Source organism: Sorex fumeus, unplaced genomic scaffold (assembly GCF_029834395.1).
Source record: "Sorex fumeus unplaced genomic scaffold, SorFum_2.1 ptg000003l, whole genome shotgun sequence".
NCBI lineage: Eukaryota > Metazoa > Chordata > Mammalia > Eulipotyphla > Soricidae > Sorex > Sorex fumeus.
The window spans coordinates 7,228,514-7,372,692 of NW_026606060.1; the positions used below are offsets into that span (position 1 = coordinate 7,228,514).

Sequence of the window (144,179 nt, forward strand, 5' to 3'; positions counted from 1 at the left end):
CATGTCTAGCAGTGTTTCGGGATCACATCTGGCACTACTGGGGGATGCACACGAATTATGTACTCTAGGTATCTCTTTGGCCTCCAGGGATGAACTTATTAAATGAAGTTATAACTGTGTAATAGAATACCCTGATGTCCTAAGACTGAGGTCAAGGTCACATATATATATATATATATATATTTTTTCTTTTTGGGTCACACTTGGTGATGCACAGGGGTTACTCCTGGCTCATACACTCAGGAGTTACTCCTGGCAGGGCTCAGAGGACCCTCTGGGATGCTGGGAATCCAATCTGGGTTGACTGCATGTAAAGCAAACGCTCTACCTGCTGTGCTTTCGCTCCAGTCCCAAAGTCACATATTTTTTGATATGGAAAGCATTGTCACTGTCACTGTCCTCCCGTTGTTCATCGATTTTCTCAAGCGGGCCCAGTAACATCTCCATTGGAGACTTTGTTGTTACTGTGTTTGTCATATCGAATACGTCACGGGGAGCTTGCCAGGCTCTACCGTGCCGGCGAGATCACTTAATCACTTAATCACTTAACTTCCCGTTAGTCGTCGATTTGCTCGAGCGGGCGCCAGTAACGTCTCCATTTGTCCCTGTCGCGTGCTAGTGTAGCCCAATGGTATCTCTTCGCTCCGGGAACATGGAGGGCCTCAAACCGATCGTTCATGATCTTGACAAAGAAGTCTGACCATCTGGTAGGTGGGCGGCCACGCGGTCTCTTGACATCCCGTGGAATCCAATCAGTAACAGCTCTAGTCCAACGGTCGTCTTTAAATCTCATTACGTGACCAGCCCATCTGATTTTCGACACCTTGGCATATGAGACAGCGTCCCTGATCCTTGATCGTCGACGGATGTCAGAACTCCGGATTCGTTCTCTCATTTGAGTGAAACGTGATATTCCAAGCATAGCTCTTTCTATTCTTCTTTGGGAGACCTGAATGGCGTTCTCATCTTGTTTGCGTAGGGCCCAGGTCTCTGAGGCATATGTTAATGCAGGAAGAACAGTGGAATCAAAGAGATGTGCCCGGAGTCGGAGGTTCTTCGTCCTCTTAGCTATTTCTTCGACGTTCTTGAAGGCATTCCAAGCCGCTCTCTTCCTCCTGCTCAGCTCGGGTGCCAGGTCATTTCTCATGTTGACTTCTCGACCTAGGTACACATAGCTGTTGCATTCGGAGATGGTCGTTCCATTGAGAGCGAATGGGGCGTCAGGAACAAGGCTGTTTCTCATAAACATTGTCTTCGTAAGATTCAGCTGTAGTCCTACCTTTCCACACTCACGGTCAAAGTCGGCCAGCATTTGTGCCGCTTGGCTGATGTTTGGTGTTATTAAAACAATGTCATCAGCAAAGCGGAGGTGGTGTAGTTGCCGACCATCTATCTTCACTCCCATTCCTTCCCATTCCAGTCGTCGCATGATGTTCTCGAGGGTGGCACTGAAGAGTTTCGGTGAAATGGTATCACCCTGCCGCACCCCTCTCTTGACATCAACGATCACTTCTTTGTAGAATGGTGAGATCCTGGTAGTGAATCCGCAATAGAGCTCACGGAGGATCTTGATGTATTGGGCTTGAATGCCCTGATTGGCTAGGGCTTCAATGACCGCTTCCGTCTCAACAGAATCAAAGGCCTTCTTTAAATCAATGAACGTTAAGCAGAGCGGCATCTTGAACTCCCGAGAAACCTCAATGAGCTTGGTTACCGTGTGGATATGGTCGATGGTGCTGAATCCTTTGCGGAACCCTGCTTGCTCGCATGGTTGTCCTTCATCTAGTGTTCTGCCAATCCTATTCAGGATGACTCGAGTGAACAACTTGTAGATGACAGACAATAGGCAGATCGGGCGATAGTTGCCAATGTCATGGATGTCTCCCTTCTTGAACAGTAGTACGGTCCTGCTGGTTTTCCATTGGGACGGAACCTTGCATTCAGACAGGTAGCGAGTGAAGAGGCGAGCCAGTGTATTGATGAGTACTGATGGCAGGTTCTTCAGGTGTTCAGGTCTGACCTTGTCTGGGCCGGGTGCTGTTTGCTTCTTTACCAACGAAATGGCGTGTCGGATTTCGGAAGGGAGAACGTTAGGAACGACATACCCATCCTGTGGAATTTGGTATGTCGGCAAGTGGACATGGCTATCGAAGAGATTTGAGTAGAAGTCATGGATAATCTTCTCCATTGCCGTTCTGGAGGATGTGATGGATCCATCAGGATGTCGGAGGGCAATCATCTTGGTCTTATAGTTGGCGAAGGACAGGCGGGCGTTACGAATACTTTTCCCTGCTTCTGCCGCATCTACCAGTACTTCTGCTCTTCTCTCTTTGAGGTCTTCCTTGATCGCATCTCTGCACTGCTTTGCAAGCTCGGACGTTAGCTTGCGGTTGCCTGAGGCATGCGCCAAACCACGCTGGCGAATTAGCTCAAGAGTTTTCGAAGATAGGCGACTTTTTGTGGCTATCTCTCTCTTGGCGTTCCTCGCACATTCATGGAGGTGCTGAACCAGTCGATCGTATTCCTCGTCAATGTTGTCAACAATGGCATCTTCCCATGTTGCCGCAATAGTACCAAAGAGTTCCCAGTTGGTGGTCATTCTGGGAGTTCTCTTTTTGAACTTTGCAGCCCTTTCTCCCCGCTCTGTGAAGTAGAATTTTGCACGAAGGAGACGGTGGTCCGATCCCGTTCGAAATTTTGGGACAACAGCGACATCAGTCAGGCAAAACCGTCGATTGAATATGATGTGGTCTATTTCGTTGTGGAATCGTCCACCGGGAGACTCCCATGTCCATCGTTTAGGTTCTGCCTTCTGGAACTGTGAGTTACCATGAATGGTCTTGGTCGACATGATGAACTCAGACAGTCTCTCACCCTGTTCGTTCCATTCTAGGCCATGGGTCCCGATGAGAAGTTCTTCAGTTGATCTTCTCGGTCCTATCTTGGCATTAAAATCACCCACAATGATCTTGTAGAAGGCGAGATACTCTCGGTAACTTGCTGGGCTCTCTGAGAGGGGCGGAGAAATTGAACTCGGATCGGCCATGTTGGCTGCGTGCAAGGCAAACGCCCTACCCGCTGTGCTATCGCTCCAGCCCATGGAAAGCATTGTATATTTTAAAATTAGGATACAAAAACATAAGAGTAGTGTGTTTCCTATTTTACTAAAAAGTAACCGCATGCAAATGCATGCATTTAAAATGTCTATTTTTCAGTGAGACAAAGAGGTTCTTCCTTTCTTTCTTTTTATTAAAACTGTGGTTAGATTTTGTTAACCAAGCAGTATCTCATTAAAAAAAGAGAAATGCCTGTTTTTTAGCCAAGTAGGAAAAATATTTATAGTAATGATGTCCACACTTGCAGGTATAGCTTTCTTCTGTTTTATCTGAGTTTTCTAGCTCTTTTTTTTGCAAGAAAAGTATTACTTACATAAAGAGATTTAAAAAATTTTTTAAATTTTTTTTATTAGTGAGACACCATGAGGTACAGTTGTAGATTTACAAATTTTTGTGCTTGGGTTTCGATTATACAATGATCAAATACCCATCCCTCCACCAGTGCCCATTTTCCACCACCATGGATCCCAGTATCCCTCCCACCCCCATCCCCCCCATCCCACCCTGCCTCTGTGGCAGGGCATTTCCTTTTGTTCTCTCTCTCCTTTTGTGTGTTGTGGTCTGCAAAAGAGACATTGAGTGGCAATCATGTTCAGTCCATAGTCTACTTTCAACATGCATCTCCCCTCCTGGGAGGATCCTCCCAACACCCATAAAGAGATATTTTTAAAACCCGTTCTTAGCACTGTGGTCTGTAATGGGTAATTTAATGCTTTACCTGGGCTGGAGCTTACCTTGCATGTGGCCCACTCGGCTAACCCGAGTTCGATTCTCTGCCCCTCTCGGAGAGCCTGGCAAGCTACCGAGAGCATCTCGCTTGCACAGCAAAGCCTGGCAAGCTACCCGTGATGTATTCAATATGCCAAACACAGTAACAAGTCTCACAATGTTACTGGGTCAGCTCGAGCAAATCCATGAACAAAGAAAGGGAGGACAGTGACAGTGACAGTGACCTTGGCTAGGCTATAGTGCCCATATGTTTGGTCAAATCATGTTTCTGAAGTGATTAACGTTTAGAGCCGGAGGTTTTGTTGAGCCACACAGATTTCCCTCCACAGTGTGACCTGATTAATTGATATCTGTAAGTTACGTGGCACAGGATATCCCAGAGGAAGAAAGAATCTACCTCGACAGTGTGCTCGAACTCAGGTCCTCTCAGCGTCCAGCCTGCAGCTCACCCTGCCAAGCTCAGGCTCGCAGGCCCTCCCATCAAGGGACTTAACACACATCTCACTTTAAAAAAAAGTTTTTATTAAGTAGTTCACAATATTTTATTATATTTAATATTCGAACACCATTCCCAGCATCGTAACACCTTCCCACCACAATATTTAGGATGTTTCCATCCCGAACCCCAACCCCTGTCGCAAAGAAGAACCAAAATAGTTAATTTTGCATTGTTTGTTATGAATAAACCACTCTAATGATCCAAAAATATTTCCTTAGAGGGAAGTATATGAAGATTGTTGTATTTCACCCAGGGCCTACTAAGCCTTTCTATAAGAGATTGCTAAAATGTTGTTGAAGGTTGAGCCTGTATGCTTAAATATATTTGTAAAAATAAATTTTCCTCTAAGATTGGTTGCTTTCTACTTTAAACCCTACCAAATATGGTGTGCTAGTGGTATGAGGTATGATATATCACGCAGCTTAACACACATCTCTTAATTGGGAGATTAAGAGATAGTACAGCAGTTAAGGTGCTTGCCTTGCATGCTGCTGATCTCGGTTGAATTCCCAGAACCACACTTGGTCCCCTGAGCATCGCCATGAGTGAACCTTAAGCACAGAGCCAGATGTAAGTCCTGATCATTGCCCAGTGTGTTCCCAAACCCATAACTAAATAAAGATACTTTAAAATATTAATTTCTTTATGGATCCATGTCTCTACACACTTGTCATATTGGTGCTTTTCTCTGGAAAGCCCTGATTAATACAATGGACTTTCCCCCAGTTGTCCATTTCTATGACTACATGTGGATCATATCATAATCCACAATTGGACCCCCTTGTGAAATCAGACTTAGTGCTGTTGCCTTGTTCCTTAGTTCCTCCTTCTCTGCCCTCTGATTCTTCCACCTGCATTGACATCCATTTCCCCAGTCTCTTTGAGAGCTCTGTACCTGCTGTTTTCCATTTCTCAACATTCATCAGCTCACTCTGAAGGGCTCCCAGTTCTTGCCATCCAGCATATGCTTCCATAACCCAGTGTCTCACTCCAACACCCAACTTTCCATTCTTTTCGCTTTGTCTTTTTGCTTGAATCACCTGCTAATCTCCACTCTGCCTCAGCCCTGCCGGCTGCCTCTTCACTTCTACATCCACATGACGGATGTATTAGCCAGAGTTCGCCAGAGAGGTGAATTCCTTATTCCTCCAGAACTTCAGATTATTTTTTCTCTTAAGGTCTTTATGTAATTAGATAATCCCTGCCAATTTTTTAGAAGATAATCGGTTTTATTTGAAATCTTCTGATTTAAATATTAATCACATTCAAATATACCATTTTGGGGTTTATTTTGGGGCCATACCTAGCTGTTCTCAAGGATTATTCCTGACTCTGTGCTCAGGGGTTTGTATTTAGTGCTGGGAATTGAGCCTGGGTAAGGTGTGTGCAAGGTATGTACCTTACTATACTATCTGTCCAGCTCCTAAAAAATATTATAAAATTACCTATGAGATCAAGGAAGTTTTGTTCTTCAGTTTTGTTTTTGTTTTGTGTTAGGGCCACATCTGGCAATGTTCAGAGCTTACACCCAGGTTGGTGCTTGGGGGAATGGAAATTGCAATGCATGGGATTAAATTTAGGAGTTCTATATGCGAAGCACACACTCAAACTCCAGTCCTTTGAGCCATCTTTCCAGCCTCAGGTCAAGGAATTTTGAATGCATTGATGAAAAAGGTCAGCCACGTGGGTGAAGTTGTATAAACTTTGTCCGAGTTGGATTGGACAAAAAGGTGGCAGATAAGTTTCTTTCTATTTATTCAGTATTTATTTATTTTTTTGGTTTTTGGGTCACATGCAGCGATGCTCAGGGTTTACTCCTGGCTCTGCACTCAGGAATTACTCCTGGTGGTGGTTGGGGGACCATATGGGATGCTAGGAATCGAACCTGGGTTGGCTGCTTGCAAGGCAAACACTCTACCTGCTGTACCATTGCTCCAGCCCCTTGAATTTTTCCTTAAAGAATTAGAGGCCTTGGGGCCCTAGTGAGAGTCAGTGAGTTGGGCATTTACCCTGCACATGGCTGACCTGGGTTTGATCCCCTGTATCACATATGGCTCCCTGAGCACTGTCAAGAGCGATTCCTGCGTGCAGAGCCAGAAGTAACCCCTGAGCATACCTTGGTGTGACCTAAAAAGCCAATATAAATGAATAAATAAATTAGAGGTCCGGGAGAGAGCTTAGCAGCAGCCCATGTTTTAACTGCAGCACATCATCAAGCCTGAACATGGAACCAATCTGATCCAATCAGCTGAGTGTCACCGGGAGCAACCCTGAGTCCCCTGAGAACTTTTAGGAGTGTCCTCCACCCACCGCTCAAAGGAATAAATCAAAATTGGGCGAGCAGAAATGAGGCAGAAAAGGACAGCACATTCTTGGGTGGAGGGTGAGGTAATGGAGCAGCACGGGCTACAAGTCAGAAATCAAAGCTGGGAGATCGTGTCACTGAAGTGGGGAGAACAGAATACAAAGCTCTTGAGTTCCACAAAGCAATATTTACTTACATAGAATCTGCAAGAGATAGGTATTAACTCTGTGTGTGTGTGTGTGTGTGTGTGTGTGTGTGTGTGTGTGTGTGTGTGTGTTAGGAAAGAAAACAGAGGGGCCATTTCTGCCTTCACAGAGTTAACAGGTAACTTGGACACCCCTGAGCCTACACATTCATTCTGGGGATTCTCCAGAGGCTGGCGGGCCGGGAGGGCAGAGAGATAAGGTGCAGCCACTAGGATTACAAAAGTTCCCAAAAGTCCTAGTTCCATTCAGGAGTTAAGTGCTTGTTCTGCATGTCGCAGACCATATTTGGAACACTGCTGGGAGTGTCCCCAAAGCAGAGCTTCCTTTACCTTCTTCCTTAAATACCCAAAATAACGTTGTGAAACAGGACCCACCACACCAGGAAGAGACTAAACTTGCCAGAGAAAAGCATTTGTATTAGAAACTGAGAGGGGGCACTAGTAGTGAAAACAAACTCAAGTGCTTTGACTTTATCTTGCGGGCTGATCGCAGCTCTTATATGGTAACAATCTGTAGCTGGCTTGGCTTAGAGGGTGAAATGTAGGGCTTTTGAAAAGGGGGGCAAACATAGAGCTAGGGAACTTGGTTTGAAGTTTATCTTTCAGTTAGGTAAAGGGCTTGAAGTTTATCTTCAGGCTATTCATTTTTCAAAAAAGTTTTTGTTTGTTCGTTTTTAAATTTTTGGGCCACACCTGGTGGTGCTCAGGGTCTGTGCTCAGGGATCACTCCTGGCAATGCTGTGGTGCTGGGAATTTAAGTCAGGTCAGCTCCAAGCAAGACAAGTGCCTTAGGCCCTCTACTTTCTCTCTCTCTGGCCCTAAAAAAAGTTTTGAAGCTATGTTTTTTTTTTTTCAAGATAATCATAAGATTAGTCCAACATACCAAACAGATCTGAAGAGCCATCAGGTTTTTAAAAAAATTTTTTTTTAATTGAGATTCTGTGGTCTACAATGCTATTAGTAAGGTTTCTCGTCATATATTTTTTAAACCACACCCATCACTAGTGTGTCCACTTCTCTCTCCCAAGGATCCCCAGACCTTTCCTTCCCAAGCTTCCCCTCAACTCAGTTGTGTGGATCGGTCCGTTATGTTTCCTTTGGCCCATTGTTGCTCCCTTGCAGTGTATCTTTAAGTCCCAGAGATGAGAGAGACCATTCTACGTCTATTCCCCATCCTTCTGACTGGCTTCACTCAGCATAATATCCTCTAGTTTCATCCATGTTGCTGCAAACTGCATGATATTGTTCTTTATTAGAGTCGCATAGTATTCCAAGAAGTGATATCACTGGATTATATGGTAGTTCTGTTCCTATTTCATGGAGAAATCTCCATAATCCTTTCCCTGAGTAGCCATTGGATTTCTCTGGCATAAACCCCTCCTGAGCGTGATGGGAATGCAAGAAATTGGCCCAGATTATAATAGAGAGTGGCAAGGGGGAGCAGGGTTAGAAAAAGATGATGGGGGGCGGGGGCAGGATTTGGTTTAGCACATGTACCAGCCTGGCAAGTGTGAGGCCCTGGGTTCGATCCCCAGCACCACCAAAAGAGAAAATAAAATAGAAAAGATGAGAGTTTGGATCTCAGAGAAAGCAGCAAATATGAAGAAGGAACCTGGTGCATTTGAAAGCCTTGGGAGGAAGGAAAAGCAGGGAGAAGAGGGAAGTGCCCAGTTTCACCAGGATGGAGAGATCTTGAGGGTAGTAGATGATGTGGGGGGCTTTTTCCCCTGCCTGCCTGATTCATGAGCTTGCCTCAGGAAAGTGAACTTGAAATCATCCTGTCCCGGTATATATACAAATTTTATCCAGTGCTGTGACGACTTGGCCAGTACTATGAATGTCACTGTCACTGTTCTCCCATTGTTCATCGATTTGCTAGAGCGGGGCCAGTAACGTCTCCATCGTGAGTGAGACTTGTTGTTACTGTGTTTGGCATATCGAATACATCACGGGTAGCTTGCCAGGCTCTGCTGCGCGGGCGATCGATAGCTTGCCAGGCTCTCCGAGAGGGGCGGAGGAATCGAACTCGGGTCAGCCATGTTGGCTGCGTGCAAAGCAAACGCCCTACACGCTGTGCTATCGCTCCAGCCCACTATGAATGAAGCTTTTTTTTTAAAATTTTTTTATTTTTTATTTTTTTATTTTTATTTTTTTTACAGTTGTAGATTTACAATTTTTTGTGCTTGGGTTTCAATTATACAATGATCAGATACCCATCCCTCCACCAGTGCCCAGACCACAACACCCAAACGGAGAGAGAGAACACAGGGGATTGCCCTGCCACAGAGGCAGGGGGGGATGGGGGGATGGGGGTGGGAGGGATATTATCCATGGTGGTGAATGAAGGTTTTGAATTCATCTCATGACGGTGCAGGGCCAGAATGATAGTTCAAAGGGTTGGGTCACGTACACTGTATGTGGGAGGCCAGGGATGTGCCCTCGGTTCCACACGGTCCCCAGAGCACCTCCAGGAGTAACCCTTGAGTTATGAGCTAGGCTAGCTCTCAGCACTGGCAGTGTGTCGCCCTCCCCCGGAACTCTCCAATTTTATTTTTGCTTTTGGTCCACTCTGGCAGTGCTTAGGGCTGAGTCCTGGCTCTGTGCTCAGGGATCACTGCTGGCAAGGCTTGGGGGACTCTATGGGATGCTGGAGATCGAACCTCTGTTGCCACATGCGTGGCAAACACTCTACCTGCTGTACTAACGCTCCAGCCCTCTTTGTAAAATTTGTAAAATTATTTTAATTTTTTTTTTAGTGAAGAAAAATAGATTTTATTGAACAAAACTTGCCCAGAGTTGACACTGAGATCCGGAGGGTGTGGCCTAAACATCAAACTTATATAACTCTGTGTGTGTGTGTGTGTGTGTGTGTGTGTGTGTGTGTGTGAGCACACAGTTCCTGCAAACCTTCTCACGGTCACGGTCACGGTCCTCCCGTTGTTCATGAATTTGCTTGAGTGGGCCCAGTAACGTCTCCATTGGATATTTTGTTGTTACTGTGTTTGGCATATCAAATACGTCACGGGTAGCTTGCCAGGCTCTGCCGTGCGGGCCAGATACTCTCGGTAGCTTGCCGGGCTCTCCAAGAGGGGCAGAGGAATTGAACTCACGTTGGCCATGTTGGCCACTTGTAAGGCAAACACCCTACCGCTGTGCTATCGCTCCAGCCCGCAAACCTTCTCATTTTTAAAAATTTATTATTTTACTTTGTTATTTTATTATTTTTTGCTTTTTGGATCACACTGGAGATGCACAGGGGCTACTACTGGCTCTGCACTTAGGAATTACTCTTGGCGGTGCTCAGGGGACCATATGGGATGCTGGGAATCGATCCAGTTTCGTGCAAGGCAAACACCCTACCTGCTGTGCCATCGCTTCAGCCCCCTCATTATTTTTTTATCTTCATGTTTCTAATCCATCTTTAAAACCATAAAGCATAACATTATTATGTATTTAAAACAATTTAAAGGCCCTCTAAGCTACCTATGAATAGACCTAGCATCTGAACTGAGCACTAAATCTAGGATTCCTACATGTGAAAGGGCTGAGACCCTGGGGAATGGATTCCACAAACACCCTTGTGGTGAAGAAAGAAGTTGTCTTCAGCCTCTGTCTGACCCACTGAAGGTAAAGACAAAGCCTTCCAGCTGCTCCAGAGAGACCCCGTGGGACTCAGTGTCACAGCCCATTAGGAAAGGGGCTTGGGGCCAGAGAGATGGCCCATAAGATAGTACCTACGTGCATAGTAGAGTGCATAAGGCTTACCTTGAGCGAGGTCAGGGTTGATCCTGGCATCCCATATGGTACCGCGAGCACCCCAAGGAGTGATTCCTTGGTGCAGAGCCTGAAGTAACCCCTGAGCATCGCTGGGTGTGGCCCCAAAACTGAGGAAAGAAAAAGAGGAAGCTCTTGAGCACGCACTCCCTCACCAGGGCCTCCTTTCCCAGAGCTTAAATACAACCTTAGGTGACAACTCCCATGTTTATCTCCAGCTAGATGCCTGATAGGAACAAAACTCATAGAACCAGCCTTCTACTTGTCCTCTGCATTTAGATTATCGCAAGCATTTCAGCTGAGCATGTCCAAAATAGAAATCTGGACCTAAAGTCCCTTCTTTCTAACACTTCCTGTATCTCTAAATGGTATCAAATGTTTTTGCTGACCCCACAGACCTGGTTTTCTTCACCTCTTATATCCAGTTTACCTGTAGGTACTTGACTTCTATCTCCAAAACATGTCTGCGTTTTGTTTTTGTTTTTCTTTTGAGGTGACGCCTAGCAGTGTACAGGGGTTACTCAGAGGACACTCCTGGCCGTACATGTAAGGAGGAGGAACATGTAAGACCGAGGATCAAACCCAGGTCTTCTGCATGCAAAGCTTTTGCCCAGCCATTTGCAATATCTCTCTAGCCCCAAACATGTCTTGCTTCATCTAATCTCCAAGAGAATTTTTTAAAATTTAATTTAAAAATAATTTTCAAGTGAATTTTTCTTTCTTTCTGTGCAGCGTTATCCTTTACCAAGCCACATTTATCTTTCATTTAGTGGTCCACCCATCCAGCAGCCAGGTAACCATTTCTTCCTCTTCTGACTTCAAAGCACATATACACTGAACCACATCCCTTACCCAATGGGCACTCTTGGAGTGTTCCCACCAAGACTTAAATCCCCCTCTTTCCTCCTTATTTTAAAATTTTATTTATTTACTTATTTTTTGCTTTTTTCTGGGTCACACCCAGCGATACTCAGGGGTTACTCCTGGCTCTGCACTCAGAAATTACTCCTGGTGGTGCTTGGGGGACCATATGAGATGCTGGGAATCAAACACGGGGTGGCTGCATGCAAGGCAAATGCCCTACCCACTGTGCTATCGCTCCAGCCCCAGCCTTGCAGATTTGCTATGAATCTCAGTCTCATCTTTCATCACCCTTCCTCCATGATTCCTTTATCTCAACTTTCTTTTCTTTTAAAAGTTTTTTTGGGGGCTGGAGCAATAGCACAGCGGGTAAGGCATTTGCCTTGGACGTGGTCGACCCAGGTTCGATTCCCAGCATCCCATATGGTCCCCCAAGCACCGCCACCCAGTAGCCAGAGCCAGGAGTAACCCCTGAGCATCGGCTGGGTGTGACCCAAAAAGAAAAAAAAAGTTTTTTTTGAGGAATGCTCCCAAACAATGTTCAGGTGATCTGGGAGCCATTGTAAGAAGGGCAAACAGGTCATTGTTCTGACTCAATGGTAGTGGGGGCCACCAAAGCCACATTCAGTGGATCTCAGTAGACCACATGGAGTCAGGGATCTAACCTAGGGCATCACATGTGCAAGACGTGCTCTGTCCTTGAGTTACTTCCCTGGTCCTTCTATATCTCCTCCCTAACACATAAACTCCACGAAGGTAGGCATGATATTTGTCATGTTAATCTGTCTCTTAGGCTTGCTCCAGTGTTTGGCATCATAGACACTAAGTTCCCACCCACTGAATGAGGAAAGGAAGAAACACGAGCCTCCAGGGCAAGGGGAAGGCCTTCCATGTCTGGTTGAGGATGAATTAAATTTTTTTTTAGGGGCTTTTGATATTCTTTTTTTTTTTTTATTAGTGAAACACCATGAGGTACAGTTGTAGATTTACAAATTTTTGTGCTTGGATTTCGGTCATACCATGATCAAATACCCATCCCTCCACCAGTGCCCATTTTCCACCACCAGGATAATATCCCTCCCCCCATCCCCCCATCCCTCCATTCCCCCCTGCCACTGTGGCAGGGCATTCCCTTTTGTTCTCTCTCTCCTTTTGGGTGTTGTGATCAGCAAAAGAGGCATTGAGTGGTGAACATGTTCAGTCCAGTCTACTTTCAACCTGCATCTCCCCTCCTGGGAGGATCCTCCAAACACCCTCCATTTGGTGTTCCCTTCTCCATCTGAACTGTCCTTTCCCCTAGAATACCCGGCTGGCCTCTAAGCTATGGAGTAAGAGGGTGAATTAAATTGAGGTATGACCCCAGTATGGAAGGAACCAAAGCTTGAAGGCCAGATGTGTGCAGTGTGCATTGGAGAGGCCCATCTGGCAGGCTCTCAGCTCTGTGTACTGATGGTTCTCTAAGTGGGGACAAATATGAACATGCTTCATTATCCTGCATGTGAACTCAAAGTGCCCAGTACAAGATGGACGATTTATCTTAATATAATCACCCAATACTCAAGAATGAAGAGATGTTGGCATTCCCAGCTGTAACAGCCTCTGTTTTCCTCTCCCTCCTCATTCGCTGACATGTTTTGCCTTTTAAGCTGCCATGTTCTGGGACGATGGAGATAGCCCAATGGGCAGAGCTGGTGAAAGCCCAGGTTCAGTCCCTGTCACCATGTGGTCCTGAGTACAACCAGGATTGATCCCCCAGTACAGGGCTGGGAGTAGCCCCTAAGGATCACTGGGTGTGGCTCAAAAGCAAAATCACTGTCACTGTCATTGTCCTCCCGTTGTTCATCGATTTGCTCGAGCGGGCCCAGTAACGTTGTGAGACTTGTTACTGTGTTTGGCATATCGAATACGTCACAGGTAGTTTGCCAGGCTTTTCTGTGAGGGTGAGATACTCTCGGTAGCTTGCCGGGCTCTCTCCGAGAGGGGCGGAGGAATCAAACTCAGGTTGGCCATGTCGGCTGCGTGCAAGGCAAATGCCCTACCTGCTGTGCTATCGCTCCAGCCCTTGTCAAAAGCAAAAGAAGCAACCAATATATATATATATATATATATAGTAAGTTGCCATGTCCTGACTATCTTATTTGATTAATTATCATACTATTCTGGGGGGGGCTGGGAGGGAAACTGGGGACATTGGTGGTGAAAAATCTACACTTGTGGAGGGATAGGTGTTGGAACATTGTGTGACTGAAACCAAATCATGAGCAACTTTGTAACTGTATCTCACAGTGATTCAATAAAAAAAATTAAAAAAATTAACTCTTCACACCCACCCCCCCCAAAATTATTGTTCTTTTGGTTTGGGAGCCACACCTGTCTGTGCTCAGGGCTGACTCCTGGCTCTGTGCTCAGGAATTACTTTTGGCAGTGTTTGGGGTACTGGAGAGTAAGTTCAAGTCAGTCACATGCAAGGTATGTATCACACCTGCTCTACAATCCTTTTGGTCCCAATAAATTAACTTTTAATGCTTCTTTCTCTATGCCCAGAAGGCTGACCTACGTTTTAAGTCCCTGCATTCTGGATTTCTGGCCTTATGTTGGGAAGTAACAGCCCCTGTACTCACAGCTGTCTCTCAGCTCCTGCCGACCATCTCAGTTAAGCTCCCAAGGCTGGTCTGTTCCTATCTACTAGCCTCAGTTCTCACCAATCAATTGATCAACTTTGTGATCTGACACCTATTCTCTGGGACTGCAGGAAACTCAGAAGAAAAGAAGAGCTATGTCTTCTATTCTTGTGGTTTGAGAAATCAGACGTTTCTTCATCGCTACGTGCTTCAAAGCACCAAACCCCAGGATGAGAAAACAAATCCCCTCTCTCTACTGTCTGCTTCCTTTTTCAACTTCCTTTTTTGGGGTTCCTTTTTATGTAAAGTCAAAGCAATGAAAACCTTGACTCTGTGGACACTAACATGACTATAGGAAATACTCCTGGTACTGTTCAATATATTTGTTATAGTTATTACAGTCTCATTACATTTTATAATTATGCCCGTGATATAAAATTCAGTGGGTGTGAAACCTAAACATGAAACGTGGCATCTCCCTTCCTCATCCCCACCACTCTCACTTCCTCTTTGTAAATTTCTGTTAAACTCACATAGATCTTCTGTGTACCGACAATATTCTTTTTAATAAGACTCGCAGGTGACTAGAACACACATTAAAACAAGAGAACCTTTGCTCTGCAGGGGTTCGCAAGCAAATTTGACCTAACACCTGCTTTTCAGATAAAACATCTATCAGTGCCCCCCCCCCCCCACCAATCTGGCAGGTGACGTGGAAACTTGTTTAGGATCCAGTGCAGCCCAACCCGCTGAGTCATCTCATTGTCCCTCCAATGTGGTCCCTCCGGTATGGACTGCAGAAAGGGACACTGAGTAGGGGACGAGTTTAGGATGCAGACTCTGAGAGAGCAGTTCTGAATACAAAGGCTGGCTTCTGCAGGACTTAGAGAAAAACTAGGATCCAGGAATCCAGGAGTCCCTCCATAGGAGCCACTGCGATGTCACCTAACGAGGGAGGACCTAGGAAGAGGCCTTGAGTCTTAAAGGAGTGGAACTTTCAAACCCAGGGAATCAGTGTGGCGCCAGGCACCAATCCAACCTCCCAGTATTCGGGCAGTCGTGCATGGGGAAGGCTCTGAAGAAGAGACAGGGTTCAGGTAAGCCTCAGAGAGGAAGAGGACGTTCTACAGAGAAGCAAAGGATGCTGGGGGCAGGGGGTTTCTTTGGCACAAAATTGGGGCTCCATAAGGGATACTAGATAGGAAGATGTGAAATGAGAAGTGGAAATTAGACAGAGGAAGCAATGCAGGAAGGAGATAGAACCAAACATACACTTTTTGGCAAGTGTATCAGAGAGCATAAAAAGTGCAACAAATGACCAGGGATCTTAGTAGCTTAGAATAATAAAGGCTTCTCTTTTTCAGGGGGTAGAGGGTGTGGGGTGGGGGAGTATCCAGAATTGGGGCCATACCCAGCAATACCCAGGAGCTATCCCTGGCTCTGTGCTCAGGAGCGACCCCTAGTGGTGCTCAGGGGACCACACATAGTCAGGGGACCACACACAGTGCAGGGTATTCAAGTGAATCAAGGCAAGTGCCTTACCCTCCATTCTGTTTCTGGAAGTCCCAAAAGTTAGTTCTTGGTTATGTTGTCCACCACTGGTTAATAAAGATTCTGCTCAGTGTCATGTTATTTTAAGGATCCAGACCTAAGATACTCTGTCTCTGCTTCTGTGATAACTAAAGTTTCTCTCTCTCTCTCTCTCTCTCTCTCTCTCTCTCTCTCTCTCTCTCTCTCTTTCTCTCTCTCTCTCTCTGTATGTGCTTATAGTCTCATGAGCCATAGGGTAAATTTAGTGACTTTAAATTTCAGAACCAAACTCTGGGAGAGTTTCCTGTTGGCTTGGAAGCCAGAAGCCTTCCACTGGAGAAGTGGTGCAATCCTAGTGAAACTGGAAGTCTGTTTTTGTTCTGTTGGCATCACTTAGCTCCTAAAGTCTTTCACGAGGGGCTGGGCTGGATACATGCTTTGCACATAGGAGGCCTGGGTTCTATGGGGGCTACTACACGGTCCCCAGAGAACTGCTTAGAGCAAGCACTGAGCTGGGAGTAGCCCTTGCTGGATGTGGCCCTGACACCACCCCTCCCAAAATTCTTCCCAAAGACTGAACAGTCAAATCTACAAGCGCACAGAATATCTAGGATATTAGACCAACCCTAAAATGTTCGTCCTTGTAATTAATTGCTTTCTCAACAGGCCAAAGAGATATTGGCTAAATAATTGTCTCAGCGAAGAGCAAGAACAGAGATACATTGTTCTGGCTGCCTTAGCTGAGACTTTAATCTTATCTCCCTGAACTCCCAGGTCTCCTTGAGAGACCAACCACTGTTGCAAGAGGCAGCAGCCAGTTCCACCTTTTCCTTGATGGCTAGGCCCCTACCTGTCATGATGTTACTCTAGGATAATTTCCAGAGAAACAAATTTATAAAGTCTTCAGATTGACCAATGAGTAAGTTCCTGTGGTTATTTGGAGTCCCGGCCTTCTAGTTCTGCAGAAATATAGTCAGGCATGTTAGGAAGGCTGGAGAAAGCCCAGCAGGTTGAGCACAGGCTGTGCCTGCAGGAGGCCTGGGTTCAGTCTCCAGCTCCACATGGTGCCCCGAGCACTGCTGAGAGCGACATTGAGCAGCGTATCCTCCAAGCAACATCCGATGTGGCTCCCCCTGATGAAAACAAACAAAAGAATGCTAAGGACCTGAGGAGTGGGGAAAAAGGCAAAATAGAGTGAAAAGGTATAAACCTCTAGTAATAATAAAATAAGTCCTGGGGATAGATAGCCTGTGGATTAGAATGAATAATATTGTATATTTCGAAGCGGCATAAGACAGATATTCAAAGTTATCTCAGGGAAAAACAATTGTAACTATTTGTGGAGATAGTTCAGTGTTTATGTTTGTTTTAGGGCTGCATCCAGCAGTGCTCAGGTGGTATGATGTTTTTGGGGGAGCTGCTCCCAGTGGTGGTGGGGCTTGGAGAACCCTCCCTCCCTCCCTTCCTCCCTCCCTCCCTCCCTCCCTCCCTTCCTTCCTTCCTTCCTTCCTTCCTTCCTTCCTTCCTTCCTTCCTTCCTTCCTTCTTATCCACACCCAGCCTTACTCAGGGCTTACCCTTAGATCTATGCTTAGGGATGTAGGGATAGCTCCTGGCAGGCTCAAGAAACCATACAGGGTGCTTGTGATTAAACTGGGTCAGCCGAATGCAAGGCAAATCCCCGACCCACTAAACTATTGCTCTAGCCCCTATCCTGAGTACTTTCAATTCCTAAAACATCCATCTGTAGTATCTTCTGGAAACATAATACTGTTTAAGATCCACCAAAGGACTAAGGCATGGTCGGTAATTTTATTCTCAGCTCCAGGAATGAGTCCTGGTTTATCTTGTCACTACTGATATTTGGGGTTAGATAATTCTTTGTTGTGGGGGGCTGTTGTCGTAGGATGCTGAATATAATCTCAGTAGTTCCTCGATTTAAGTTAAAACAACTGAAAATGCCTCACATGAGACTTCCTGAAATGCACCTTCCTGAAATGTACTTGAAATGCACCTGAAATGCTTTCCTGAAATGCACCAGCAGCCCCTGTGTGTGTGTGTGTGTGTGTGTGTGTGTGAGAGAGAGAGAGAGAGAGAGAGAGAGAGAGAGAGAGAGAGAGAGAGAGAGGAAAGAGAAAGAATCTATATGTTTTGGAGTCCACACCTGGTGGCTCTCAAGGCCTACTCCTGTACTCAGGGACTCAGAATCACTTTTGGTGATGTTCAGGGGTCCATATGTGATGTCAGAAATTGAACTGGGTTCAGCCTCATGCAAGCTAAGCTCCTTACCCCTGCACTAGCACTTTAGTCACTCGTGACATTTGAAATGACCCTTGAAAGGCAAAATCCCCTGTGATTCCCACTCCAAATTAAGAACAAATGACTTGGGTGAAGCGATAGTAGAGCAAGTAGCTTACATGTGGTCAACCCAGGTACCACCAGACACACACACACACACACACACACACACACACGCACACACACACACAATCAATCAATCAATCAATCAATCCTTGACTTAAGGCTGCTATGATAATCCTATTCTCCTTTTGGAGTTGGTTTAAGAACAAGTGTGTGACAATTACGACTAAAAAGACCAAGAGAAAAAAAGACTGTTGGTACAATTCAGGAAGGTATTTTCTTGCATTAAAAAGACGAGGCTCAGGAAGAGACAGTTCCTTTTTCTTTTGCTGAGTCTTTTAGCTTGTAGAGAAAACCGAGTTATATTGCAGCTACGTTGCTACCAGTTTGAAGATGAAACTAACTTGGGCAGCCAGGCAGAGCCAAGGGACTTCCCAGAGGCAGGGCCAAATCCCAGAGTTTGGAGCAGCAATAACTAAACAGTTATTATTATTATTATTATTATTATTAATATTAATACTATTGGAAAGGACCAATATATTTGCAGTGGGAGCTGGAGACTTGCATTTCCTGGATTTGAATCCAAACTGAATCAGTAGCATGGAGCTGTACAGAGACCAGGCTTGCTCAACTGCTGCTGGGCTACGATCTCTCTGAGAAAAACTGCACTTGTCATCATCAAAGTGACAGGAGGGTAGGAAGTTTACTTGGGTTTTTGTTGAGTTCATAAGAAAAACTCTGAGCTCCCGTTGTCTAGAGGGGCGGAATGGGGCAGCTGTAAAGATAAGAACCCTGCACTGCGCAGTCAGGAGCAGATTCAAAGATAAGGGAAGTACAAAGGGATCACACTGGTGCTTAGCGTGGGGGAGTCGGCCAGATACTGACACTGGTCCAGCCCGTTTGGGGGCATGAAACTGAACACCCAGAGCCATACGAGAGCCATGGGCTCTGTGCCATTGGCTGCACGTTAGAATCACCCAGGGAGCTTTAAAATAGTCTTATTCCTGGGTGATCTCCTCCTACTTCAGCCAAAATAGAAAAAAGATGGTCAGGATACCTCAATGCAGTTACCCACGTCTGCCAAATCCACATACTGTTTCTCCAGTCCAGATGTTTGATTTACTTACTACCTCTCTCCATGTACTTAGGATTCAACTCACTTACCACCAATGTGATCTTAGATTTTAAAGGGGTTTTTTTTTTTGGTGGGATTCCGTTGTCCCATTTCAAACCCCGAGTCTTTTCCATCTCTTGTGCTGCCATCACGGCTGTCTCCTACTCTCCTCACCACATTTTGCAGAATTGAAGGAGACCATCTTTGCTTGTTTACATTTCCATATGAACATTAGGCTCAACCTGGTTATTGCTTTTTGATCCATCACATTTAGTTGAACTGCATTTGAAGTTTAGAGCGTTATTATAGATTGGCAGGGAGGTGGAGAGGGGTCAAGTTCTGGGTGTGGGGGGAGCTGTGCACACTTGGGTCACACATTTGGGTCACATCTTTAAGGTGGAGTGACCCCTTGTAGTCCTCCACCTAAAAGATGAGGAAATTGGGCTCTGAAAGGTTCAAACCCTCATATGTATTGAGTCACAGTATGTGATTCTGATTGGTCATACGGGGATTGGGCTGATGTTGGCTGTGTGCAAGGCAAGATCCTTAACTCCTATACCATCTCTCTGGCCCTGAGTAAATCACTTGTGAATGGTTTCATCTTTGTGTCTGACAATCTGACACTCCTGAAATTCCTGTAAAGCAAAGACTGAATAGTCTTTCGTTAATTCCTTTTCTGCTTAAACAAATTCGAGTAGGTATTGTTTGCAAATCTCTTTTCAGTATCCTTTCCCAGTTCCCCAAATTTGTACACATAAGAGATTATCCAGGTCATTAGGGATGGATGCTGAAGACAACAGGATGCAAGGAATCTTTGGTATTTATATTTAAATAAAATATAAATTTTATTGAAGCAGGTTTACTTAAACTTTTCTATATAATCCTATCTCTTATAACATGCTGCAAACTAAAAAGCATAAAAAAATCGATGTGTTCGAGGAAGGTCCTTTGGCAGAGTGGTCTCTTGCTAGAATTCTCACTGAAGCCTAATGTCCAGGCTTTGCTTAGTCCTAGGTGGGTCTAAGTCAACCTGGATGAAAGATGGCATTTAGTTCGTGAGCTCACCATGGGCAGACTGGCCTGTGACTCTCTTTTTTCTTTTCCAGAACTCCATCACCATCATTTATAAAGACACATGCACACTTGCCTCTTAATGGTTTTTCCATTCTGTAATAAATTATCCAATGGGTTGGTGTTGTATCTTTGATTAAACATTTAATCCTCCAGGGGTGAGAATCACAGCTTGTGTTTCTTTGTATTTTTCATCTAACCAAGCAGTACAAGGGCTTGCTTAATAAATATGTGCTGATTGATTCCTCTCTTGTGGCTGTGTTGTAAGTCTCATCAGTCTTCATTGTGTGTGTGTGTGTGTGTGTGAGAGAGAGAGAGAGAGAGAGAGAGAGAGAGAGAGAGAGAAAGAGAGAGAGAGACAGACAGACAGACAGAGACAGACATAGAGACAGAGACCTGAAAATCATTAGAGACTTTTCAAGCATAGATTTTGGAGCTAGAAAATTTAAAAAATGCAATTGCCAGTATTTTGTATGTTACCTTCTTCTAAGTGCTCATGTTTACATTGAGATTTTGATAATTTATACTTAAAACATGCACTGTGATTATTCTTTAAGAATTAATTTAAGAGAAAAGGAAAAATAAAAAATCAATAACCAGCAACAAAATAATTAAATTATTTTTTATTGCAGTATCATAGTTTGGGGCCGGAACGATAGCACAGCGGGTAGGGCATTTGACCCGAATTCGATTCCTCTGCCCCTCTCGGAGAGCCTGGCAAGCTACTGAGAGTATCTCATCCACACGTCAAAGCCTGGCAAACTACCCGTGACGTACTCAGTATGCCAAAAACAGTAACAAGAAGTCTCACAATGGGAGGACAGTGCTACAGTGCTATCATAGTTTATAATACTGTTAAAGTTATTGTTTATAGTTGCAGAATTTGATTTATTTACTTATGCTTTATTTTTTTTTGGTATTTGAGTCATACCTGGCAGTGCTCAGGGGGACTATAATAGTGCCTGGAATGGAACCTGGATGGGCCCCATGGAAGGCAAGCAAGCACCTTACTCACTACACTATCTCACCTGGTTACACTTTAATTCAATGAAATCAGATCAGAGAAGGGTGTGAAAACCAGCCTCTAAAACCAGTCCGTATTTAAAAGGCATCATGGTTGATGTGGTCCATTGGGTTTGACCCTGCCTACCTGGGGGTGGAGGGGGTCAGTGGATTTCCAAGTATTTCAAGGGAGCAGTATCTTCTTTCTCTCTGTCACTTCTTAACCAAAGCCATCAGTCAGACAGTAAGACATCTAAACACACTAGTGTGAGTCTCTTCACCCCCCCTTATGCCAAAAACAGTAACAAGAAGTTTCTTGATTAAGGCCTGAGTCCTATCTTACAGCTTCAAGTTCTTTCTACCTCTTGTTTCTAATATATACTCTCCATCCTCACCCGCCCTCCACACCCCTCACCTGCCCCAACCCCTCATAACAAGAAAAGCAGTTATTGCCCTAAAATAGCACACACCTAAGGGCTAGAGAGCTGGTACAGGAAGTAAGGCCCTTTCGGTGCTTGCAGCCGTGGCCGCTGCAATACTGTTCAAATCCCCTGAACCACAGAGGATCCCCTAGGAACCAAGCAAGGAATAGCCTCTGAGCACTGCCTGGTGTGGCCAAAAAGCAGAAAATTAAAAAGCACATGTGATAACATCATTTTTCTGAGAAACTCAATTGGTTATTTAAATCTGTGTATCTGTGGTGTTTCTATAAAGAAGCTTTTGCAATCAGGTGAGGTATTTAGGTTTGTAAACTAGGCTAGATGGAGAATAAATGAAAAATTTTGAGAAGTGATATATAGACCTATGAACTCTATATCATTGTACGTATGAAAAATGGTTATCTCTAACATTTTTCAATTCACTTATCCAAAAACTGTTTCATGCCTACCATGTGGCAGGAACCATTGGAGGTACTTCTGATGCCAGCGAACATATAGATCTTGGACTTGTGTAACTCACAGTCAAGTTAGGAGAGAGAATATACAAAAAATATGCAGGTCATAGGTGAGTCAGAGAGCCACTTGAAATCAACTGGTCAGGAACTGAGTAGGTAGTTTAGAGCAGAGCACTTGCCTTGTACATGTGAGGCCCAAGCTTAGATTCCTGATAACACACACACACACACACACACACACACACAACACACACACACACACACGACTAGTCAGAGGAAAGTAATCCTTTGAGAAGGTGATATTTGAGTTAAACACATATCTCAAATTCAGAGAATATCCCAGCAAAAGTAAAAGAATGAACAAAGTCACTCGAATAAAAAGGTTTTTTTTTTTTTTTTTTTTTTAGGAAACATACCAATGATTCCCAAGAGGAAAGCAGTCTAGAAGGGGTGGGGAGGGAAGACAGACACCTCATATAAAGAGCTGAGTACAGCATTCCACTCCTGGTACTGTACCTCAAGGGCCCTGAAGCGCAATGCAAAAAAGACATCTAGATTCATGTTCATTTTGGCACTGTTCATAAGATTCAAAATCTGGAAATAACTCAAATATCCAAGAACAGATGACTGAAAAAAGAAACTATGGTGCACAAATACAATGGAATACTTGGCCATAAAGTGAGATAAAGTCACATAATCTGCTGTTTCATGAAGGGTTTATGAATGGAGAGCAACACGTTGAGTAAAATCAGGCAGAGGGAGAGGAAATAGACTCTGAATGATCTATATCATATGTGGGGTATAATGAAACTTCACAGAGTAATATCAAATGCCCAATGGCAAAAGAAAGGAAAAGCAGGAGAACTGGTCTTCAGTAGGAAAGTTACCACTGAGACAGGAATAGGGGTAGATAAGTTAGGGACGGGAATATTTGGACAATGGGGGAGGGGCAAAGTGCCTGCCTCAGAGGCAAGCTGGGGGAGGGGAAAATGGGGAACATTCGTGTAAGGTAGTGGGTACTATTGATGGGATTTGTGTTAAAACGTTGTGTGCCTGAATCTTAACCATAAATATGTGTAACTTAGCAATTCACGATGATACAAAAAATATACTTTAAAAAAAACTCAGTGGTCCTTGTTAGGTGTTTGCAATTGACTCTAAGATTGGAAGCTGTTAAATGACTTTGAGTGAGGAAGAGACATTTAATAGTTTATACTTTAAACAGGACACTGTGACTTCTGAATGAAGCAGGCACTGTAAAAGTCAGGGTGGAGTTAGGCATAAATGTAAACAGGGGGGAAAGGTATAATGATGTGGTATTGGTTCTGAGTTCTTGGTGACTTGCCTAGTAGGTGTGCGAAGATCTGCAGAGAAATAGTTCTGTTTTATAGGTCAAATTAGGACCTATTTGTAGGTCACATTGCTTGTCAATGGGTTGACTGGATACAAGGAGGAGTGGCAGGAAGGAATCAAGGATGGGTATGCCATTTGATGAGACAACTAAGAAAGGAATAGATCTGGGACAAAATGTTCAGCCTTAGATATGTTAAGTGTGAGGGGCTGGTCAATCCCGTGTAGCTGAGACAAGGACTGAGGGAAGCCCGGAGAGGAGAGGTCCTCTCTGTAGATTTCCATCTGTGAGTCATGGTGTGTAGGTGACATAACAGTCATGGTGCTGGCAGGATCACCCAGGGAGAGAGTGGAACTTGATCAGATAAGCACGTGGAGGACAGCCATGGAACACTCTGGCATTCACCTACAGAGAGAACAAGGGCCGAGGAGCTTGGAGAGTAATGCCTGCTTGTTGTAGACAGAGACGTGTGTCCAGATGGGGCATGTGGCCAAAGGTGAGATATCCGAGCAATGGAAATGGCAATGTGAGGACCGAGAACACAGGATCTGGAAATACCACAGTGACAATGACCAAGGTGGTTTAGGGTTCAAGCCTGGCTGGAGTACAGTGAAAAAAGGGTGAGACTGCAGTTGGCAGGAATGCATTGTTTGGCTGAGATTCCCATCATGAATGTTTTTGTTTTATGCTTGTATGTTCATAAAATTCCGACAATAAATATTTATAACCCGTGTAACAACAACAGTTCTACATATGTTGCTGATTGCACTCCACATTTATTGGAGGAATAACTCCTTATTAAAACACTTTCTTTCATCAAAGAAAGACCATCTACAAAGCACTGCTTGCTGAGGACACTATTATATATGTTGCCCTTGGGGGTTTCTATTATATATATTAAATACCTATTTGGAGTCATACATATGGGTCATATATGTATATTTGGATATATATGTATTTATGGCAAATATATGTATATATACATGTATATTTAGCAAATACACACATATGTATGTGTGTATATATATATTTATATTTGGAATCTGGTGCCAGGCATTTAGCTATGGCTGATGCTATCACTATTCTCAGCCTATGTACACTACCCCCACCCCACAACTGGCATCAGCCTCAAAGTAGTTTTTTCAGGCTTCTATCTCCCCAGCCTCTTACAGACCAGGACTGGAAATTAAGGAACTGAACTCGGTCTCTAAGTCAGACAGACATGTTTCTTTCTTCATCTGCCACTAATGAGCTGTTTGACCTTGGGCAATTCTCTGTGGCTCTGTGCCTCCGACCCTTAGGTGTAAAACGAGACCAGTAAGCTTCCACGTTTTCAAAATCAGTTTCGTGGTGCCTGGCGTTAAAGTTAACAGCAGCTGCGGTGGATCAATTGGCTTCAGTGCCAGGCAGTCTGGGATGAGACAAGAAGAGGCGAGAACTCAGATGCTCCAGAGAACCGATCCTCCAGCAGGGGCCCCTCCTATGACCCCGAGATGTCCCAGACAGTGTCTCTCTCCCTGCACAGGGCGTGTGTCATTCCGGTGACCCGTCTTTCCTGTCGCCCCACGCTCCGGGTCTATGATCACGCGCCCCCCACCCAAAGCGGAGCCTGACGCCTCAGTGGCTCATGCGCCTTTCCGCCCAAGCCTCTTGCCACGGATCTCACGTCCCATCCCAGGAGACGGCTCCGCCCCCCGCCCGCGGCGCGCCCCTCCGGCCCGTCTGCTCGGCCGCGCCCGCGGGCCTTGCGCTGTGATTGGCTGCGCCGCGACGGCAGGCGGCCCGCGGGCGCACACACCCTCCCGGCACAGCCAATGGGCGCGCGCGCGTCACCGACCGGGCGGCCCACGAGCAGACAGCCCCTCAATAAGCCACATTGTTGCACCAAACTCCTGCACTGGAGTCCCGGGCCGCTGCAATCGCCGCCGTGTCACCGAGCCCAGAAGATCTGCGCGCGGGAGCATCGCGTTCGTGAGCTGGACAGGTCCGGGCGCCCCAGTGGGACCCGGGGGCTATCCTTTGCAAGTTGGGGCTTAGCGACCCCGAGAGACTGAAAGTGAGTGCTTTGAAGGGGAGGCAACCCGGCAAATCGCCCAGAGTTATTCTTTGGCGCCTTCTAGCAGTCGTGACTCCGAAAACCGGTTTGCAGAGACCCTCGAGTTGTGCGCGCCATCTCCGTTAGCCTCCGTTTTGTTCCGCCCCAAATCAGCGCTCCGGGCCGAGCCTCCCAACGCCGGCGGTCCGACTGCGCTTCCCTCTCCTCCCGAGAGCCTTCCAGCCTTGCTTTCCCCGTCCTGCCGTCGGTCCTCCCCACAGGATGATCGCCTCGCATCTGCTCGCCTACTTCTTCACGGAGCTCAACCATGACCAAGTGCAGAAGGTAAGTGAACCTGGGCGGCGGCAGCTGATTCCCAAAGCGGCGTGGACCCCGGCCTCTCCCCCGGGTCCGGCGCGCTGGACTCCGCTCGGGGTCCCGCTTCCTCCCCTTTCGGGCCGAAGACGCGGCGGGTCGGGACTGCCGGGAAGCACGGGGCGCCGGGAGCCACGTCCGCTAGGCACCGACAGGCGAGCGCGCGGGAGAGGCGCCCGCGCTCTCCCCTCGGGCCACCCAGCGCGCGCTCCTGGGTCCTTTTCCTTTTTTCTCCTCTCTTGCCCCTGGAGGGGCGGGTCGCCCGGCACGTAGTCGGAGATTGCAGCCCACGTGGGAGGAGCCCCCCTTCTGCAGCCCTGAGTTCCGGAGAAAGCACGTGGGGGAGAGTCCCGGCCGCGGGAGGAGTTGCCAGTACCGTGCGGGGCCGCCGCCGCAGCCTCTTGTGTTCGGGGCGCACGTGGTTCCCCCCCGGGGTTCGGCGGGGCCTCGCGGGGCCGGGCTGGGGGAGAGGAGCACCCGGGAAATCGCTGGGAAGGTGACAGATGCACCCCGCGCGCCGCGCGCTCTCTCCGGAACTGAGGCTCCCGGAACTGAAGCGCGGCGAGGGGGGGGATCCCCGGCCCCCCGCCCCTTCCACGGGTTTCGGATCTGCCTCCGGGCCAGTCCGTCTGGAGTGCTCCAAGTGGGGGGGGGCACCATGGTGCTCCTAAAAGTTCCTGGGCCAGGACCAGCCACCCCCCACCCTCCCAGCCCCCACCCCCGCTCCGCCGCGGCCACGACCCCCACCAGCTCCTTTCTGCTACACCTGGAGGCTTTGATCACTCGGAAGATGATCTTTTCCAGCCCGGACCTCCAACCTGCGGGTAACCACCCCTCGCTCTGAAGCCCCTCTACCCCTCTCTTTTTCTTGGGGACGAGTCATTTACATAAGAAAGAGCCGCTGGTGCTGCCCCGGGCCGAGCTCGCTGGGCCTCTGGGTTTGCTTTGGGGGTGGGGCTGGCTGGACCCGGGCGCGCGCTCTCTGGGGAGAGTTGAGTTTCCGAACAGATTTCAAATGCGTCTTCTTGTCTCGATGGCACTTGCGAACAGGGACTTGAAAAGAGGCTGGGACGCGAGTGGGAGGTGGCGTCCGGAGCTGGGAGACAATGACGAGCCTTGCCCAATTACATACTTGAAATTGTTCTGTCCTAGTGGGAACACGTTTTTAGAAAAGTGTTTTTGACATTCGCTTTTGTTGGGAACGACTCGACTGTCCTCCGCGTCCGGGGATCTTGAGGGCAAATGAGAGGATAATGGGTTACCATCTGGCTGTTTCGAGAGTCGTGGCCCCTGAACCCCTAAATAAAGCATGACCACTGGGTAGGAAGCGGAGGGTGGGGTGGTTTGGTTGGGTTACACTTGTTTAACGAAACGGCTTATACTCTAGAATCTTTTCTGAGACGTGGTTTAGCTCCTCTCTTGACTTAGGTTTTTTTTTGAAAATGTGTGTGAGCGTGCAGGATCTTGGCAACTTTTTTGAACTCCTGAGCCCCAAATCTGAATTAACTCTTAGGGAAGAGTGTCATCGCTTGGCAAGTCTTAAAATGCAAGCCAGAGGGTCATTAATTCTGGGGAGGTCTTCACAGTTGGGCAATTTCCCCCGCAGGGCATTTGACTTCTTTTACCGGTTCTCCCCTCTTCACTCCCCCCCCCCCGCCCCCCCCCCTCCGGAGGTGAACTTTGGGGCTATACCTCTGGCTTGTACTGGGAATGGGTGGGTGCGGGGGTGAGTGGTGATGGTGGTGGGGGGTGTCAATCTCTTTGGTCCCTGAGTGAGAAAAGAATTTGCCAGGGTGTCTGGAAAACGGTTCTAATCTGTTTTGTGGTTTATTAACCGCAGCATGCTGAGCAAGTTGCTTTGTCCCTTTCTGCTGTTGATGTCGTTTTTGTCATATGGTGGGCAACTGGGTCCTTATCTTGGGTGGAGCAGTTTGCTTCTGCAAGCCTGATGTTCCACTTCGTGGAGGTGTGTGGGCACCGCAAGGTGAAATATGTTATACATCCTTCCCGTGAAGCGTCTTGGGTGTATTACTCTAAATCACCAATGGGGGCAGCGTTGAGATAGCCCTTTCCTTCAACTCACCAGGTGGTGTTGGGAACTGGGACTTTAGCCTCTCAGTTTAAGTGGGCAAAACCGAGTCTCACTGCAGTTAGACAGAAAGTAAAAAGAGACTGAGAAAGGAGGATATTTTGGAAGCATCTTTTCAAGTTTCAGCTTGAAGGAAGCACAGTGAGAGGATAAAAACTTGAGTGTAATTATGGGAATCCTTCAGAGTGATATTGATTTTGAACTCTTCTTGAAAGTTTCCTGTGAATTTTTTAACAGGTTCTACGAGAGGGAAATGTAGATTCCTGGGCCCAGAACTAGTCCCACTAGAATCATTTGTTTTCCAATGGGCAAGCCCTATAATATGTGCCATTAGAATGAGATTAAGGGTCATTTTCTCACTTTGGCTTATCTTCACTTTGACACTCAAGAGCCCAGCATATAGCACAGAGTATCTTCTCTGGTAGCTTGAGCTATTTGCACGTTAGTCACTGACATTCACAACAGCCCCACGAAGTGGATGCAATTATTATCTCCCTGCCTATTTTATACTGAAGAGAAACTGAGGCACGAACCAACTTGCCCATCACTAGTTTTTCTCTAAGAGCTGGGAGTTGAAGACATGTAGTTAGGTCCAGAACTAAACGCATTAACTCACACTCATCGACCTCTGGGAATATTCATACACTCTGTTCTGGCCGAGTCTGCACTCACTCTGGATGCCTGAGTGGAATTGATGGTTTTCAAAAGGCTGTTACCAGGAGAAGGTCAGTCCTACCTGTTCACCTTGGTAGCCAGTTACTGGCTGCCATTCTTCAGTCAAAATGAAGAACACAAGTTGAAGGCTGGGACCTTATGGAGAAAAAAGCTGAACCAGTGTTACTGGATGGGAATAAGGGTTAGGGCTGTGAGTCCTTGAATGAGTGGACCTTAGAGGGAAAGGCAGTAAACTATTCCTTCACCAAAGCTTCACCTGAAGCTGATCCTAAGGGGAGACCAGAGACAGAGGGAGGGCATTTCCTGCCTCTGGGTTACTTCCTGTCTGTGGAGAGATAGAGGATTCTTCTTACTAGTTGAAGGATAGAGGATTTTGGACTCTTAGGAATAACAATCAATGAAGGGTACAGGCCTTGCATTTCTTATCGATCAATTTGATTTAACATGCATGAATTGTTGTCACTTTGATTTAAGTTCTGTAGTAGAGAAAACCTATTTGGGCATCTTGCAGTATGAATGAAGGAGGCTGTCAACTGAACAGAAGGAGGAGGGGACAATCTTGGAAGCAGAAAGATTCTTCAGAGCTCCCTAGAACTGAGGCAGACAGGAGTTCATTTATTTATTTTTCTGAGACCCTGTTGTGGACACAAGGCCTCTGGGAACCATGTGGGAAATGGAAACAAATACACCTTCCAATTGTCTGATGAAACAGAACTCCAGGAAAAGATATTTTCCAGTAGTAACTAAAGGTGGTGTTTAGTCTCTCTGGGATGGAGCAATCAAGACAGAGTACTTTACCTGGGGTGGGGAGTAAGGGACCTCAGGGGAAGCTTGGTATGCTCTGATTTGTCATTCATTAATCTCCAGATAGAAATTAAAGTACTGGGAGTTGGAGGCTGGAGCAATAGCACAGCGGGTAGGGCGTTTGCCTTGCATGCAGCCAACATGGCCAACACAGGTTCGATTCCCAGCATCCCATGTGGTCCCCCAAGCACCGCCAGGAGTGATTCCTGAGTGCATGAGCCAGGAGTAACCCCTGAGCATCGCCGGGTGTGACCCAAAAAAGCAAAAAAAAAAAAAAAGTACTGGGAGTACACTGCTGATTAGAGATTATATGCGATTCTTTTGATTTGGACTGGGTTAACTGTCATTGCCAGGTATGATTTGTCCCTCCTGTCATAAGCCTGTCTTTTTCCTACCCAGGAGACAGCTACTCTAGGAGGAATACTTCACTTCTGTTTCAGAAAGCCTTTTTTTTTTTCTTATTACCTGAATTAACTAAAATTCCCTCTGAGGCTCCTCAGCTAAAGCCAACTTTTTTTTTTTTAACACTACTTTTCAAATTTGGACTTTTCCGACATCCTGAGGAGTTACAGGCAGTGAGGGGCCCTTTTCTAGAGGGAATCAAAGCCACAAAATCACAGTAGTTTTCTCAAAATCTGGCAGCTTAGGGACATCTGATGTATTTACTAAGGGACCCAGAAAACTGGCTATCTTTGTTCAGATACTTCCAGTTTAAAAGACTACTATTGATAAGGAGTTCCTCATTATCATTGTTGAGTTTTTGAAGTCAGCAAATTTGGTTTATTTTCCAACACTGTGTTGTCTGTCTTTGTCTTCTGGCTCAGTGGGTATGGGTGTGGGTAGCACTGTAGCACTGTCCTCCTGTTGTTCATTGATTTGCTCGAGCGGGCTCAGTAACATTGTGAGACTTGTTGTTACTGTGTTTGGCATATTGAATACGTCATGGGTAGCTTGCCAGGCTTTGCCGTGAGGGTGAGATACTCTCGGTGGCTTGCTGGGCTCTCTGAGAGGAGCGGAGGAATTGAACTCGGGTCGGCCTGGTCCGCGCCCTACCCGCTGTGCTATTGCTCCAGTCCATGGGTGTGGGTGGTGAAGCAAATCTTATCTATGGCTTCCTATTAATATCATACTCCCTGAATCACAGGGCATGCAGCTTTGCCTGGAGTAGTTTCTTCTTACTTTTTTCCATACCCCTGTGGTCTGGGGATGATTGACTTAAGATGATCGACCTCACACATGCATGGCAAATACTCTACCACTGCACCACATCCCTGGCCCCACCAACTGTCTTCTGCTTGTTTTCCCACACCTTGGTTCCTGCTCACCACCTTCTTTTCCCCAAGTCACCTTAGTTCTGTTATCAATGTCTACCAGTTTATTATTTTTTTCCCCATTCCTTGTCTATTAATCAACTTAAAAATTTTATACTGGGAGAAGTAAACCAATGCTTGTTTTTTGCATTCTTACTGTTTATTTTTGCTGTACCTGGGATTGAGCCCAGAGCTTTACACAAGCAAGATAAGTGCTCTACCATTGTGCAAGTTGGGCCTTAACTTGCTTTGTTTTGCATGATTCCCTCAAACTCCTTCTATTTTGATGGGAATGGAAAATTTTAATTTTTTAAAATAGTTTTTGAGCCACCATAGTGGTGCTCAGGGCTTACTCCTGACTCTGTGCTCATGGATCACTCCTGGTGGGACTTGGGGACCATATGTGGTGCCGGGGATCAAACCCGTTGACCCCATGTAAGGCGAGTGCCTTACCCACTGCACATTGGTCCAGCCTATTACTTCATTCAAAAAAAATAGAGAATAATATTCTATATTATGAGTTAAGCACATCTAATTTATTTAATCATCTATTGAGTGCTTTGGTTGCCTCTATTTTAGCTTCTGTAAATAATACTGCAATGAACATTGCATTTTGTGTTAATTCACACAGCTATGTTGACTATTATGTTTGATAACACAATTGTGTTGGATTTGTTTTTGTGTAATTCCCCCACCCCAATTCTGTGCCATCCCTTTGTTGTCTCTGCTGTGATGCCCTGAGCTTGGTTGAGGTACACAGGGGGGTCTCTGTATCACACTTTGTTCTGGTACATTGGGAGTTGCATGTTATGCTGCTGGATGATGGCAGAGCTGGGGGTTGTACTGGGTGATGTGGGGTCTTGCCAACAGTTAATGTCTGAGCTTCATTCATTCAAGGTGGTACTCTGCTATTGAGCTAAATCCCTGGGACCTAAAGCTACTACTATTTTATACTTGGCTACATACCCAACGTGGTATTTCTGGATTATATGGTAGCTCTATCTTAAGTTTCTTGGGAAATTTTATGGTGTTTCCCAAAATGTTGGCAAGGATGCACATCCCCACCAATAATGTACGGAGGGTTCCTTTTTCTCCATTTCTTCTTAAACACTGGTTGTTATTGTTGTTTTTGATATGTCATTTTCTTTTAAAAAATTACACTTACTATTATGTAATAATTGGTGGGGTGTGTGTTTGGGCTACAACCAGCTGTTCTCAGATCTTTCTCCCAGCTCTGTGCTCGGGAATCACTTCTGGTCGGGCTTAGGAGACCAATGTGGTGTCAGGTGCTGAAGTCCAGCAAGTCACTTGCAAGGCAAGTATTATGTCTTTGGACATTGTATATGTCATTTTCACAGGTGTCAAGTGGTATGGCTTTGTGGAAATTCGCGTGTTCCTGATAATCAACTAGGACAGGTGTTTTTCCATCGGTCATTTGTTTCCCTATTTAGAAAAATGCCTATTTAAATCTTTTGCCCTTTTAATTGGATAGCCCATTGAACTATTTTCCCAGTCTTTGTTCCTGGTTTTATTTATTTTAAATTGTATTTCAAAATTTTTTTAGTTTTTGGGCCACACCCAGCAGTGCTCAGAGGTTACTTCTCACTCTGCACTCAGGAATTATTCCTAGTGATTATTTGGGACCATATGGGGTGCTGGGGATTGAACCTGGGTTGGCCACATGCAAGGCAAGCACCCTGCCTACTGTGCTAACATTCTGGCTCCCTTGTTTGAAAGAAAAAGTTTTTTTTTTTTACACCCAGCAATGCTCAGGGGTTACTCCTGGCTCTGCACTCAGGAATTACTCCCGGTGGGGCTTGGGGGGACCATATGGGATGCCGGGGATTGAACCTGGGTCGGCCGCATGCAAGGAAAATGCTCTCCTTGCTATACTATTGCTTCGGCCCCCAAGAAAAAGTTTTTATCATTGCATATATTAACCACAGTTTCATGGAGCATGGCCTTTGCTCTGCTGAGATGTCCCTTCTATTCCATCTTGTTGAGAGAGTATAAATGGGTGTCTCTGAAGAGGACTAGGTCACGGGACAGTCATGATGGGAAGTGGCCTTTTACAAAAGATGAATTTCCGGTGAGCGCAGACTACAGCAGTCAGCAGATGCCCACAAGTCCTGGCTCAGGGCCCGCTTCCCCAAGGGCAGGAGCCAGTTGCTGCTTCTCTGTCCTCTACCAGAAAAATGTAGACAATGTAAGTGCTCCCGGAGCCAGCAGACTCAAGTCTGCCCAGTTGTCCCCTGTCTCACCCTGTTGCTGGGGTTTCCATGGGGGCCAGGCATGCGCGCGGCCTCTGAATAAAGCAGACATGTGAGCTGGCGGAACATGAGCTCAGGGGCTGAGGAGAGGAGCTGGTGACACACTCAGACAGTCCAGCGGGTGCTGAGAGAGGCTTTGTGTGATGAGACTCAGCGCCAGCTTCCTGGGGCTGAATCCTGGCATGCCACTTCATCAACTCCGGGAACTCAGGGCCAGTTAACTTAACCTCTCAGTTTCTCCCTCTTGTAAAATCTGAGTGTTGAGGTCACACCTTCATAGCGTGTCATAAGGCTTCAAGGATGAACTAAGATGCTGTTGGAGTGGGGCTGGACTCTGTGGTGTATGCCAATGCTTTCCGTGGTAAATATTAGGACATAAAGCCTTAGATGCCCTCTCCTTGGGGGGTGGGGCTGCAGGGAGCAGAAGGAGTGCCATATTTTTTTTTCTCGAGGCCTTTTTAGGACCCATTTACTTTTACTCTCTGAGGTTAGATACGAAGGGCAGAACATTCCTAAATTTGAGGAACTGACCTCATCTGCCCCTCCAATTTCTAAAACTCTCTTCCCCCGAGTATTGAGAGACCCTTCTTCATATTCCTCCTGAACTTACTTTCTTTCTTTCTTTCTTTCTTTCTTTCTTTCTTTCTTTCTGCTTTTTTTGGGTCACACCTGGCTATGCACAGGGGTTATTCCTGACTCTGTACTCAGGAATTACTCCTTGCGGTGCTTGGGGAACCATATGGGATGCTGGGAATCGAACTAGGGTCGGCCACATGCAAGGCAAACACCCTATCCGCTATGCTATCGCTCCAGTCCCCCAAACTTGCTTTCTTCCAGGCCTGCTGGGGAGGGAGCATGCCCACCTTTCTCATTGGTTGACATATCCTCCTGGGGAGATCATGAGGGACACAGCTGCTCTGGATGGTCACAGCATTATTCCAGTCCCTGGTCATTGCCAACAGCCTTGTCGTCGCCCCTCAGCACCTCTTTTCCAGAGCAACTTCTGCCAGTGTTGACTGACCAGAAAGCTCTCTCGTCCTCACTCCAGCCCATACTCCAGCCCACTGGGGAAGCTGAAGATATGCCCTGTGCTTCCCAGTTAGAATCAGGTCCTGGTGGGTTTCAGACCTACCCACCCCTGGTGTTGTCCTGAATAGAACCATCAATTCCACAACCCCTTGGGTGCATTAAGAAGGGCGTCTTCTCTTTCTGGTGCTGGTGAGATAGTCCAGGAAGTAGGGTGGGTCTGCCTTGCATGTGGCTGACCCCACTTCAGTGCTCAGCACCACATATGGAGCCCCAAGCACTGCTAGGAATGATCCCTGAGCACAGAGCCAGGAGTAGCCCTGGAGCATTGCCAGGTGTGACTCCCAAACCCTACCAACCCCCCTCAAAAGGAGGAGTGTCTCCCAGCCATCTTGGTCTCAGCATCTCAGGGTCTCTTTGCTCCTCACAGACAGACTCTGATCTTTCGAGTCTGACGCAGGGGTGAATGTTCAGGGTTCTGAACAAAGCCCAAGAGATCTGTGTGAAATCTACACTCAACCCCCTATCTTCTGTGTCTTGCTTTTGTCTGAGGAAACCAAGGTAGCAGGCGTGTTCAGGTGGGAACATCAGTTTCCGGGAAGTGTGTCTGTCTTTTAGGGGGAAGCTTTTTGCACTCTGACCTCTGGGTCTCTAAGCATTCTCCTGGCATTCCTGCCCTGGAGGGATCTTGGTCCAGAGGTTTTGGAGTTAACTGAGAGTCTTCAGGACTGGGAGACCTGGAGCCCTTCCTGCCTCTCCTCTCTCTCCACCCTGCCACATCCTGGATGCCTGGAGGTGGAAAGTATTCCTAAAGATCTGGTTCTTGCAGGACTGGAGAGGTAGTACAAGGATTAAAGCACTTGCTTTGTATGTAGCCAATCCTGCTTTGACCCTGACACTGCATAGGGCCCTCTGAGTGCCACCCGCGGTGATCCCTAAGCAAAGAGCCAGGAGTGAGCCCTGAGCACTTGTTGGGTGCCTCTACCCACCAAAAATAAAGAAAGGCCTTGTTCTTGGGAAGAGCGTGAGTTCAATGGACCAGATGCATGCTCGGCATCCTGGAGGCTGTGGTTTAATCTCTGTGGCCACATGGCTGCAGGCTGGGGGTGCCCCTGAGCACTGAGCGAGAAGTAGCCCCAAGCATCATAAATGTGGTACCCAAGCAAAACAAAACAACAGGGGGCCTGATTCTTCACCTCTTCTGTCTGGCAATCACCCTATCGTTATGATAAATGAAGGAAGTACAAGTCAGATAAGTCTCCTGATGATTTGAATAAGGGTTAAATGAAAGTGTTTGAAGCAGTTACCTTTTCCCATTTGATAGTTTTCTTCTTGCTTGCTTCCTGCTTTTTCCCAAAATTTCCTGGCTCTGGACTGGAGGTATCGCTTGGCAGCAGAACACTTGCCCTCGTCTATCGGAAGCTCTGGGTTCGATTCCCGGAAAATCCAAACAACAAGTACAAACCACGTTGCTTTGTCTTGTCTCAATCCCTCCTCTGAAGACGTCCACTGTGCTTCATTGGTTCCTGTGCCCCCTCAGCCTCCAGAGGCCTTGAAATGACAAGCACATGAATATTAGGTGCCAGCTGTGTCTGCACTGTCCCTAACTCACACCCCTCTCAAACAGCCTCTGGGAGACCTTAGGTTACTGACGTTAGATTACAGATTTGTCACATGAAGAGTCTTAGCCCTGGAGACATGGGGTGCTGGGCACAGTGACCAGGTAGATGGACAGGAAGTATGGCTGCTGCCAGGACCCCATGCCAGGTCCCAGGCCTGAGGGACAATATCAGTGCCAGCATCTGTGCAGGCTGGAGTAGCTTGCTCTCCACCCAAGTTGCTCTCTGCCCTTTTCTTTGGCAGTCCCAGAACACCTTGTACTAGCCATGGCACATACTTCTTTCTGTTTGGTTGCGTATTTGTCTTTTCATTTCTTGGGCCAGATCTGGTAGTGCTTGGGGACCCCTGTGGTGCTAGGAACGGAATCTGGGGCTCCACCAGTGTGGTGCTAGGGATGGAATCTGGGGCTCCACCAGTGTGGTGCTAGGGATGGAATCTGGGGCTCCCTTTGAGCTATCTCCCCTGCCCCAAACCATGTTTTTTTGAGCACCTACTATATCTTAGCTGAGCTAGCTGCTGACATCATAACTATGAAACTGGGAAACTGTGTAGTCTGTGCTGGTGGTCTTCTGGGAGCAGTGGAATAAGAGGGTTGCCTTCACTAGCCCTGGAAGCTGAGAAAGGCATCTGAGAAGAAGCTGGCTGTGCTGATCCCTCAAAGACCAGTGGGACTGTGTTAGGCCAGAGGGGGACATTCTAGGCTGGAGGTCAACATCCAATGTTTCTAAGCTCTTTCAGATCAGTATGCCTCAGAATTGCATCAACATATGCGGTTTAAGTGATTGCAAATATGTATTTTTATTTATTTACTTTTTTATGGGGGGGGGGCTGCACCCAGCACGGGGGTGGGGCACATGCTATCCTAACCCAGTGCTTGGGCTGCTCCTGGAGATGCCCAGGGGACCACATGTCAAGCCTGCGTGCAACCCGTTGAGCTATCTCTCTGGCCTGAGTATTTTCGCTTCCGTGAAAGGGATTTCTTGCTTTGCGACCTGCACTTTTGGTTTGTAATTATTTATTAACCTATTTGCCTCCTGCCCTGGAGCCCGAGCGCTTTGCGAGCAGAGACTGGCATGGCCCCTGTCCCGGCGCCCCGATGTTTGGCCCGGGCGCACTCCATTTGGAGCCGAATTCGTATCTGTGGGTCCCTGGCCCGGGCCGGGGTCATGCTTGCCTCTGGGATTCACTATTCCCTGGATGGTCGCCCCCCACCCTCCCAGCCCATCCCCTCGACCCCCGCCAGGTGTTGCTGCCTGCCTGGGTCTCTCTGGCTGTAACTCGATGCAGAGCAGAGAAAGAACTGGAAGAACAGGAAACCCCGTGACTCAGGGCGGCGCAACAGGATCCTGGAGGAGGGGTCTGAGCGCATGTACCCTGCCCCTGGCCTGTGTGCGCCTGCGCCGCGGGTTCCTTTGCTGAAATCCCCCGACCCGACAGGTCGCCTGGCCTGGGTCCCGCTGGGGGCAACGTGGAAGCAGAGATGGTTTTTTTTGGCCGACTGTGTTTCAGTGGGCAGGGAACAAAAAGCTGCCGTCTCCACCTCCCCAACTCATTTCTCTGTCTGTCTGTCTATCTGTCTCCTCTCTCGTTTGCCGCCCCCCCCCCCCCCCCCCCCCCGCCCATCAGAAACATCTGTCCTTGGGTCCTTGGCTTGGCAACGTTTCAAGATAAACTTGCTGCTCTCTGCACATCCTTGGCCCTCCCGGGAGGAGTGTGCAAGGGCATTGTTATTAATGAGGTCACACGCAGCAGCAGCTTTCCCTGGACCGGCACACCTGGGCCCCAGGTTAGAGCACGGCCCTGGCTGGTCACCGGATGTTGTGGGTCCTGCACAGGACTTGACCTGGGGGAAGTGGGCCGCTGCTCTAAGCCTTGATTTCCTTCTCAGACGTTTTGCGGTGAAACAGGAATAATGCAAACTCCCGTGAAGTTCACTGGAAACTAAGTTGCAAGGATGTGTCAGCAGAGAGTCAGTGCAAGGCTTTGTGTGGTTGTGCTCGGATTACTGTGGGTTTGTCCTCCTTTGACCCTGGTCTCTGTGATCCCACTGACCATGTGCCATGTCATGTCATGAGTAGACTAGGGCCAAGTTAGTGTCTTGGGTTTGCTTCTTCCCATGTTTAAAACTATTGCAGTCTAATAAGCCAAGGGAATGGAATCCATCAAGTAAATCACCACCTCAATCAGAGGCTGGAGCGATGGCACAGCCAGTAGGGTGTTTGCCTTGCACTTGTCCGACCCGGGTTCGATTTCCAGCATCCCATATGGTTCCCCAAGCACCGCCAGGAGTAATTCCTGAGTGCAAAGCCAGGAATAAGCCCTGTGCATTGCCGGGTATGACCCAAAACACAAAAAGAAAAAAATCAATAACATCATTCTCAGCACCAGCGTTAACCCCAACTTAGGACAACCACTAACCTCCCTCTTAGCCGGGGAAGCTGGAAGCTGACTTTACGGTAGATCCCTTTTGTATGTTTGGCCATTTTCACTAGTGTTTAGTGAGATTCATCTGTGTGTGCTGTGGCCCGAGGCGAGAGAGGGTGTATTCTTATTGCTGCCACAGTGTCCCTGCCCTCACCCCCTCCCCCAACTCAGTTTTGACTGAATGTGGCTGAATGAAAGCAGATAAGATTAATCCAAGGCCTTTGCTTCGAGAACATGCAGTTCTTCCTTAATTTCTTTCAAGGAGGTTAGATTGGAGACTTGCCCCAATTTATAGGTGACCTGGTTGTATTTTCAGGACAAGAACACAAATGTTAGAGAACCTGATATTTAGTCTACTGGTCTAGATGCGAGGATCTAGAAGTTAGGACTCGCATTCATCCAGCCGCTCCTGGAGAGGGGCTTCAAGCTTTGACATCAGAAATCAGTGAAGGTTGGATAAAGGGAGCCCTGACTGTGCTTTAGGGATCACTGGTCTGATGCTTCTGGACCAGTGAAGTCACGCTTACTGGAAGTGGCCACTCTCTTTCATCCTGCTATGAGGAGGGTGTGTTCTTCGAAGTGACTGAGCATTTGCTCAATCACGTATTCTTTATTTCGTTTGCTCATCAGAAGGATTAGCAAAGGTGGTTCAGCTTTCAATAAAAGGATTTTTAGAATGATAGTCATAGACTAGGCATGGATGATTACCAAAAAACTTAACCTTGTTTAGTAATTCTTCCTGGGAAGCTGGAAAAATTTAGAGCCAATATGCAATATTTAATAATACAGAGAACTAGCACAGTGGGTAGGGCATTTGCCTTGCACGTGGCTGACATGGCCGACCAGGGTTCTATTCCTCCGCCCCTCTTGGAGAGCCCGGCAAGTTACCGAGAGCATCCTGCCTGCAGGTCAAAGCCTGGCAAGCTATCCGTGACGTATTCGATATGCCAAACACAGAAACAACGTCTCCAATGGAGAGTTACTGGGCCTGCTTGAGCAAAATCGATGAACAACGGGAGGACAGTGCTACAGTGCTACAGAGAACTACAAGATACAAAACATTTTCACAGTGAGAAAAGATGCAAAACAGACAAAGAAAAGAAGGAAAAGAGAATCAAAGAGGCATGGATGGAATCTGACAATTTATACAAGAAAGATAAAATGAATAATGAAAAAAATGACATAATAGAAAATAGATAAGATATTGTAAATCCTTGGGGCCGAAGAGTTAATACAGCAGGTTGCAGGTTGCCTTGTATGCAGCCATGCAAGGTCCAATCCCTGGAATTCCATATGGACCTTTCAGTACTTGTGGGAGTGAAAGTATGGATGGTTCCTTGCAGTTGAGCACAGAGGTGAGTTTCCTAAGAGTTATGGCCCAAAGGCCAGTCCCATTTGAACCTGTTTAGTAACTTGGGCATGTGGCAGGAAAGCAGAGCGAGTCTGGGTGGCCAGACCATTAAACCCTACAGAGAATTGACTGACCCATGAACAGCACAGCAATTGTACATGGGAGGATCATGGTTCTGTTCCTTCCTTCATGGGATCTCTTGATTAAAAGTGGTAGAATTAAATCACACTATATGAGAGCTTTGCAGTAGGGAGCAAATTGAATGTAGCAAGATAAGTAGCTCTCTGCTTCTAGGATTCAAAACCTCTCCCTTCCGGTCTTGGTCTTGGTCTTGTGTACTGCCACCTTTATTTATTTATTTATTTACTTATTTTCGAGGGGGGGCGTGGGGTCGAGTGGGTGGGGTCCCCCTGACTGTGCTCAGGGCTTACTCCTGGATCAATGCCCAGGACTTACTCCTGGCTATTTGCTCAGAGATCACTCCTGATGGTGTTCGGGAGAACCATACGTGGATTCAGGAATCGAGCCCAGTTTGGCCATGTACAAGCAAGCAAGCACGCACCTTACTCGCTGTACTCTCTTCAACCTAATTCCAGTTTCTGTTTGTTTTTGTTTTCTGGGTCACATGAGGGGGTATATTACTGACTCTGCGCTCGGGGTCACTCCTGGTGTTGGCTCTGGGGACTGTTGCCTGTGATTGAACTGGGGTCAATTATGTGCAAGGCAATGCTTAATCCCCCTCAGATTGTTGCCCATTCTGAACCTTTTCACAGGCTCCTCCTTTTGTCTTCAGGTCACATGTACCCACTGACATGTGTATTGAATATGAACAGTGAATCCTCTCTGAACATCCTTGATAGGGCCTTAGAAATGGTGACTAAGTAAAACATGACATGGCTTTAAGTAAAAAATAAAGTCTTAGAATAATGTCATTTTATTCAGTGCTGATTGGAAATTGTTTTTCCTTCCTTCCTTCCTTCCTTCCTCCCGTCCTTCCTCCCTCCCTCCCTTCCTCCCTCCCTCCCTCTTTCCCTCCCTCCCTTCTCTTAATAAGCACATTCACATTTTTGCACCACAATCCATTTCTAGAATTAATTTCTCTCTTTTTGGGGGGGGGATGGGGCACATCCAGCAATACACAGATATTACTGCTTGTTCTGTGGTCAGGGATCACTCACTCCTGACAGGCTTGGGGAACATATAGGATGCAGGGGATTGAAACTGGGTTGGACACATGCAAGGCAAATGTCCCACCTGCTGTACTATCTCTCTGCCTCCCCCCACCCCATATAGAATTGATTTCTTTACAACTCTAAATTCTTTTCTTTCCTTCATTTTTTTTCCCGCCCAGCAATGCTCAGGGCTTAATCCTGACTCAGTGCTTAGGTATCACCCTGGAAATGCTGGGGAACCATAGGGGATGCTTGAGTCTGCCTCATGCAAGACAAGTAGCCTACCCTCTGTACTATCTCTCCAGCTCCCTCTTTTAAAATTATTTTCCAGTGTACTGTGGTGCTTTGAATATAATTAACTTTCAGTAAAGGTGTAAAATGGGAGCGGCTGGGTTTCCCACTGTTGGTCAGAGATTCAGGGGTTGAATGATAGGAATTTATCTTTACGCATGAAGGCTATGTGCTAGAAAATGATTTGGTGAACATTTACTGGATCCTGTGTTGTTTATTTTCTGTTTATTTATTTATTTATTTTGGATATCACTAGTTTGTTATAAAAGAGACATGGAAATTATTTACATGGTGAAAGATTTCAGAACTTCAGTGGAATGAGCAGCTTCATGGGATGCCATTTCAATAGTGGTATTTCAATCTACTTTCCAAGAATATCACCGTCTCTAAACAAGAAATAATCCTTGTCATCTAGAACCATTTTGGTGCCTCTGTATTTTGGCAGAAGTATTCTATTTCCAACTTTTACACTAACTGGTTGAATCTCTCCACCCTTCCCTTTCGAGCCCGATCCAATAGCAACCACTATGGCTTGCAACACCTTTCCTTGAGATTTCTCAGGAAATATAATGCCTCCTTTGGTTACAGTTTCAGCTCCACTCCTCTCAACTAATATACGGTCAAAAAGCAGAAGAAATTTTGTAAATGCTTGTCCTGCCATGACACCGATGACTGCCGCACTCCCGAGCTCTTTTTCTGTTTATTTAGTTGCTGGATTTTAAGGTTTCTATTACGTTTTTTCTTTGAAACCTCTTTAGAATTTGAGTACTTGGGCCAGGGAGAACTCTCAGAGGCTCATGTGACTGCTTTGCCTACAGGAATCCTAAATTCCAGCCCCCATGGTTCTCCGAGCACCAAGCTGTTAGTAACCCCTGAGTACTACTGTGTGTAAACCCCATCTTTGACCTCCTCCACACCCCAGATGATTTTGTAGTGCTTTCATACAACAAACTGAGTCGAAATATTACTGTCTTGGGGCCAGAGAACTAGCTGAAAGGGCTGAGTGCATGTTCTGCATGCATGAGACCCAGGTTTGATTTCTGTAGCTCTGTGACTGCGTTGAGGGGCCTCAAAGCACAGAGCCAGAAACAGCCCCTGAGCATTGCTAGCTGTGGCCCCAAGCACCAGAAGCATCACCGTCCTCTAGATACATGTAGTTTTTTAAAAAAAATTTTTATTTTATAAAGTAGTTAACAATATTTCATTACATTTACTATTCAGACACCAACCCCACCACCATTACACCTTCCCACAACCATATTTTGGGTGTTTCCATCCCGAACCCCAATCCTTGCCCCAAAGCAGAATCGAAGGAAAATATTTCCCTCTAAGGTTGGTTGCCTACTACATAGAATCCCATCAAATGTAGTGCAGTACTCTTGGAGTATGGGTAGGGTAGATACACGTAGTTTTTATCGGGAATATTTCCCACTGGGATGAAATAGTGTGGCCTCAGGATCTAAGCAGTGACAATCGCTGGTCCAGTGGAACTGCCTGCAGCTCAGCTGGGACTTCTGGACTGGCAGCAGGAAGGTCATTTACTAGAGTTTTGGTTTGTTCAGTTTTGGGGCCACACCTGGTGATGCTCAGGGCTTTCTCCTGGCTCTGCACTCAGGAATTACTCCTGGTAGTGCTTGGGGGACCATATGGGATGCCAGGGATCGAACCCAGATGGTGGGGTGCAAGGCAAGCCCCCTACCTGCTGTCCTATTGCTCCGACACCAGGTCATATATTGTTTTATATGACCTAATCTCAACAGACCCCGGCTGGGACTGCTGCTTGGCCTCAGTTTCTCTAAGCTCCCTTTCCGCCCCAGCCTGGCCTTTCGGGTTTCCTCAGCCCTGGCTCTCTGCGCCCGTCCTGTCCCGGCACACTCTGAATGAGCCCAGGTGAAGGCGCCCTGGTACCCTCCCTGTTCCTTGCACTGATGCTCTGACAGGATTTCTCTTACTTTGAGTACTAGAGGGAGTACTTGAGTACTGGAGGGAAAAGTGGATTCTGAAGGAAATAGTCTATCCAGAGGGGGTTCATTTCTCTTGAGCTTTTCCTGTCTCTACCACACTTCTGTGCAGGAAGCAGACAGGCCAGACTGGTGTTTTATGGGAAGAGAGAAACGACCAAATTTCCCAACCAGGAAGTCCTAATCTCCAGATTGCTAAATAGGTGGCCCGAGACTGCTCTGTCTTTGTCTTTAGCATTCACCCTGCCTCCACACAGGGAGCTGACTTCCCCATCAGTCTAGGCTTTCCTCCTGCCAGGCCTCAGTTTTTCCGGTCTGGAGAGTCTCTCCCTCCCCCTCTTACTACCTGACAGACGTTTAAATTATCCCCATGTGATATAGGTCCCATGCAGCCATAGATGAGAAGGAAACAATTTGGGAAAAGCCTCTATTTTATTAACCCCAGGGTCACTAAATAGTGCTAAGAAATTTCCTTTTGACTGAGAGATAATATTCTATACTAAAGTGCATACCTTGGGGCTGGAGCGATAGCACAGCGGGTAGGGCTTGTATGCGGCTGACCTGGGTTTGAATACCAGCATCTCATATGGTCACCAAGTACCACCAGGAGTGATTCCTGAGTGCATGGGCCAGGAGAAACCCCTGTGCATTGCCGGGTGTGACCCAGAAAACAAAAAACAAACAAACAACAAAAAAAGTGCATAACTTGCATGCAACTGGCCCTGGTTTGGTTGGTCCCTGGCACCTCATGGTCTCCGAGCACTGCTTGGGCAGTAGGTATTGCCAGCATGGCAGGCTCCAAGCAAAACTGTATCCTTAGGCCCTTGCATTTTGCTACTGGCCAAGTTGGTTAAGAATCACTAAAGCATCTGCTCGGGAGGGCCTCCCAAATGTCTGTGGGCATGGGAGAGATCACTCCGTGGGCCAGGCAGTGGTACCACTTACGGCCCCAAAAACATTGTCAGGGGTGTTGTCTGGGTGAGAGGCTGGGAAGAGCTCCTGAGTGCCACTAGGTGCAATAAGAAAAATGAAAAGGAAAGGAAAAGAGAAAAGGGAAAGAAAGAAATGCCTTTGATCTTCTGAGGGTGCCAGGGTAAAAAAGAGGAGAGGGAAAATAAAGGGATAGTGATTAGAGCTTTATGTTTGTCACTGCCTTTGTGCCAGTGCCTTTGTGTAGGGGCTCTCAGCCCACTTTTTAGGGAGAAGCTGAAGTTCAGACAGGACGCTTCATGTCACACATTTGTACACAGGCTAGAGTCAGGACTTGAACCTGATTTTCCTGATGCCATAGCCTCTATTTCACGCCCACCAGCAAGGAATGCCTCTTCTTTGATAGTTTCGAAAAATCTGCATTTCTTTTCAATGAATACACAGATTGTCTTGCCAACTCCTAGAATCTGGCATCAACAGGATTGCCTACGCTTTAGCTGCTCACTGACTTCTAAGGCCCCAGGCAGGAGAGTAGTAAAAATGATCTGAAGTAGTATGTATGACAGGAACACAGCTCTCCAGGATCACATCCTTGCCTCCTTGTAGATATCAAACTATTCAAGAATGAACAGACTACTGGATAAAGAAACTATGGTATATCTACACAATGGAATATTAAACAGCTGTTAGGGAAATGACATCACGAAATTTGCTTATAAATGGATGGACATGAGAATATCATGCTGAATGAAATGAGTCAGGAGAGGGAAAGACATAGAATGATTGCACTTATTTGTGGTATATAAAATAAACATAGTATGAGACTAATAGCCAAGGGCAGCAGAAACATGGTTCAGGAGGATTGGTCCGTGGTTGGAAGCTTGCCTCAGCTACTGGGGGAGAAGGCAGTTGGAATAGAGAAAGAACCACTATGGCAGTCATAGCTGAAGATGGTAACTCTGGATAAGAACTGGGTGCTGGGGCTGGAGCAATAGCACAGCGGTTAGGCATTTACCTCGCACGCGGCCAACCTGGGTTTGATTCCAAGCATCCTGTATGGTTGGTCCTCTGAGCACCGCCAGGGGTAATTCCTGAGTGCATGAGCCAGGAGTAACCCCTGTGCATCGCTGGGTGTGACCCAGAAAGTAGGTAAAGGAAGAACAAACACAATAACCTCTCAGTATCTGTATTGTAAACTGTAATGCCCAAAAGGTGGTGGTGGGGGGGGGGACAGAAAGTGGGGGAGGGGGGAAAGGAAGGGAAAGGGAGAGAGGGAGAGGGAGAGAAAGAGAGAGTATCTGCTATAGAGGTAGCTGGGGGGAGCAAGGAGGAAACTGGGATTATGGGTGGTGGGAAATGTACACTGGTGGGAGGATGGGTGTTGGAGCATTGTCTGCCTGAAAGCTGATCATGAACAATTTTGCAAATGTGACTCAATTAAAAAAAAAAGACTCTTAAGAATTCTTCTCCCTTTCCCCCCACCCCACACCCCCTACCCCCGGCCACGTGCAAACCTCAGCTATTACTTCTGGCTCTGCACTCAGGAATTATTCCTAGTGGTACTCAGGGAGCCATATGGGATGCTGGGAACTGAACCTGGGTTGACTGTGTGCAAGTCGAACATCCCACCTGTTGTACTATTTCTCTGGCCCCAAGAATGACTCTTCTTTCATTATTTAGTTTTGGTGTTTGTTTTCTTGATACTAGGGATCAAACTCAGAGCCTCACACATGCCAGGCAAGCACTTGGCCTCTGTGCTGTGTGTCTAGTCCCTCTTAATGTTTTTAAGAAGCTACTCTTGCAATTTTGATATCAGTTAAGTTTGGAATATCAATTAAGTTTAATTCTTCCCAAAGTGGCCGAATGAAGACTCACAATCACGATCACAATCATCCTGTTGTTTGTCAGTTGCTGCGAGCAGGCCCCAGTAACATCTCCTTCATCCTAGCCCTTAGATTTATTTATTTGTTTATTTATTTATGGTTTTTGGGTCACACCTAGTAATGCACAGGGGTTACTCCTGGCTCATGCATTCAGGAATTACTCCTGGCAGTACTCAGGGGACCATATGGGATGCTGGGAATCGAACCTGGATTAGTTGTGTGCAAGGCAAACACCCTACCCACTGTACCATCGCTCCAGCCCCTAGCCCTTAGATTTTAAAAAGCCATATTCAAAGCTCTTTCAGGGTTAGGAGAATGAGACCCATCATTGTTACTGGTATTTGGCATATTGGGTACGCCACAGGGAGTTTGCCAGACTCTCTCGTGTGGGCAGGTAACATTTGGTAGTCTGCCAGGTTGTCCAAAGAAAAAATGAGATAATAAGATGTCGTGCGGCCGCAAATGCAGCCGCGCACTTCTGGGAACTGGGTTTTATAGTCTCTGGGTCTTGGCCGTTGATGGGATTACACGGTGCCAGGGGGCCAATTGGTGGGTGTGGCCCCTGCCTACTGGAAGATGGAGGATCTGGGTGGAGGATGCTCAGCCCCCGATCTGAGCAGGCTTGGAGATCTCAGCCCTGGGACCCGCATGCCTTTGTTCCTCTGCCGGTACTTTCATGCATGTGGAGAGTGGTCTCAGCATGGTGGTGGCTGGTTCTGGAGATCTTCGGCTGCCGGAGCTCTGCATGAATGAAGACTAGCAAGAAATTATCAGAAAATGGCTTTGCTTCAGATAGAGGAAAAGGTTTCCAGCAATTTAAGCTGAGCAGATGACAGATGTTAGCCAATTTAGAGAAGTAGAGAGTGTGTCATTTTTGGGTGCTTCGAAACTTTAGGTCAGATGTCCACTGGGGTGGAAGAAGACAAATTCAAATGCTGTATCTGATTGGTGGGAGTTTGAACTCATTCCCTCAAGGGTCTTTCCAAGAGTGAGTGAGTTTCAGCCAAGTGTGCATGCTATCTCCTAAATGACTTTCTCCCATGACTCTGAGCCCCTGGCTCCCTCCCTCTGGCAGCACTGTGGGTGTGAGTTGGCAGGATATTACCAAGTGTGTGCATACATGCCCTAATTCAGGGCAGCCATTTTTTGGTTGTTGCTATTATTGTTTATTTGTTTGCTTTTTATTGTTTTGGGATCATACCTGTCAGTGCTCAGGGGTTACTCCTGACTGTGCACTCAGGAATTACTCCTTGCAGTACTCAGGGGACCAGATGGGATGCCAGGAATCGAACCCGGGTCAGCTGCTTGGAAGGCAAGCACCTACCAGTTGTATTATCTCTGACCCAAGGGTAGCCATCTTTTTATGGAAGCTGCTTTTTGTTCCTACCTTTTACCATCCTTGGTCAGCCTTTACCCACCCTTAACTAAGGGGCACCAACCAAGGCTGGGTGTGTCCCATGGATGTGCTTAGAAATCTATGGCATTAAGTAATTTGTCATCCTAATAAACACATTGTGCTGTGAAGGAGGGAATTGGGCCCAGGTTACTACACTTGCATTTGTCCCAGTGGTTCCATTAGTCTTTCTCACATGATGGAGAGGAAAGACGGGCCCTGGGATCATCTAGGAAACCAGAGGGTAGAGAACAACTGCCCATAAGACAAGTAAGAAAAAGGATTCTAGAGCCAGGCATTAGCATCCAATCTCTGTTTGAATCCTAACTCTGATCTGAAAATAGGGTTGTGGAAGTTTTGCAAAGGAGCAGCAGAGGCCAAGTCAAAAAAGCCAGAAAGGTGGTGTCTGGGGTGGTTAATGTTTAGCTTCTATAACTATCAACTTCATCATTTTCACCTGCCATTGACCGCTGAAATATGATCATAAGCTAGTTCGTAAAGTAAAGGTGGAGTCTAACTTGGTGGAATCTCTGAGAATTAAGGATGAGACCTGTCACCTGGATTTTCACGAGCCTATGGCAGCTGAGACGTTGCAGTTAAATCAGGAATGGCCCCTGCAGAATGGCAGCCACCCGCCTTTGCTCCTTTGGAGAGCCTCTCACATTCCCAGTGGGGACTTAGGATCTCTCAGCAAGGCAGCCCGCCAGGCTCTCTGGCTACCTGGCCTCCATCTTGCCCCTCTGCCAGTTGTCCTTCATATAGAAAACAACTTTTTAACTGGCCACAGTCAGCTTGGATGTGCCAAGGTGCTGTTCAGCGGGTATAGACCCACTGCCATCCAACAGCAGAGAGGCATAGCCAAGCCCTGTCCTGGCTTGAACCAGGCCTTTTGTGGGTTCTCTCTTGGTCTCATGGGGGTAACAATACCCCTGCCCTCCCAGGGCTCCTACGAAGAGTGAGTTAGAGGGTGTAAAACGTTGGAAGCATGGTTGTACCTCCTTAGGACTCTTTGTTGCTGCCACCATCCAGGAGGGGATCTTGGATTATTCCCATCCATGCCTGGTATTGCCTGTGGTCAAGAGGCCCTGGTCCATTTTAGCACCCAGATGCATAAATGAGGCGATGATTTTCCTAGGCCTACGCAGGTGCCTTTGGCTCTAGAATAAGACCTGGATTTCACCTGGATCTATAGACTTTGGGTTCTGAGAGATCAGCCATGTGACTATCACTGCACCTACTGGGATGGTCTTGCCTGAGGCTGTACCCTTTTACCTTCTGGGGAGCATCATGTGTCTTGTGTGGTTGGACAGGTGTCCTCAGTAGCACTCTGGCTGCAAGTTTTATATGATTTCCAAATAAGTAGCGTGACTAGGGGAAGAGGACAGAAGTGCCAGGGGGAGATGAAGGCAGGCATTGGGCCCAGGCGTTGGGCAACTGAGATTCCAGGAGCCTGAAATGAGAAATTACAGTGGATGGTTGGCTAGATTCTTTTTCTGATTAGAACTATGAATTTAGATAACCTATGATAGATCTGTATTTTATTTTATGTATGTTTTTATGCATGCTTGCATATATTTTATTTTTGGGTCACACCCAGCAGTGCTGGGATGCTATTCCTGCCTCTATCTTCAGGGGGTTGCTCCTGTTGGTGCTTGGGTACCATGCTGTGCCAGGGACTGAACTGGGGTAAGCTACATGCAAGGCAAGTGCCTTAACCCCTGCACTATTGCTGGCCCTCATGGTAGCTCTTTAATAAATGTTGGTGATAAGTGAATGCAGGGGATTCTCCACTTCTGCAAAGTTGAATCTCAGCTTGACAACCTAATTCTCTTGAAGAAGGGGGAAGAGGAGAGCAGCCCAGGGCTCTCACCAGTTCTCTGCTCCTGCTCTGTCTCTCCTTCCTGCCCCTTGGGAAGATGTGTTGGTGAATTTTGTTCTGTGGAACCATATGGAAACTGTGAGGAAGAGCAGGGGATTCACTCCTTTACCTTGCTTATGCCTGATTTCTACAAAAGTGCTGGAAGACAAAATAGGCTGTTGCTGGGGGAGAGGGGGTGCACATTGACTGGGGCCCTGCTGGGGCAGGGTTAGGTGGGCGTTTTTTTCCTGTGCATCTCTGCAGTGACAGGACTGATGGCTTCAGTGTCCCACTGCCATTAGCAAGCGTGGAGTTTCTTGGAGGTTTGGAGCAGAAAGAGCAGGGTCCTTTGTCCCTGTTGGCTTTGGAGGCTGGGAGGACCTGATTCTGCAGCTGTCCACTGGAAACTGCTACCGAGTTCAGGGACATTGAGGAGACTGAGTGTCACCTTGGGTAGATTTCTATTAGACTTCTTTTCCTGATAGGAGCACTGTAGCACTGTCCTCCTGTTGTTCGATTTGCTCGAGTGGGCCCAGTAACGTCTCCATTGTGAGACTCATTGTTACTGTGTTTGACATATCGAATACGTCATGGGTAGCTTGCCAGGCTTTGCCATGAGGGCGAGATACTCTCGATAGCTTGCCAGGCTCTCTGATGGGGCGGAGGAATCAAACCAGGGTCAGCCATGTTGCCCGTGTAAGGCAAATGCCCTACCTGCTGTGCTATTGCTCCAGCCCTGATAGGAGAAAACAAAGAGTATTCATGACAGGACAGACAGGAGATTTCAAGAGCGAAACCGAGAGGGACTCTTGAAACTTTCTCCTCCTGGTGTCAAGCTTAGAAAGTGGTCACATAAGTGTCTGCTAGGAAGCACAGCAGGTAGGGTGTTTGTCTTGCACACAGCCGAGCCAGGTTCGATTCCTCCGTCCTCTCGGAGAGTCCGGCAAGCTACTGAGAGTATCCTGCCCACACGGCAGAGCCTGGCAAGGTCCCTGTGGTGTATTCGATATTCCAGAAACAGTAACAACAAGCCTTACAATGGAGACGTTACTGGTGCCTGCTCGAGCAAATTGATGAACAACGGGAGGACAGTGGTACAGTGCTACAGGAAGATCATCCATGAAGTAACTAGTGAGGGCTTCAGTGCCCTTTAGCCGGGTAGGCTTGCACCACTGTGATGCCAGCGCCTCTGTTCTGTGTCGGGATGCCCCAGGCTACCCGGATGCAGGATGAACGAGCAGGTTCCTTCTTGTCTGTAGGACTTAGGACTTGGACACCTAAAGTTTTCTTTCCGAATCGTGGATGGTGTTGGGTGAAGGGAAAAGTCTGACTGCTTAGATGCGCAGAGTAGCCTGACGTGTTTTCTCAGGAGGATCCGAGGAGGGAGGCCTGGAGGTTGCTAAGAGATTGTCGGATGAGGAGGAGCCTGATCAGCTCTGAGACAGGGAAGAACTGGGACCCGAACCAGGGAGAGTGTTTGTACAAGAAATGCCATGAGAAGAGAGGTTGGGCAGAGGCAGATATACTCGGCCTTGGAAGGATGTTAGGTTTGGCTCTACTGGGAAGCCAGAGGAAGGTTTTACGCAGAGGAAGATGGAAGATGGTGGGTGGACTCATGATAGATCACTTGGGAATTGTCCAAGTCCAGACAAGAGATGGTGGTGTTGAAGCTGACAGGTGCTTTTATTGTATTGAAATGGCTGGCCTTGGGGAGTGGGTGAGGAGCAAAATATGAGGTCCTAGGGATATTGTCACAGATATAGGATGTCAACTTTTCTGAGTCTTGGGAGTTTATTTTTTGGTTTGTTTTTTGAATTATACCTGTCAGTGCTGGGGGTTTCTTCTGACTTAGGGGGTTCAGATGATTCTGGGGATTTATTTAGGGGCTCCTGCAAACTAAGTATGTGCACTAGCCCTCCGACCTCTCTCCCATGCCTGAAATTCACTCTTTCTGAAGAGAACACTCCTCTTCTCAAATATGCCTTCTTGCTGGTCTTCACTATGGTCCAGAAATGAAATAAAACCTAGTTATCTATTTTTTTTTTCTTTTTGGGTCACGTCTGGCAGTGCTCAGGGGTTACTCCTGGCTCTGCACTCAGTAATTACTCCTGACGGTGCTCGGGAGACCACATGGGATGCTGGGGATTGAAGCCGGGTAGGCTGCGTAGTACAGCCCTACCCGATGTACTATAGCTACAGCCCAGTTATCTAATTTTTAAGGCAAAATTCTTTCAAAGAGATTTCTCTACTCAATGGTCTTTCAAGTAGAGACTTTAGAATTTGTATTCTTAGAAGACCTGAGTGACCTTCCATGACAGACACGTGTACATCATATCTATTTGACCTTAAGTTGCTCTTTCTCTTCCTCTCTCAGGTTGACCAGTATCTCTACCACATGCGTCTGTCAGATGAGACCCTGCAGGAGATCTCGAAGCGATTCCGCAAGGAAATGGAGAAAGGGCTTGGAGCTACCACCCACCCCACGGCTTCTGTCAAAATGCTTCCCACCTTTGTGCGGTCGACTCCAGATGGGACAGGTATCTGAGGGCCATCTCTAGGGTCTCCCCTGTGGTGCTGAGAGAAACTTGGGTAGCTTTACTCAGGGCCCCACAGAATGATGTGTCTTTGCTTCCCGAGCCTCAGAAGCCCTTTGTTTCCCATCTACTGTAGTCGAAAAGACAATTTTGCTCATTTTGGGATTTTCTGGCACCTCAGAGAGCACACAGGGATGACGACGAACAGCTTCCATTGCATAAGACAGCCATAAGCCACCGACCATAGCATTTACTGCCTGGATCGTCCGACTGGTACATTCCATGGGTTTGCTGGAGGAGCAGTGTGGTACACATTGTCCTAGATTGTCTCTTGAAATCCCGTGAAAATGAGAAGTTCAAATAAACATGGGGAGAATTTGAAGAGCCCCAGTGAACAGCGAGGCTTTAAGGGCTCAGGAATTGAACACCGAGGACCAGGCAGACTCAGTCAGACACAGAATGTGCACCTGGGAATATTGAAGCTGGAGGGAAAGGTTGTACTGACTGGGGCTGGAACAGCAAGGCCTTACAGACACGCCCAAAGCTGTTTTTTTCTTTAGGAAACATTTGGGGTGGGGATTGGGGGGATGGCTCAAGGGCTTGAGTTCCTGTGGGAGCTCTTAGAATGGCTCAGGGGGAATGAAAGCCTGAGCACTGCTGAATGTGTCCCCCACCGCCCCCCCCCCCCCCCCCCCAGAGGAAACATTGGGAGTAACTGAAAAGTTTTCAGGGGTATGAGCAAAGGTGCCCTTCTTCAGCAGTCATGGCAGCTTACAGGACAAAAGAGGGGGCCCTAGTGGGATGTGCTGGATGTAAGGGGAGAGCCTTTATATATGCCCTGGGACAGGATGTGCAGTTCCCCAGTTATGTGGGAGGTGGAATGCCACAGAGAGGGAACACAAGTGTGTCAGCCCTTTCACCGAACAGCCCTTCAGGGTGTTCCCTCAGCGCAGTCTCATGGAATCCACCCTCCTCCACCCGCGCCCCTTCCCCTCAGCCCCCCCCCCCCATTTTATTTTTTAATTTAATTTTATTTTTTTCCCCCATGGCGTATTTGATATGCCAAACACAGTAACAACAAGTCTCACAATGGAGACGTTACTGGGCCCGCTTGAGCAAATCAATGAACAACAGGAAGACAGTGCTACAGTGCTTTTTTTTTTTTTTTTTTTTTTTGCTTTTTGGGTCACACGATGCCCAGGAGTCCTGGCTCTGCACTCAGGAATTACTCCTGGCGGTGCTAGGGAGACCATATGGGATTCCGGGGATCAAACCCTGGTCAGTTGCATGCAAGGCAGTTGCATGCAAGGCAAATGTACTATCACTCCGCCCCGCTCCTCTCCTCCTCCTCAACCCCCATTTTAGACATGAGGAGCCTGTGGGGCCTAGGAAGCAGGAAGGGAGGAGAAAGGCCTGAGGGGTTGCTGCAGGCAGGGGAAGAACCAGGAGGCTGGAGCCTGAGGCCTGGAGAGAGGAGAGAGTGCGAACCTGGTCCCTGAGGACATCTTCAGAGAGGCCACGGGATGAGGGGGACAGACGTATGAGCCAGAGAGGCCGTGTGCAGGTGCCACCTGCCTGCTGTGTCTTTGAGACTTTCCTGCGGGCGAGCCTCGAGGGACCAGGGCTGTCTTGAAACTTGGCACCGTTCTGTGATGCCTAAAGTAAATCTGTGTTTGCCCAAGTCGCAGGACGCTGAGTGGACCCAATGTGTTGGGTGTGACCTTGCTTAGGATTGTTGCCCACGTGTTTGCCTCAGAGGCCTCCCGTGTAACCCTCAGATGCCCTCCGGATTGGCATGTGGCCTGCGCCTGCCGCTCCCTCTGACTGGGTACCACGCCCGCCTCTTCCTTTCGGTTTGACATTCTCACCCCTTTACTAGCTCCTCCAGGCCAGAGGTCTGCCTTTACTTCAGGCGCTAGTCCTGTCACATGCCCTGGCTCTTGACCTCAGCTCTTCTTGTGGACTAAAAGGTTTTCTGAGCACCTGCTCATTCATTGCTCACAGAACCCTTGAAGGGAGCCACAGGTTCATCTACCTTGTTTTATTTTAAAAGATGAGGAATTCGAAGACTAGATTTGCTCGAGCAGGCCCAGTAACGTCTCCATTGGAGATTTTGTTGTTACTGTGTCTGGCATATCGAATACGTCACGGGGAGCTTGCCAGGCTCTGCCATGGGGGCGAGATACTCTCGGTAGCTTACCGGGCTCTCCGAGAGGGGCGGAGGAATCGAACTCGGGTTGGCCATGTTGGCTGCGTGCAAGGCAAACCGCTGTGCTATCGCTCCAGCCCTTCGAAGACTAGAATGGTCAATTATTTGCCCAGGGCCAGGAAAGTAATGAGAGGCTGAATCAGGATTCAAGCTCCTCTTAGATGCCAAAGGTTAGCATTGAGACTGAAAATACCATCCATTGTGTATTTTCCGTGTGTGTATGTCTTCGTGCCCAGGAACACACAGCACAGGCTCAAATTAAAGTGCTTTGAAATGGTCTAGGGGCTGTATTATGGCCAGTATTCTAGGCAGGTGAATTGGCTGGTTGGGGGAGAAGTAGGTATGAAGCAGGCTTTTCAAAATTTTCTTTGCCTTCCTGGATTGAGAAGGTACGGCAGCCTCCTCTTCAAGTTTGCCATCAGGCTCTGTGTGGTACTTAGCCTCTTTCTCCGACCTCTGACCAGAGTTCTGGGAGCCTGTGTCTCCCCTCTGCCCCAGTTTGGAGCAAGCAAGTCTGGCTCGTGGCTCCCTTGAATGTGAGTGCCCTGAAGGAGGACAGGAGTCAGCCTGCAGTTTTCTGAGGCAGATGGTGTAGGACAAGACTGGTCTGCCTACCTTCCTGTCTTCCTGTCACAAGACTTTGGTGCTACCAGAGTGCTTCTTTGCAAACCCAAATCTTGTGGTATTGATGGCGATATGTCTGGTGAACACTGTGTATTGGAACGTTCCTTTTGCTTATGCAGAGCAGTTGCCCTCGGGAGTGGTGACAGCCAGGCTGTTGGAAACCTGGCCCTCAGCCCTGCATTTCTCGCTGGCTGGGGGTTCATGGTTTACTTCTCCACTCTGCTCTTGGGCACTCAGCCTTTTCTCTTTTATAAAATAAGGTGGATCTGACAATCTCAATCTGTCTTGGTTATGTTCTAGAATATTTCCCAGGTTCTTGGAAATAGTGTAACAAGTGCAACATCCTTAATGTCCATCCTCTGGGCACAGTGCAGAATACAGTCATGACTGAGTCATTATAAAGTATGAGATTGATTTCTATTCATGTGCTCTAAACTCACTTATGATATACTCATAGACAGGTGTGTGAAGGGTCAAGGACATAACTATACCATCAATAGTGGTGATCCTGGCACACAAGGTTGGCAATAACTAGTAAAGTTGAAAATACATGGGTGTGGCAGCTCAGCAAATTTTACTTCCAATTCTCTCTTGAACAAACTTTCATAGGAACCCAAAGAGACATCTCCAAGAATGTTTGCTGTCTAGTTGTTCAAAATGATGGCAACATGATAAAAAGTTTATGGAATACCCATATGATGAGTATTATACAGCTCTTTGCAAAACCAGATACATGAAAAAACATGAATGAAGAAAGTTACATGAGACAGAATTCTTAACAGTTGAATGAAAAATAAAATATCTCACAAAACAATTGCTTACGGATGCACATGGTCATAAAATCATTTTTGAATATTAATTACGAAGGTTGGAGATATAGGTCAGTGGTAGGTAGACCACTTGCATTGCGTGTGTGAGAGATCCAGGGTTTAATTCTTAGAATCACAAAAAAAAAAAAAACAACAAAGTAATACTAGAGAATGTACATCAGCTGGCAATAGGGGTTGTATCTGGAGAGAGAGAAAGGAAGATGGAGCTTGGGAGGGAAACATGGAGGAATGTGACTAAAAGTAGGCAAAATCAAGGCTTTCCATTTTATGTTTTAGATGGGGGAGGGAGAGGGAGGAGACAAGGGGGAAGAGAAAGAGAGAGAGGGGAAGGGGGAGAGGGAGAGAGAGATGCAAGTGCTCAACTGAGTACAGACTTTGGGTACAAGAGGCCTGGATTTGATCCTTCACACAGTATGGTTTCCCAAGCACTTCTGGAAGTGACCCACAGACACAGATATGGGAGCAGGCCCTGAGTACTGCTTGGGTGTGGCCCCCAAACCAAGCAAACTAATAAACCTAAATCAATTTGATGTTTTGTCTATTAGGGAGTGGGCTGAGTTACGACATGTTGCTGTGCGGATTGACAAATGTTCAGTAGATAAAGTCTGCCTATCCGAAAGAAAACTCTCAGGAGGGGGCAGGTGGCTCAGTAGTACTGTGTGTGCTTCCCAGGCAAGAGTCTCCTGGGTTTGATACCCGGTACTGCAAAAAAGGAAAAGAGATCAAAGAAGAGTTGCCTTGGTTATTGGCATCTGAGGGCTGAGAGGAGCTGCAGTTGTGGGTGTGGACTGTACTTCTCTTAGATGTTGTCACAAAGCTCAGACCCTTGCTGGTACAAGTCACAGACTTTGTTACACTGGGCCCTGTGAGGGCTTCGGTTTCTCTTCCATAGAAACCTGGAGTTCTATGTTCTAGCCGTGTCTACTCAATGTTAACCTATGCAGAATCTTTCTCAGTCCTTCCCAGAATTACTTTTCAAATCTAGGAAATTAAAACTGATTCAAATCTCTGGTCATCAGGGAACCAATTCTTAAATAATCACTTTCCAACGTTTCAAAACTATGCACTATATGCTCACACAGCATTGGGAAAGACGAGTAAGGAGAGTCTGCTAAAATCTCAGGGCTGGGATGAATGGAGACATTACTGGCGCCTGCTTGAGTAAACCAATGAACAACTGAATGACAGTAACAGTGACAGTGATACTCGCACCCTATACATATTATGCACATTATGCATATATCACATCATATGAATCAACATGCATATAAATATTTATATGCAACAGCAGAAAGGTTTCAGGAACCATGTTTATTCTTGAAATGTGATACTATCAGATCTTTCACACACAGACAGACACACACACACACACACACACATACACGATTACAATTGGAACACACCAAAGTTTTTTGATGTGTGTTTTGGAAAGCTGCTGTCTTATCTGCTCCTTACCTAGTCTTGTTCTAAAGAGGCCTTTGTGAAACTGACCGTTTCTTTTTGTTTGGGGGCTATTCCTGGCTGTGCTCAGGGGCTACTTCTAGCAATGCTTGGGGGACCACAGGTACTGCAGGAGATCAAGCTGAGGCCAGCCACACGCAAGGCAACCACTTGACTCCTTGTCTCTTAGGCTCCTGCCTGCTTCTGGGTAGGGATGAGGGGAAAGGGATGAGATCAAAATCCTAGGAGTGTTTATTTAAAAAAATTGGGGGGGTACACCTGACTCAGAGCTCAGAGATTTAACCCAGAAGTTTTCAGGGGGTGGGCAGAGCAATAGCAAAGCAGATAGGGCATTTGCCTTGAACGCGGCCAACCTGGGTTTGATCCCCGGCATCCCATATGGTCCCCCAAGCACTGCCAGGAGTAATTCCTGAGTGCAGAGCCAGGAATAACCCCTGAGCATTGCTGGGTGTGACCCAAAAAGCAAAAAAAAAAAAGTTTTCAGGGGGCCACACAGTGCCAGGAGTTGAATCTGGGCTTCCCACATAAAAAGCATGTTCTCCAGCCTTTGAGTTCTCTCTCTGGGTGCGGAATTCTACGTTTAAATGGGGTTAAATTCATGTGGTATTTTCAAATTAATATTTTGCTGTGTACCCCCATTTTCTCACTTTCAAAAAAAGAGCAGAATCATGGGACTGGCTATGTAAGAATTATGGGGAATATCCAATTACAAATCCAATGTAACCTTCTTGTGTGGGCTAACACAATAGTCCCATGTAGAAGCCACAATTCACCAACTAAGAGAACGCATGAATATGCCAGGTCCTAGAGCTTTTGTCTTTTGGAGAGAGCAGGTAGAGCAGGTGTGAGCATTCAAGACCCTACATTTTGTCCCTGTTCTCTTTTATAAGATTCCAGCTCTCTAATGGTGATCAAAGTCCTGGTAGGAAATACGTGAGCCATTTTAAGTATTGGGCGTTCATTTATGATGGAGGTGTCTTACACCAAGGGGAATGAAGTCATGGCTTGCATGAGTGTTAGTAATCACTGAGTGACTATTGGTAGTCACTGAACCTCAGGGGGGCTGCTTCTGGGAACTACTTCTGTGAACTACTTCTGTGAACTACACTTCACAGACTAAGTGGGCCCTGGAGGTTGGAGAAATGCAGCTGGTGTAGATAAAAATTATGTATATGGTTCAAGAATATCTTACTCAGATGACTTAGTTTGGTCTATGATAGGGCATGTAAAATAATTTTTTTCCCTTTGAGTCCATCTTTTAAAAGTTGAAAGGCTTATATAATGAATATTCACATTCCTTCTAGACTCAGTATTCTGTTAGATTTAGTTTATCATTGTTTGCTATGAGCATTTTTTTTTTAATTTTGGATTTTGGGCCACCCTTGATGGTTCTCAGGGATTACTCCTAGGTCTGTGCTCAGGGGTTACATCTGGTGGTGCTTGGGGAACATTTGTGGTATTGGAGATGGAACGGGGTTGGCTGCATACACAGCGAGCATCTCACCTCCTACACTATCTTTCTGGCCCTAAGAACAGATTTCAAAGACCTCTTTGTGCACATGTTTTTCATTTCATTTTCTTGAATAAACCACTGGAAATAAATTTCTGGGGTTATAGTTTAGTGTCAGGTTTTGGGGGAGGTTTTTGGTTTTAGGTTTTGGGCCTCTTCTGGCTGTGCTCAGGGATCACTCCTGGCTGATTCACGGGACCATATAGGGTGCTGGGTTGGTCGCATGCAAGGCAAGCACTTTATTGGCTGTACTATCACTCCAGATCAGTTTAGTGTAAGTTTAATTTATAAGAAACATCTAGACTTTCCCCAAAGTGTATAGCATGTCAACCAACAATGTATGAGAGTTCTTGCCCATAGCCTCACCCTCACCAATTTTTTTTGTCTGACCCTACCTCACTCCAGCCTAGCTTGGCTTTAAAGAAAGTTTTCATTTTTATCTGCCAGGAATTTTACTATCTTAACTTCCGTAGACAGCCTGCACCTCAGCCATGGCTAAACGTGTGACTCTGGTACCAGCCTCAGCTACAGAAATGACAGAGGCCCACCACGTAATTTTTAGAGGAAATGCAAAAATAATTGACACTATTTTATGAGTTCCCATGATGTCTATACTAGGCCCTTTGTATAAAGAGTCTGTTTCACTTTCTATACACACTCTTAGAATGCCCTGTTTGTTTCTGGACCCAACCTGGTGGGGCTCAGAGACTGCTCCTGGCTCAGTGCTGGGCTTCCTCCCAGCAAACGTTAACAGAGACATTCCTCATTGAAAATCAAGGGAGCCTAAAAAAGAATTGATTTAGTGTTTACCACGGTTACCTTTGCTGAGTTGATAATAGAGTTGTGGAATTTTAGCCAAGTTAAACTCGATTTTATGGCAACAAAATGTATAGATTGCATGGGTTCATGTTTGTGGAACATAAATTTCTAGAACAAGTTGGATTATTATCTTTTTAAAATTGATCAGAAGTGTGATTTAGCTTTGTAGCATAGTAACCATCGCCTTAAGTATGACCCAACTGAAAACCTGCAGATATTCCAGATGCATGTTCCAGTTTAGAAATCGGGTCTTTTTGTGGTATTTTTTTTATCACTCTCTTTGGCAGAGTGAGATGAGACATTTTATTGAATTGAGGTGTCTTTGATGCTTCCCTACTTCCCTAAGTTGTGAATTATTTTTACGGTGACTATATCTCCATACTATAGCCAACCCCAGAGAGTATGGAATGATGAGGGTGGTGAGGATATTGATGTTGATTCAAAATTGAAGGCTTATTAAATCTCATGTACTGTGCTAAACACTGTTTTGAGCTTTCTGATTCATTCTCATAGCTACCTAAAACAGCATTGAGATCTCTGTTTTGTAGAAAAAGAAAACTGACTATAGAGAAATTAGGCGCTTTATTTACTCAAGTCACATTGTGAGAGGAAGGTTTGCTTTGAATCCAGGCAACTGGATGCCAGTGCCTGGGCCCTCAGGCACAAACATGTGGCACACCTTATACTCGCATGCCCCCCTTGTTCCCACCCCAGCACAATGCACTAACTCTGATCACTATCTTAGGCTTAGATGTTCAGTTCCTTTTGCATTTAGTGTCTCCACCCAGTCATAGTTAGGGTGTTGGCCCTCCGTGGGACAGTCTTATGCCACACCTTGCAGAGTGAAAATTTCCTGGGGAGATAAGAAGATGAAATGATTGTGGAGTGACACTGGGTCATACAATGCAAGCCTATGATGTGATAGAGACATTGGGCTGGTGATAGGTTGCTTGGAGCCTGGTAAAACCCTCCGAGAGGTCCTTATCGCAGTTGCTCAGCACTATCTCAACAGCCGGACAGTGGAGACCTCGATCAATAGCTGGCACGCACAAGTTAATCAGTGCACTGGTGGTGCCTACCATATAAACTAGATGATTGTATCCAGAAGGAACCCTATATTGCAGCAAGACCTTAGTAAACATTTACATGTTCCTGGCATTGGGCCAAACCCTGTAAGCATTTGTTGCATTGAGAGAGAGAGAGAGAGAGAGAGAGAGAGAGAGAGAGAGAGTTTGGTTTGGAACCCATCTGGCAATGCTCATGAGCTCCTTGCTTGGGGATTGCTCCAAGGGTTGCTTCCTATTGTGTTCAGGGTACCATGCAGTCAAACCCAGAGATCAAACCTCAACCCAGGCCTCCTGCAGGCAAAGCATGCACTCCAGCCCTTGTTGCGTTGGATTGGGGTGGAGGTGGGGGGTGATGTGGGGAGCTGAAAAGAGCCTCCCAAGCAGTGCTTAAAGGGTTCTGGCGCCACTCTGACCAATTTTGGCCAATTGGGCTGTTTGATTAATATGAGGGCTGAGGTGTGGTGGATAGGGCTCTGTTTGGGCCCTGTGGTACCAGGGATTACCAGGGCCATCCCAGGGGTGCATGTAGAGCTTGGGATTTCCGGTCATGCACATGCAAGGTTTGTGTCCTAACCCCTGTATTATCCAGCCCTGAATGTTGGCCACAAACTGTGCGTGTGCGTGCACACATATGCCCGCATGTATCCGTCTCTGTCCCTGCATCCTGGGAGGAGGTGCTGGCTGGGAAGTTGATACTTTTCCCTTTTAACAGATGATGAAAATCTGAATTCAAATAATTTGCCCCAAATCACATAGCTGATCCATATTAAAATGAGATTTGAACCCAGGACTGCCTGCCTGGGGAATCTTAACACTTTGAGCACCTCCACAGTGCTGAAACATAGTCTTGCTTGAGCTCTTTGAAGAGTGGCTCCTTCATCTGTGTAGCCTGTGTAACACCTTTCCCTGACTACCTCTTGATTTGAGCCAAAGAAACACATCCAAGAGCTGGAAACGCAAAGGACTAAACAATGATTGGCATTCTGGAGGCCTGAGTTTGATCTTTGCCACCACATGGACCGTGAGCACTGCCATGTGTGCCCTCTCCCCCCAAGAAACATTTCCAGAGTAAAAATCTTAGGTCCGTGCTTTCCCCATGGTGTTTGGGGGCATTTGGAAGGGGGACATTTGAATGTGTTGATGTGCTCTAGGTCTCTCCCATCAGTTGGAGTGGTTTTATTGAAAAATTATCCCCCTATTTCCATATTTCGCATTTGTGGGTAGGGCATTTGCCTTGCACGAGGCCAACCCGGCTGATCTGAGTTCGATTCCTCCACCCCTCTCAGAGAGCCCGGCAAGCTACCGAGAATATCTCGCCCACACAGCAAAGCCTGGCAAGCTACCCATGACGTATTCAATATGCCAAACACAGTAAAAACAAGTCTCACAATAGAGACATTACTGGGCCCGCTCGAGCAAATGGATGAACAATGGGAGGACAATGCTACAGCGCTATGGTGCTTGGTGCCTATTGCTTAAAATGATTTGAAAACGTTGGGACGAAAGAGATAGACAGTGTTGGAGTTAAGGTGCTTGCTTTGCATGTGGCCAAGCCTGGGCCAGTCCCAGCACTGCATGTGATCCCCCTGAGTACTGCCAGGAGCACAGGGCTCAGAGCCAGGAGTAGCTCCTTAGCACTCCTGGGTATCTCCCACTCTATGATGATGATGTCGATGATAATGATAGGATTTGAGGACTGGCTGACTTAGATAGATGATCCCAGATACCATGTGATGGGACGTGTCTAATGGCATGGAGTCATCTCTGTTTCTAAGCTAGTGAGGTGGAGACTGGTGTCGGAGTGGAGTAGCTGGGGTCCGAAGCCGTCTGAAGGAGTGGTGGTTCCAGGTAAACACGTGCTTTGGAACCTGTGTCGGCCAATGCCAAAGGTCGTTTTGCCGGATTATCTGCCCAGGACCTGGGGATTTATCTTTAGTCATCCTCTCAGTTGGGATTCATGCCACACATTCTTAGAGCACTTCATTGTGTGGGCTTGCAGGCACTGGAGAATGAAAGGATTAACAGGAACCTCCTCCTCCCCTCAACCGGGAACCTCCTGTCCCCTAGAACCTTAAGCTGAGAGAGCTTTCAGAATGTCCTGTGTACTTGTGTGACATAACACCATCACCAAATTCCCGGGGCTCCTAGAAATGTTTCTGCTCAAGTAGGGTAGGTTGGCAGGAGTTTTTGAGGTTACTGAATTTATAGAGACAATTCAGGATTCAGAGGGGAAATAATGGACACGTGTCTTAGATCTACCTTATCGGTCAAAGCTACATACATGCCTTGGGCAATGGGTGACGGTGCAGAACTGCTGGCCCTGGGGTGACCAGCTGTCATGGTTTGCTTAGGACTTTCCCATTTTAAACACTGCAACTCCCATGTTGATCCTGGAGTCAGGGTGTTTGCCCACCCAGCAATCCACCCCTTTATCGCTACTTCACAACAGTGTTCTAACAATCTGCTGTGGCTTTTGATCCCACTGGTCTGCAGTGCTACTGGCATCATTTTGAAAACAGAACTAACCTTCTGCTTAGAAAACAAAGTCAGGGCTGGAGAGAGAGTGCAGGAGGGAAGGAATTCATTGCTTTGTGTGTTGCTGTATTGGCTGCAATCCTGATTTGAATCCCCAGAACGACATATGATCCCCTCAGCACCTACAGGGCTTATTCTTGGCCAGGAATAGCCCCTGTGCACTGCTAGGGGTGGCCCATGCCCCAAATAAATACAAATAAAAAATCAAGGAAACAAGTCCTTGGCATTGGCTTATGTTGCAAGCTGGTAGCCAGAGCGGTTCTAGGTTGTGGCTGCTCTGAAGGTGCTGGTCCCCGAACACACCATAAACTCCACACCTCTTTATCTTCGCCTTCTCTGCTTGACAAAATTGTACTCATTTGTAACCAGGTAGGCCACTTCCGCTTTTAAGCACTTACCTTCAGTGCAAGGGCACTCAGTGCTGCTTAAAAATACAAAACCATGGAGGCTGAAGTGATAGAACTGCGTTTGCCTTGCACACAACTGACCCGAGTTTGGTCCCCAACAACCCATGTGATCCCCTGACCTTGCCAGGGGTGATCCCTGAAAAAACAGCCAGGGATCTGAGCACTGACAGAAAATTTGCCTTGAATACATGAAGCCCCTGTATTACCGAGTGTGTGATATGCATTCTGCAACTAAGTCTGTAACGACAGCAATAAAGAGGTTGGGAAGGGAAGGAGATAAATAAGAACTGATGGAAAACAATACCATAAAACCAATTCTGTTGGCAAGTTTGCAGAGTGCCAGATCAGAGGAGCAGGTGGCCAAGTATTTTTGATTAGAGGCAAGTGATTAAAGTGGTGAGTCATGAAAAATAGACCCTCTTGGAAAACTCAACTGGCCCCTGCGTTCCACCCTGGGAACCTGTAAGGGCTTCATAAGGTCCCAGCCACCGGTTCCTCCGTGATTTTTGAACAGCACTGGAATTGTGACTCGCTCCATTATATCTCTGATGTCACCGCAGCTAATGTGTCGGTCACTCTCATGTTCACACTGCCCATCCAAAGTCATTTTTTTGTCCTCTGCTGTTCCCTGTGCCAGGTGAGTTCCCAGGAGAAACAAAAACCCTTTTATCTCTTTGACCTTCTGTGTCTGATAAGCACTCCGGGAAAATGGGCAGCAGGGTTGTCTGGGATGGGAAGTGCGTCAGCAAACACCCTCTGCCAGCAAGAGCAGCTCCAGTCTAAACTGTTGGGCCGTTTAAGGGAGGGCCGCATGAGCTAATGTCCTGCCACCACTTCCCCTAAACGGTGGGCCAGTCTCACTTTCTTGAGAACTTTCTCTTTTATCAGTGGGTTAATACTCCTCTTGCCCGTTTTTGGAGTGAGACACTTCACTGGACACTTCATGAGACCCTTCAGCACAGAGAGCCAAGAGAATGTCCGGTATTCTTTATGCCAGTGCACCGGTACGGTGGCCACTGAGAAAGCCTGCACCAGCAAGCTCTGGCCTGTCCTGGGTTCATTTGAGGGAAACAGATGGGTATGGTCCCTCCCACTCACGTTGAGGAGTCCCTGGCAGTCCAATAAGTTCCTGGGGATGGGCTGTAATTACTGACAAAGATTAGGGTGTCTTTGCTCTCCCTTTTGCCAATTTATAGCTTATTTGCTCTCACCCCGGATTCTGTGCCAAGTATTCCTTAGTTTCCAGAAACCCAAGCTAAGAGAGAGCCTTAAGGGATGTGGGCGTGGTGCTGGGGGAGGGTGGGGACAGGCACAAGCTTTGGGATGGGAGAAATTTGGGTTCAAATCCAGTCATTTACCCCTGCATGACCTCAACAAACTTGACTCAACTTCTGAGACACAGTGTCACTTCCGCTGCCACCCGGGCCGGGTTGGAGACCATGGTTCACCTCTGGGGTTATGCTCTGAGCATTATTAGTAATGAATTCTTTGAGAATTTAAGACTTTTTCTTGAGTAGCCTCCTTACTCAGTGCAGCAGAAAGCTTGGCTAGAAAGCCAGACCTGAATTTGAATGCTGGTTTCAATTACTTGACCTCAGCTTTGATTTTCTCATCCAGAAAATTGGGTTCTAAAGCCTCCCAGACTTGTGGAGGATTAATGAGACAATGTTTATAAACGAAGTGGCCCTTACTGAACAAAACATAGCTTCTGTTCTGTTAAAACTGTCTCCACATTAGGCGGCCAGTCAACTAAATGAGAAAATAGAATCTGAATTTGGGTTTCAAATAAACCTATAGTGAAAACTCGCTTTCTTTATTTTAACCACAGCAGTGAGCACACTTAGGAAGAATTGAAGAGATTTAGAAAACTGATGGAGTCTTCTTCAGACTTCCTAGAGACACAACATGAAAGCCACAAATTGTATTTTGATGACAATTAAGTATTGTTTAAAAATTAAACATTGCTTGCGGGCTAAAAGCAACATGAACAGCATTAAAAGACAAACATCCAGTTGAGAAAAAAAATTAACTACAAATATATGACCAACAAAATGATTTTCAAGCAACTCTTAGTTTTTTATTTTTTATTTTATTTTCATTTCATTTTTCATCATTTCATCATCCTGTTAATCGTCGATTGCCTCGAGCAGGCCCCAGTAACGTCTCTTTCATCCTAGCCCTGAGATTACATTCAGGGCTCTTTAGGAGAATGAGACCCATCATTGTTACTGGTATTTGGCATATTTGGTAGGCCACGGGGAGTTTGCCAGACTCTGCCCTGTGGGCAGGCTACATTCGACAGCCTGCAAGTTTGTCCAAAGTAGGAATGAGATAATAAGATGTCGCGCGGCCGCATTTGCGGCCGCGCGGTTCCGGGATCTGGATTTTATAGTCTCTGAGTCTTATTTTATTTTATTTTATTTATTTATGTATTTAAAATAATGAAATACATTGATTAAGCTGATTGAATTGGGCAGGATGAACTCCACATTATTTTTTAATTTTATTGTATCACCGTGAGATAGTTACAAAGCTTTGATGTTTGAGATTCAGCCATACAATGCTGGAACACCCGTCCCTCCACCAGTACCCATTTCCCATGACCGATGTCCCCAGTATGCTCTCCCCACCACATCGCAGTCCTCACTCTGCCTCTATGGCAGACAATTTCTCCAATACTCTCTCTAATTTTGGGCATTATGTTTTGCTCGAATTTTCCCACCACCATTCAAGAGTACCTGCCAGGGGCAGATGCTAGATAATGTATTTTCCGTAGCTCATTTTGAATATCATGAGAGCTCTCGTGGCTGCGATTGTAAATGTAAGTTTCTAGTTTTATGAATGGTGGGGTTCCACAGACACTAATCCATTTTGGGATTCAACTGGGAGTCTCTGGGCCAGGGCTCTTGATACGCTAAAATGGTGTCCTGAGGCAAATTGTGGATGTGACAGCCAGTCTGTTGCACAGGCTTGGAGCCGGGGAGGGACAGCCTAGGTCCACTGCTGCCATGTGGCCTGGAGATTTAGTCCTGAACACGCATACGTGGGCCTTCCTTGTGGAAGCTCTTAGTCACCGGGATTCCATCTGGAGTAGGCGGGGAGACTGCACCTGTTCCATCTGAGGTGCCTCAGTTATATTGGCTCTGTATGGGGCCTGGAGAGATCTCTGGTGCTGTGGTGTCTTCTGGGACTCGCTGCTGTGTGTCTGGACCAGGGCTGTTGGTGTGCTAAGATGGCGCCCAGGGGCAAATAGTGGGCATGACAGCCAGTCTTCTGGGCGGGCAGGGATCCAGGGAACTCTGAAGTTTTTATTTTTTTTATTTATTTTTTTAATTTATTTATTTATTTATTTTTATTAGTGAAACACCATGAGGTATAGTTGTAGATTTACAATTTTTGTGCTTGGGTTTCGATTATACAATGATCAGATACACATCCCTCCACCAGTGCCCATTTTCCACCACCATGGATAATATCCCCCCCACCCCCATCCCCTCATCCCCCCCTGCCTCTGTGGCAGGGCAATCCCCTGTGTTTCTGAAGTTTTTAGATTTTCCTAATTTTCAAGCAACTCTTAGGTTACTAAAAAATAATAAATATTATTTTTCCCTTTTTTGGCTTTGAAAAAAATTATTTTTTAAAAAAAATTTTATTGAACCATCATGACTGGTGACACTGGTGCTGGTTTTGTTCTGGGGTCATACCTGGCTGTGTTCAGGTGTTCCTCCTGGCTCTGCGCTTAGGGATCACTCCTGGGCCGGGCTCAAGGGGATCATATGTGGTGTTGAGTATTGAACCTAGGTCAGCCATCACAAGTACCCTATTTACTGTGCTATTGCTCTGGCCAGAAAACAATAATTTGTTTTATGAAAATGATGAATTTTTAAAAAGATACGAATAGAAAATTTATAGAAAAATTATTCAAAAGACAAAAATTTTTTGGTTTTGTGCCACACCTGGCTGTGGCTCAGAATTTCTTTTAGAGGGGCTTGGGGGACCCCATATAGGGGTCTGGAGATTGAACCTGGATTGACTGTATGCAAGGCAAGTGCCCTACCCACTGTGCTATCGCTTCAGCCCAGGCAGGCAACATTTTGAATGTCAAACATTACACAAATGGACAAAAGAAAGTGTAAACTATAAGGAAGTGTTGTGATTGATTGAAATACAACTTCAGTCTGGTGGGAGTGAAACCCACCTGCTGTTTGTGCGGAAGTTAATGAAGACACCAAGGAAGATAAACTGGCAATATCTTCCTAATTCAAACACAGAATCAGTGATCCAAATGTCTTTTCTTGGAACGTGCGTATTAACCGCTTCCACTGTCTTTTTAGGGCACCCAGGAAAAGTGAATTTTCCTGACTTTTGGGATATGGAGAAGAGAGATGTGCTTTACTTTTTTCATCTTGTACTGCTCGAAGTTTAAAAAAAAACCCAGATGTTTATATTTTTATATTTTATCAGATGTTTATATTTTGTTTTTATTTTTCAAAGTTAAAATTGTTTTCTGGAACAAAACCCCATGCCTAACCAAAAAAAAAAAAATTAAGTTCCACAGTTGATGCTCAGACATTTTCTTTACCAAATTCACCACCGTTGAATGGTATGAATTGTCTTGCCTCAAATGCCAACCAACTAAATTCATTTTTAGGATATCTCTGCATTGGAAGTCCTTTGCCACGAGGCTGAGTAATTTCTTAACAAACTTGGGGTTGACATGTTCTCTGTTCCAGACCATGCCTAATCAATCTGGCTATCTATCCAAGATCCTTCTTCTTCATACACTCTGTACTTGTAGAAAGCTCTGGAAAGGTTCACAGAAGAGGTAGGACTTGAATCATGAGTAAAAATCAAGAAGGATTGGAGACTAAGAACTTGGAAAGGAGGAAACACATAATCAAAGGAATAATCCCAGTGACAACAGCAGTTGTTCATTGCTGGATTATGATGTGCCTATATATCCATGGATAGCACGTCTGGGTTCCGGGAAAGACTCACAATTCCTGGGAGAAATCAATATTATGGGCCTCAGTCTAAAGGTGAGGTGAGATGCTCAATGAAGTCACAGGTAGTAAAACAGCTGAGCTAGAATTCAAAAGACAGCTTCTTGTCCCTCCCTCCCTCCCTCCCTCCCTCCCTTCCTCCCTCCCTCCCTCCCCCCCCCTCCCTCCCTCCCTCCCTCCCCCCCTCCCTCCCTCCCTTCCTTCCTGCCTTCCTTCCTTCCTGCCTGCCTGCCTTCCTGCCTTCCTTCTTTCTTACCCCCCTTCCTGCCTGCCTCCCTGCTCTTCCTTCATTCCTCCCTGCCCTTCCTTCCTTCCTTCCTTCCTTCCTTCCTTCCTTCCTTCCTGCCTGCCTGCCTGCCTTCATTCCTTCCTTCCTTCCTGCCTGCCTTCCATTCTGCCTGCCTGCCTTCCTTCCTTCCTTCCTTCCTTCCTTCCTTCCTTCCTTCCTTCCTTCCTTCCTTCCTGCCTTCCTGCCTTCCTGCCTTCCTGCCTTCCTGCCTTCCTGCCTTCCTGCCTTCCTGCCTTCCTGCCTTCCTGCCTTCCTCCCTGCCTCCCTGCCTCCCTGCCTCCCTGCCTCCCTGCCCTCTGCCTTTCTTCCCATATGAGATGTAGGGTATCGAACCTGGGTCAGCTGCATGCCAGGCAAACACCTTCCCTGCTGTTTTAGTTCCTTTTCCCCATCTTTCAAAGTTTTGTTCATAGGTCCTGCTCTCTGAGGGTCACCCCATTCCACACACATATCCTTAATCCATGTGGGCCCTAGGGAAAAGGCCCATTCACCGAGCCAAGGGGTTACCTTAGGATTTAGCTCTGGGTGTTGTACTGCAGAGAGTTGGGTCTCTTGAAAGCAATCCCTTAGCATTGGTTATTGAGGTTAAGTGTGTGTGTGGAGAGAGTGTGTGGGAGGAGGGATGCAAAGGAATGTCAGTTTTGGCAAATGCTGGAAGGAAAGCCAGGGATGGCATTCCTTCCTGGGGACGGTATATCAACAGTACCTTTATTGTGGTTTCCCTTCAGCCCATCAGAGAGTCCCTCACAGCCCACATTCTCGATTGAGCTCCACCCTCCTGTGACCCAGCTGCAGTCGCCCTTGAGCTGCTTCCAACCCAGACAGCCTTGGCCACCTCAGAGCCTGTCGTGGCCGCGACAGTGGGTTGCCTGTGTCTTTCAGAGAGCTGATACAGGCAGTTCATCTTCCCTCTTCCTCTCAATTGCTTATGACAGCCACCACATAGCTTTCCCTACTGTTGGCCGAGATCCCACTAGCAAGGGTGACTCAGAACTGGAGTACTTGGAAAATCTGCCCTCAGAATAAGGCGGACACTATCCTCTCCCGGATGGGGTTGAGGCTGCCACCTAAGGACAGTAGCCAGTGCACGTGCATACATTCTGAGGAGAAGGTGGTGATGCACCAGATGCCAAGGAGGGAGTGGAAAATTCATGCCCCAAGTAGGAATGTTGAAGTCACGGGACCAGATTAGAGTGGCTTTTCTCAAACAACGTTCTCTCCTCTCCCCTGATATATTTGATTTTGTGTTCATTTCCATCTGAGATACAACTCTAAGCTGGACCAGGAAGACTTAGATGAGGGCATTGGGCCTGGATGAAAAGTTTCTAGAACTTATTAAGCATGTCCTAAGTTCTTCGCTCTGTGTTGGGTGCTTAGGACATAATTGCCTAATTTTTCCCCTCACAGCAACCTCAAGAGTTACTACATTCCTGTTCTGGAAATGAGGCAGTTGAAAGCTCAGGAACTTGCCAATTAAAAATGTTGGTCGGAGTTCCAACAGCTGGAACATGGGCTCCAGGTAGCCACCACCAAATTGCTGATTGTGTGAAGCAAAGTCCCCCAGGATGGAGGCTGGGTGGCCATTTGGGTATCCACCCAAGTTGCCACTCTACTGAAGGATGGTGGATTTTTGCCCTCAGGGATCCCAGCAGATGTGGCTGGTCTCAGGGTGGCAGATGCAGAGTTGCTGGCACACAGCTATCCCTTGTTTCTTCATTTAGTGAGAAAGTTTTCCTGCCCGCCCTGTACTTGCCACTCTACCTCAATGGCAGTCTCCCCCTCCGAAAGGCGGGAGTGTCTACCTCCCCAGGAAGGACACTGTGTCCTGAGGGAAGGTGCTTGACAGAGCAGCAGAAGCCTGGCAGAGTCACCCCTGGTCCGAGAGGCTGTGAAGGGGGTAGCCCCCTCCTCTCTGGCCCTGGTCTATGGCTACGAGACCAGCCCAGTCTCTGGCCTCTGCCACCCTCGAGCACTTTCTTTGTGTGCCATAAATGGCTCACGTCCCTGCTGCCAGCTGTGTTCTTGCCCGGAATCTGGACCTTTCTCTCTGCTGTTTGTTTCCTGGAGGGAAGGGACCATCTTCCTGGTATGCCCTCTGGGTGACACCTGAAGATCTTGACCCTTTTGTGTGTGTGGAGTCTCACTTCCCACCTCCTCCCAGCTCTGCAACAGTCACCCAACTCTCGCTCCCACACTTTCTGTGTGTGTGTGTGTGTGTGTGTGTGTGTGTGTGTCTGTGTGTGTGTGTGCCTTTTCCCATATTCACACAAGCTAGGAGCTTTTGGGAAACGGGAAATGCAACCTGTGTGACTTTTTTTTTCTTAAGCCTTGAAATTTAGAAATCTTATTGTTTGTTGGTTTGCTGGTGGTATGCAGAGAGAACTCCTGGCTCTGTTTAAAGGTTACTCCAGGTGGTGCTCTGGGCGCACCATATGTTGTGTGGGGATTGAACCTGGGTCAGCTGCCTGCAAGGCAAGTGCCTAATACACTCTACTATATCTCTGACCCTAAATGTAGAATCCACTCCACTTTGTCATCCCAGCCTCTCGTGTCCTACAGTAGAACATTGTGACTGAAATCCATTTCATTTCATTTCATTTCATCATCCTGTTATTCGTCGATTGCCTCGAGCAGGCCCCAGTAACGTCTCTTTCATCCTAGCCCTGAGATTATATTCAAGGCTCTTTAGGAGAATGAGACCCATCATTGTTACTGGTATTTGGCATATTTGGTACACCACGGGGAGTTTGCCAGACTCTGCCCTGTGGGCAGGCTACATTTGATAGCCTGCCAGTTTGTCCAAAGTAGGAATGAGATAATAAGATGTCATAAAAAGATATCCTGATAAGATGTGGCGCAGCCACAAATGCGGCCGCACGGTTCCGGAAGCTGGATTTTATAGTCTCTGAGTCTTGGCCGTTGATGGGATTACATGGCGCCAGGGGGCCAGGTGGTGGGTGTGACTCCCGCCTACTGGAATTTGGAGGATCTGGGTGGAGGATGCTCGACTCCAATCCGAGTAAGCTGGGAGATCTCGGCCCCGGAACCCTCGTGGATTTGTCCCTCTGCCATTACAAAGTGAATTTTATACTGGGATCATGATTCAGCAGGAGGCCCAGGGCCTATGGGCATATAGGAGGATGTGAGCTTTCCTGAGGGTTGTACAGAGTGTGGACTTCCGGTGCAGTGCCCATCTCACGCTCCATGGGGACTTGGCTGAAAACCCCTACTTAGGAAGCACCCAGTGAGGGGACAGATGCCTCATCATTAGCAGAGGGAGAGCCTTGCTGATGTGAATTCTGATGGTGCTATTGGTGTACACCTGTAGCCTATGAAAGAGAGTAAGGTAATACTTTAAATGACTCGAAAAAGGTTAGACCTGCTGGCGACTCCATTATCTAGAAGATACCCATGGTTTAGGGTGGGACTCGGGGTTGCAGGTCTGATGCTTGTGTTTCCTGGAGCTAACAGTGGCCCTTCCGGTCTCCACAGAACATGGCGAATTCCTGGCTCTGGACCTTGGAGGAACCAACTTCCGTGTGCTTCGGGTGAGGGTCATGGACAACGGGCTCCAGAAGGTCGAGATGGAGAACCAGATCTACGCCATCCCCGAGGACATCATGCGCGGCAGTGGCACCCAGGTTTGACCCTTCTCTGGGACCTGGAGGGAGAAGACCTTGGCTGAGGCTCGGCCTTCTGGCCTCTGGCCTTTCTTGCTAACTCAATGATCCTTCTTTATTTTTGTTTACTTATTTATTATTTTCTAATTAGTTGAGGCTCAGTGATTTATAATACTATTTATGATTTCATGTCCTCCCTTCCCAGAGGAACCCCAACACCCCTTTCTTTCAACCTCCCACAGGGACCTCCAAATCCCTTTCTTTCAGCCTCCCTTCCCTATCACTCAGTTGTGTGGATCTGCTTTGGCCTCTTGTTGCCACCTTGCTGTGTCTTTAAGTCTCACACGGGAGAGATTCAGAGTGTGTGTCCAGTGAGATAAAAGCTATTCATAGGGGCCAGCAGGATAGAACAGGGGTTAAGCCTTTTGAGGTGAACCCTGGTGTGAATCTTGGCACTGCATGTGGTCCACCGAGCATAACTATGACTGATTCCTGAGCACAAAGCCAGGAATAAATCTTGAACACCACTGAGTATGGCCCCCAGACCAAACCAAACCAAACCAAGTCCTAAATATGCTGGACAGACAGATGATACAGAGGTTAAGACACTTGATTATGCGGTGACTCCAGTTTGATCCTTTTTAAAAAATCATTATCATTATTTTTTGTTGTTGTTGAATCACCCTGTCACCGTGAGATATAGTTACAGAACTTTTATGATTTTTAGTCATACAATATTCCAATACCCATCCCTCCATCAGTGTACATTTCACACCACCAATATCCCTCATATCCTCCTGCCGCCTGCCTCTGTAGTGCCTCTGTAGCAGGCTCTCTCTCTCTCTCTCTCTCTCTCTCTCTCTCTCTCTCTCTCTCTCTCTCCTTTTGGGCATTATTGTTTGCAATACAGACACTGAAAGGCCACCATCATGTTTGGTCATTTGCACATTTTCAGCACACAAGTTTGATCCCTTTTTGATCCCTAGCACTGCATATGGTCTCCCAAGTACTGTCAGGAGTTATCCCTGAGCACTGAGTCAGGAGTAAGCCCTGAGTCCTGCTGGGTGTGACCCCAAAAATGAAAACCAAGAACAAGGAGATAAAAATCTCTTTGTGGATTTCTTGACATTAACATCAAGTTTGTGACCCTCTGATTTTCGTTTTGTTTTTGAGACACACTAGGCAGTGCTCAGGGACCACTCCCAACAAAGCTCAGGGGCCTATATGGGGTGCCCGGGATTGAACTTGGGTCGGCCAGGTACAAGCTCCCTACCAACTATGCTCTCTCTAGCAGCGGTGTCCTTCTGTTCTAAACATGTGGAATTGAGCTTTGGGAAGTTTGGTGACTTGTCCTTCACTCCTGGAGGTGGAGGGCGGGCAGTAGCAGGAAGTGCAGAGGTGTACTGATAAGACTGCGTTTGTCCACTCTGGGGGACACCATTCACTGGTGGGCCAGGCCCTGTGTCCCAGGTGAGAAGTGCTCCCTGAAGTTAGTGAGTGATAGATTGGGCTCCCGGCCGCCTACTCCTGCTTCCAGAGAAGGAAGTATTATGAGACCGGGGTTCCTGTCAATATGAGATGCTGTTGGGAATAGTCCTTTGGAGGACTAACCCTTTCCAAGGTCCCCCAAAGAGGTCATTTCCACCAAAGGCTTACTTCAGCTTTTGCTGTATCATAAGTCTCTACCTGGTTGGTGGTGATGGCTATGAGCCTGTTGTTACTCCCAGCTCTTGGGTAACCACAGAAATTGGTAGCCCTCTCCAGAAAGTGTTCTTTAATTATGTTGCATTGAGTTTATTGAATTTTATTTTACAGTAAAGGTGATTGGGGCAGGGGGGAAGGGGCCTCGCACATGCAGCCAGGCTACATTCCCTGCTCCTTGAGAGACCTCCTTGGCCACATTCTTTATCCTCCTTTCCCAGCAGTTCCCAGTCTCTGGGTAGGGGTCACTACCCACAGCCTAGTCTCCTCATCTCACTCCCAGGCCTCTTCTCCCTCCTCTCTACCCCCATCTCCTGGGAACAGAATTTCTGATCAGGAGTAGAACACGTGGGGGAGAGATTTGTCAACTTTCTGTGTCCTTTGGTCTGGCCCTGAGGGTGAAATGTCTTTCCTTATTTCAGTGCTTAGGTAGGATCAAGAGGCAGAGTGCCAACCACTGTGGGCATTTTTGTTCGCAGAGTTCGTCATATTGCTTCAGAATTGAGAAACAGGATTATTACGCCCAAATAAAACTCTGATCTTCCACCTGAAAAAAACGATAACTACTCTGATATTAAGAAAAGGGCTAAATGGAAAAAAACTGCAGTATAAAAATGAAACATAAAGGAAAGAAATAGAAAATAGAGGTGCTTTTTTCACCTAAAGAAAGGGAAATGGGGGCTGGAGTGATAGCACAGCAGGTAGGGCGTTTGCCTTGCACATGGCTGAGCCGGATTCAATTCCCAGCATCCCATTTGGTCCACCAAGCACTGCCAGGAGTAATTCCTGAGTGCATGAGCCAGGAGTAACCCCTGTGCATCGCTAGGTGTGACCCAATAAAGAAAGAAAGAAAGGGAAATGAGACTTTAGGTTAAAAGCTTTTGTGGTGGAGTTCTAGGTACTCTTTTCCCTATATTCAGTTGGCGGATATCCTAGGTAGCAATATTTTCACTGGAGGCAAACAATAGATTTTATTTCATTTTAATTTGTTTTGTTTTTTGGGCCACACCTGGCAGTGCTCAGGGCTTACTCTCAGCTCTGTACTCAGGGGTCACTCCTGGTGGGACTTGGGGAACCATATGCAGTGTCAGGCATCAGCCTGGGCTGGCCACACGTGAAGCAAGCGCCTTAACGTTTGTACCATCAATTGAATTTTCCAAACAAATTTTAGCTAAAACCAAGACTGAATCACCAAGTTCCCAAATTGGGAAGATCTCCGTAGCTCAATGAAGCTGGGTGGTGTGGGCGCTATTTCCTAGTCCCGGAACTCTGTATTAAGATTTTTTAAAAGCCTGTCTTATGGGAAGAGGTGCAGCAGATTCTCAGACCAATAAGGAAACATTTCTAATTTCATCAGATGGTGCCCTTTGAGCCTCTTTTATGGCCGGAAGTGTCCATTTTTTTTTCTCCCAGCGGCCTATCTTTAGACCATCAGCTCACGGAAGTGGAGAAGGCCTTCTAATCCCAGAAGCAGATGCTCTCCTCTCCCTCAGAGGGTTCTTCTTTTTCTTTCTCTCTCTTTTTTATAAGTTCTATTTCTTTTTGTGGTTCTGGGGACTGACCCAAGCCCTCACACATGCCTGACAAGTACATAAACTGTTGAACTCCATTCCTTCCACTTCCTCCATTTAATTACATTAATTAATTAATTTAGGTTTGGGGCTACACCAGTAGAGTTCATAGTTTACTCCTGGCTCTGCACTCAGGGATCACTCCTGGCAGTCTCAGAGAACTGCATGAGGTGCTGGGGATCACACCCAGGTCAGCCCTGTGCAAGACAAACACCCTACCCACTTGTCCTGTCTCTCTGGCCCTGCCTCTTCCTCCAGTTTAGAAACATGTAGTTTCTCTAAACCAGCAAGGCCCAATGGAATCTTCTGCCAGGGTGAAAAAGTTCTGTCTCTCCAGAGGTGCAGACAGTCAGTTTGATCTAGCACAGTGGGTACAAGTGCTAGATGTGGCTGGTCAACCTCGGGAAGTGAATTGTTAAATTTTAAAACTTCTAATTAACCAAAAAGAGCCACAGATAGTCAGTGACTGTTGTTCTGGGTCTTTTAATGCCTCTGTTTCTCTTTGCCCTTCCCACTATTGGGTAAGGGGAAATGATTTTTTCTTTTCCTTTTTCTGAGTTCTCCTTCCCCTCCCCTCCCACATCTGATTGATTGACACTCCCTCCGCTTTTCTTTTGAGGGGGAGTCATTTAGAAAGCCTCTGCTGTGCTCAGGCTTTACTCCCAGCTCTGTGCTCAGGGATCACTTCTGAAGGTGTTCAGAGGCCATTTGTGGTGTCAGGGATCAAACCCTGGTCTGGCGCATGGAAGACAAATACCTCACCCACTGTATTATCTTTCTGGCCCTGACTGACTTTATCTTTTGAGACCGCTTTTGCAACTTCCTTTTTGGAAGATATTTGTGCAAAGATCATTTTGAGTAGAGTGGCAGGAAGAATATGCTAGAAATATGTTTCGTCATACTGTGAATTCTATCTCTTATGTACTTCCCAGCAGACCTAACTTATTGAATAATATACTTAGGAACCCTATTTACCTATTAACATATTTAACCCCTGCTTGAGGGAGTTGGTGTGTGTACCTTGGTGCATGGGTACACGGTGATTCTCTTAGTGAGAGGCCCTGAGCTTGCTCTTGAAAGTGTTTTGGTTGGACATTAAATTTGCACACGATCAGCTGTGATTAAATTTGAACATGAACAGGGGACCAGATTGATGCTGAACATTGATCTGTCATTGGTGAAATGCATCCACTTATGGATGCTGAACATTAATAAGTCAGAACATCCTTCTTGGGGGGTGTCTCTCCCCAGTGAGCACACCTACCCCAGATGCCTGGGGAGCCAGTGGACCTCCATTTATCCTGCCACAACCCCCCTCCCCCCAACACACACACACACACACACACACACACACACACACACACACACACACACTTTTCCAACCTTTCATTTCCTTTAATTGAAAATACTTTTTCTGGTTTAGTGCAGTGGTTTTCAGGTCAGGACAGGGCCTTGGGGACCTCCTGTAGGATCCCACTCCCTCGATGGCTGCTTTAGCGGATTGACAAGTAGTATTCAAGTTTACATTCTTTCATGTTCCTACAGAGGCAAAGGAAACACTCAAATCACAGATGTCCTCCTATCCAAGAAAGGACAGACTTTTAGGTTTTGCCATCTGGTCAATCAGGTCCTTGGAATTTTCTCAGGATCTTGGGTCTCTGCTAACTTGTTGCACTAGAAGGCCCCTGGCGTCAGCCTCTAAGCTTCTGCAGAAGTGACCCTCACTGGGCTGGAGTGATAGTATAGCAGGTAGGGTATTTGCCTTGCACGCGGCCAACCTGGGTTCGATTCCCAGCATCCCATTTGGTCCCACCACCAGGAGTAATTCCTGAGTGGAGAGCCAGGAATAATCCCTGTGAATGCTGGGTGTGACCCCAAAAGAAAACAAAAACAGAAACAACAACAACAAAAAAGAAGTGACCCTCACTTTGAGGAAGCTGAATGGACAAGAGGAGACCATACAACTGTGGGCTGTGGGACTGATTGAAAGTCCGATTATTGTGAATACAGCTTATTCTTGGGTTTCAGATCCTGCTCAGCATGGTCACGGATGTGAGACTGTCCATCCACAAAACCCTCTTTAGTCTTCAGCACTGTTCCTGGACTCCCTGGGTGTTCCCTTTTGAAGTTAGAAAACAAAGATGATTTCTTTGAATGAACCCCAGGAAATTATTTCTAGAATGGAGAAAAAGAAGCCTCTCTTTTTGTTACGTTGGTTCATAGAATGGCAACAGCCAATGTCCCGCCCCCTCCTCCCCCAATAATTAGAGGCAGAGATGCTAAAATACTTCTTGGCAGTAAGATGGGCTGCCCTTTCTGGTTAAATAGTCAGCTGTGCATCCATGTCAGGGGGATTCTGACAGTGCCACCGAAGGATGTTCTGTTCTCAGGCCATGCCTGACTCTGATTTACTTTGGCTTGAATTCCCCCTGCCTGGCAGGATCATTTTAACAGCAGTTTGGATAAATGGTTTAGGCAGAAGAGATCATTTAATAAGCATTAGTTAGTCTTTATATATATATGGAAACTTTTGATTCTTTCTAACTCTATGGACAGGTACAGGTTTTCCCCCTATCCCCGCCCCCTGCCCCCAACCTCCACTAGTAGCTGGGTAAGTGGAACTTTTAGAGCAAATATATTTCTCACACACATTCAAACCAGCCCAAACCAACTCTTGGGCTCTCTGTTGTCTCGCGTCCCTGCTCACCTTCCTGTGTTCTGTGCCCTTAGTTGTTCGACCACATTGCTGAATGCCTGGCCAACTTCATGGATAAGCTACAAATCAAAAACAAGAAGCTCCCTTTGGGTTTTACCTTCTCATTCCCCTGTCATCAAACAAAGCTAGATGAGGTAAGATGGGTTCTTCAGTGTTGCTCGGGGCCGTGGGAAGAACTCAGGGCCACCTGCAGCTGTGGTTTGGGGGGTGGTTCTGAGAAGTGTGATGAATCCTCTCAGCTCTGTGCCTGCGTGTGAGCAGCTGTGGAGGAGGGAGAGGCAGCAAGGATGGACCTTCTTCAGCACCCTCCAGGACAGCCTCATAGACGGGACAAGGAGTGAGAAATTAGCCTGGAACTTCCAGAGTTCTAAGGGGTTACGATAAAGACCCTTGGAAGAGATATTCCTTGGAGTTAATAATGATGCAGAACAAGTCTTTTGTCAGTTCCTTAAAGAAGTTTTATAAACAAATCTTTAAATAAAAATTTCGTAGCTAAGGTAATATGTTTACAATGGTGTGTGTGTGTGTGTGTGTGTGTGTGTGTGTGTGTGTTGGGGGCCACACCCAGCTTACTCCTAGCTCTGTACTCAGGTGTCACACCTGGTGGGGCTCAAGGGATACTGGGATTGAGCCCAGGTTGACATTTATGGTATTGATATGCATAGTTGCCTTCCTTTATCAAGCACTACCCCCCCGAACACACACACAAAATTATCCCTGTAAGACATCATACTCCCCACTTCCCTTTTTTTTAAAAAAAAAAAGTTCAACTTCTTGGACAGTGAGATTGAGCCATGGAGGAAGGAGCTGTTTACTCGTTGAACCCCTCCTTCTGCAACTAAGGGGGGTCAGATTTCTCCTTCCTGGGTTACTCATGAAGTGAGATCCACACTTAGACATGGCTTTTCCTTAGTTTAACTCTGCGGTAATGGTCCTCATTATGGTTGTTTCAGGGGTGTAGTCTGCAATGAATCCATTTTTATTCCTTTCCAGAGTTTCCTGGTCACGTGGACTAAAGGATTCAAGTCCAGTGGCGTGGAAGGCAGAGATGTGGTTGATCTGATCCGAAAGGCCATCAAGAGGAGAGGAGTGAGTAGCGGCAGTGGGGGTGGGGACACCTAAGCTTGGGGTCTGGGGACTCTATGTCCTTTAGGGGCCCATGGTGAAGTATTTCCCAGTCTGTCCTCAAATCAACATGAGAACCATAAGTTATGGAGAGGGTTCCTTTCTGCTTCCTCGCTGTTTACTTAATAATATATATTTTTCAGTTTTATGTGATAGGTAGACACGAACTCTAAATGAGTTTAAGGTACAGCACGTAACATCTTGACCTGCCTATGTTGCTAAGTAATTGATTACACAGCAAGAATCATATATGATCAATTATCTTTGGGGTTTTTAGGGTGGCTGATGGATAAATAATCTTTGGTGGTGCACAGTTGAAGTCTTTGGTCCTTGACCTGACATAGTCCTGGCTATCTTCTGGAAGACAGAGGTTATCGTTATAGGAGTCGTTATAGGAGGGAGGAAAGAGGAGGGAGAGAAGGAAGAAGAGATGGGAGTGCAGGATGCGATCCTCTTAGTGCAGTGATGGCCAGGAACTAGGTTGCAGCGCTGGTGTCAGAAAATTCCTTCACACTGAGGACAAATGGGGGTGGGGTGAGGGTGGAGAGCAAGTGTTTGCTCTTTGATGGGAGCTGAACCTCATTTCCAGTTCTGACCATGTTGGTCTCCAATTGGGGCCGAAGGGGCAGCGCTGTTTCCCTTGAGCTTTGTGTCCCGCTGCTCTTTCTGGCTTCACAAAGGTTCCCTTTGGGCTATGGTAAAGGGAGGGTCGCCTCTTATCCCCGCAGGACTTTGATATTGACATCGTGGCTGTGGTGAACGACACGGTTGGGACCATGATGACGTGTGGTTATGATGACCAGAACTGCGAGATCGGTCTCATCGTGGGTGAGTGAGTGCTGGGGGTGAGGGAGGTGCCGGTCAGTGCTCGGGGTCTGGACTGGAGCGGGTGAAGGGTGTCTGGGCTGGGTGCTCCCTTGGAAGATGACAGTGGGGCCACCATGGAAGGTCGAGCCAGAACTGGTGGCGCTGCAAGTGATATGGGTTGGACCATGTCAAGATGACCCTGATCCTGTTGTGAAGACTGGCAGCTGCGCGGGGCGGTGTCTGATCCTGGGGGGCTGACAGTGCTGGGGAGCCGGGGTGCGGCTCTCTCAACGGCCTTTTGCTTTGCTCAGGCACGGGCAGCAACGCCTGCTACATGGAAGAAATGCGCCACATTGACACGGTGGAGGGAGACGAGGGGCGCATGTGCATCAACATGGAGTGGGGGGCCTTCGGGGATGACGGCACCCTGGATGACATCCGCACCGAGTTTGACCGCGAGATCGACATGGGCTCCCTGAACCCTGGGAAGCAGCTGTGAGTCGGACCCCTGTGGTGGGCTGGGGTGGGGGGGAAGGGAGCACCCGGGAGCTGAGCCAGGGTGGACAAGGTGTGCCTGCGTGTGTGGTGGTGGTGGGGGGGGGGGTGTCAGTGTTGCTTTACAGTCTTGTCTCCCCAAAGAGGTTACCAGGCACCCACAGTCATGCCATACGCACCCGTGACTCTCGGTGCTGTGAAGGCTCTCCGGAGCCCGCAGACACGCAGGAGAGAGGCTGGCAGTCCTTTAGCTGTGCCCTTCAGGGAAGTCCTCTGGGAAGGTCACAGTCAGGTGTGACCCTGCTTTTTCTTTCCACCTTCCAATTTGCAAGTGGTCTGTGGAAACAGTTTGTGAGTCACTTAGGTCTCTTGGAGACGGCCAAGTTAAGCATCTCTGAAAGCTGGTTTCCTGGCTCGCACCCCCTCTCAGTGCAAAGGCCGAGGCCTGGCACTTGGTTCCTCATCACTGGCCGAGGCTCTCGCGTGGAGCTGCCGTGAGCAATTGGCCCTGAGCTCCCAACCCACTCCCAACCCACTTGCTTTTTTCAAGCCTGAAAAAACAAATTGAAGGCCCGTTCTCAAGGTCTATTGAAGTAATGACCAAGGCATCTTTCTGGCCATCTTTCCTGGCCCTGTGACCTGATCGGGGTGCATCATAGAAGGTGCCAATATTTTGGACACAGAAGGATCTATTTTCTATCCTGGCCAGACTTTTAAAATCATTGTGAACTCTTACAAAATATGATTTCACCCTCACAGACCTTTGCCAAATGCCTTGAAGATCTTGAAATAGGAATTGTTGCAAGCTCCGAAAGCCTTTGCATAATGCCTTGAGCAATCCAGGCCCTCATTGTCCCCTCCCCGGGGGGCGGGGGGGGCCCTCACCCGCCCCAACTCCCGCTGCCATCCCTGTTCCAGCAAAGCCTTTAGCACAGATCTGTGCTGGGAGAGAAGCCAGCACTGTCACCCCATAAAGAGCTCAGTCTGAGGGACCCTTTCTTTTACAGGCAGGAGATGCCTTGCTTCCTCATAAAAAACATGGCTGGTTTTTATTTATTATTGTTATTTCTTTGGTTGGAGGGATGCCATACCTGCTGGTGCTTGGGGCTTTCTCTTGGCTCTGAACTCAGGGATCACTCCTGGTCGGGCTCAGGGACCACATATGGTGCTGGGAATTGACTTGGGTTCGCTGTGTGCCAAGCAAACACCATACTCACTCACTAACTATTGCTCCGACCCAGAGCACGGTTAAGTCACAAGGTTCTCTCCCATGTCGAAAGGTGAGTCCGTTTCCTTGTAACTTTCATAGAAACGCAAGCCATGTGTCTGCCATGGGTCATGAGAAATTTATGGTGTAAAAAGTCGCTCACTCAGGGCCTGCCTCCGTGAATGAGGTAGACCCAAGCCATCGACGGAGTCACATGCTCTTTGAAGTGTCAGAAGACAGAATTACCAGCCAGGTCTTGGCAGCACACCACTGGTTTCAGCTTCAGACAAATCAAAGGCTGTGAGGACACAGACCAAGGTGTCAGCCCTTGCAGCCCCTAAGTTATAGCCTGGGTATTAGTTATTGGTTATTAGAAGCCTCATCTGGAACTTTACCATGTTTTGTTGGGTTTTTGGTTTGGGCGCCACACCCAGCGCTGCTCAGGGCTTACTCTGGGCTCTGTACTCAGGGTTAACTCCTTCATCCCTGGCTCTGTGTTTAGAGGTCCATAAGCAGTGCTGGGGGCCAGTCACAAGGAAGGCTTAACCCTTAACCCTTGTACGATGTCCCCAGCTCTCTCCCTCACCATCTTTATATGTTGCTGAGTAAGTGTTTTCTAAACTGGCTGAAACAAAGTGTTTTAAAAGTGGAAATAAGAACCTAAGAAACCCTACCCACACTTGAAGCCCCCCTGGCACCTGCCATGTTCTTCTCCCAGGGTGTCTGGGGAAGGTTCTGGGCACGATCCAGAGTTGCTTCCTGCTGAGGCAGTGTTGTGTGTGCTGGTGCTTACCCCTTCTTAAATGCACCATTGGCCTGTGCTGTGTGGCCTGCGCTCCCCTTGGCTTCACCTCTGCCTCGTGTTGGGCCCTGATTTCCTAAGGGCCCAGCCTCCACTCTGGGAGATAGTTAAGTACGGGATGACGTGGGATCCTTCCAATTTCCTGCTCTGGGCCTCCTCCCCGAAGCCAAAAGCGGTCAGTATCCACAGGTGCTGGGGGCCTAATCTCTCTAGGGATACCAAGATTTCCCGAGATACCAAGAAATTGGCTTCTCTGCCCAAAACGTGAACTGTCACACTGCTTGAGCAGGTCTCTCAACTGTCTCTCTTCTTTAAAAACAGCGTCACCTAGTGTTGAGAAAAGGAAACCACCTGACTGCCCTCAGCTTGGGAGTCTGGAGCTGCCTTTGTCTAATGTGCTTTTTACTTCTGCTGGCTCAGAAGTTAGTAGCTCTTTCCAGATTCCTGAGACCATCTGGACTTAATCTGGCCCAACCTTTCCTCCCATTTCCCCTAACTCCCCCAGTTGTTTTTACACTGTTGTCTTAGGAACCCACCAGTGACTGAAGGGGGAAAGTAGTGTTTGATTTCCAAGCCATGGCCCAGTATAATCTGATTTTTTTCTCTTATTTATTTATACAAGTATTGATATGTTACATGAGATTTCATTTGAAAATAGCATTTTCTTAGACCAGAGCGATAGTACAGCATGTAAGATGCTTCCCCTGCATGCATCAGGCCTGGGTTTGATCCCTGGCACCAAATATAGTCCCTAGAGCCCTGGCCGGGATTGATTCCTGAGCACAGAACCAGGAGCAACGATGGAGCACCACCAAAATTAAAAAAATAAAGGAAGGGAAGAAGGAAGGAAAAATAAAGCGTTTCTGGGTCCAGTGAGCTCCAGTCTTTGCATATGGAAAACTTGACACCATATTCTGCCCTGGGCACCACTGGCACCACCCTGAGCACAGAGGTGGGAGTGGCCCCTGAGCACTGCTGGATGTGGTCCAGAAATCGACCCTTCCCTTTCAAAAAACCACATTTTCTTTCTGGGTGGGGAATCACTACCTACCATGTAGTTGACTTAATCTAAGGTTCGCTGTTCCAGAATGTTGCTCAGCCCCAGGTCTGCTTTGGCTGCTGTGGGCCCATCCTTCTCTTTGGGTCAGTCTCCTCCCCATCCTTCTCCGTGGTTCAGTGTCCGCTTCCTGCACAGGCAGCCCCAGCGTCCCAGCTCCTCCCCAGCAGCAGCTGCTCACGCTCCTCACCCTCCTCCCCGGTTCACACACCTTAACACTGAATTCTGTGCCAACGCTACCAACGTTTTGAAGTTTTGTGTGAGTGCATGTTGTTGCCACAGGAACATTGTGAGTCCGCTGACTGTAGGAACTTAAATTTTGGGGTCTGTGTCCCGCAGGTTTGAGAAGATGATCAGCGGCATGTACATGGGGGAAATAGTGAGACTCATCCTGGTGAAGATGGCCAAGGAAGAACTGCTTTTTGGTGGGAAGCTCAGCCCAGACCTCCTCGCTACAGGTCGCTTTGAGACCAAAGATGTTTCTGACATTGAAGGGTAAGATTCTGGGTTCTTCCTTTCTGTTCACTGTGTCCACTGAAGGATGGACAGACAGTTGGGCAATGAGGATGGGGCACTGCCCTGGGCCTTTCAAATGTGGGCAGTAAGAGCCACGGTGTGCCTATGTGGGCCATGGCAGGCCTGTGGCTTGGCTGCATTTACCAGAGGAATCTCCACTACTCAGACCAACTACCCCACCCTTCAGATGTATTGTATTCTGCCTCAGTGATAATGGCTGGGGTGGGGAATGCTTGGTTGAATGCAGGAGATTCCAGTGAGCTTTTTTTTTTTTCCTCAAATGAAAATTCCAGTGACTTTTTAAAACATTTTTTTAATTGAAGGTTTATTTAGCATTTAAAATTTTTAATTCTTTAAAATGTTTTGATTATTATTTTTAAGTTTTAATTTTAGGAACTGTGTGTATTACACTACTGATATTAGCAGGGTTTCATGCAAAAGAAATCCCAACACTACCACATTCTCATCATTGTCAGCCACCCTCCACGTGTCCCCATGTGTCATCCCCCTCCCAGCCCTGTCCTGTGCCCCCCATCCCTGCCCCACCCCTCACAGTGATAGACTTCCTACAAAATATCTGTTCTCTGTTGCTTTGGGTATTTTTTTTTTTTTAAGTATGTGATCTGGAAACAGCCCAGTACACATAATGGAATACCGCCCAGTGACCGCTTAGTGGCAGATTTACATCTGTTTCCAATTCCATTCTCTGGAAGCATTGGTTCCAGCAAGGCCCCCTGCTCCATACCCTACTCCCCCCTGCTCCGTGACTGCAGAAGTGGTCCTTAGATGGCCCAGAGATGGGCTTGGGGCACTGCAGAGGGAGAGCTGAGACCTGCATTTTCACAGGACTGCAATGCTGGGAGTGAGCAGGACCTCATTCTGGTTCGACCCGGTGACCTCTTCTTGAGGTTCCATTTGTGCCTTGAAAGAGGTCCTTGTTATTTCAGGGGCCAGCTGGTGGAGAGGTGATTTTGGTGCCAGAAGGTGCAATCAAGCAGTTCAAACGACTGTTTTCAGGGGAAGGAACTGTGCCTGCTTGTTAAACCCTGAAGGGAAAAAATTTCTGTAAAAACGGAGCACAGACTCCTGTGTACCCAGCTTGGTGTGTAAAGACCAGGGCTCATCCTCACATAGGGCATACTTAAATATGGGCTGGGCCCGGAGCGACAATACAGGGATAGGGCATTTGTCTTGCACACAGTAGTCCCAGGGTTGATCCCTGGCATCCCATATGGTCTCCCAAACCCACCAGGAATGATTCCCAAGCACAGAGCCAAGAATAAGTCCTGAGCACCTTTAGGTGTGCCCCAAAACAAAACAAAGAAACACAAGCTTTTTGTTTACAGGACAGAGGGTCACCTGGAGCTCTGTGTGCGCACAGTAGCATGTGTTACATGCACACATATGCATATTTATGTGTGCTCATAAGGTTGGCTCTAGTGGTTTCCCCTCTTTGCTGGAGCCGAGGAGTTTCCTTGTCAGATGCCCCTCTGACTGCCCGCCCTCTCGTCTGCACCCCAGGGAGAAGGATGGCATCCGGAAGGCACGGGAGGTCCTGGTGCGGCTGGGCTTGGACCCGACTCAGGAGGACTGCGTGGCCACTCACCGGATCTGCCAGATCGTGTCCACGCGCTCAGCCAGCCTGTGTGCAGCCACGCTGGCGGCTGTGCTGCGGCGCATCAAGGAGAACAAGGGCGAGGACCGGCTGCGCTCCACCATTGGGGTCGACGGCTCCGTCTACAAGAAGCACCCGCAGTGAGTTAGCGACGGGATCCCTGAGAGGATGGGGAGGGACCCCAAGCCTGCTTCGTCTCTGGGGCCGTGGGGGAGAGGGCTCTGCAGAACACAAGTTCCACACTGGATGTGTGGCTGGCCGGGAGAGTCATCCCTGCGAGGATGCGGGCGATTTCCAGAGTTGCAAATGGTGGGGCCCAGCCCAGCTCCTCTGGCCACTGGGCGATTTGCCAGAGTTTTCACTACTTTCTTTTAGGCGGGCTTGGAGTTGGGCCACACCTGGGGATGCTCAGGGCTTCCTCCTAGCTCTGTGCTCAGGAGTGAGCCTGGCCATGGTAGGGGGCCCCTATGCTGTGCTGGGGATTAAACCGGGTTTGCTGCATATAAGGCAAACAGCATACCTGGTTCTATTTAGTCCTCTGGCCCCGTGTCAGAGCTCTGACAGTGATTCTTCACTTGGGAAAGTCGGGGAATGGGTGTTAAGGGCAAGTATGCAGGCGTGGGGTCCACAGGGAGCTCCTGTGTCCCTGGCACCGTGTCCCTGCTGACCTGTCTTTTACCCCATCTTGGTGATTGCAGTTTTGCTAAGCGACTTCACAAGGCCGTGCGGCGCCTGGTGCCTGACTGTGATGTCCGCTTCCTCCGCTCCGAGGATGGCAGTGGCAAGGGCGCTGCCATGGTGACGGCCGTGGCCCACAGGCTGGCCGACCAACACCGAGCCCGCCAGAAGATCCTGGAGGCTCTGAAGCTGAGCCGCGAGCAGCTGCTGGAGGTCAAGAAGAGGATGAAGGTGGAGATGGAGCGGGGCCTGAGCAAGGAGACACATGCCGTGGCCCCAGTCAAGATGCTGCCCACTTACGTCTGCTCCACCCCAGATGGAACCGGTATGTGGCAGGGTTCACCGCTCACTCTGGTACGCTTTTGTCTTGGTGCTGATGTCCTGGGGGGACCCTCTCCAACATTTGCTCTTTGCTGCATGTTTTTTTCAATTCTATGACTAGGAAATCCTCCGTTAAGGTTAGCCAAGGCATTTCTTTGTTGAAAACTGAAAAGAAGCAATGATCAATATTTTTGTAAATGCATGGTATGTATCTGACATTTACCTAAGCCTTTCTTACATAATAGCTCATTGGATCTTTAAGCACCAATAGATTATAGTTAGTTTTATTTGTTGACAAACTATTAGATTGGGCATCAAACGAGGCACAGAGTAGTTCAGAAATCTATGAAAGTTCACCATAGCTAAAAAGTGTCAGAGCTGGCGTCCAAACCCAGGAATTTAATTTTCAGGGCTAGTATAAACCCTGGGTTAAGAGTTGGCAACAATTGCTGGTGAGTCAAATCTAGCTCACCTCCTGTTTTGATAATTTTATTAAGGACACACCTTTGCCCTTTTGTCTACACACAGTTATGGCTACTTGTCAGCACAAAGGAAACTTAGGCACAGGCCTAAAATGTTTATAGCTCAACTCTTTCTAGAAAAAGAATACTCACTCTTGATCTAGGTCTTCATCCTCAGAATGGGTGGTCTTTCCCCAAATCAGACAAAAGGTACTGCGGTTCCAGAGGTAAAAACTAGGATTTGGTCTCTTTCCAGTCTGAGTTGTGTAACCTAGGTAGGACCATCAGCTGAGTCTCTTTGCTTCCATCTATTCTATATGTATAGAACGTATCTATTCCATATACCCAGGGCAAGGATATTGGGACCTCAGATCCTCACACACTTGCTTCCATCCTCAAGAGAAGTTGAAAGGGAGTGAAAAGCAAAGATGAGATAGGAGAAGCACTTGAACATCCAAACAGCAGATGAATGAGAATGTCCTGTACCCACTAACAAGTGCCTAAAACAAGAGAGGCTGCTGCTTCTCATCCGGGCAACCTAATGTAGAGAATGGCCTTGATTTAGCATGGATGGCGAGACTGGCTATTTTGTGGTGTGCTGGAGCAGAACCACAAATCACAGGGATTTAGAGGGCCCTGCCATCTGCATTTGTTTGAAAAACTACTAAAGAGCAAGCAACTCTCTGGCATCTTCTTTTCTTTCCTGAAAGGTGGGGCCCACACTCCATCACCTCTGCGGTTCTCAATGAATGCCTGAGAGGGCTCCCACTATAGACAGTGCATTCAACCCTGTCTCTCTAGTGTGATGAAGGGGTGATGCCTCTGCTCACCCTCTTTCTGGGTTTACTTTCCAGAGAAAGGTGACTTCCTGGCCTTGGACCTTGGGGGAACCAATTTCCGGGTTCTGCTGGTGCGTGTACGTAACGGGAAGCGACGGGGAGTGGAGATGCACAACAAGATCTACTCCATCCCGCAGGAGGTCATGCATGGCACCGGGGACGAGGTGAGGCAGGGCAGCATTTCTTACAGGGAACTCTAGGGACCCTCTTGTTTCAGAGGGGCTGGGAGGGCTTGGGGAACCATTTGATGCTGGGGATAGAACCTAGGGCTCCCTCATGGAGAAGTGTGAGAGTGCACCGTCTTATGACCAGGAAGGTCTTTCTCTGCTAGTTCATTGTCCTGGGCAGGGCCACGGGGACCAGGGAGGATGCTGGCTTGGCGTTTATTCATGTCTGAACCTTGTACTTGGATTTCTTCATGGAAGCTTGTGCACAGACCCTGCAGAGGGCAGCCATGTACCAGGGCCACCCCAGCTCACTTCAGCTTCTTCTTGCAGCTCTTTGACCACATCGTCCAGTGCATCGCAGACTTCCTGGAGTACATGGGCATGAAAGGCGTGTCCCTGCCCCTGGGCTTCACCTTCTCCTTCCCCTGCCAGCAGAACAGGCTGGATGAGGTAAAAACAGTGTCCTGCTGGAGCTCTCTCTCTCCTAAGGTGTTCTCTTGACTCTTTGGCCAGAATCTTGAGCAGCGAGAAAGCTGAGTTAAGAGGAAGAAAAGTGGAGTGTGCATGACCAGTCACAGGAGGCCCCATTGATCAGCCTGTGTCAAGGCTGGTGGGGGTTAAGCAGGTTAGCTCAGCATTCACAATATTTGGGAGGATGAGGATGATGACAACAGTCAAAATATGAGCAACTAACATGTCAAAGCTTTGACATGTATCCTAAGCTTCCTGTGTACTCATTTAATTCTTACAGCAACCATATAAGGGAGATGTTGACCTAGTTATTTTGTGGCAGGGAAATAAAGTCCACAAGAGAAGTAAAAAGCGTCATGCCCCAAGCTTGGATGTGGCCTAGCCAGAGTCTGAATTCTGGTGTCCTGACATCTGAGCTCACACACGTGGCTATGTTCATGTATGTGCCCTTGTTAGTGGGTACAGGACATTCTCTTTCATCTCCTGCTGTTTGAATGCTCAGCTACTTATCTGATCTCATCTTTGCTTTTCATTCCTTTTCAGTTAGCTTTTAGGAGTGAAGCAAGAGTGTGAGGACCTGGGTGTCCCAGATATTCTCGCCATGGGTATATGGAACAGTGTAGGAGAATTGAGAAGGCAGTGTTTGGCCTTCGCCTGGGTCCATTATGGGTAAATTAGAGATCACTGTATTATTTAGTTAATTATATTATTTAAGCAGGTGCTTCTGTAATGTCTTGATCATAAGTCTGAAACAGCGTTTCCCAAAGTGGACATTGAATAACCCAGGGGGGTGCCGAGTGATTCTTTTTTTTTTCTCCCTGAAAAGGAGCTGGAAAGCCAAATATACCTGGGGCCCCATGGTTTAGAAGCATACAGCAAGTGAACAGGAAGCTGTGGACAGAGTTGCAAGGACACAAAAGTTCCAGTTCCTGTTTCAGGTGTTTACAAACCAACAAGACTGGGTCAGCAAGCCTAGAATGAGAGCTGGTGTTTGGAATGTAGCACCTAAACTCCAGGACCTGCAGTGCGATGCTAATCTGAGCACATTCCTGGAGGGCCTGAGGAATACTCAGAGGCTTAGTTAGGAGAGTCAGTGAATGGGGAAGAAAGGCAGGTCTGGATCCCCGAGAGCGTGGTGGGGGCAGCCTAGTATAGTCAAGGTAAAGTGAGCTTGGCCAGAGTCCTTGGAACAGCAACCCTCTCACTGCTCAGTTGAGTTTTGTAAATGCTTCCCTCTCCCCCCACTCTGAGAGTTAAATGTACCATGTATACTGGTAACCGAGGTCTTGAGAAGCTCTGCAATAAAAATCTGGCCACATCTGGTATGACTGAACACCGATTAACGTTTGTCCAGCTTTAGCTTTTAGCTTTTCCAATTCCTTCGTTTCAGTGCATTTATTATAACAAAGACATTAGAAACAGTGCTCATTGCTCAATGGTTCATAGATTGTTTTGGCCAGTGACAGACCCATATCAAGGTCTAGATTCTTGTAAAAACTTATAATGATGTTGGAAAATACTGGTGGTATGACCAACACTTTTTTTTTCCAAATACAATTTTTATGACATATAAAATGCCAAAATATGATAGAAACATAAAAATAAAAATATAGCACTCCAGTGTATTTACTTCCAGACTTTTCTAGTGAAATATTTTAGAGACTATTGTATTTTTTTATGCATGCAGGCACATGCACACAATTTACCAACTTGTAAAATTCCAGGTCATTGTATTAGATTTTGTTCTATGTATTGTAAGTTTCTGTAAGTGTTGAGTTTTTTCCTGTCTCAACTCAACTCAACATGTGATACGATACATAAGAAATGAGAAACAGAATGGTGGGTTGAGGCGAAGGCAGGCCCATGCACAGGCCGGGCGCAGGAAAGACGCGGAGGCATCGTTCAGTGGACCAGGAGCAGCCTCCCTGGGAACCAGGACAAGGGGGCAAAAGATGGGCAGTGGGCAGATTTCCCGGCGTCATCCAATTTCTCCCTTTATGGCGCAGTCGTAGGATACTGTAAGGACCTGGGTTCAGTCTAGAATTATGAAAAGTAGGAGGAAATAAAGCAGAAGCTGGTTTCTTTGTGACCTGGGTTTTGTCTGGTGAGGTCACTCTATCTGTGCTCAGGCCACCCAAACCAGTGAGTGACCTGGGAAAAGCGCACCCCCCCCCTTGGGATTTCTGCTTGCTTTATTATTAATAACAGTCCAAAACAATGTTATTTAAAATACTTGTAAACTGTTAAGTGGCTATCACAATTTTTAAAAATATATCTATACGTATCTATATATTTTGATGAATCACCGTGAGATAGTTACAGATTTACAAACTTTCGTGATTACATTTCATTTATACAATGATTCCTCCACCAGCCAAGCACAACGTTTTATCTGTGAGATGAAGCTGATTTGTAGATAGGAAGTTAAGTGGAGCTAAACACTCAGTTTGGTGATAGATGTATACTCCAGGCCCCCGCTGGTACTGGAATTGGCTTTTCTAGTTCTTAACTGAACCTGTGACACATCCAGGTTGATTTGTAAAACCAAACTCCTGCCGATGAAATGGCAAGCTGATGGGCTTGAACGACCAAGCAAGGAGAAACCAGGCAGCGGGTGGAGAGTGGGCACACAGCCCAGCCTGTTTAGGGCTCTGGCCTCTTAGGAAGTGGGCCTGGGCATCCTTGTTTCCTGTGATGGTTTGTGGCAGCAAAGAAGAAAGCAGGAGCACTGTAAGAAATAGTTAAAAGACTCTGTGTATCTGCCCTGAAAGGGTCAGTGGGGTTTCTTGGGAGCTTCTCCTAGGTTGCTGAGGAGGCCTCGATACTACCCAGGCATGGCCATGGTCCCTGTTCACCCCATTCTGTAATTTGAAAATGGAGACACATTGACCTTTTGATGCAAGTATAGGGTGGGAGCCAAGAACATGAAGTGGGAAAGAGAAGTCTAATACATGATGTTAGAACAGCTGGACAGAGCTAACTGCTTTTCCTCAGGAAGGGAATAAGTGCTTGGAACTTGGTTCTTTGGTCTGTGGAATTGGTGCTTATGGGCCCATACATTGGAGGTGATAGCACTGGGGGTGAATCCTGTTCCTCTCTTCCAAGTGACAGGTTGGAGGCAAGTTACTCAAAAATTGTGTCTCCTACAAAGGTGCCAAGTAGTCCCCTGTAAATCCCCAGGAATTTCCAGAGGAGCCTCAGGTGAAAGTCATGCAAGTGGGAGCCTTGACACAAGCAGTAGGACATGGGAGAGACACCGGGAGGAAACAAGGTTGTAAGGGAGCCAGGATGAGGAAAGGGTTGAGGAACGCTGCTCTCGAGTCTCAGATACCTGCAAAATGGGGCACAGTGATAATATATAGGGTGATGTGAGGCTTAAATGTGACACATGGGATATGCTTAGTCCGATACGTGGCATACGATGATGCTCGAATCAAGTTCAGGATTATATGTGGGTGAGATGAGCGAGTCTAAAAGAGGATCTGTACAACCTGTGAGGTGAAAGTTAGAGCCATGGCAGAGCCTCCTGGGAAGGCCTCATGAGCCTTTCTCTGATAGCTCATTTCTGCTCCCACCCGATTTTTTTTTTCAGAGCATCCTTCTCAAGTGGACAAAAGGTTTCAAGGCATCTGGCTGTGAGGGCGAGGATGTGGTCACTCTGCTGAAGGAAGCCATTCACCGGCGAGAGGTGGGAGACATGTGACCTGGGGCCGGAAGTGACGTGCTTGAAAGTGCTGAATGCAGTTGCATGGTTGTGGGGCAAGGGTCAGGGTTGTTTAACCGACCCCCACAGCAGTTCTTGTCTACTGTGTGAAGCTGTGCTTGATGGGCACTGAGTAGTGAAATGACCCCCCAAATAGACCTGTGAGCCAATGTCTGATACAGTTTTCTGTGCGAGAAGAAAGCTGAGTGTGGACAGAGTCACTGGTCTGGGAAAAGGACAGACTTTTATTTTGTTTACAGACTTACACTTTGCTTTGCAGTAAGTTTAGACCCTGAGGACCCCGATATACTGTGGATTCTGGATCTAATGACCTTAGTAGGAAGTTTGCTTTGGATTTGGACTCAAATCACACCACATTTCCCCGGGCACAAGTTACCCCACGTCAGCTTACTATCTGGTGTTGTTCAGTTTGCTGTCAGCCTTCCCTGTTATTTGCTTTGCACACATAAGCACATCCCTTCTCTAGAGAGAATTCTACTTCAGCTTAAACCCCTTCAATTGGAAGAAGAGCTGTATACTCCCTCTGGTTGCACAGACAATGTATGTAGTCAGTAAAATGGCCATGGACCACAGCCTTCTGGCTATCTTACAAGTCCAAAAGAATTTGTCCCCAAAGCCCTGTGACAGGAACTTGACTCACCTCCATAGGACACTCTGTTAAGTAGCATCACAGGGGAAGGTCTCTGAGGAGGTGATATGTGAATGAAGGAGAGTGTGAGCCAACCCAAGTTTAATACACAAAATGCCCCTGGCAAGTTGTCTAGAGAGAGAAGATGATACTTAGTTTGTGGGAATCTGTTTTTGTCCTCTTAGGAGTTTGACCTGGATGTGGTTGCTGTGGTGAATGATACAGTTGGGACTATGATGACTTGTGGCTACGAGGACCCTCACTGTGAAGTCGGCCTCATTGTGGGTAAGGAAAGAGCAGTCCGCCCTACACAGAGCCCTGTGGCCTGAAGTAGATGTAAGGGAGGAGCTGACTGTGACACCACATCTCTGTAATTGGCAGGCACCGGCAGTAATGCCTGCTACATGGAGGAGATGCAGAACGTGGAGCTGGTGGATGGGGAAGAGGGGCGGATGTGTGTCAACATGGAGTGGGGGGCCTTTGGGGACAATGGCTGCCTGGACGACTTCCGCACAAAATTTGACATGGCTGTGGATGAGCTTTCCCTGAACCCTGGAAAACAGAGGTAAGAATCCATGTGATGTGTGTGTGTGTGTGTGTGTGTGTGTGTGTCTGTGTGTGTCTGTGTCTGTGTCTGTGTCCTGCTCTAAATACCCCAGCACTGAATGATGACAGGCTATCCACTCCTTGACAACTCTGATCCCAGGACATTGGATTCTGAGAGAGGGATGAGGATTTCCTGGGAAGAGTCTCTTGTCAGTTGTATCTGGAAAATCTGGATTGTCTTTTCCCCCTTTACTGGACTGTGATGCTTTGAAAATGCAGCTGGGAAAACAAATCATAAATTATGTTGCAAGGACTATTACCTATAATTGGTCAGTGAGGTTTCCCAATGAGAAGAAGAATTAAAACTTAGAATCTGATCCTTCTGGATGTTTGGTGGGATTTGACTGTCTATCCCTGCTGGAGGAGTCATAAATAAATCATAGGAGGAGGTAAGTGAGCCCAGAAGCTTGGGCATATTCCAGGGAAATCCATGGACCATGGCATGGTGATCAGTTTCACATAAGCTGTGAGTCAGTGTACACCAATACCAAGGACTCTGCCCCCAAGACACTTAAGTGGCATTTCCTTTGTCCACCAAGGAGTATGTCTGTGCCCTCTACTTCTGCACAGTGACTAGTCTGTGTTCTGTATCTTAGCATTTTTCCCTACCTTCTTCCTTAACCTCCATCAATGTCGCTTGCATTGCAGGTTCGAGAAAATGATCAGTGGCATGTACTTGGGTGAGATTGTCCGTAACATCCTCATCGATTTCACCAAGCAGGGTCTACTATTCCGTGGCCGAATTTCAGAACGGCTCAAGACAAGGGGAATCTTTGAAACCAAATTCCTGTCTCAGATTGAGAGGTAAGAGATTAGGACCCAGGGTAAAGTTGGACTGTCTCCTCCTTTCTTCTCTAGTCCAGGGATTTCCACAGCTCAAGTAAGATCAGAGCATGGCTTAGATAAGGTTAGTTGAGGAGCTAAGTTACTGAACAACTGGAGGTTCTACTTAGTGCCAAATTTACAATGAACATTTTCGTGAAAAAAAAATCAATTAAGTTGGCATGAGCCGATGCTGACTTTTACTTATTTTTATTTATCTTGTGCTTTGGGGGAGCAAAGGGAGGGTCATCATTCTTGGATGGTGCTCCATGAGTATTCCTGGCTCTGTGCTCAGAATTCACCCCTGGTGGTACTCCAGGGGTCATGCATAGTGCTGGGGTCAGCACTGGCATTCAAACCAGGGTCAACCGCATTTACAAAGCAAAGAGTCTTACTTCCTGTATGTCCTTTCTGATCCCATGCTGAATCTTAAATCCAAATACCAAAGGAGCAAGTATACCTGCCCAGAGGGTCAAATTGAAATGTACAGAGGAAGGTTACTTACTAAAGAACACTCATACTCACTAGAGGTTTCCTAAGACTAATACAACTGAGTGAAAGCTGGCTCGTCCTGTAATGCAGAAATATGCTCGGGGTAGCTCCATTAAAGCACAGCCTCCCTCCAGATGCCAGGCAGCAAAGTCTGTGCCAAATAAGAAGAGCAACTTTCAGAGGCCTTTAGAAATGAATGCTGCACTGAGTCTGTCAGTCACGCAGCCAACAGGGACCAGAAGACTGAAATGCATGGCCCTGAGCTGCCAATGCCCATGAGCTAAAGAATCTGCACTGTCTCTTCTGCCAGTGTGGAAGGAGATTCCAGATGTTTCAAGTCATTCTCATTAGATAAGAGGTTTTACTATCTCCTTCCTACAATTTTTTTAAATTTAATTTTTATTTTTATAAAGTTGTTCACAATAGTTCATTACAGATAATATTCAAACACCAATCCCACCATCATGCACCTTCCCACTACCATAAGAGGAAAGTGTGTGAAGATTGTTGTATTTCATCCTGGAGCCATTTAAGCCCTTATATAAGAGATAACAAACATATATGTTAAGCCCAAACAAATATGTGCTATTTTTGGTACGTCAGTGTGCTAGTGTATAAGAGGTCACACGCTCCAGGACATTCTGTGTTGCTTTCTTCTGGGAGCTTTATTTCATAGTCTCTGGATCTCAGTTGCTGATGAAATTACATGGGACCGGGGGCAGTTTGTGGGTGTGAATGCCAAGCTACTGGAAAACTGGGGAGCTGGGGGGAGGAGGCCCAGTCCTATTCCAAGCAAGCTTGGAGATCTCAGTCATGGTCTCGTCTTCCTCCAATTTTATGTAGGTTTATTTCCTACATGGTGCACACACAGATTTCAGGCCAACCAGAGTAAAGGGAACAGAAATAAAATAGAGGTCTACTGTTGGTGAGGCTTGTCCCACTGACCCCTGACTAGCAATGACAGGGGGCATGAATGACCTCCCCCCACCCCCCAACATCTGGCATCCATCACGGGTAGCCCAGTGGCACCAGTGGGGAAGAAACCAAAGCAAACTAAACCAAACCACCAACTACACCACACCAGTCAGGAGAGAAGGAATTTTTTAATGGAAATGGCCTTATCTGAGCATTACCACTGACTCCCTTAAGATTTTCAAAGCAGGGTATGGAGACAGTGAAGCTGTTACTGTGAGTATCAGGGCCAGAGTAGCCCTGGGTCCTGTGGGTGCTGGTTCCTGCATCCCCTCACTCTAGGAAGCTGGCGGGGTCTGGTGGGATGAGCCTTGTTTGAGCTGTTCAAAAGCAGGAGCCAGCCATCCTGATGCCCAGCCCCCAGCATCTCTCCTGATACAGGGCTTGGGTGCCCGGTGGCTAACCTCTCGCTGTCCCCCTCTCCCTGCAGTGACTGCCTGGCCCTGCTGCAGGTCCGTGCCATCCTGCACCACCTGGGGCTGGAGAGCACCTGTGATGACAGCATCATTGTCAAGGAGGTGTGCACCGTGGTGGCCCGGCGGGCGGCCCAGCTCTGCGGGGCGGGCATGGCGGCCGTGGTGGACAAAATCCGAGAAAACCGTGGGCTAGACTCTCTCAAAGTTACAGTGGGCGTGGACGGGACTCTCTACAAGCTACATCCTCAGTGAGTGTCACCACCAGCCTCCTGGCCCAGCTTTCTCCCAATGTTCTTTTTTCCCCTGCTTTCCTGTCTCCCCCATGCCCTCTTTCTCGTGAGCACCAGGCATTTCAAAAGCAACATATATGGTGTACCTATTAGGATTGAAAGATTAAGAAGCAGAAATGGGCCTGTGTTTGTTGGGCCTGTGTTTGTTCCATTGCCTGCTCTGGAAGACCCCTGTGTGTCTCAGCTGTTCCTTTAATCTCCCTGTCAGGGGTAAGAGCTATGGAGATTTGATCCTGCGTCCCCTTTTCCCATAAATCTGTACTTAGATTGTTCCTTTTACTTAAGGGGTTTTGCTTTTTTTGTTTGTTTGTTTGTTTTGTTTTTGTTTTGGAGGGAACGGCACCCAGCAGTGCCCAGGGATCACTCCTGACTCTGCTCAGAGATCACTCCTAGCAGTGCTTGGGAGACCATGTGCTGTGCTAGGGATTGGACTTGGGTTGCCTGCGTACAAGGCAGTGCCTTACCTGCACGTGCTATCTCTTCAGCCCCCTTTGACTTAATTTTGAACCTACCAGAAGGTTCAAAATTTATGTGTGTATGTGTGTGTGTGTGTGTGTGTGTGTGTGTGTGTGTGTGTGTTACATCATGAATTCTATTATAAGTTCTTGTGGCTTCTTACCACATGGCCTTTGTGACTTTGCAGTGCATTCACACTGCAAAAATATTTTGTAGTGCTTCATTCATTTTCAGGGTGGCACAACATACCTTTGACTGTGGTCATGGCTTGCCTAATGAGAGGGAGCCCTTCTGAAAATAGCATTATTAGGTGATTTCAGGGCTGTGCAAACAGCATAGAGCATGATACCATCTCAGATGGCGTAGACCATTAACTGCGTCGGTCCTGCAGTATAGCCCTTGGGACCACTCTCATGAGTTTGGTTCCATTGTTGACCGAAAGGTTAACCGGTGCATGACTGTATGCTGCAGTGTTCTCCAGCTGTGGATATTTGGGTTATTTCTGGATCTTGACTATTACAAATAGTGCTCTGATCACTCTAGCAAATGCTGGAATACTTAAGAGAGACTTTTTCTATGGTTTAGGGTGGGGATAGGCAAACCACAACTGTACTTGTAAATAAAGTTTCAATGGAATGCACCCCTGCCCCTTCATTTATGTCGTGTCTGTGACCAGAGTTCCACCTTATAGTGGCAGAGTGGTCAGAACAGATCATCTGGGCCACAAAACCAAAAGCATCTGGAGTTAGGCCTTTTATGGAAAAAGTGCCACACCCCTCCTCATCCAGTTGGAAGTACTTAAATTTTTTTCTTTTTGCTCTATTTTTTTTTTTTCATTTGGTTTTGAGTCATACTGACTGTGCCCAGAGATTACTTTTGGCTCTGTGCTCACCCCTGGCAGTACATGGGAAGAGGTACTGTGAATGAATGGTTATTTGTGCTACCATGATTGTGATAGACTGGGCTGCAGTCTACACAGTGGGTGAAAAGGCAGAGCTTGAGAGGTTCTGAGTCCCTTTTCTTGACTAATGTCATTATGAAAATAGGAGACTGTCCCAGATGAGGGCCAGTAAGGAAGCCAAAAATCTAGTCATTCGTCACTGGGCCTGCAGTTTGGAATACATGTCTCTGGCCTTAAAACTGGGAGGCTGGGGAGGAGGGAGAGCCGACACAGCCTCATTGGGCTCTGTGCTCCCCATCAAATGTGCTGCCGTCACTGGGGTATCTCAGCAGCAGCCCCAAGTCTGCTTCTTTGTCTTTTAATGACAATTTTTTTAATTAGATGTGACTTGATGTGGTTCATTCTCCCGGAATACAAATTATCGCCATGATCCATGGGGCCTTCCCTCCGGAGCTTTTGAATTGGTTATATGTACATCTAAAAACTGCCACTTGGCCTATTGAGCTTTTTCTCAGATAAGGATAATTTCTCTTTCTGAATTCCCCTTCTCTCCTGTTTCTGACTTCACTGCCTTTCCGAAATCTCAGACATTTGCCCCAGCGTAGCATCTTAGCTTTCCACTCCCCTCTTGTGACCCAGAACCCACAGGGTGCGTTGCCAGCCTTCCAAGGCCTGTTTGCTGACACACACCACGTACTATGGTGTAGTGCCATCCTGGCATCTTCTTCCTCGTCTTAACTCTCTCTGAGTTCTCGTATCCCTTATCTCATCTCTGAGGATTCTAGTCAATAACAAGTCTTTTTTTTTTCTTCCTCCCAACTTTTCCAGCTTTGCAAAAGTCATGCATGAAACAGTAAAGGACCTGGCTCCGAAATGTGACGTGTCCTTCCTGGAGTCGGAGGACGGCAGTGGGAAAGGAGCTGCCCTCATCACGGCCGTGGCCTGCCGGATCCGGGAGGCTGGACAGCGGTAGAAACACTGAACTGGAAGCAGCGTCCTCTGGTTCCCCATCCCTGGGTTTCAACAATAAGATGCCGTCCCCTGTGTCAGAGACAGACTCCCTTGTGGCTTTTCCTTGGCAGAGAGGAATCCTGTACAACTCGCTTGTCTCTACCTCCCATCTGTGTAGGGTCTGATCTAAGAATCTAGTCAAAGTCACCAGGACCCATGGCTCTTAGATAATGTAGTAAAACAGACAGTCCCCCTGAGCAGTCTTCCTCACCAAATTCCTGCATGATCCTATAGAGCCATACAGGATGGGGTCTGTCAGGTAAAGCACGGTTGCTTACATTTCTAGGTGGAGACATTCCCCAGCATGGAGGTTGATACTATTTCTCTTCTCAGAGATCTGGGAGGTCTCTACTGACTGAGCCTGATTCTCCCACATGCAGAACTGGGGGGCCAGAGGGGTGAAGAAGGGAAGTCCTTGGATTGCCTTGTGGCCACCCCTCTTCATCCTCATGCACCAGCGCTGGCCTGGATCTGGCAGTGGTGGGAATCAAAGTGTCTTGAATTGGAGCAAAACCAAAGCCAAGAGTGGATGCGTCCTCTGTGGGAGGTCCACGAATGGTTCATTAGCCATGGACCTGTGCGGATGGGAAGGGCTTTGGGACTGTTTTAAAATTATTTCTCCTGCCGGAGTGGAAACACTGTTGTTTTTCTTTTAATTTATGTTAGAAGTTTCCTTATGTTGCTCTTTCCTCTTGACCCTGTATGTAAAGCTCCCATTGTATGTAATGTATTTATGTGTCAATTTGTTATGTATATAGATAATGTAGGGGCTCCTCAGACCCAGCCTCAATTAGTCACGTGTGTAGGTTCAAGGATGAAAAGCAAAGATACTGACTGGTGACTAGAAATACCTCATCTGCCTTTGGGAAGAGAAGGCAAGCCTCTTCGGGGTTGGGGAACAGGAAAGCAGCACCTGTCCAGCTCCTCCTGACCCGGTAGGCTCAGACTTGGAAGGTGAGAGACGGGTCGGGGCGCGGTGGGGTGTTGTGGAAAAGGAAGCTGGACCTCAGTTAGGCAGCCCAGCTTCTTCCTCTACCCACCTCTCTGTCTGGAGACTTCCCGTGGGCAGTGTTAACCAAAGGAATCAGAAATCATTTCAGATAGACTCAGTGCTTTGAAATCTTCATTCTTCGGGCAGTCACTATGTTTAAGCTCTCTGACAAGGTAAAAGAAGCCACCAGAAACATTAAATATAATATATATACATATATATGTATATATACATATATATAACTGTTGGTAGCAAATTAAAATAAAACAATCAAAACCTCAGGAAGACTTTTGGCAGATAAGTGCCTTCCTAGCAAATTTAACCTTGAGTTTGTTTTGTAAATGTTGTACAAGAACTGTTGTCCAAGGGTTTCCTGAGGGGTTTTATATGCAGCATTTATTTCAAATTGCAGGGGGTTGGGGTGGGTAAAAGAAGAAGGGCAGAAAAGCTTCACTCTATTTTTTAAGAGTGTGATCAATCTTGAACCAGAAAACCCCACTTCTGCCCTAAAATAGACATACCTACACACATTAAACCAGAAAACTATGTGAAATAGCTTTTTTTTTTGAAAAAATGAAAACAAAACACTACTGAATAGGATAAAATGATCAAAACAGAAAGAGGAAAAGACATGTCTTGGTAGTACCCAGTGTTTTGCACATTTATAAAACTTATCCTGAGGACAGTATCTAGATGTGTTTATTACTAAAGGATATGCAAGAAATAGAGATGAGTATTACCTTTTAGACTTGAAAATTATGCACAATCTATAAAATTTGACATTTTCAAATGGTAGCACTATAGCAGTGTGTGTGGCTAGTAAATCTGTCTTTTTGGTTTCTAGAGTGGAATGTTTCAAAGTACTTTTTGAATGTTCTTATTTCCACATTTAGGTGACAGTTTCTTGCTGATTCTACTCCTCCTGATGTAAATAAAATGAACTGTAGTCTTTCCTAGGATGAGTGCAGTAACAGATCATCTCAAATCCCTGAGCCCTCACTCTAGTGAAGATGTCATGTAAAATAAAGAATTGGTTGAATTAACTATGTGACTTTAACTATTAATAAATTTTAACATTTTTCAAAATGTTCTGATTCATGCGTATTTCTCCTTTTAATTGTATTCTAGTTTAGGTAACACAGTTACAGGAGTGTTAGCACTTAGGATTTTGATGTAGTTACTGCACATTGCCCGCCCTCAAATGCCCAACACTTATCCTTTTTTATGTTTTTATTGTTTGACTTTTGGCTTGCAGAGCTCAACACCATGCCCACCACCAGAGTTCCAGGACGCCCCCACCATTATCCCACAGTCCCTCCCTGACCATCCCTTTGGTTCCCTCAGGTCGCTGTTCTGTTAACTATCTCAGGATTTGTTTCCATTGAGGATCGTCTAATCCCTTGCTTTGTCTCTTTATACTCTGCACATAAGTAAGATCATATGAGGATATGTCCTATTCTTTCTAGTCGTATTTTCAAGAGTGCGGTCATCTTTGTGGTCATATTGGTGCTTCCTTGCTAGTTTAAATAATTGATAACTGTCTGGATTTTGACTGCTTGGTCTTTGACAAGCAAGTGGGCAATATTTGACCTGGCCCAGGATACTTATCTTCCACAAAATTCCTTCCCAGTCAAACTGGAATATGGCATTTACTAAGTCATTTCCAAGTGCCTAGAATTTTTCCCTAATTTAATTTAAACACTGGGTTACTAAGTTGTTCATAATACAGCTTGTATTGTTTTGGCCATTCAATGTTCCAACACCAATCCTACCTCCGGTGTGACCTTCCCTCAACATTGTTCCCAGTTTCCCAGCCGTTCCCCAAGTCTGCCCTCTTAGCAGGCACAAAATAATTTATTTTGTGTTGCTCGTTACAACAAAATGATAAGTGAAATTAACCAAAAAAATACTTCAGCTTAAGAAAATTTGTGAAAATTGTTATATCCCACAGTGGTGTTATTAAAGTCACCTGAGAATTTACTGAGCTGTTTGTTGCTAGTTGAGTCTTCTGTGTCACTGGTTTCACTTATTGCACTAGTGGGCTTCTGTGCTACTTTCCCATCTAATTTTCTGTGCTCCTCCTGGGCTGACAGTATTGTGAGATTTTTTTTAAATTAATTTTTATTAAAAACACTAGGATTTACAAAGTTGTTCATTATACAGTTGTTTCAAGCATGTAGTGTCCCAGCACCACCAGTGTGACCTTCCCTAGTATTGTGGAATTTGGAGGTGTTCACAGCCACATATGCGGCCTCAAGCTCCAGGATATGTAGAACTGGAATGATACTTTGCCCACCTCCGTCCCTTCTTGAGGAACTCCCAGAGTTTTAAGCCTGAAGACTGATGTATCCATAAGTTTCATCAGCTTGGCCAAGTGCTAGATTCTAAAGACCACTAAAGAACCATGTCCAGCCTAGCAGTCTATTGTTTAATTAGTTTGATGGTTGGTAGCATATTCTTCAAGGACTCTAGTTGGTGCCTGTGAGTGTGAATGGTTTCTATTCAGGGTATAAATCCCTCGATAAACATCTTTATCTTCTCCCTCCCAACCATCCCCTTCTTCCATAATGAGCAACACACAAATCTGGGAAACAGATTCCTCACAAATCTGTAGGCCTACCCAATTGACTGAGTAACTGAGAAGTAAGCCAATCATGGCTAAAAGGTACTTTAGGTGGATAAACACAAAGCCCAAGTCTCAGTAGTCTACACTAGATGCAGGTAAATAACTAAAATGAGACCCTCTTTTTCTGATTTCAGGTTGGTGAAATGGTAGAAATGTTCTCATATGCATTGGTGGACCTTAGTATCACTTTTTAGGGAAAGAGACAATATGCATCAGAAGTATGTTTCGTATAATTTTCTAGAAATATGTGCTTTGAAAAATATATAGTTGTGGGAAAAAGAGATGGAGCTCAAAGGGCGAATATGGATACTGTGCATGTGGGAAGCCTAGATTTGATACCCAGCACCTCATGTCTCCTGAGCACTGCTGAGAGTGACCTGAGCACAGAATTGGGAAGTTGCCCCTGAACATCTCTGAGTATCATTTAAAACTTAAAAACAAGTAGCCACAATTAATCTCATCATTAGAAACCCAAAGTTTAGCTCTAAGAGTCTTGACTACAGTAAAACCTATCAAGCAAAAATGGATTTACTTACTCATACCAGGGTTCATTCAAGAAGATAATCAATTCTAGGTAAGCAGATTTTAACATGGAGACTAGGTTATGTAGGTGATGAAACAACTGAGAGGGCAAATTAGGAGCAATCCAAAGATTAACACCATCCAAAAACAAACCACAAAAGTCCTTCAATACCATTGCTGGGCCAGAATTTAGAAGCTAGGGAGGAAGGGAGCAGGAGTTAGAACCATGGACAAAAGAGAGGGCTTGGCGGTTAGAGGAATCTCCAGCTTCTGCCCAGTCTATGTAACCTTTTCTTCACTTGTTGTTTTGCTTTCTTTAGTCTGGGCCCCAGATGCAGAAGGCTACATTACTCACACACTTCGTGGTTCAGAACAGTATCCAGAAAGTAAGGAAGTTCCAGTTTTCAGGGAAAATTCCTGCTTTCTGATTTTATTTCCTTCTATTTTTTCTCCCCATTTGCTACTCACTATCGGAAACACTGTCTTTGAGTGTATGTGTACTTGTAAAGTATTTATTGTCTTGGTACATTGGCTAACAATCTTTTTGGAATTTGTTTTGGCTCAGTAAGCACCATGATTTTTTTTTTGTCTTTGGGGTCACACCTGCTAGTGCACAGGCTTTTCTCTAGGCTCTGTACTCAGCTCTCACTTCTGGCAGTTCTCTGGGGAGTATGTGGGGCTAGAGATCCAACCAGTGTCGGATGCATGCAAAGCAAGCTAAGCACCAGATATTGAAAGATGCTCCCATTGAGGCTGTTATAAACATATCTAATTCATTACTCTCATTTACTGCTTACTATTCCATTGTGTGCATGTACTATGTATTCCCATCCACAATCTCAGTGTTGGGCATGTGGATCAACTCAGCTGTCTATGCAAATGTCATTGCAACAAACATCAGTGCACACATCCCCTTAATCAACTGCTATCATCATTGGGGATATGGGCCTGGATCAGGATGACTAGATCTCAGGATATAAATTTGCTTATTTTGAAAATGCACTGCGAGGTTACCCTCCTGAAAGGCTTCTCCCAGCCCCTAACCCTCCACAGTTAAATTCCAGTAACACTAAGCATTATCTTAACTTATTGTGCTGAGGGTAACATGAGATCTATGTAACCGCCATGATTTTGAGTGGTTTTTTTTATATGTTTATGTTTCTTAACCTTTTACATTTCCTTCAATTAGCTGCTGGTGCGTTTTCATTGTTGATTTTTCAACCAGGATTCTTTTTCTGTGCTAATTTGCTGGAGTTTCTTCTTTAATCCAAATATTGGTCCCTCATTATTTTTTTGATATTGTATGTACCTTCTCCCAGTCTGTGTGTGTCATTTTAATGAACACCTTATTTATTAACTCACCTAAATAAATATAGCTATGCTGAAAGGCATAGATTAATAAATCCTTGAGCTAATCTTTGGTATGACTTAAGAATGAATGACGTATTAGCCATTTTATAATGAATTCCCTTTTAACACTCAAGAGATGTTACTTGCACCTGGAGACATAGTACAAGAGTTAAGACCCTTGTACATGGCCGACGGGGGTGGATCCTGGGACTGCATGGTCTTACCAGTCCTGTTTGGAGTGACCTCCAGCATAGAACCTCTAGTAACCTCTGAGTATCAATGGATGTGGATCCCAAGCTCCCCTTCCCCCTTTCCTCTAAAAAAAAGTTGTCACTTGTTTATGACTTAATCAGACTTCATATTATGTTATCATAGTCTACCTTGGGAGACCATCTGGAGTGACATTTGCTTCTTTTTTTAATGTATCGTGGTGAGATACAGCTACAGATTTACAAACTCTCATGATTACATTTCAGTCATACAATGATCGAATACTCATCCCTCCACCAGTGCCCATTCTCTACCATCAATGTTCCCAGCATCCCTCCTGCCACCCCCCCAACCCCCCATCCCTGCCCCAGCCTCTGTGGCAGACACATTCCCTTTTACTCTCTCTCTCCTTTTGGGTGTTATGATTTGTAATATGGGTACTAAGTGGCCATCATGTTCGGTCCCTAGTCTACTTTCAGCACACATCTCCCATCCTTAGCAAGCCGTCCAAGCATCATTTACTTGGTGGTCCCTTTTCTATCTCAGCTGCCTTTCCCCCCAGTATGTGAGGCTGGCTTCCAAGCCATGGGGCGATCCTCCTGGCCCTTATTTCTGTTAATTGTGTTAGTCTCCCATTACGTTACTTTATATTCCACAAATGAGTACAGTCATTCTATATCTGTCCCTCTCTCTGTGACTCATTTCACTTAGCATGATACTCTCCATGTCAATCCAATTACATGCAAATTTCATGACTTCATCTTTTCTAACAGCTGCATAGTATTCCATTGTGCAGATGTACCAGTCATCTCTTCTCAGGCACTCAGGTTTTTTCCAGATTCTGGCTATTGTAAATAGTGCTGCAATAAACATATAAGTGCAGATATCATCTTTACCATACTTTTTTGCATCTCTGGGATATATTCCCAGAACTGTTATTGCTGGGTCAAATGAAAGGCCAATTTCTGATTTCTTGAGAAACATCCATATTGTTTTCCAAAAGGGCTGAACCATTAGGCATTCCCACCAGTAGTGAAGGAGAATCCCTTTCTCCCCACATCTGCGCCAACACCGATTACTTTTGATCTGGATGTGTGCCAATCTCTGTGGTGTGAGATGATATTTCATTGTTGTTTTGATCTGTATTACCTGATGATTAGTGATGAAGAACATTTTTTTCCATGTGTCTTTTGGGTTGAGTTTCCCTCTCCACCCCGAGCAGAGCCCTGGCAGCTGAAGACCTCCAGTTCCAGCCACAGCCATGCTTAAGACCACTCTCTCCACATTCGGACAAGCCTCACACATGAAGGAACCGGCCAAGGAACCCAGGTGTTCGGGACCCGGGGCGTAGATCTCCAAGCCTGCTCGGATTGGGACTGGGGCCTCCTCCACCCAGATCCCCCATCTTCCAGTATGCAGGCATTACACCCACCAACTGCCCCCGACGCCGTATAATCCTATCAACAGCCAAGACCCAGAGACTATAAAACCCTGCTCCCGGAAACGCACAACCATGAATGTGACACCTTATCATCTAGTTCTTACTCTGGAGAACCTGGCAGGCTACCAAAAGTATTCTGCCCACACAGCAGAGTCTGGCAAACTTCCCGTGGCATATTCAATATGCCAAAAACCAGTAACAATGATGGGTCTCATTCTCCTGACCCTGAAAGAGCCTCGAATGTGGCACTTTTTAAAATCTCAGGGCTAGGATGAAGGAGACGTTACTGGGGCCTGCTCGAGGCAATCGATGAACAACAGGAAGACAGTGATACAGTGATACAGTGTCCTTTGGCCATTCAGATTTCTTCTTTGAGAAAGTTTCTGTCTATTTCATTGCCCCATATTCTGATGGGATTGGATGTTTTTTTCTTGTAGAGTTCAACCAGTGCCTTGTATATCCTTGATCTTAACCCTTATCCAAAGGGTATTGGGTGAATATCTTTCCCATTCTGTAGACTGTCTTTGTATTCTGGTCACTGTTTCTTTTGAGGTACAGAAGCTTCTTAGTTTAAGATAGATTTGTTTATCTTTGTTTCCACTTGCTTGGTCGGTGGTGTTTCATCATGAAGATACCTTTAGCTTCAATGTTGTGGAGGGTTTTTCTGCCCTTTTCTTCAATGTACCTTATGGATTCTGGTCTGATGTTGAGGTCTTTAATCCACTTTGATCTGACTTTTGTGCATGGTGTTAGGTAGAGGTCTGAACCCATTATTTTTTGCATGTAGCTGTCCAGTTTTGCCAGCACCATTTGTTAAGGAGGCTCTCCTTGTTCCACTTCACATTCCTTGCTCCCTTATTAAAGATTAGATGATTGTATATTTGAGGGTGCATGTAAGAATATTCAAAGGCCTTCCCGTTGATCGTTGATTTGCTCGAGCGGGCCCAGTAACATCTCCATTGGAGACTTTTTTGTTACTGTGTCTGGCATATCGAATACTCTCGGTAGCTTGCCGGGCTCTCCGAGAGGGGCGGAGGAATCGAACTCGGGTCGGCCATGTTGGCCGCTTGTGAGGCGAACGCCCTACCCGCTGTGCTATCGCTCCAGAATATTCAACTCTTTTCCATTAGTCTGTGGCTCTGCCTTTGTTCCAATACCATGCTGTTTTAATCATTACCGCTTCCTAGTAGAGTTTGAGGTTGGGGAAGGTGATGCTTCCCAACTTCTTTTCCCAAGAATTGCTTTAGCTATTCATGGTGGGTTGTTGTTCCTTATGAATTTCGCGAGTATTTGATCTATTTCTTTGAAGAATTTCATGGGTATCCTAATAGAGATAGCATTGAATCTGTATAATGCTTTGGGGGAGTAATGCCATTTTGAAAATGTTAATTCTCCCAATTCATGAGCAGGGGATGTGTTTCTGTTTCCTCATGTCCTTTTTTATTTTTTGAAGTAAGGTTTTGTAGTTTTCTTTGTACAGGTCCTTTACCTCCTTAGTTGAGCTGATTCCAAAGTATTTGTTTTTCTGAGGCAGGAATTGTGAATAGGATTGCTTTTTTCTTTTTTAAAAAATTTTTATTAGTGACAAACCAAGAGATACAGTCATAGACTTATAAATTTTTGTGCTTGGGTTTCAATTATACAATGATTAAGTATCCATCCCTCCACCAGTGCCCATTTCCCACCACCACAGATCCCAGTATCCCTCCCACCCCCATCCCCCCCCACCCTGCCTCTGTGTGCCAGGCCATTCCCTTTTGTTCTCTCTCTCTCTCTCTCTCTCTCTCTCTCTCTCTCTCTCTCTCTCTCTCTCTCTTTCTCTCCTATTGGATGCTGTGGTTTGCAAAATAGACATTGAGTGGCAATAGGATTGCTTTTTTCATTTTCTCCTCTCTCGTTATTTGTGTATAGGAAAATCATGGACTTTTGGGTATTGATTTTATAACCTGCAACTTTACTATATACGTTTATTGTTTCTAGGAGCTTGATAGAAGCTTTCAGGTTCTCTAAATATAGTATCATTTCATCTGCAAATAGTTAGAGCTTGATTTCTTCTTTTCCTATCTGGATGCCCTTAATATCTTTCTCTTGCCTAACTGCCATTGCAAGTACTTCCAGCACTATATTGAATAGAAGTGGTTAGAGTGGGCATCCTTGTCTTCTCCCTGATCTTAGAGGAAAGGCTCTTAGTTTTTCCCCATTGGGGATAATGCTTGCCATAGGCTTGTGATAGATGGCTTTTACTACATTGAGGAAAGTTCCTTCAATACCCATTTTGATGAGAGTTTTCATCATAAACTGGTGCTGGAACTTGTTAAATTCTTTCTCTACATCTATTGATATGATCATGTGGTTTTTATCTTTTATGATGGATTATATGATGGATTATGTTGATTGACTTTCGAATGTTAAACCAGCCTTGCATCCCCGGGATGAATCCCACTTGGTTGTGGTGTATGATCTTTTTGATGAGCTGCTGGATTCTATTTGCTAATATTTTATTGAGGATCTTTACATCCGTGTTTGTCAGGGATATCAGACTGAGACCACTCTCCGCACACGTGAAGGTACTGGCAGAGAGACAAAGCCACGCGGGTTCCGGGGCCGAGACCTCCAAGCCTACTCGAATTGGAGTCGAGCATCTTCCACCCAGATCCTCCAAATTCCAGTAGGCGGGGGTCACACCCACCACCTGGCCCCCTGGCGCCGTGTAATCCCATCAGCGGCCAAGACTCAGAGACTATAAAATTCAGATCCCGGAACCGCACGGCCGCATTTGCGGCCGCGCGACATCTTAACAGAACTTTTTTTTTTTTTTATGACATCTTATTGTCTTATTCCTACTTTGGACAAACTTGCAGGCTATCGAATGTAGCCTGCCCACAGGGCAGAGTCTGGCAAACTCCCCGTGGCGTACTAAATATGCCAAATACCAGTAACAATGATGGGTCTCATTCTCCTAAAGAGCCTTGAATATAATCTCAGGGCTAGAATGAAAGAGACGTTACTGGGGCCTGCTCGAGGCAATCGACGAATAACAGGATGATGAAATGAAATGAAAAAATGAAAAATCAGACTGTAATTTTCTTTTCTTTTTTTTTTGTGACGTCTCAGTTTGCTTTTGGCATTAGGGTGATATGTGCCTCATAAAAACTGGAAGCATGCTGAAAGTAGACTATAGACCAAACATGATTGCCACTCAATGCCTTTCCTGCAAACCACAGAACCCAAAAGGAGAGAGAGAGAACAAAAGGGAATGCCCTGCCACAGAGTCAGGGTGGGATGGGGGTGAGGGGGGGTGGGAGAGATGCTGGGACGTGTGGTGGTGGAGGATGGGCGCTGGTGAAGGGATGGGTCATTGTATAACTGAAACCCAAGCACAAAAATTTGTAAGTCTATAACTGTACCTCATGATGTTTCACTAATAAAAAAAACTGGGAGTGTTTCTGTTTCTTCAATTTCCTGGAAAAGCTTGAAAAGAACTGGCAATAGTCCTCTTTAAATGTTCGGAAAAATTCACTAGTGAATCCATCTGGACCTTGGATTTTGTTATGGGGAAGACTTTTGGTTACAGTTTCAATTTTGTTGATAGTAATAAGTCTATTCAGTTATTTCAAATCTTGGTTCGGTCTTGGGAGGTTATAGAAATCCAAGAATTTATCCATTTATTCTAGGTTCTCTTGTTTCGTGGCATGCCAACTTTCAAAGCAATCTCTGATGATCTTTTGAATTTCTTTGGTTTCTGTTGTGATGTCCCCCTTTTAATTTCTGATTTGGTTTATTAGGGTTCTCTTTCTTTGTGAATCTTGCTAGTGGTTCATTAATTTTGTTTATTTTCTCAAAGAACCAGCTCTTGGTTTCATTGATCTTTTATAATGTTTTTTGGATTTCCATGTCATTTTTTTTCTTATGCCTGGTTTGGGCTCTTTTTGTTTGTCCTTTTCTAAGATCTTGAGCTGTGAAGTCAAGTTATTTATGTGGGCCCTTTCTTCCTTCCTGAGAAATGCTTGAAGACCTATAAATTTTCCTCTTAACACTGCTTTAGCTGTGTCCCACAGGTTCTAGTAGCTCGTGTCTTCATTTTCATTTGTTTCCAGTTATCTTTTGATTTCTTCCTTGATTTCCTCCCTGACCCACTCGCTGTTCAATTTCTGGTGTTTGATTTGATTCTCCACATCTGTGTGTGATTAACTTCTATCTTCAGTGCATTGTGGTCTGAAAAGATAGTTGATGCAATTTCTGTCTTTCTGATTCTATTGAGGTATATTTTGTGACCCAGCACGTGGTCTATCTTGGAAAATGTTCCGTGTGCACTGGAAAAGAATATGTATTTGATTTTTTGGGGGGATGGAAGACCCTGTGTACATCTATTAGCCCTCTCTCTTCTATTTCTTCCTTCAAATCCAGTACTTCCTTGCTGAGTTTTAATCTTGCTGATCTATCCAGAGGTGATAAGGCAGTGATAAGTCTCCAACCTCTATTGCGTTGCTACCAATGTCCTCCTTGAAGTATATTAGCAGTTGTTTTAAGTACTTAGCTGGTCCCTCATTGGGTGCATATATCTTTAGCAGTGTGATTTCTTCCTCCTGTATATCTCTTGATTATTAAAAAATGACCTTCGCTGTCCCTTCTAATCTTTTTCAGTCTGAAATCTATGTTGTCAGATACTAGTATGGCCACCCTGGCTTTTTAAGAAAGTTGTTTGCTAGAAGGATTGTTTTCCATCCTTTGACTTTGACTCTGTGTTTTCTCTGACTGTTCAGGTGTGTTTCTTGTAGACAGCAGAAAGTTGGGTTCAGTTTTTTAATCCATTTTGTGGAGTGGAATTTGCTTTGAAGTCTGTATCTGGGCCATTCCACTTGAGGCAAGAACTCAGAAAATGAAACTTCTTTTAAACAGCTTTTAGCCTTTGATCAGAAATGACCCTAGTGCATCAAGGCTATCAGTAGCAGTATAGAAGACTTGTGTACACCTTTTAGCAGAAATCCAGTACTTTCTGTTCATAAACAAGATTTGTTACTTTTGCAGGAAGTTATGACTGAGGAACCATTTTTTTGGGTCTGATATTTACCTCTGGAAAAGACAGAAAAAGGAAGAGTTTTAGGTATCTAACTAACAGAATCACCTTTCTGACAAAAGAACTGATACCATTCAAATGGTGGTATCTTACCCCCATTTCACTGCGTAGCACTCCCAGTCAATTTCCATTTTGTTCCAGTTGTATACATTATTAGCAGAGCGGTAGTTCCAAAAATGATTTCTGTGGCAAAGTATGGGAATCAACTTGCACCCAGACATGTTGCCCACTGGTCAAATTCACTAGTTAGACCCTAAGATTGTCCACATTGGAACTGGTAGAAGTCTTGGCATACCTAGAAGAACTAGCTTGCATGTTAAGGGGGACATTGAATCAGATCCCAATTCTCAGGTGCCTGAGCAGCAAGTGGATTTGGAAGAGGCCACCTACTGCCCTGTAAGTCTACACCAGGTTGCTGCCTCTGAGAGCAATTCAGGCCTCCTATGGACTATGTGAACTCCCATTGTGGGCCTCTCCAGGAAGTGTCATGGGCCTATGGGCGTGGTGTGAGGAAAGTTGAATGCTCAGAGAGTGGGGTGAGGAAGGGTGTCAGCAGTGGCTCCAAGAAAAGTCTGAGAGCTTAACCTTTGTGCCCTTCTTAGGGAGGAACTGGAGTAGATGCCATCGCTCTACTTGCAGCCTTCTCTGAGCTCCTGGTAGGGCAGGTTTTACTAAATATTTGCTGATTTTCTTCCTCTATGGAAAGAGATGGGCTGGAGCGATAGCAAAGCAGGTAGAGTGTTTGCCTTGCACGCAGCCAACCCGGGTTCGATTCCTCTATCCCTCTCAGAGAGTCCGGCAAGCTACTGAGAGTATCCCGCCCACACGGCAAAACCTGGAAAGCTCCCCATGGCGTATTCTATATGCCAAAAACAGTAACAACAAGTCTCACAATGGGGATGTTACTGGTGCCCGCTCAAGCAAATCGATGAACAATGGGAGGACAGTGCTATTGAAAGAGGTACACAGCTTTTCTTTCTTAGTTTTCGTTGTGATAAATAATAATGATTCATTCTATGGTATTTGTTTTTTAATTGCCAAGACAAACAATATGGATTAATTCAGCTGCTATTTTATTTTTCCATTCTTATTCCTAGGTGAAATGGGCTTATGACTCCCACCTTCATCCCCATTGTATTGTTCTTTTCTGATTTTAAATCAGATTTATAATAACTTCAAGAGGTGGGAGGTTTTTTTCTCTCCTTAAGTTATAGGAAAAGATCTGTGATGAGATAAAATCGTCTCTTAAAATCGCAATATAACACACCTGGCAGCCATCTGGGTCTGGGGCTTTTAGGAGTCTGAGCTGTGATTACTACTTTGATTCCTTAGATTCTTACTGGGCTAGTCAAATATTCTATGCCTTGACATTTCATAGTCCTCCAGAAATTTACTAAAATGTCTAGATTTTTACATCGTTTAGGGTAAATTGTTTATAAAAACCTCAAAACTTTTTGAAAAATTTCAAACATATCCAAAATAGAAGAGATTAATGAATCCTTTGAGTTTAGGTAGTTGTTTTATCTGTAATCTCACATTCCTCCCTTTATTATTTTTTGAAATACATTTTATACACTGTATTATGTCAACTGAAAGTGCTCCACTAGAAATCTTAAAAAGAAAAGGTAAAAGGAAACCAAGAATCTTGGCCCAAAGAGATAACTCAAAGAGCGAAGTTTTGCATGAGAAAGATTGGATTGAACCCTCAGTACTGCATGGCCCTTTGAAATTTCTCAGGAGTAGCCCCTGAGCACAAAGTTGGAAGTAGCTCCTAAGCACTGTCATGTATGTTCCCAAAACATAAACAAATAAATAAATCATATATGCAATTATATTTTAAAACACAAAACCAAAAAATGACTCTTTACACCTATCTGCAATTGCTATCACTCCCTTCTTCAGATGTTAACAATTCCTCAATGCAGAGAACGTTTCCCTTGTCAGTGTTTAAACTTTTATGGATGTCATTTATAAAAAACTGAATCCAGGGGCCAGAATTATAGTACAATAGGTAGAGCATTTGCCTTTCATGTGACTTACCTGGCTTCAATCCCTGGTACAACATATGGTCTCTGGACTCCTGCTTTTAGTGATCCCTGTGCATGTAGCTGGGAGTAAGCCCTGAGCACAGGCAGGTGTGGTCCCCCAAACAAATAAAACAAAGAACAAAACAACAACTGAATCCAAAGTCTGCACAAGTTTACATATTGATTTCTGGGACTGGAGAGATGGAACAGTGGGGAGGGCATTTGCTTTGTGCGCAGCCCACCCAGGTTCAATCCCAAACCTCCCAGATGGTCTCCTGAGCCCTGCCAGGAGTAATTTCTGACTATAGAGCCAGGTGTAACCCCAAAGAAAGCAGAAACAAGAGTCCACACAGTGACTTCTAATTTTTTTTAGTTATCCTCTATCAAAATTTCCTGCTCCATTCCAACTCTCTGATTTCCTGCATTCTGAAGAAACTACCTCCACTACCTCTACTACTCAGCTGATGCCACGCTCCAGGATGCTTTTGGATGCTCAGGCCGAGACTCAAGCACAAGTGAAGCCCCACAGAACCAGGTAAGTGGAACTCTGAGACCTTGGACTCCAGGCCCAATGGACCCAGGAACAGAGATCCTCTGCCTGCTCCCACCAACCACAGGTGAAGAAGGGATTAATACCAGACGCCCAATCCTACCCTTCCCTGTCTGCTTCCACCAACTGCTGGTTACCCAGGGATTCCACACAGAAGACCCACCCTACCAGTACCAGATAAATACCTCACCGGCAGACCTCCACTACCCAGCCACTTTCCAGGCTGCTGTCCAGACACATCATAAGACACTTAATACCCATCTTCCGGGATTTCCACACCATATTTGATAGGGTTCAAATATGGTTTGAACCATGGGAACACCTACAAGGGTGATTAGAGGCCACCCTAAAAGCCTCTGTCACTCTCGGAGAAACTGGCAAGCTGCCAAGAGTATCCTGCCCGCACAGCAGAGCCTGGCAAGCTACCCGTGGCATATTCGATATGCCAAAACCAGCAAATACAATGGGTCTCATTCCCCTGACCTTGAAAGAGCCACCAACATGGCAGCATTAAGAAGGATGAGAAAGGAGAGGCTGATAAAATCTTAAGACCGAACTAGGCTGCCAAAATGAAGAAAGACAAAAATGACTATCTGTACTTTCAATGCACATACACTGGCATTGTATACATCCATAGAGGACCTGATGGTACAAGTACGAAAGATCAAGTACGACATCATTGGTCTGACTGAGAAGAGAAGGCATCAACCACATCACACCGTTTTTGTCACTGGAAAAGAACTGTTCCTTGGAACATGAGACAAAAGAGGCATTGGAGGTATCATTGTCCTTGTCAATACGAACTTGGCCATGAGCATTGATTCATTCGGATGCCTAACAACCCGAATTGGATAATTACACTTGAATAGATGTGGCTCACCGCCAGCAGTTTCTATCTTCGTTATCTATGCACCAACAAAACAAACAAACACACTGTCCTCCTGTGGCTTATCAATTTGTTCGAGTGGGCGCAGTAATGTCTCCATAGCTACCGAGAGTATCTCGCCCGCACGGCAGAGCCTGGCAAGCTACCCATCATATTCGATATGCCAAACACAGTAACAACAAAGTCTCCAATGGAGAGGTTACTGGGCCCGCTCGAGCAAATCAACGAACAATGGGAGGGCCTCGAGCAAATGTTTGGCATTGCTGCGCAGGGGAGATACTCTTGGTAGCTTCCTGGGCTCTTCGAGAGGGGCAGAGGAATCGAACCCGGCTAGGCCAGGCTGGCTGCGCTCAAGGCAAACGTCCTACTGCTGTGCTATGGCTCCAGCCCAACATCCAGTTGATTTTAATGCCAACATCGGACCAAGAAGATCAGCCGAAGAACTCCACATTGGGACCCATGGCCTAGAGTGGAACGAACAGGGTGAGAGACTATCTGAGTTCATCATGTCGACCAAGACCATCCATGGTAACTCACAGTTCCAGAAGGCTGAATCTAAACGTTGGACATGGGAGTCTCCCGGTGGACACACAAAGAAATTGATCACATCATATTCAATCGAGGATTTTGCCTGACTGATGTCACTGTTGTCCCAAAATTCCAAACGGGATCGGGCCACCATCTCCTTCGTACAAAATTCTACTTCACAGAGCAGGGAGAAAGGGCTGCAAAGTTTAAGAAGAGAACTCCCAGAACGACTACCAACTGGGAGCTCTTTGGCACTATTGCAGCAACATGGGAAGATGCCATCATTGACAACATTGATGAGGAATATGATCGACTGGTTCAGCACCTCCATGACTGTGTGAGGAATGCTAAGAGAGAGATAGCCACAAAAAATCCTGTCTTCCAAAACTCTTGAGCTTATTTGCCAACATGGCTTGGCACAAGCCTCAAGCAACCACAAGCGAACATCTGAGTTCGCAAAGCAGTGCAGAGAAGCGATCAAGGAAGACCTCAAAGAGAGAAGAGCAGAAGTGCTGGTAGATGCGGCAGAATCCAGGAAAAGCATTCGTAATGCCCGCCTGTCCTTCGCCAACTACAAGACCAAGATGACTGCCTTCTGACATCCTGATGGATCTATCACATATTCCAGAAGGGCAATGGAGAAGATTATCCATGACTTCTACTCGGATCTCTTTGATAGCCACATCCATTTGCCCACATACCAAATTCCACAGGGTAGATATGTCGTTCCCAACATTCTCCCTTCCAAAATCTGACACGCCATTTTGTCAGTAAAGAAGTGAACAACACCTGGCCCAGACAAGGTCAGACCCGAACACCTGAAGAATCTGCCACTGGTACTCATCAATACACTGGCTCGGCTTTTCACATGCTACCTGTCTGAATGCAAGGTTCTGTCGCAATGGAAAACCAGCAGGACTATACTACTGTATGAGAAGGGAGACATCCATGACATTGGCAACTATCCCCTGATCTGCCTATTGTCTGTCATCTACAAGCTGTTCACTCAAATCATCCTGAATCGGATTGGCAGAACACTAGATGAAAAACAACCATGCAAGCAAGCCGGGTTCCGCAAAGGATTCAGCACCATAGACTATATCCACACGATAACCAAGCTCATTGACATTTCTTGGGAGTTCAAGATGCCTCTCTGTCTAACGTTCATTGATTTAAAGAAGGCCTTTGTGAGAGATAGAACAAAAGGGAGTGCCCTGACACAGAGGCAGGGTAAAATGGGGGATGGGGGGATGGGAGGGATACTGGGATTGTTGGGGTTGGAGAATGGGCACTGGTGGTGGGATGGGTACTTGATCATTGCATAACTGAAACCCAAGCACGACAACTTGTAAGTCTACAACTGTACCTCATGGTGTTTCACTAATAAAATAAATAAATAAAGAAAGAAAGAAGGCCTTTGATTCTGTTGAGACTGAAGCAGTCATTGAAGCCCTAGCCAATCAGGGCATTCAAACTCAATACATCAGGATCCTCTGTGAGCTGTATTACAGATTCACTACCAGGATCTCACCATTCTACAAAGAAGACATCATCCATGTCAAGAGAAGGGTTTGGCAGGGTGATACCTTCTCACCGAAACTCTTCAGTGCCACCCTCGAGAATGTCATGTGATGACTGGAATGGGAAGGAATGGGAGTGAAGATAGATGATTGGCAACTACACCACCTCCGCTTTGCTGATGACACTGTTCTAATAACACCAAACATTAGCCAAGTGGCACAAATGCTGGCCGACTTCGACCATGGTGTGGAAAGGTCGGACTACAGCTGAATCTCATGAAGACAATGTTTATGAGAAACGGTCTCATTCCTGACGTTTCATTTGCTCTCAACAAAACGAACATCTCCGAATGCAACGGTTATGTGTATCTAGGTTGAGAAGTCAAAATGATGAATGACCTGACACCTGACTTGCACAGGAGGAAGAGTGAGGCTTGGAATGCCTTCAAGAGCCTCGACGAAATAGCTAAGAGGACGAAGAACTCCGACTCTGGGCACATCTCTTCAATTCCACTGTTCTTCCTGCATTAGCATACATCTCAGAGACCTGGACCCTACAAAAACAGGAAGAGAACGCTATTTGGATCTCCCAAAGAGGAATCGAAAGAGCTATGCTTGGAGTATCACACTTCACTCAAGTGAGAGAAAGAATCCGGGGTTCTGACCTCCGTCGACCATCAAGAATCAGGGATGCTGTCTCGTTTGCCTTTGGACATATAATGAGATTTGGAGACGACTGCTGGACTAGAGCCATTACCGACTGGATTCCACAGGATGTCAAAAGACTGCGTGGCCGCCCACCTACGAGATGGTCAGACTTCTTTGTCAAGACCCTGAGCGATTGGTTTGAGGCTCTTCGTGTTCCTAGAACAAGCAAACGGCATTGGGCTATACTAGCATGTGACAGGGACGAATGGAGACATTACTGGCACCTGCTCAAGCAAATCGATGATTAATGGGATGTCAAGTGATCAAGTGATCAAGTCAAGAAACTAGGTTATTTAAAGATTCCCATAATTACATATCTAGTTTAATTTATTTTCAGTTTCCTGAATGCTTTATAAATTGGGAACACAATCTCAACTCTTGATTAGAATATAGGTTGGACATTTTATCAAGATCACTTCAAAGAAAGAGACTACACGATGTATACAAAATGCAGAATGGAGAAGACCTCCAACCAAGAATACTCTACTCAGTTAGGTGTTCACTCAGATTTGAAGGAGGAATAAAAAGCGTTCAAACAAGCAACAAAGCAATTAAAAGAATTAATTGACACCAAGCAGTCTTCCAATAAATTCTAAATAAATTTCTATGATAGAAAAAGGCACCATGTTTGTAAGTATTGTAATACCTACAAAAGCACAAAATATAAGAAATAGGCTATAATAATGGGAATTCTTCAGGATTACTGATTCTTTTCTTGTTCATCTCTTTCCATCTTCATCTCTTAAACTTGGAGAACTCTTAAGTTCCAAATGTCATATTTTTAAGTTTTGAAACTTATTTGTTTTTTTTTTGGAGGGGGGGCAGTCCACCCAGCGGCGTTCAGGGCTCACTCCTGGCTCTTGCTCAGGGAACCATATGGGATGCCGGGGATCGAACCTGGGTCAGTTGCATACAAGCAAGCATCCTACTTGCTGTACTAAAGCTCCAGCCCCCTTCAATATGGTTCTTTAAAATAAGTAAATGAGTTAAATGTAGGGATCTCACATATATTTAATTATTAACAATATTTTTCCATCCCATCACTAAATGTAGTGATAATAAATACTTGACATTATTTTTCTCAGTTCCACATTTGGCTCAAATCAAGATGGGTCTACATAGATGTTCTTTTTCTTTTTCTTTTTTCATCTTTTAGAATTTTTTATTCCACAAGCAATGCTTCTTACACTGGTCTCTAAACATATGAAAACAAACCCATCATATCCAATGTAAAACAAAACATGCTAAGACAAGTACAAAACAACTTTTATGGAATCTATGATATGCACAGATACAAGCATATGCAATCACATCCTTTTTAGATTTTCATTATTCTTGTTGTGCTACAATTCCAGAAGATGTTACAAAGCCTGGAGTATGTCCTTATTGTAACAGACTGGCATGATAAGTTAACAATCCATTTTGATCAAGTATCACTTATATTCTTTTTCTGTCTGGGCTCCTTGTGATCTGCCTGTTTGATATTTACTTTGGTTCCTTTCTTTTTTTCATCTCAAATGTTCTTTTATGGTGCCTCCCTTTCACTCACTTTCATGGTGTTCTGTACAGGAAACTGCCTGTCTTATTCCCCTTCTATTAAATCTGTTGCTCCTCCCAAAAGGTACAGCCATGTATCGAATTAAACACATCAGTGAAGCCCCTGTTGATGGTCTGTGTTCTTGGACCAAGAGTTCAATCAGTCAAGGGAGAAGGCTTAATTTTGTCTACCTCATACCTTAAGACCAAACTGCAGAGGCATACAATATGCCTATTACAGGACGATCCTCAGCATTTAGCAGAGCTAGCCTCGGTGTGTGAGCACTGGTATTAAACAAATATTTGTGAAAAGGATTGAATATTTGACAACTATTTGAAAGTGGGTGTTCCTAAATGTCATAGTCACAAGTATGAATAGCAACTTATTTATGTGTAAGAGATTCTTAGAGGTGAAACTGGAAGATATATATATATATATATATATATATATATATATATGAATATAGACTTAAGATTCCTAGTAGATTGCTCTCCAGAAAGATGTTCTTTTTCTTTTGAGAATAGGTCATGTGGTTCTAATTTTTCTGTTGATTAGTTTTGTGTGTGTGTGTGTGTGTGTGTGTGTGTTTGTGAGAGAGAGAGAGAGAGAGAGAGAGAGAGAGAGAGAGAGAGATGCTGAGGAATGTAATCCAGTTCTCATGCATGCAAAGTATGAGCTACTTTCCCAGCCTTCTTGAATAATTTCAAATTATATATTCTATTTTGAGTCTCTGGATTCTGAGACTCTGAAAAAAGTCATTTTTTATTTTTAGATTTTTAACTAAATTAGAATCATAGCAGTCTGTCTCTTGGATCACACTCAGATTTCTGCTTTGTTATCTTTTATTAGGATGCTTTACTCTGTCCTGTAGATGTGTAATGTAGTGGTTGGAATATATTAACATATAGCTTATATTCAAAAATTGTTTTTGTGTTCCTATGATTCTTCCTTTCTAATTACTGAAGGACTCTTCCCAATTCTCAGGCACTCTGGTTGTTTCAAACTTGCTTCTGATTTTCAAAGGCCAAGAAGATGTCACCTTTACAAAAGAATTTTATTTGTAAATTTTTTAAGCTTTAGGGACACACTCAGGAGTGCTCGGGAGTCACTCCTGACAGTGCTCAGCAAACCTTTTGGAGTGCTGAAAAGCTAATCTGGCTTGTCTGCAAGCAGATCAGTTGCCTTAACCCCGTACTGTCGCTCTGACCTTTAAGTGGAATTTTAACCACTCTGGGTGCAGAATGTGTCCTGCAGATAGTCCAGATACTGTAAAGTGGAAAGCCACCCAGCATCATTTTCTCTTCTAAATCTTGACATCCTTCCAAAAATCTGCCTGCATTTGTGTGCACTACAATTACTTCAGATCATTGTAGTGTTTTATTATTTTTTAAGTCTATGTTTTCTTTCTTTTTTTTCCTGAAACATCTGGCTGTGCTCAGGGACTCCTCTTGTGAATGCCAGCGATAAGACTGGGATCATAGACGTGCAAGGCGAGAACCTTGGCCTTTGTACCATCTCTCTGAACCCTTGTGCTTCCTTTTCATTGTGTATTTGTACATTTCAAGGTATAATTTCCACTCTCCTTCTCTGCCTCTCTCTTCTCACCCATATATCTAGTACTCCTCACGAACAACTCTTAGCTCAATGCTTAGAGGTCACTCTGGCAGTGCTCAGGGGCCTTTGTGTCCTTTGTGGCCTTTGTGGTGCCCAGGATAGAACCAGGACCTTCTGCATGAAAAGCACGAGCTCAGCCTTTGAGCTATCGTCCTAGCCTCAAGATATAATTTCTTTTTCATCCCTTTTCTTGATCTCTCCTCTTCCCCCTCTCCCACTTCTCCGTTCCCTCCTTCTCCCCTCCACACCTTTCCCTCCTCTTCCACCTCTCCTCCCCTCCCCTTCTCTCCCTCCTTTTCACCTCCCCTCCCCCTTCTCTCCCTCCCCCTCCAACTCTACTCCCCCTTCTCTCCCTCCCCTCCCCCTCTCCTCCCCCCACTTCTTCCTCTCCCCTAGTCCTCTCCTCTCCCTCCTCCTCTCCTCCCCCTCCTCCTCCTCCCTTCCTCCTCCTCCTTCTCCTCCTTCTCTGTACTATTTCTCTGGCCCCCTTCTTGATGAGTTTTGTCAGATTTTTATTTTATTAGTCTTTTCAGAAAAATCACACCTACTCACCATAATATTTCTCCAACCCTTCAGTAATATTTGGAGAATGGAGAGTGTGGCTCTCCCAAGTGGTGCTCAGAAGACTGGGTGGCCCCTCCTGATGATTCTTGACCAAACAGGTGGGCAGTTTGATGAAAGGGCCCTCAGGATACAGAGCTGCTCAGGTCTGTGGTGCCAGGAATTACTCAGGCCACACCTGCTGCTGTTCAAGGGGCCGGGGCTGCACCGGTGCTGCTCGGGAGATCATGCAGTGCCTAAAACCAAACCAAGATTTTCTGGATGCAAGGCGTGTGCTTTAACTGCTATAGCATCTCTCTTGCCGCCCTGTACTGGTTTTTGAACTTGTTTCTTGATCTTTCTCTGCTGTTCTTGTTCCAACTTAATTATATCATTTAGTTTGTATTTGAAGTTGTACGTCTCCCTCCATCAACTCTGCTCTAATGCCATTTCATTAGAAATTGGAGTGATTCATAATTTGATAGATAATTTCATTTTTAAAAAGTTTTTTGAACAAAGATGTTCTTTAATTATCAGTAATATGCTTTTTTAGACAGTTCCTTTGTTATCATTTTTGGGACATTGTGATATGGAAACTTCAGCACCGGTTTCATATTGAGTCCTTAGAATTTGCCAAATCAATCCATGGTCTTATTAAATGAAATAGCTGTAACCCTTCCAAGTACTGTGTGTTCTTTGGTATCGAGATAGAATTAGACCAGGAGAAGGAGTCGCAAGCACAGGGACGGAGTGACTGTGGGCATATTCTGGACATTAACAGAAATTATTTCTGAATTGCTCAATGAGGAAATGACAGGGGCCCACTATTTTTTTCTTTCTTCTACAGCTGATGCTTTTGCTTATTTTTATTTTCAAACATTGTTGAAATCGATGGCAAAGATTTCACATGGCCCCCACCAGGCCAAAAGGTAAGAGTGTGGGGCCAGGGAGAGGCTGACAGTCACCGCAATAGGCCTTCCCAATCCTGCTGTAAAATGAGAGGATTTCCGTTTCTGAGCAATTGGAATACGTCAGTTCTGTTATCTGTAAGCTCCATCTGTTGTTGGCATGGGTACCAGAAAATCCAAGGATCATGGGCCAGGATCCAGGCTCAAGTGCCAACATCACAGAAAACCTCCCACACCTGGACAGGCCCAGAGATGCGCGATCCAGGGGCTTCCCTCAAGACATTATCAGAGATTATGTGGCCTTTCTGTGGCCTTTTTCCTCCTTTAATTTAGCAAGACACATTTCGATCTGCCATTGCTTTTTGGGCTGCAAGCCCATTTCTAGAGCAGCAGGAATGGAAGGCACTAAGAGCTGAATAAGCAGCCCATAGGCCTGGCCTGCTGGGGGCCCTTCAGTGTTTTCTTTCTTTTCTTTTCTTTTTTTGACTTTTTTCTTTCTTGTGGGGAAGCTCACACCCAGCGATGCTCAGGGATTGGTTACTCCTGACTCTGCACTCAGGAATTACTCCTGGCAGTGCTTGGGGAACCATATAGGATGCCGGGGACTGAATCCAGGTCAGCTGCATGCAAGGCAAGCAGCCTACCGCTGTACTATTGCTCCAGCCCCAGTGTTTTCTTTCTTAATAAGCAATTGGGCAGCATAGAGTCATCATCAGCCTCCTGCTGAACTGGACGTGAGAAGCTGTGTCCTAGACCTCTGATGTGTCTGTTTTCCCTTTGTCAGACATGCCAGGTATGGTCTTACCATGGGCATCAGCATTGCACCAGGGAATTAACTCAAGCTTCTATCCGACAGCCCCAAGCTATCATTTTTCTTGCCACATTTCTAAGTTCCAGCTATTGCCCTAAGACCACTTTCCTAAGTTCCAAAGAGGGGAAATGATGCTTGTGCTTGTGTATTATTCATTTATATACATTATACATGAAGTGACTATAAATCCAAGCTTCATGGCACTTGGATGCAAGAAATGTCTAAAACCAAATTCAATTTGCTCCAAGTCCTCCATTGCCTCAGGGAGGAGCTATACAACCACAGCTGTTCTTGTGAGGTCCTTGGCTGCAGCTGGATGGAGCTGCAGGCAATGCAGTGGAGAGCCCCTAAGGTTTGGATCAGTGTGTGTGTGTGTGTGTGTGTTGGACCCACTTGTTCACACACCCTTTTTTCACCATCATTCCTGGTACCTAGATGTTCTCATCCTGCATGTTGGCCCCCAGAGAGAACCAATTGTTTAAAAGAGGCCAAATTTTCCAAGGAAAGTGATCCACACCAGAGAGTATAAAAGAAAAGCGACAGTTGTCTCTTGTGAAATTACTGTTTAAGAAACCAGTTTCTGGGGCTGGAGTGATAGTACAGCGGGTAGAGCATTTGCCTTGCATGCGGCCAACCTGGGTTCAATTCCCAGCATCCCTCTATCTCTCTGCTAGGAGTAATTCTTGAGTGCAGAGCCAGGAGTAACCCCTGTGCATCACCAGGTGTAACCCAAAAAAGCAAAAAAAAAAAAAGCAGTTTTTGGGTTGAAGAGATAGTATAACATGTAAGACACTTGCGATGTATGCAGCCAACACAGGTTCGATCCTTGGCACTATTACATGGTCCCTGAGCACTGACAGAGAGAGATCTCTGAGCATAGAGCCAGGAGTAAGCCCCAACCGCTGAAGTGTGGCCACAAACTCACCGCCTTTTAAAACATTTTTTTCCCACCCAAGTGCTGTATGCTGTAATGGTGGCACACTGCTTCTGGGCTGTGAGACGCTCTCTGTAATGCACCCCCCCCCCCCCCCCCCCAGTCTCAGCCTGTCGCTGGGATGCTTCCAAGAGGTTGCTCTCGGCAGTTAGTTAAGATCTTCCCTCTGGACTCTCTCACTGTTTCTGGCATCTCAGGAGGACACCTACTTTCCCTGCTCACATGGTCTTTTTTGCCTGTATCACCATCCCTTTCAGCTCTCTGGACTACATTTTATTGCTTATGGTTCAATGCACAATCTTGATTTGTTTGTGCATTGGATGAGGGGTACTTCTATTTAAGACCAGGAAGGGATAATTTACAGATTTATTTATTTCTTGGCTTTGGGGGCTACATCGTGCAGTGCTGGGGCCCACTCCTGACTCTGTGATCTTGGGTTGTTTTGATTATGCTTGGGGACCAGATGCAGTGTCAGGAGTAAATCCAGAGCTGCTTTCAAGGCTGGACTATCTCTCTGGTGCCTAGGAAGGGACATTTCCCCCCCCTCCCCATTAATTAATTTTTAATTGAATCATAGTGGTATGCACATTTACAAAGTTTTTCATGATTGGACTTCAGTCATATAGTGTTCCAACACCTGTCCCTTCACCAGTGTACTTTTCCCACCACCAGTGGTCCCAGTTTCACTCCTGCACCCCTCCTCACACACACACCATGTCCTACCACCTGCCATAATGGCAGTCACTTTTCTTCTCTCTCTGTCTCTGTTTCTGTCTCTTTTTTCTCTGTCTCTGTCTCTGTCTCTGTCTCTCTGTCTCTGTCTCTGTCTCTGTCTCTCTCTCTTTCCTTTTGGATCCTATGGTTTGCAATAAAGATAATGAAAGATTATCAGCTGTATCTCCCTTACCTGTACCCTTCACCCCACACACATTCTCTTGTGTCAAGCTTCCAATCATTGACCTGGGAAGGGACATTTTAATTGGAGAGTCTGGGACAGGACATCTTGGACGCTGCAATTGACAGTAGCTTATCAGGCTGAATGAGGTCAGGGGTCAGCTCTCCACAAAGGCTAGATGAGAGGTGTCCTCACCTTTTAGGGTGCACAGCCGCTCTTACTAGGCAGGGACCACCCCAAATAGAGTCAACTATTTGGGCTATTGGATCCAGCGTGAGGCCTGCTTAGGACCCTTGGTGAGTTGTGTCAGTTTTCATGCTATCCTGAAGCTTTTAGTTCTGCAGACGTGCCTTCCTTAGAGTCCTATCTCTTACAGTATTATCTTTTATAGCCTCCTCAGGTTGTTCTAGGAGCATTAGACCCCCCAATCCTCTGCCTCTAACTCCTCCTGGCCCTTCTTCCTTATGTTTCCTCCACAGCCAGCAAATAGTCCCAGATGCCCAAATCCATCTCCAGATGTTCTTTTCTCTACCTAGCCATAATTCACTCATTTGTTCGACAAATACTGTTTGCATACTTACTAGGGCTATTGTTTTTATTTTTATTATTTTTTTATTGAATCACTGTGAGACACAATTACAAAGCTTTCATGATTGAGTTTCAGTCATACAATGATGGAACACCCATCCATCCACCAGTGTACATTTTCTGTCACCAATGTCCCCAGTATCCCTCCCACCACCCCCATCCCACTTCACCCCCCTGCCTCTGTGGCAGGCACTTTCCTTCTTACTCTCTCTCTACTTTTGGGCACTATGATTTGCAATACAGATACTGAGAGGCCATCATGTATGTTCCTTTGTCTACTTTCAGCACACATCTCACTAGAGCTAATGTTACTGATGCTTTAGGTACAGCAATAGACATGACCACGTCTACAGGACCATTTAGCCCTACCTGATGCCCTCTTAGTGAGAGAATGAACATCTAACAAGTTACATAATATAGAGTTTATGCCATAATGAGAAATGTAGGAGCAGGAGGATGGAGAATTATGGTGTGGGGTAGTGTGACTTCTTTTAAGATAGACCAGCAAGCATGTGTGGGGGAAGAATGTTCCAGGCAGAGGGAAGGGCAGCTGTCTGTGTGAAACAGCAAGGAGGCCAGGTGGCTGGGTGAGGGTGTGAAGGGGAGTAGGGAGGAGATGAGATAAGAGGTAGGTGGAAAGCCATATTGTGTAGGACCCTATGAACCATTGTAAGTAAGGCTTTTGGAATGTTCCAAGTGAAATGAAAAGTCATTAGAAATGGCTTTGAGCAAAATAGTTTGTGTTATATTTCTAAAAAGAATACCTCAGTATCTGTTTTAAGAACAGGCAGACACAGAAAAACCAGTTGTGAGGCCATTTTGTTAAGTTATGTGTGAGATAATAGAATTGGCAATTAGTGGTGCCAGGGTGAGAAACTGAAGCTGCCAGTCTGAGTAGTTTTCAAGCTGAAATTGATGCTACTTGTTAATAGAATTGATTAGAGGTGTTAAGAAAATAGAGAATCAAAGCTGACTCCAAAGATTTTGGCCTGAATACAGGAAGAATGGTTTTGTCATTTTCTGAGGAGGTAAAAATGAAAGAGGAGCAGGTTTGAGGGGAAAACCCAGTGACACCTAGCTCTATTGGAAAACCAGTCAGGAGCAGTGGTCATCTAGGGTCTAGAGTGCCTGGCTCTGGGTCAGGAAATGTACCAGATGGTGATGAAGGATCCTGAAATACCAGATGACAAAGAGGCAACCCAACATTATCAGGCTCTTACTAAAAAGTCTAAGTCGGGTGGAGAGGTAGTACAACAGGTAAGGTGCTTGCATTAAATGTGGCTCACTTGTGTTTAATTCCTGGCACTGCAAATGGTACTCATATGTGTACCATATGGGGGGACCTGAGCACAGAGCCAGGAGTAAGCCCTGAGCACTGCTTGGTGTGGCCCACCCTTCAAATAAATAAATAATTAAAATAAAAGGATAAAGCCAAATAGAAGAGGCTCCCACTTACTATGGGGCAATATAAACATCAATAAGGAAGAACATTCAATGCATTAAAACATCACTGGAGAGGTTTAAATTCATGAATTTACGATTTTATTAAAGTGAATGGGTGTCTGTTAGAGAATTACAGAGAACCAACTCATTATTCTGAAAAAAAAAAAGTTAATATATGGAAAGAGCATTCATTTTTCCTTTCCTTTATAGATTATCCCTCAAGGTTACCAAATAGTAGGAGGAAATTTTCTCTTTACAGATATATTCCAGCATGGATTTGTTTTGAGCGATTAACTTAAGTTTTCATTTCCTGAGATGGAAGAAAATGGGAGAAGCAGGATTTTTGTGGTGGGGAGCACCACTGGCATCACTCAGGAGCTACACCTAGCTCTGTGCTCAGGAGCCACACCTGGAGGTGTCCGGGGGACTGTGAGTATCAGAGGAAAGCATGGGGGCACGCGGGATGCGAACATTCGGTTGCCAAGAACAGTTCCCCTGGCCAGCCCATGGCAATGGACGGACAAAGGACTGGGGAACGGGGAATGGAGGAACAAGGACTGCCCCAGGCTGGTTGGTAGCCAGTTTATTTCCCTCTCCTCCCCAGCATAATCCGATCTGTCCCCTTATAGACACAATCGTCGTAGTAGTTTTGGTCGTAGTCCCAGTCATCGTAGTTCCACCATCCTCGTCCTCCTCCTAGTCCTCCTAATTCTCATCTAGTCCTTATCTTCTAGTCTTCCTCTTACCCCTTACAGGATAGTTATATACAAATCGTGAAGGGAGGGGATACACAAAGGTGGGGATGAACATTGTCATAGCAAACAGATATAAAACCACTCCTTCAGGGGAAGTTCTAGGGGATTAACTCAAGGACAAAATCCCATCTGAGGGTTCAGCACTCCAGATTACTAGAAGATCCACTCAAGGGAGGGATTCCATCTAAGATGTAATGCTTTCTCCTTTCCTCAGCTAGTAATTCATTTGACCTATTATAGTAAATTTACTTCTTATAATATTTCTAGTCATTTTGTATGAACACAGTAAGAGATATATTAAGCTTAGAGGTTGGCTCTTCCTGGGGACATCTCATTTTATATCCTAGACCACAGTCCTCAGGCCAGGTTAGTCTTTCCTAACCCTGGCAGGGTCCTTATTAAATTACTTCTTTTTGTTTCATGACAGAGTCTGTCCCATGACTATGCTCTTAACTTATTGTACTTATGGTGCTTAGCTTGTTCCCTTTCAATGCCAGGGTAGCTTACAGCTTGCTGTGGGTTCATCCACTCCCTTCATCAGGACCCTGCTTTTGGAGTGCTAGGAACTAAGGGCAACTGAGACTTAAGTAAATATCAATAGATGCCCAGGTAAAAATATTATTTTGCAGTCATTTAACTCCCACGTCACAAAAGCATAGTATCAACTGTCTTCTTGTGTCTACACAAAAAGTACATTGCTGAATGAACCATGCAAGTGACATAAAGGGAAGAGAAAAGTAATATGGGATTATTAGTGCTTGATGGAATTAAGTGTGCCTCAGGGGCACTGTTGTGGGAGTAGCTCAATAAACCTAAGTTTCCTACAGGAGGAGCAAGGACAATCCAATGTTATCCAACTGGGGGGACCTTATGTGGTGCTAGGATTCGGACCGTATCACAGCTACTTGCAAGGCAAGTACCATAGCCTCTGTACTCTCTTTGGCCCCAAGGAGCAGGTTTTGGGGGAGGGTTATGAACTGGGCTTGGACAGGCTTAGTGGCATGGAGATTGTGCGTCTAAATGAAGATGCTGAGTTTGAGTTGGCAGTAGGAGATGTACTAATTTTCTGTCAGGCTGGAAATGTACGTTTGGAGTTATAAGCATGAGACCTGGTGAGAATCACTAGGGGCTGAGTTTAAGAAGAGAGGAGTGTTAAGAACGTTGAAGCACAGATAAAGAGACTCAATTGTGTTGAACACTGCTGACAGATCACCTATGATGAGAACTCTCAATTCACTTAATATTGTAATATGGAGTGATTAGGGACCCCAACAAAAGACATTGTAGCATAATTGTGGGTATGAAACTGATTGAAGTAGATTTAAAAAGGAAAAAGAAGAAAATCTTCTGAAAAGGAGTAATGGATGCTTATAGTGCGGAGAAATTTAAGGTTATAGAGTATTCCATTTTATGATGGAAGATTAAGGTGGAATGTTTGGGGGAGTGATTCAGTGGAAATAATGATAGAAGCTCACTCATGCAGTGTGACTGGGGAACCAGCAGATGTAGCCGTGGGTACAAGGATGAAATCCGTGGAGGCTGAACTTGGGGCCCAGTTTACCCATTCTTCCTAGACAGCGGGGAAGAGGAAGTGGAATTTAGGATACAAGCAGACCTTGATTGATATTGGATGAACTGAGGGTTATATCTACAATGGGAGGGCTTCTTAGTTTTTAAAAAAATATTGGCTCTGGGGGGCTGGAGAGATAGCACAGTGGGTAGGGTGTTTGCCTTGTACGCGGCCGACCACAGTTTGATTCCCAGCATCCCATATGGTCCTCTGAGCACCACCAGGAGTAACTCCTGAGTGCAGAGCCAGGAGTAAACCCTGAGCATTGTTGGGTGTGACCCAAAAAGAAAAAAAAATATTGGCTCCAGAGTGAACATTTCACTATAATCTCAGCTTTAGCTCTTGCTACTTTTCATCCTCCAGATCTGGACCATCATTAAGTGCTGTTGATTCCACCCACTAAGTCATTCCTGGTCATAGCACTGCCCTGGACCAACAAGGTGCTGTGCTTCCAGATTCCTAGGTCTGCTCTGACAGGCAAGATAATTCACCATCCACACGTGACTGGCCAAATTTGAATCTTCCAGCCATCTGATGGCTTTCCGATGGGGGGAAAAATGGATTAGGAACAACAGTGCTTAATGCATTGTCCATTTAAAGGGTTAAAATAAGTCAAGGTGGAGAACCTCTGCCAGTCCAGCTTCTAGGGCTCCAGGGGTGAGTAGTCTCACCTGTCCTCACTGCCTTTTGGGATGAGTTTCCTGACTCTCGACTTTCTGTCCTCTGCTCTCAAAGCTTGGATGCTCCCAACTATCCTCCAGGAGAGGTTCAAGTTCGAAGAGGTTCAAACTCCTTTCCCAGGTGAATTAGGTCCTTTGCATTTGACCACAAACTCATTTTCTAGTCCTGGCTGTCAGCATTTCCCTCCCAATGTTTTGAACACAATAACTTGCCTCTTTCCAACTTAGATTTTCCTTTTTTTGCTTAAATAATTTTACATTTGATTCTTTCCTCCCATATCCCAACGTAAGAAACCCTACACCTTCTGTAATATTAATTTGAAGAAAATTTTCTAGAGAATTTCCCTGACCTCCCTCTGGGTACTTCAGATGCTGACCAGGCAGCTTCTTACCCCTAAGTTACCACATCTTTGCTCCCAGATAAGAGCTCATGGAGAGCGCAGCTGTTCTCTTTTGCTCTTTTTCTCTTTATTTTTAGTATCTTGAACGGGGCCTGGTTCCTATAACACTTTGGGGAATGCTGTTAGCTATTCCCTCTCTACCCATCTTTTACTAAGCTGCAGCATTGCACTTTGGATTATTTGTGAGTCTGTCTTCTTCTTCACACTGTGAATTTTATTGGAGATGAGACATTTTTATTCATATTCATGTCATTAAAGCTTAACGAGCAGCAATGGCTTAATAAATGTTTAAAGAATAAAATGAATGAGAGATCCCTTCCACCTTCCCTAGCGCACGGGGCATTGCTGCAACTCTTCAGATGGCCCCCAGATGGCGCCCGCCACCAGGAGGTGCCAGTACCTGGGTAGTTAAAAATGCACCTTACCGGAGCACAGGGCTGAGTGACTGGACAGTTTAGGTAGGGAATTTTGGATCCCTGGATACCCTAGCATGACCTATAGCAGCCAGGAAGCCTGAGGACAGGCACTTGTTCTGGTATTTATAAGCAAGGTGGTAGACCAATGGTATACAACCTTCTACAACCACGGACCAGCCGGCCTTGGTCTGTGGCCGAGTGATGAAGAGTGTTGGTTTAAATGGAGGATTGAGAGCCAGAGCAATAGTACAGAAGGTAGGGTGCGGCCGACCTAGGTCGAGCTGGGTTGACCCGGGTTTGATCCTCGGCATCCCATATGGTCCCCCTAGCACTGCCAGGAGTAATTCCTGAGTGCAGAGCCAGGAGTAACCCCTGAGCATCGCTGGGTGTGACCCCCCCAAAGCATAATAATAATAAATGGAGGATTGAGGGCTGGGGTGCTAGTACAGTGGGTAAGGCACTTGCCTTGCACAGGTCAGACCCAGCTTTGATCCTTAGCATCTCATGCGTCCTCTAAGCACAGCCAGAAGTGTAATCTCTGAATGCAGAGCCAGGAGTAATCACTGAGCACTGCTGGGTGAGGTTCAAACATCAGGAAAGAAAAACAAAGGAGGCCTAACCCCAGATTAACCCCCCAGATTTGGCCTTTGGACCTTTGTTCCTGTGGGGAGGGGTTGAGTGGGGCCAGAGCAGGGCTCTTGAGAACAGAAGAGGACCCCTGGGCAGAACCAAGCACAGAGAGGGTCAGCACGGGTCAGCCACCTTCTAAAGCCCCCTCCCACGCACGCGCCCCTCTGCGTGGGCTAGGATGCAGCAGAAGTGTAGAGGAAGGGTTCAATAGAAACAGCACCAGCTTGTTACTTTATATTCCCCAGATGAATGCAATTTTTCTATGTCTGTCCCTCTCTTTCTGACTCATTTCACTTAGTATGATACTTTCCGTGTAGTACCACTTGTATTTAAATTTCATGACTTCATCTTTTCTAACAGCTGCATAGTACTCCATTGTGTAGATGTACCAAAGTTTCTTTAACCACTCATCTGTTCTTGGGCACTTGGGTTTTTTCCAGATTTTGGGTATTGTGAATAGTGCAGCAATGAACATAGAAGTGCAGATGTCGTTTCGACTGTACTTTTTTTGCCTCTCCGGGATATATTCCCAGGAGTGGTATTGCTGGGTAAAATGGGAGCTCAATTTCTAATTTTTTGAGAATCGTCCGGAAAAAGAAAAAAAAAAGAAGCAGCACTAGCCCAGGTAATAGGTCAGGAATAGACCCATTCCTGTGGGATGGCCAGGGGCCACTTCCACAGGCAGACCTAGGGCCAGTACAGGCCCGTGGGGACCCAGAAAAACAAAGGAAGGAAGTGGGCTCTACAGAGATGCTCATCAGACCAATTGCTGGCACTGTCTTGGCTGACTTGGTGGGCAGGAGGGGGTGGAGCAGTAGGCAGTTACAAACATCCTACAAAGCAGAAATCCTCACCTTGTTGTTCTTGCCAGTTCTGCCTCCCACGTCTCCCCTGCGCCCCCTCACAGCCTTTTTGAGTTTACTGTCCTTCGTTTTACCTCCTAACATATTTCTTAAAACCTTTCCCTATGAAGAACAAGCAAATGTAAAAGGAAATAGATGACTACAAAGACCCCCATGCACCCATCACCATCAGCTCACAGTCCACTTCTTCAAATACCCACCAATTTCTTCCCTTCCCGTATTATTTATTTTTTACTACTTCCATATTTTATTTTATTCATATCAGTGAACTCCTATTATTATTATTATTATTATTATTATTAGTGTAACACCATGAGCTACAGTTGTAGACTTACAAACTTTTGTGCTTGGGTTTCATTATACAATGATTGAGTACCCGTCCCTCCACCAGTGCCCATTCCCCACCTCCAATGCTCCCAGCATCCCTCCCACCCCACCCCTGTGGCAGGGCATTCCCTTTTGCTCTCTCTTTCCTTTAGGGTGTTGAGGTTTGCAATAGAGGAATTGAGTTGCCATATTATTTTTTAAGGCAAATTATAAATATCTTTTGTTCTCACCAATATTTCTGTATAGCTTTTTAAAAGTATTCTTTGAAAAAAAAAAACTTCAAGGAGCCTGAGAGATAGCTGAAGCTCATGGTTTGCATGCAGGAGGCCCAGAAAACAATCTTGGACTCTACATGGTCCCGCAAGCACCCCCGGCTGTGGACCCCCTATGTGAGCAAACAAATGAACAAACCTCGAGTTGGGGGTGTTGGGCAGTTGCTGAGCACACGCTTCACTTGTTTGAGGCCTGGGTTAATCTCTGGCGTGACACACAATACTTCTCTGTGGCCAGCAGGCAGGAGGGTAGGCTCTGGAGGGGGAAGTGCAGAGGTTTGCAAGATGGGTGGTTGCAGCTTCCTTGCTTCTTGCCCTTGTGAGCATCGCCCCACGAGCAGTGCTTCACATTGCAGTGACTGTTCATCATAATAGCAGTGTGCTCCACTTTCCGATTCTTCCAGTACCTACATCAGCAGCCTTGGGATTACTGAGCAGTTGCTCCTCGTTGGAGGTCTGGCTCTTAGCTCTGTACGTCTATGTAGGTAGAAGTAAGTAGAACTTCAGTCTCTTCCCTTTGTTCTCCATGGCTTCCCACTGTTCCTGCCTGCATTTGTTTTATTGATTAATTGATTTTTTTATTTTTGGAACACACCAGCAATGCTTGTTCCAGCAACGCGGGTTCCGGGGCCGAGATCTCCCAGCCTACTCGGATTGGAGTCGAGCATCCTCCACCCAGATCCTCCAAATTCCAGTAGGCGGGGGTCACACCCACCACCTGGCCCCCTGGCGCCGTGTAATCCCTTCAGTGGCCAAGATTCAGTGACTATAAAATCTAGCTCCCGGAACCACGCGGCCGCATTTGTGGCCGCACGACATCTTATCAGGACATCTTTTTATGACATCTTATTATCTCATTTCTACTTTGGACAAACTTGCAGGCTATCGAATGTAGCCTGCCCACAGGGCAGAGTCTGGCAAACTCCTCGTGGCGTACCAAATATGCCAAATACCAGTAACAATGATGGGTCTCATTCTCCTAAAGAGCCTTGAATATAATCTCAGGGCTAGGATGAAAGAGACGTTACTGGGGCCTGCTCGAGGCAATCGACGAATAACCAGCAATGCTTAGGGTTATTCCTGGCTCTGTGCTCAGAGATCACTCCCGATGGAACTTGGGGGACCAAATGGGATGCTTCAATACCTCTGGGTTGGAGGTGTGCTGGGCATGCACCTTACCAGCTGTGCTGTCTCTCTGGCTCCTGCATTTATTTTAATCGTCCCATTTACCTTTATGGTTTATAATACCTGCTTACCCTATTGCCTGGATTATATTCTCTCTGTTAAAATGGCTGGCGTGGCTCTCGTTTTCCTATCAGGATCTGACTGGAAATGCCCCTCAAGGACATGACCTGGGACAGAGATGAGATGAAGTTTGCTCAGTAGAGTTTTCCCTCAACATCCTGTCATGACCCTAATGAGTGCATCTTATGGCAAAAGAACTCATCACAGGAAGAACTTTCAAATCTAATGCATGCTTATAAACACACACCAGGAGGGGAAGTTTAATTTAAGGCAAGCCAGTAGGGACCTTAAATCTTTTCATCCTCATCAAAGCTGTCGGAGGCACATGCAGTCAGACTCAGTCAGGTGGCCCTGAAGCAGTTGTCCACCAGCAGCCATCCTGTCACTAAGGAAACCACACATCAGGGCAGAAAGTGGTAAACAAGGCCCCAGGAACCAGCGCAGAATGGAATTGTCTGTCAGGATTCTCATTATCAACTCTGCCAAAGTGCAGCATCTCTTGCAAGAATGATTCACTAAAACTTTTCCTGCCTCAATCCCCTGCCTTCTGTTCCCTATGTTGAGAATATGCACACTTCTGAGAAAGACACGTACTGGCAGGCATGACAGATTGCATGGAGAGTCAACTTATTTTCTTGACAAAAGACTGCTGGATTGGCACCAGCACTAATATATTTCGCGTGCCACTACCTGTCTTCTTAGGCCCCAAGGGCTTCTGCTCATCTCGACCTCTGATTTGTGGCATTCAAGTTTTCTTATCCTTCCTGTCTCGCAGTAGGAGGAGAGTTGCTCCGTGATGTGCCTTTCCCTCCCTCTGAATTGGTATTTGACCTTGCCACCCTGCAAATGAGGAAAGAAACCTCTATCCTAGGAACGACTGTCAACTTCACATATGATGAGATCAACGGTTCTTCAACCTTTTTGCAACTGTGGACTGGCACCTGTCTTGCATACTGGGCCACAGATCAAAACTTTATAATTAAGGTGTATCCCTGTGGTTTTCAACTTTTCTATGCCTGCAGACTGGCACGGTGTGTAAACACTCTCCCGCCGCCTGCGTTCAGTAGTCTCAGGCATTTCCCCATTCCAGGGAGGTCTATGGCGATGGGCAGGCAAAGGAAGGAAACGAGGGCCAGGCTGGTTGGTCTTAGTAGCAGTTTATTACAAGGAAGAAACTTATGTCATAGAGGGCCCAGGATCTCTCAAGCACTTGTTCTCCAGGTACTCTCAGGCCTGTGTTCCACATTCTCTCTGTTCTCTCAAACACGTGTTCCCCCAGAGAGCCCCGGGAATCTCTTTATATAGATCATGGTGCCTCTAAAGGGCACTATACAGTGATATCATCAAAAGGAGTTACAGAAAGAACTTTGAGGCTGCAAAACATACATTGTTTCTTTACATCTGCAAGCCAGTAATTTTGGCCTCTGGAAAGAAGATACAAAACCAAGACTGAAACCTTTCAGAAGCACTTTCACAAGCTATAAGGGCTTGGATTTGTATCCCAAAGACTAGTCTGCTAGAGCTTGGAATCTACATCCCAAAAACAAGAATCTGAGCTTTGCATCCCAAAGACTAGCCTGCCTAGAGCCTGGAATCTACATCCCAAAGATCAGGCCTGGCTAGCACCTGAGATCTGTGAGAAAAAGAAAACTGCCTCTTACAATATACTGAAATTATTTACTGAATGCAGATTGAAGGGGAGAAATGTTCAGCCTCATCCAAACTAGTCAGGACACATGGGAAAGTCGCTTCTAGGACAGATTCTCATTTAGCGGATCAACCTGATGTAGGCAGGTAGATGGGGAAAGGCCCTTTGCAATGAAACAAAGTTTCATGGAAGAAGAATTCCAGGAATGACCCACCTTGTGGATATAGAAAACAAAGTCCTGATAAGACCATCCAAGACCATCAACAGACCCTGAGGATATAGGCCTCCTCCCCATGAAGTTCCTCAAACCCTCCGACCTCTCCCTTAATCTGATTAAAATGTGATCCAGCCCAAAGAAGACCATCACCACTCCCAACCTCCCTGGTAACCTCCTGAGCAACGGACTTTTACCTGGGAAGTAGCCCTGATGTAGGCAGGTAGATAGGGAAAGGCTCTCTGCAATGAAACAAAGTCTCATAGAAGAAGATTTCTAGGACCAGCCCACCCTGTGGAGACAGAGAATAAGGACTTGATAAGACCATCCCCAGACCCTGAAGATATGGGCCTCCTCCCCATGAAATTCCTCCTTTCCGAGAACCCCCCTTTCAATCCGGGTGACTCCAGCGACCCAGCCCCAAGGAGATTCCAGGACATTCCAAGTCAGATGATTCTCGAACCCCCTTTCAATCTGGTTGACTCCAGCGACTCAGCCCCAAGGAGATTCCAGAACATTCTGAGTCAGAAGGTTCTATAAGAACCAGCTCGAGAGGCCACTTGGCACTCTCTCCACCCTCGGAGAAGCCCACGTTCCCTCTGGACGTGTTACTCTCTCTCTCTCTCTCTCTCTCTCTCTCTTACTATCTGCTTATCCCTTTCTCTCCCTCTTCAAAAGCCTCCAAATAAAACCTGTTACTTCACTGCTCGTCTACTCCTGAAATTCTTTTCTGTGAGCGAGACAAGAACCCCAGAAACCTCGGGTAAGGCTTGGGACTGGTCTCTCCTTTCCTACAAAGAGCAAATTCTCGCCCCAGCTTGAGTCCGTGGCTCCCCAAGCAATCGGGTGGCGGGGATTAACTCCCGTGCCAAGAAGATCAAGTGGACTTCAGGTGTGGCTTGACGGCCACCTTGTGGGGCTGGCGGGGCTTAGGCCCGTGCCGAGCAGGTGCTCACTGCAGACTTTACTGGTCCTAGCCTACCCAGGGTCCCGGGAGACAGAGGCGGTTGGGGAGAAAGTGACTGTCTTTCTCTTCCCCACTTCACATAAGTCACCCGTGGGGCCCACCGACATCAGATGGCGACCACGAAGGGACAGAGCAGTGAAGGAATCCACGAGGAAGGAGGTAATCTGTGGAAAATCTGTTGTGGAGGTATGCTTCCTTGGAAATCTCTAGGGGGAAAGGGGGAGGAATGTGATAACCTCTGTGTGAATGTGTGTGTGTATGAGCACCCTGATAGGAAAGCTCACTAGTGAAAAGATCCTGGGAAAACTAAGGCAGATCAATTTCTAGGTAGAAATCCCTTTTCCCAAGCAGAATCAGCTAGAGGTCAATTCAAATGCTAATGGAGGTAGTCAGCAGGTTTAGCCCTAGGCAAAGTGAAGCAGAGAAAAAAAGAGGTAAAAAGACAGGCAAGAAGTTTGTGGAAGAAAGCGTCAGCAGGGAGCATTGGAATATGTGGCAAGCTAAGAGAGGCAGAACTTTTCTCTTCTCCCCTTAATAGGCTTCTTGGAAACCCATGGCACTCTAGGTATGGCTCCACACGTGTAAGCCATGGTCGTGTGGACGCTTGGGAGGCAGGCCCCAAGGGACGCCTAGGGTAACTCAGAAATCTCTAAAGGAGACGTCCTTTAAAGAGAGATTTTTCTGATGGGCCGGCATGCAGTTGTGGTTGTGTCCGCGCTCTCTCTAGAACCACAACACCACGGGCTGGCATGCAGTTGTGGTCATGTCCGCGCTCTCTCTAGAACCACAACACCACGGGCTGGCATGCAGTTGTGGTCATGTCCGCGCATTCTCTAGAACCACAACACTAGAAACTATTAGGAGGAGAGCTTGCTAAGGAATTATTCTACCCTAGATTTTTCTTTTCCCTCCCTTTCATAGGTTATTGCTGACACTTAGGAGATATGGGAAATTCTACATCAGTACCTAAACATTCTCCTTTGGGTTGCTTGTTAAAACACTGGAAGAGCCTGAAGCTAGATAGCTTAAGTAAGAAATGTCTTGTTGACATCTGTAACACCACGTGGCCTGAGTATAAGCTAGAACTTGGGGAAAGATGGCCGGTGAATGGCAGTTTGCATGACCAGATCATTTTGCAGTCAGATCTTTGCAGGTAACAAAAGGAATAGGATCATCAAAGCAGAGGAGGCAGGAAAAATGCAAGATCATATGATTAATTGTTTGATATCAGAAACAAAGAAGTATGTCACTAATGCAGCCTATCCCCATGTCTGATAAGAAGATACCAGTTTTCTGCCTCAGAACTAGCCTTGATCAAAATATGGTAACATCTGACAACCTTAGGTTTCAACTGCTTTGTCATAGTTTATTTTGCCCGTTGATATCAACAAAAGCGCTTTCTTGACCCATTTTTAACAAACAGGAGACTGGGTGGTCAGGCTGGGAAACGGGGGCCAGCAGGGCTTCTTTGCCCTGTGGACTGCTCCTTCCTTTGTCAGTCCATCAGTTTTCTCCCTACCATTTTTGAAGGGTCAGATCAATCGATCAGCTGCGGATGTGTGTACATGTACGTGTGGTGGTCTTTAGTCAGTTCATTGTCTGTCTGTCTGTCTGTCTGTCTGTCTGTCTGTGTGGAACACTCGAGGGCTGGTACCAGGTTGAAATCAGAAGTAGAAATTCTTGAGAAGTCAGTGATATGCAACTCAGTGATTGAAGGAATGCAGTCGTTTTTGGAACTTGTTAGACAAGGTTTAAATGAAGATTTCTTATCAGAAGGTTGAGCCTACAGGGAAAGCAGAATTCTCAATCTAGATTTCTTATTAGAAGAACATTAATGATTAGTAACAGTTGAAATCCTTTTGAACTTAAGAATCTGTACTATCTAGAAGAGCTGTGGAACTAGAGTCTGAAACTAAAGTGAAATAAAGTTCAGAGAATGCAAGGTTTTATCTTACAAGCCTCAGCCAATTGTAATGAGGAATTTAGCTGTTTTACAAACAACAGAGGTACATAAGCCACTAAAATAAAGTTTCCTCATATTAATAAATAGTTTTCTTATGTTACCATAAACACTGTCCAAGTGCTTTTTTCTATGCTAATGTCAAAGTTTGGAAAAAACTAAAGGGCTTTTTCTGTGTCTGAAAACATGTTTGTATTCTTGTGGAATTGGTAAAAGTATCTGATGTAGAAAGCTTATGATTGAAATAACTCAGGGACAAGAACTATTGAAATTAAGCCAAAGAGGGTTTACCATGTTTTATATTAATTGGCAGTTCAAAGGTTTTATGCTGTTATATCAATGTACATATTTGTATCTGCATTGGATTAGAATATTTGACCTAGAAAATCTTGAGTTGAAATAATGTGGTACATAAAACAGGTTCATGTTTATTTTAAAATATGAGTTTCTAGAGTTATAAAGTTGGTTGCAAAACTTATCCTACCAGTGGTTTTTATTTGATCTCTGAGACTTTTGGTAACTAAAATTTCTAAAGGTACCTAGCAAAGAATTATGAGTGATCTCAGATGTTATCTTGATAGTCTGAAGCCATAGCATTGCACCTTGGTGAAAGTATGAGATAACTGTATTGTTAATCAGCTTGTCCTGTATGTGAAAATGCATGCTATTATTATGATAACTTTATTTCATGCCAAGCTTTGTCTCCAGGTATCAACCTAGTCCTGACCTTCACAGAACTTTGTACACAAGTGTAAAATGCTTTCTGTTCTATGGTAATCTGAGTGTTTAATCTTTTTGCGTTTGTGTTTTCCTAGAAATCAGAATTCTAAAATGTCTCTTGGTTAATTTCTAATGTAAAGTGAACTTTTGCCCAATGTTGTAAGTAATGTTGTAACAATATATGTTGTAAGAACTTTAGTTGTGAGCATCTCTAAAGCCTTTTAAAATATCTATAGAACTGATGTAATGCTTTTGAAAAGGTACTGCAGAGTATTTTTGTCATGTTAAATGAGATGATTGGTAACTAGTGTCCAAACTTGGGAGATCATGTTTTGCTAAATTCAGTAAAATAAGAGTTTAAACTTGTGGGATGACTCTTGGGAATATAGATGTGTGTCTTAAGTCAGAAAGATGATGGATGGATTGTCTGGACTCCTGTTACAGTGCTCTTAGGATCATTGAATTTTTCAAAAGTTGCAGGAAATCAAGGGTTTTGACATGGGATTGAAAACACATGTTAAACGGTATGCTTTATCTCTACAGATTTTAGCTTCTCTGACTAGGATCCACAGCAAACAGGTGTATTACATCTCTGTGAGTAAAATGAAATGCTTGCTTTTCTCTTCTTTTGTACCTTCAGTATGTTTTTTGATGTTTCATGGCACTATGTTGGTTTGCATAAATCCAGATAAGTCTTTCCTCTCTTTAATAGGGTCTACCCCTCATGCAGACAGGAAAAAACCAACTATGGGACCCCAAAGCCCTCTTCCAGGGAACAGTCAGGGGATCTGTCTAGATGACAGGAGCAGGGATTTAACAGGTACTGTTTTCAAGTACCCTACAAACCTCAGGGCGACCCTAGAGGCAGGCTGGCTCGAGGAAAGAGTGGAAATCATCACTGCTATGGAGAATGAGGAATCCAGGACTCTGTAATGACTAAGTCAGTCTGGGCCTACTCTCAGCGTCAAGGAAAAACCTGGAAACCAGGATTTCTCCCAGCCCTGAAGAAGGGATGGGATGGGTTCCTTTCTGCCAGGACATCTCTGTGGAAAATGAGGCCCGAAGGCTCGAGGCCATCCAGTTCGTCGCGGGACATCTTATGGCCAGGCCTGGGTAACCCTGACGTGCCAGATAAGATTAATGCCACTTTTGGTTTGTCTCCTGTCTTTAGTCGATCCCCAGGACTTCTCAGTAAATAGTGGGGTATCCCAAAAGGAGAGTTCTCTAATCTTACTGTGTTTATGCAAAAGAACAAGCCAGGTTTGTTAAGCTATCTTGCAAAGTTTTAAAATGAAGGTGGAGAGAAAACCATGTTTCTGCAACTCATTTTTTGTAAGAACCAGATTCTAATTCTACAGAGGTGATTGAATAAATGTATTTAATCTTGATCTAAAAGGTACTTCCTCTTTTGGGAAATTTAGATAAAACTTGGTTTACTGACTGTAGGTAAATAGCCTAATGTATAAAGGAACTCAATGTTATACATGCTGTCACTAGTCTGATCAGAGCATTGGAAGCCAGAGTTTTACTAGGGTGAGGCTCATCTCAAGAGTACAGAATTAATTGCTTTCCCCCAGTCTGTGAATTGGCCAAAGTGTCAAGAAAGGGCATCTAAACTGGTTAAATTAGAATGGATTAGTATCTAGTTCTGAAATACTGTGAATTTTCTTTCTATACTTTATTGCATCTCATTTTCTGTGAACAGTTATTTGGAAAGAAGAAGGATATTAACAGCTCTTAATTTTTGTTGCATCATGGGATTAACACCAGAGAGTATTTCCTCTAAGCCAGAATGTTCTGCAGAAGAAGAACAGTGGACATAGTGGACATTGGAGGTTTCCAAAAGGAAGTTGATGGATTTACCCAACAAGGAAAGTTACTAACTCCTGGACCTAGGCAATGGAATATTATTAAAGGGTTATGCTTTAACACTAGTGAGAACCATCTTCCATGGGAAGGAACTGAGCAGCAAGTAAGGTAGAAGCAATTCAGAACTGTGTTTTCTGTGCCATTAAATGAACCTAGAGGAAATCCTGAGCCTCCTCTCCTAACACCTGTTCAGCATCAAGGAACATAGAGGAGGATCAGCAGCTTGACCTTATGCAGATGATCAAATGCTCATACGTTCAAGGTATAAATACCTGTTGGTTCTCATTGAGAGCTTCAGTGTATGGGCAGAAGCTTTTCCTATCTGTACTGAGAAAGCCAGAGAATGGCTTGGTGTTTCTGTGTCCAGTAGAAATATCTGGACAAAGGAAGTCATTTTTCTTTCAACCAAACCTGCGGGTAGAGTTATTCCTTTCCATTATTTTAGTGATAGATATGGGTATGGCATTATGTTGCTTTGGTTTCTGTTGTTTTAACTCTTGTTTTTTTAAGACAGCAAACAACATTGTCCTTACTGGGTCAGAAAGGACCTTCTACTCCTCCAGGGTCTAACCATTTCAAAGTGATATCCCTCAGTCTAATCGAACTGATTTTTTCTTTCAGATAACTTCAGGAACCCAACCAATTCATTGCTGAGGGCCACTAAAAGCTGAGGTAGTATGAGATTTCACCCCTTGTGTAGGCAGGGCCAGCGTCCCATTGTCCGCATGAAGCAGCTCCAGAAGATGGAACTTCTGCCATTCTCCCTTAAAGATTTAAGGTGGTGGAATCTCTAGGGGGGATTTGATGTAGGCAGGTAGATAGGGAAAGGCTCTCTGCAATGAAACAAAGTCTCATAGAAGAAGAATTCTAGGACCAACCCACCCTGTGGAGACAGAGAATAAGGACTTGATAAGACCATCCCCAGACCCTGAAGATATGGGCCTCCTCCCCATGAAATTCCTCCTCTCCGAGAACCCCCCTTTCAATCCGGGTGACTCCAGCGACCCAGCCCCAAGGAGATTCCAGGACATTCCAAGTCAGATGATTCTCGAACCCCCTTTCAATCTGGTTGACTCCAGCGACTCAGCCCCAAGGAGATTCCAGAACATTCTGAGTCAGAAGGATCTATAAGAACCAGCTCGAGAGGCCACTTGGCACTCTCTCCACCCTCGGAGAAGCCCACGTTCCCTCTGGACGTGTTACTCTCTCTCTCTCTCTCTCTTACTATCTGCTTATCCCTTTCTCTCCCTCTTCAAAAGCCTCCAAATAAAACCTGTTACTTCACTGCTCGTCTACTCCTGAAATTCTTTTCTGCGAGCGAGACAAGAACCCCAGAAACCTCGGGTAAGGCTTGGGACTGGTCTCTCCTTTCCTACAAAGAGCAAATTCTCGCCCCAGCTTGAGTCCGTGGCTCCCCGAACAATCGGGTGGCGGGGATTAACTCCCGTGCCAAGAAGATCAAGCGGACTTCAGGTGTGGCTTGATGGCCACCTTGTGGGGCTGGCGGGGCTTAGGCCCGTGCCGAGCAGGTGCTCACTGCAGACTTTACCGGTCCTAGCCTACCCAAGGTCCCGGGAGACAGAGGCGGGTGGGGAGAAAGTGACTGTCTTTCTCCTCCCCACTTCACATAAGTCACCCGTGGGGCCCACCGACATCAGCCCCACGTGGAGGCAGGTTGGAAAAACCCTATAAAGGCCACCTTGAACAAAGGAAGGGTGCGCATATGCTGCCTGGGTCCATGTGCTGCTTGCGCCCACGTGGCCGAGCACATATGGTGCCTGAGCACATGTGTCGCCCGCATCTCCCCTCTTGTGATGTGTGCTTTTGATGTCGGTGGGCCCCACGGGTGACTTATGTGAAGTGGGGAGGAGAAAGACGGTCACTTTTTCCCCCACCCACCTCTGCCACCCGGGACCCTGGGTAGGCTAGGACCAGTAAAGTCTGCAGTGAGCACCTGCTCGGCACGGGCCTAAGCCCCGCCAGCCCCACAAGGTGGCCGTCAAGCCACACCTGAAGTCCACTTGATCTTCTCGGCACGGGAGTTAATCCCCACCACCCGATTGCTCGGGGAGCCACGGACTCAAGTTGGGGCGAGAATTCGCTCTTTGCAGGAAAGGAGAGACCAGTCCCAAGCCTTACCCGAGGTTTCTGGGGTTCTTGTCTTGCTCGCAGAAAAGAATTTCAGGAGTAGACGAGCAGTGAAGTAACAGGTTTTATTTGGAGGCTTTTGGAAAGGGAGAGAAAGGGATAAGCAGATAGTAAGAGAGAGAGAGTAACGCATCCAGAGGGAACGCAGGCTTCTCCGAGGGTGGAGAGAACGCCAAGTGGGCTCTCGAGCTGGTTCTTATAGATCCTTCTGACTCGGAATGTTCTGGAATCTCCTTGGGGCTGGGTCGCTGGAGTTAACAGGATTGAAAGGGGGTTCGAGAATCTTCTGACTTGGAATGTCCTGGAATCTCCTTGGGGCTGGGTTGCTGGAGTTAACTGGATTGAAAGGGGGGTTTTCGGAAAGGAGGAATTTCATGGGAAGGAGGCCCATATCTTCAGGGTCTGGGGATGGTCTTATCAAGTCTTTATTCTCTGTGTCCACAGGGTGGGTCGGTCCTAGAATTCTTCTTCTATGAGACTTTGTCTCATTGCAGAGAGCCTTTCCCTATCTACCTGCCTACATCACTTTCATGCTTTGGTGTCATGCTTTGGTGTCTAATGCTCTCTTCGCCCTTGGAGAAGCCTGTGTTCTCTCTTGAGTACATTACTCTCTCTCACTCTCTCTCTCCCTCCATACCTAAAAATCCTTTAAATAAAATTTGTTTACTTCACTGTTTGTCTACTCTTGAAATTCCTTTCTGTGAGGCGAGACAAGAACCCAGTAACCCTGGGTCCCGGGTGACAGAGCCTCTTAAAAATTTTATTTACTTTGTTTTTTGAGTCATGCTGATGTCGGTGGGCTCCACGGGTGACTTATGTGAAGTGGGGAGGAGAAAGATGGTCACTTTCTCCCCACCCGCCTCTGCCACCCGAGACTCAGGGTTACTGGGTTCTTGTCTCACCTCGCAGGAAGGAATTTCAGGAGTAGACAAGCAGTGAAACAAATAGATTTTATTTGGAGGAATTTTAGGTATGGAGGGAGAGAGAGAGTGAGAGACAACGTACTCAAGAGAGAACACAGGCTTCTCCAAGGGCGGAGAGAGCCCCTACACACATCCTAGCATTAGACACCAAAGCATGAAAGTACACATCTCATGAGGGGAGATGCGGGCG

General features: G+C 46.0%; 1 protein-coding gene across 1 annotated transcript; it reads left to right on the plus strand.

Moving 5' to 3' along the window:
- The first annotated feature begins 25,321 nt into the window (after positions 1–25,321).
- HK2 (hexokinase 2) lies at positions 25,322–100,230 on the plus strand. Its single transcript, XM_056114778.1, has 18 exons — positions 25,322–25,813; positions 51,275–51,437; positions 71,681–71,829; positions 77,811–77,930; positions 78,790–78,885; positions 79,650–79,749; positions 80,040–80,223; positions 83,629–83,784; positions 85,327–85,560; positions 86,119–86,423; positions 87,735–87,883; positions 88,217–88,336; positions 91,950–92,045; positions 92,895–92,994; positions 93,091–93,274; positions 93,964–94,119; positions 96,032–96,265; positions 98,493–100,230. Exons 1-18 carry the CDS (start codon positions 25,751–25,753, stop codon positions 98,635–98,637), a joined length of 2,754 nt encoding a protein of 917 aa, XP_055970753.1. The 5' UTR covers positions 25,322–25,750; the 3' UTR covers positions 98,638–100,230.
- The last annotated feature ends 43,949 nt before the right edge of the window (positions 100,231–144,179 follow it).

What these genes read in the sequence shown, in the direction of transcription:
- HK2 (XM_056114778.1), top strand. Translation starts at nt 25,751, where the DNA reads ATGATCGCCTCGCATCTGCTCGCCTACTTCTTCACGGAGCTCAACCAT. An exon ending in AGCAGAACAGGCTGGATGAG is followed by an intron (nt 88,337 to 91,949) that starts GTAAAAACAGTG and finishes TTTTTTTTTCAG; the next exon opens with AGCATCCTTCTCAAGTGGAC. An exon ending in TTCCTGTCTCAGATTGAGAG is followed by an intron (nt 94,120 to 96,031) that starts GTAAGAGATTAG and finishes CTCTCCCTGCAG; the next exon opens with TGACTGCCTGGCCCTGCTGC.